This window comes from Salvelinus sp. IW2-2015, linkage group LG20 (genome assembly GCF_002910315.2).
Source record: "Salvelinus sp. IW2-2015 linkage group LG20, ASM291031v2, whole genome shotgun sequence".
Classification (NCBI taxonomy): domain Eukaryota; kingdom Metazoa; phylum Chordata; class Actinopteri; order Salmoniformes; family Salmonidae; genus Salvelinus; species Salvelinus sp. IW2-2015.
Window position 1 is genome coordinate 60,310,760 of NC_036860.1, and position 113,632 is coordinate 60,424,391.

General features: G+C 42.9%; 6 protein-coding genes and 1 long non-coding RNA gene across 11 annotated transcripts in view; 3 read left to right on the forward strand and 4 right to left on the reverse strand.

Moving 5' to 3' along the window:
- The window catches only part of LOC111981732 (stearoyl-CoA desaturase 5-like), a 16,865-nt gene extending 10,307 nt beyond the window's left edge, over window positions 1-6,558 (reverse strand). Inside the window, exons 1-2 of the mRNA XM_024013135.2 lie at window positions 6,310-6,558; window positions 2,322-2,452 (exon numbers count right to left, since the gene is read on the reverse strand). Coding sequence (XP_023868903.1) covers window positions 2,322-2,452; window positions 6,310-6,553 — 375 coding nt within the window. The 5' untranslated portion in view covers window positions 6,554-6,558. The remainder of the gene's footprint in view (window positions 1-2,321; window positions 2,453-6,309) is intronic.
- Window positions 6,559-9,533: 2,975 nt separating this feature from the next.
- Window positions 9,534-10,047, forward strand: LOC139029481 (uncharacterized). Its single transcript, XR_011481798.1, has 3 exons — window positions 9,534-9,609; window positions 9,666-9,693; window positions 9,953-10,047. It is a non-coding gene; the product is annotated as an uncharacterized lncRNA (long non-coding RNA).
- Window positions 10,048-10,198: 151 nt separating this feature from the next.
- Window positions 10,199-50,363, reverse strand: sec31a (SEC31 homolog A, COPII coat complex component). 2 transcript variants are annotated; one of them, XM_024011864.2, is made up of 16 exons: window positions 48,685-50,363; window positions 46,511-46,607; window positions 44,280-44,458; window positions 43,079-43,205; window positions 41,755-41,900; window positions 38,326-38,499; window positions 37,986-38,228; window positions 37,638-37,736; window positions 31,298-31,403; window positions 27,105-27,419; window positions 26,154-26,189; window positions 22,509-22,561; window positions 12,067-12,306; window positions 11,752-11,871; window positions 11,493-11,564; window positions 10,199-11,314 (listed from the first exon to the last, which is right to left on the reverse strand). In XM_024011864.2, exons 1-16 carry the CDS (start codon window positions 49,156-49,158, stop codon window positions 11,135-11,137), a joined length of 2,661 nt encoding a protein of 886 aa, XP_023867632.2. In that variant the 5' UTR covers window positions 49,159-50,363; the 3' UTR covers window positions 10,199-11,134. The 2 variants fall into 2 exon arrangements, with proteins under 2 accessions (XP_023867632.2, XP_070305658.1); XM_070449557.1 differs by lacking the exon at window positions 48,685-50,363 and adding an exon at window positions 48,604-48,680.
- A 9,492-nt stretch (window positions 50,364-59,855) lies between these two features.
- On the reverse strand, window positions 59,856-81,674 carry LOC111980851 (protein lin-54 homolog). 2 transcript variants are annotated; one of them, XM_024011873.2, is made up of 16 exons: window positions 81,491-81,674; window positions 78,403-79,156; window positions 77,811-77,922; window positions 77,470-77,588; window positions 75,551-75,752; window positions 75,362-75,435; window positions 75,032-75,220; window positions 74,860-74,951; window positions 74,573-74,644; window positions 74,310-74,412; window positions 73,975-74,112; window positions 67,099-67,301; window positions 62,914-66,807; window positions 62,521-62,571; window positions 62,228-62,269; window positions 59,856-60,709 (listed from the first exon to the last, which is right to left on the reverse strand). In XM_024011873.2, the coding sequence occupies exons 2-13, from the start codon at window positions 79,123-79,125 to the stop codon at window positions 66,612-66,614; spliced, it is 2,223 nt and encodes a 740-aa protein (XP_023867641.1). In that variant the 5' UTR covers window positions 79,126-79,156; window positions 81,491-81,674; the 3' UTR covers window positions 59,856-60,709; window positions 62,228-62,269; window positions 62,521-62,571; window positions 62,914-66,611. The 2 variants fall into 2 exon arrangements, with proteins under 2 accessions (XP_023867641.1, XP_070305659.1); XM_070449558.1 differs by lacking the exons at window positions 59,856-60,709; window positions 62,228-62,269; window positions 62,521-62,571; window positions 62,914-66,807 and adding exons at window positions 72,637-72,687; window positions 75,971-76,099 and having other exon boundaries at window positions 67,224-67,301.
- A 5,891-nt stretch (window positions 81,675-87,565) lies between these two features.
- Window positions 87,566-94,063, forward strand: LOC111980853 (COP9 signalosome complex subunit 4). 3 transcript variants are annotated; one of them, XM_024011874.2, is made up of 10 exons: window positions 87,566-87,783; window positions 88,343-88,422; window positions 88,571-88,722; window positions 88,836-88,939; window positions 89,067-89,371; window positions 89,581-89,751; window positions 89,855-89,970; window positions 90,514-90,558; window positions 93,339-93,423; window positions 93,705-94,063. In XM_024011874.2, exons 1-10 carry the CDS (start codon window positions 87,710-87,712, stop codon window positions 93,836-93,838), a joined length of 1,266 nt encoding a protein of 421 aa, XP_023867642.1. In that variant the 5' UTR covers window positions 87,566-87,709; the 3' UTR covers window positions 93,839-94,063. The 3 variants fall into 3 exon arrangements, 2 of the variants coding, with proteins under 2 accessions (XP_023867642.1, XP_023867643.1); XR_011481799.1 differs by lacking the exons at window positions 90,514-90,558; window positions 93,705-94,063 and adding an exon at window positions 92,284-92,450 and having other exon boundaries at window positions 87,574-87,783; XM_024011875.2 differs by lacking the exon at window positions 90,514-90,558 and having other exon boundaries at window positions 87,577-87,783.
- Window positions 94,064-95,643: 1,580 nt separating this feature from the next.
- LOC111980180 (serine protease inhibitor Kazal-type 1) lies at window positions 95,644-96,516 on the reverse strand. Its single transcript, XM_024010853.2, has 4 exons — window positions 96,406-96,516; window positions 96,290-96,315; window positions 96,041-96,150; window positions 95,644-95,785 (listed from the first exon to the last, which is right to left on the reverse strand). The coding sequence occupies exons 1-4, from the start codon at window positions 96,455-96,457 to the stop codon at window positions 95,740-95,742; spliced, it is 234 nt and encodes a 77-aa protein (XP_023866621.1). The 5' UTR covers window positions 96,458-96,516; the 3' UTR covers window positions 95,644-95,739.
- Window positions 96,517-104,695: 8,179 nt separating this feature from the next.
- Window positions 104,696-109,052, forward strand: LOC111980035 (A disintegrin and metalloproteinase with thrombospondin motifs 6-like). Its single transcript, XM_070449760.1, has 4 exons — window positions 104,696-105,174; window positions 107,069-107,580; window positions 108,379-108,779; window positions 109,008-109,052. Exons 2-4 carry the CDS (start codon window positions 107,478-107,480, stop codon window positions 109,050-109,052), a joined length of 549 nt encoding a protein of 182 aa, XP_070305861.1. The 5' UTR covers window positions 104,696-105,174; window positions 107,069-107,477.
- Window positions 109,053-113,632: the final 4,580 nt, after the last annotated feature.

The window sequence follows — 113,632 nt, forward strand, 5'->3', positions numbered from 1 at the left end:
CTGCAACAGCTGAGGGAAGAGAGGGATGAGGACATTTCAACAGCTGAGGGAGAGAGGGATAGAGACATTTCAAACAGCTGAGGAGAGAGGGGTGGGAGGACATTTCAACAGCTGAGTGGAGAGAGGGAGAGGACATTTCAACAGCTGAGGGAGAGGAGAGGGATGGAGGACATTTCAACAGCTGAGGGAGAGAGGGTGGAGGACATTCAACAACAGCTGAGGGAGAGGGGATGGAGGACATTTTCAACAGCTGAGGAGAGAGGGATAGAGGACATTTCAACAGCTGAGGGAGAGAGGGATAGAAGGACATTTCAACAGCTGAGGGAGAGAGGGATTGGAGGACATTTCAACAGTAGGGAGAGTGGGACTAGCTGAGGAGAGAGGGAGGAGACATTTCAACAGCTGAGGGAGAGAGGGGATGGAGGACATTTCAACAGCTGAGGGAGAGAGGGATAGAGGACATTTCAACAGCTGAGGGAGAGAGGGATGGAAGGACATTTTCAACAGCTGAGGGAGAGAGGGATGGAGGACATTTCAACAGCTGAGGGAGAGAGGGATGGAGGACAATTCAACAGCTGAGGAGAGAGGGATAGAGGACACTTCAAAGCTGAGGGAGAGAGGGATGGAGGGACATTTCAACAGCTGAGGGAGAGAGGGATGGAGGACATTCAACAGCTGAGGGAGAGAGGGATGGAGGACACTGCAACAGCTGAGGGAGAGAGGGATAGAGGACAACTTCAACAGCTGAGGGATGAGAGGGATGGAGGACATTTCAACAGCTGAGGGAGAGAGGGGATGGAGGACATTTCACACAGCTGAGGGAGAGAGGGATAGAGGACATTTCAACAGCTGAGGGAGAGAGGGATGGAGGACATTTCACAGCTGAGGGAAGAGAGGACAGACAGCTGAGGGAGAGAGGGATGGAGGACATTTCAAACAGCTGAGGGAAGAGAGGGATAGAGGAACATTTCAACAGCTGAGGGAGAGAGGGAATGGAGGACATTTCAAAAACAGCTGAGGGAGAGAGGGAGGAGAGACATTTCAACAGCTGAGGGAAGGAGGGATGGAGGACATTTTCAACAGCTGAGGGAGAGAGGGATGGAGGACACTTCAACAGCTGAGGGAGAGAGGGGATGGAGGACATTTCAACAGCTGAGGGAGAGAGGGATGAGGACATTTCAACAGCTTGAGGGAGAGAGGGATGGGGAACATTTCAACAGCTGAGGGAGAGAGGGATGGAGGACATTTCAACAGCTGGAGGGAGAGACGGGATGGAGGACATTTCAACAGCTGAGGGAGAGAGGGAACTGGAGGACATTTCAACAGCTGAGGGAGAGAGGATGGAGGAACATTTCAACAGCTGAGGGAGAGAGGGATGGAGGACACTGCGCAAACAGCTGAGGGAGAGAGGGATAGAGGACACAACTTCAACAGCTGAGGGAGAAGAAGGGATGGAGGACATTTTCAACCAGCTGGGGGAGAGACGGGATGGAGGACCCTTCAACAGCTGAGGGAAGAGGGATGGAGGACACTGCAACAGCTGAGGGAGAGAGGATAGAGGACACTTCAACAGGCTGAGGGAGAGAGGGATGGAGGAACATATTCAACAGCATGAGGGGAGAGAGGGCATGGTGGACATTTAAAGCTGAGGGAGAGAGGAGATAGAGGACATTTTTCAACATCTGAAGGGAGAAGAGGGAATAGACGAGGACACTTGAGAAAAGGGAAAAGAGTCAGATAAAGGAGGAAAGAGGTACTTCTGACACCGACAGTATTTGACATTTGGAAAGAGCAATTGTTGATTGTAAGCGTAAAAGCCCCTGTTGTTACTCGTTGTTTATTATCTACCTCACTTGCTTTGGCAATGTTAACACATGTTTCCCATGCCAATAAAGCCCCTTGAATTGAATTGAATTGAGAGGGATGGAGGACATTTCAACAGCTGAGGGAGAGAGGGATGGAGGACACTTCAACAGCTGAGGGAGAGAGGGATGGAGGACATTTCAACAGCTGAGGGAGAGAGGGATGGAGGACATTTCAACAGCTGAGGGAGAGAGGGATGGGGGACACTTCAACAGCTGAGGGAGAGAGGGATAGAGGACACTTGAGAAAAGAGGAAGAGTAGAATAAAGGAGGAGAGGTACTTCGACAGTATTTGATTTGGAAAACAATTGTTGATTAAGCCGATAAACCCTGTTGTTACATCCTGTTGTTATGGTTGGATGCTGAAGGGTTGCTAGGTTGCTGTTGTAGTTTTATTATTGTATGCATTCATCACTTAATGTGAATAAAAAATAACAATCAAATGAACTTGAACTAACCTGGAAGGACATGGAGTTGGCGGCTGCGAGGAAGACTCTGAGAGGGAGCTTGGCTCTGTAGGAGCGGTGGCTCCACAGCCGATGGGCCCCTGCTGTCACTCCCAGGGCTGTCACGATRAAACACACATAGGCTGTAACACACACACCAGAAARCACAACAGAGCCATTTAAAAACTGAAAGGGTGAATACCAGCCTGTTACACACCAGAGGAAAAAATATATAAATATTCCGAAACATGGTTATGTATACAACAAGGCACTAAAGTAATACTGAAGAAAAAAAAACACGGCTAAGGAATACACTTTWTGGCCTAAATAAAAAGCCTTATGTTTTGGGCAAGTCGAACACTACACGTCACTGAGTAATTTTCGAGCATGGTGGTGGCTGCATCATGGTATGGGTATGCTTGACATCGGCAAAGACTGGGGAATTTTTCAGGAGGAAAAGAAACAGGATGGAGCTAAACACAAGCAAAATCCTAGAGGATAACCTGCTTCAGTCTGCTTTACACCAGACACTGGGAGAGGTATTCACCTTTCAGAAAGACAACAACCTACAACAAATCTACACTGGATTCAGATTGACAGTGTTTAATAGTCACATGTACAGGGATGCATGTGTGATTGCAGGGTACAGTGAACATCTTAGGCTCTGAGCTCGAACATGCAGGACTAAGTGAAATAAAACAATTAAAATGTTAATTAAAAAACAACAATAGAAATAGCAGTATATACAGTACATAAGACAGTGAATCCTCCTGAGTTACCTAATTACATTTTTTATMAAATCTGCTTGAAAATCTATGGCAAGACTTGAAAATGGCTGTCTAGCCATGATCCCCAACACCTTGCCAGAGCTTTTTTACATAACACTATTTTTCTTTTTTTTCTTAACTTCGTAAAGCATTGTTCGTTAAGGTCTTGTAAGTAAGCATTTCACTGTAAGGTCTACCTACACCTGTTGTATTCGGCGCATGTAACAAATAAAATTACATTTGATTTGATATGAATAATTTTGAAAATAATAATTGAGGAAACATTGCACAATCCAGGTGAGCAAAACACTTAGAGACTTACCCAGAAAGACTCAGCTATGATCGCTGTCAAAGACTTACCCAGAAAGACTCACAGCTATGATCGCTGTCAAAGGTGATTCTAACAGATATTGACTCGGGAGGAATATTATTGTTTCATTTTTATATTTAAAAAAGAAAAGTTTAATTTGACATCTGCTTTGATATTGCAAAGTATTTTGTGTAGATTACTAACAAAAAAATCACATTGAAATCCATTTTAATCCCACTTTGTAACACAATGGGGAATAACATGTGAAGAAATCCAAGGGGGGGGTTAGACTTTCTATTTAGGCACTGTATCTATATCTATTGGACAAAAATATAAATGCAACATGCAACAATTTCAAAGATTTTACTGAGTTACAGTTCATATGAGGAAATCAATCAACTGAAAAAAATGTATTAGGACCTAATCTATGGATTTCACGACTGGGAATCCAGATAGGCATCTGTTGGTCACAGATACCTTTAAAAAACGGGCCTCACAATGGRCCTCAGGATCTCTTCACGGTATTATTTCTGTGCATTCAAATTGCCATCAATAAAATGCAATTGTGTTCATTGTCCGTAGCTTATGCCTGTCCATACYATAACCCCACCTCCACCATGGGGCATTCTGTTCACAACGTTGACATCAGCAAACCGCTTGCCCACACAACGCCATACACGTGGTCTGCGGTTGTAAGGCCAGTTGTATATGTACTGACAAATTCTCTAAAACGACGTTGGAGGCAGTTTATGGTAGAGAAATTAACAATCAATTCTCTGGCAACAGCTCTGGTGGACATTCCTGCAGTCAGCATGCCAATTGCACACTCCCTCAAAACTTGAGACATCTGTGGCATTGTGTTGTGTGACAAAACTGCACATTTTAGAGTGGWCTTTTATTGTCCTCAGMACAAGGTGCACTGGTGTAATGATCATGCTGTTTAATCAGCATTTTGATATGCCACACCTGTCAAGTGGAAGGATTATCATGGCAAAGGAGCAATGCTTACTAACGTGGATGTAACCAAATTTGTGCACCAAATTTGAGAGAAATACACTTTTTGTGCGTATGTAACATTTCTGGGATCTTTGATTTCATCTCATGAAACATGGGACCAACACTTTACATGTTAAGTTTATATTTTTGTTCAGTGTTGATTAGTCTCACTGAGATTAAATCTCTTTTGCAAGAGAGGCAGGGTCAGCAGTGTAATACATGTTACAGGTGGATACCAGGCTGAGAGTTAAGGCTCAACCAAATCTCTCTGTCAGGCACACAGGTCACAAAAATAGGTGCTTTTGAATAATGTGGCCATAGATGGTTGATAAATGAAGATAGTTCACTCAGGCAGTTTGTCATTTAAAARAAATGGTCGGTTCTGGTCTACTTAAATGGGTGTCTTTATAGCAGCTGGGTCTGGTGTACTTAGTTAACTGACATTCACTGAAACAGAAAAAAAAATACAGCAAGTGGGGTGTCTCGCTTCCTCTTCCGTCKCTGATGTGGCCTCATATAGTGGAGGCTATGCAGCAAAAAATACTGTCCCCTGTGTTCAAACGATTAATTACTAGACTAATGAAAAGGGTTCCACTTGGAAAGCTGTGCTGTCTGGTGTCTCATGGAATTGATTCTAGGAACTGTGCATCACTATGACTGACTGACTGGGGCCTGGGAAACACCACCCAGAGAGCAACCCAGACAGACACGGCCCTCTATCAAACTGTGATTGGTCCAGCTTCAACGCTTTCCAGGAAAATAAACAAATGACAGATTATGGTAATCCCTTAATATCTTAATAGTTCAAAATTAGGATGCAGCCAATAATAATAACATGTTMATTTGGCAGAAGATAACACAACTTGATTTTAAATTAGTTTAAATTAGTTCTGGATATTGCCTACCATATATTCATATTTTAGGTAATCAATACACTTCCTCACTTTATCTTTTTAACAGGTTTAATTTAGAAATGCTTATAAAACAAGACCCTRGTTGTATAGTGAGTCCCCCAATTCAGATGCCCGCTGTTTCTGACATGGAGAGTACTTGATGCCATTACACTTTAAAGGCACAATCTGTTCAAGCTGTTCAATTGTCATCTGAAAAGCTCTCACAGCAAAAAAATATATACACCAACCCATCTACATATTTGTTGACTTGGATGAAACATCTCTTACATGAGAATACCTTTTAGTTATGAAATCATAGGAATTACTGTATCTAACAACACGCCTCCTGCTTATAAAGCTGTGTACAAAACAAAAGCTGACAGTTACAGTGTACAAAACAAAAAGCTGACAGTTACAGTGTAACAAACCAAAAAGCTGATAGGTGTAACAAAACAAAAAGCTGACAGTTACAGTGTAACAAAACAAAAAGCTATAGTTACAGTGTAACAAAACAAAAAGCTGACAGTTACGTGTAAAACAAACAAAAAGCTGACAGTTACAGTGTAACAAAACAAAAAGCTGACAGTTACAGTGTAACAAAACAAAAAGCTGATAGGTTAACAAACAAAAAGCTGACAGTTCAGTGTTACAAACAAAAAGCTGACAGTTACAGTGTAAAAACACAAAAGCTGACAGTTATAGTGTAACAAACAAAAAGCTGATAAACAAAAAGCTGACAGTTACAGTGTAACAAAACAAAAAGCTGATAGTTACAGTGTAACAAAACAGGTAACTTTGCACAATATTAATCACTATTTATAGTTATGGCATCTCCTTTGTTAAGCCTACTCATAAATATGTTAAAAAACAACATAAATAGCAAACTTTGGGAGTAGGGTATGTAAGCTACATACAATTGGCTATAGATACATCTATCACATCACGTATTCAGTGGCACGGCACCTGCTTGCACCGTCTGCTTGCAAGCTATGATACTTAAGTCAAAGTATTTGTCTCCGGCAGATAATACTTACACCATACCCAGGTAAGGGGCTTCGCTCTGGGGATAACAAGGAGGGAATATACCGCCCCGATGTGCAGAAGGGCCATGAGGATAACGTTTCTCCAGACGATTTCATTCGGCCTCCACCCATCAGCTTTCTCATCTCTAGCCCGGGACCGAGCTTCCATCACCGCATTTCTCTCCTCATGTCCCCTCGGTTCCCAGGCCACAGTCTCCCCGTCCTGATGAACACTTGCTCCCGGAACACTCACCATCTCCACAGACCAAAGCGCAATTTGGGAATATAGTCTATGATCAATCCGACTAGGCTACAACGAAGTTACCTCAGTAGAAAATAGGAAGTTAGATAAACGATGTAGCGAAAAATCTATCAATTCCCACTTTTCCAGGAAACAGCTCGCACACAGCGTATCTCTCGCCTTCTTCTGCTCTGACTCTGTGCCAGTGAGTATGAGAAGAAGCCCTGGATGGYTTAGAAAATTGAAGCCCCTAATGTCGCGCGCACGGGAGCTGCAGTGGCGCAGCCAATAGTGTGCCGCAGCTGTGGTCCTGATGTATGAACACTGTGGAGTCAGAACCAGCTGGTGTGCGAGCCGGCCAGGATGATGATCTAAGGAAATAACTTCCAAAATCATATTTTACTATTCTGCTTTTTAGCCACAGGTTTTGACGCAGTAGGAATGTTTGAGGACGCTGTTGCATGTTTGACATAAGAGGATTAAAGTAGGTGTTGTGTGAAAATATTATTCTGTAGGTGAAATGAGGAGGCCATCTGTACAGGCKTGACATTTTACAGTAATGTATCATGATAAAACATTGGAAATTTGAGGGAAAAGATCAGACTGGACATTTGTGAAAGCATATTTGTTGCATACTGCTGTCTTACTTTACAAGATACATAGTTATACCTACTGTACATACAGTGCCTTCAGAAATKATTCATACCACTTTACTTATTCCACTTATTGTTTCATGCAACTTGGTCTCAGAGCATTTCATACTATTATGTTTCGTATGATATGTTATGTTTCGTATGGTAGCCTATGTATTAATTTGTGGATGTTCATCACCCATTTCAAATATGTTACGAATTACAATCCATATTAAATGTTATGAATTTGCAAAAAGTGCAAAATGTTTACGAATTTGCAAAAAATTCTTCAAACTCTRTCAAGTTTGCTGTTGATCATTGCTAGACAACCATTTTCAAGTCTTACAATCGATTTTTTTTAAATTGTAACTAGGAACATTCAATGTCATCTTCAACTCCAGTGTATATTTGGTATTGTGTTTTAGGTCATTGTCTTGGTGAAAGGTGAATTTATCTCACTGTGTCGTTTGAAAAGCAGACTGAAACAGGTTTTCCTCTAGGATTTTGCATTCCGTTTAGTTTWAGCCTAAAAAACGAGTACTTTCCGATGACGAGCATACCGATAACATGATGCAGCCCCACCATGCTTGAAAATATGAAGAGTGGTACTCAGTGATGTGTTCTGTTTGGGGCAAATCCAACACAACGCTTTGTATTCAGGATACAAAGTGCAGTTTTACTTTAGTGCCTTATTGCAAACAAATGTTTTGGAAGATGTTTATTCTGTACAGGCTTCCTTTTCACTCTGTCATTTATGTTAGTACTGTGGAGTAACTTCAATGTTGTTGATCCATCGTCAGTTCTCATATCACAGCCATTAAACTCTGTTTTAAACTCACCATTGGCTTCATGGTGAAATCCCTCAGCGGTTTCCGTCCTCTCCGGCAACAGCGTTCAGAAAGACGCCTGTATATTTGTAGTGACTGGGTCTATTAATACACCATCCAAAGTGTAATTAATAACTTCACCATGCTCAAAGGGATATTCAATGTCTGCTTTTTTACCCATTTGCCAATAGGTACCCTTCTTTGTGAGGCATTGGAAAACCTCCCTGGTCTTAGTGGTTGAATCTGTTTGAAATTCCCTGCCCGACTGAGGGACCTTATGGATAATTGTATGTGAGGGGTACAGAGTGGAGTCATTCAAATATCATGTTAAACACAAATATTACACACAGTGAGTGCATTCAACTTATGTGACTTAAGGACATTTTTACTCCTGAACTTATTTAGGCTTGCCATAAAGGGGTGGAATACTTATTGACTCAAGACATTTCAGCTTTTCATTTTTAATTAATTTGATAAAAAATTCCCAAAAAAGAAATCCACTTTGACATAATGGGGTATTGTGTGTAGGCCAGTGACACATAATCTCAATTTAATACATTTTAAATTCAGGCTGTARCACAAAATGTGGAAAAAGTCAAGGGGTGTGAATACTTTCTGAAGGCACAGTAGGTATTATTAGTCTTAGTAGATATGAGTGCAGGCAGAGATTGATATAAAAGCTAATAGTGGCCATCTTCATTTTGTAAATACATAAGAAATGACAAATTCAAGATACTAAAAAGTCCCTTTATGTCTTCAGCCATCAGGTCAAGGCAGAAKATGGAGCCATACAGTCAAGACACATACATCATTCTCCGTTGCAACACACTGGCATTACATCCAGACACTCCTAAGACGAACATCTCCATAGAGCACAAGGAGGACATGAGATAAGTTAACTGTCCAGTTGATTCATTAGATTAGATCTTTTTTCATTGGTCAGTATTTGTAAACGGAAAGTCATTTAGTCTTTTAAAGCATGACATCTAAGCTGTTTATGACAAACATTTAGTAACCTCTCAAAGCAACTGAAAACGACGAAGCAGCATGTTTTAAATAAATACTATTTATTGAAAATATTGCATGTTGTCGATTAAAAAATGTCCTACTCTCAATATTAAAGTGTCTTTCTCTTCTTACCGACATAAAATAGACTTAAAACCTACAGCCTTAATCATACTGAAGACAAGAACAGAGAAGAAACAAATCAAAACTATGGCGTTAAGCCCATGATGGCATGACCACCATTATTAGAGTCAGTCCCCTCGTCATAAACCTGACATTAATAATACCCACTTAAAACAGTCTGACAATGATTCCAGGCATAATGTCAGCATGCATTTCTCCTGTTTGTTTTTAAGGTACAGTCTTTGGTTTCTGTGTTTTTCTAAAGTACAGTCTCTGGTTTCTGTGTTTTAAAGTAAGTCTCTGGTTTCTGTGTTTTAAAGTACAGTCTTGGTTTCTGTGTTTAAAAGTACAGTCTCTGGTTTCTGTGTTTTAAAGTACAGTCTCTGGTTTCTGTGTTTTAAAGTACAGTCTCTGGTTTCTGTGTTTTAAAGTACAGTCTGGTTCTGTGTTCTAAAGTACAGTCTCTGGTTTCTGTGTTCTTAAAGTACAGTCTCTGGTTTCTGTGTTTAAAAGTACAGTCTCTGGTTCCTGTGTTTAAAGTACAGTCTCTGGTTTCTGTGTTCTAAAAGTACAGTCTCTGGTTTCTGTGTTTAAAGTAACAGTCTCTGGTTTCTGTTTTAAAGTCAGTCTCTGTTCTGTGTCTAAAGTACAGTCTGGTTCTGTGTTTTAAAGTACAGCTCTGGTTTCTGTGTTTTAAAGTACAGCTCGGTGTTTTAGCCTTCTGTGTTCATTACTGGTTCTGTGTTAAAGTACAGTCTGGTTTCTGTGTTCTAAGTGCAGCGTTTCTTCTGTGTTCTAAAGTACAGTCTGGTTTCTGTGTTCTAAAGTACAGTCTCATGGTTTCTGTGTTCTAAAGTACAGTCTGGTTTCTGTGTTCTAAAGTACAGTCTGGTTTCTGTGTTCTAAAGTACATGTGGTTTTCTGTGCTTCTATAAGTAACAGTCTGGTTTCCTGTGTTCTAAATGTACGTCTGGTTTTCTTGTCTAAGTACGAGTCGAGTTACTCTAGTGTTTCTAAAAGTCAGTCTGGTATATAGTTCAAGTACAGTCCCCTCTGGTTAAAAATGTTGGAGGAACCTCCATTGCACTCTGCGCTGTCTGAAAACCATGATTACACAGAAAATAAACAAGTAAATTAAACAAAATGACAAAAAAAGATCTTAAAACAACATAAAATATATTTCTTTTTAACATATTACCCCAGTGACAATGATAAGACTGGCTATATCAATATATCTTAGTCCTTTTCCCGCATATGTCTACTGTACTGTTGTGATACTGGTGGCATGGCTTGTGTTCAAGTTGTAAAAGGGGAGGAGGGGACTCAGAGTCTGGAATGGGATGAAGAATCCAACAGTGATGTCATAAATCTCATGATTCTTGAGGAAGTAGAATATCTGCACTGAGCCAAATGGAACTTCCACTAAAATGAGCTGATTAAAACACCTGGCTCGCGCCTCCTGAGTGGCGCAGCGGTCTAGGTGTCACTACAGACCCGGGTTCGATCCCAGGCYGTGTCACAGCCGGCCGTGACCGGGAGACCCATGAGGCCGCGCACAATTTGCCCAGCGTCGTCTGGGTTAGGGGAGGGTTTGGCAGGCCGGGATTTCCTTGTCCCATCGCGCTCTAGCGGCTCCTTGTGGTGGGCCAGGCGCCTGCAAGCTGACACTGGTYGCCAGGTGTACGGTGTTTCCTCCGACACATTGGTGCGGCTGGCTTCCGGGTTAAGCGAGCAGTGTGTCAAGAAGCAGCGCAGCTTGGCAGGGTGGTGTTTCATAGGACGCATGGCTCTCGGCCTTCGCCTCTCCCGAGTCCGTACGGAAGTTACAGAGATGGGACAAGACTGTAACTACCAGTTGGAAAAAAAGGGGTAAAAAGTACAACAACAAAAAACCACCTGGCTCACAAATTGACTTTCTGGTCTTTTTTTTATGACATCATCAATCCCTGCCCAATCCTTCTCCATCTCACCCCAGACTCAAAGGAGTGGGGGAGGGTCTCTCCTCCTGCTCAGACCCCCAGTTTGTTGGCTTGTGTCAGCACCACCTTGAGCACAGGCATGAAGGCAGACGTCTCGCTGAAGTTGCTGCTACTCACTATGTGTGTGTGGATGTTGAGGCTCTCCATGTAGGAGCGAGACTCGATGCATTGCACCATGTTGTGTAGGCCTCGTACGATGGCCAGGGAGAGCTAGAGAGAACGAGAGAGACCGAGAGACAGACGAAAGAGAGAGAAATTGAGAGAGAGATAGACAGGGCGATTGACAGTGAGAGAGAGAGATTCATGGTGTGAGTGTAAATCTCAAAATGATATKCAACATTCTAACATGGAATTTAGAAGTGTAAGAATGTAGAATTATTCAACTCACTGTCTGCTCTCGTAGCTTGTCGTAGAGGGCCTCAAGGCGCTTGCTGGCGTCATCCAGCTTCCTCTTGGTTTGCTGTGGGGGATGAGACAAGTACATTGAAATGTTTTACACAATCACTTTCTTACAATCACTTTGCAGCTAAATGAATTATATAGGAAATCAGTTTTATTTGAAGAGGCATCTAAAGGTCTGTGTACTACACAGTACTGTATATGTACTGTAACTGAAGGGGATTTTGTTTTTGGAGCGCTGTACTCACGGGGTCTGCGGCAGCAACCAAGCACTTCTGAATGAGGCCCTCAAAGGTGTTCTTCAGGACCTGGTGCTCCTCAGGGATGGGCTTCTTTGTGACCTGCTCAGCAGGGATGGACTGCAGCGGCTGGACGGTAATCACAGTACATGGGTTTAGACTGGAATTCTTGTGAATCATTGTGGGGCTTTCTAAGTTGAAATTGTAWCACCTTACAATGTTAAGAGCTTTGAGGCCATATAGTACGACTAGTAATGTAATCCACTATCAATGTTTCTCATAATCTTCAAATCAGGAATAGGCCAATTTATAAAAGGAACAGACCAATGCCTGTATGACATCTGCAGTAGGGGCTCCGGGCGCTCCCTCCACATTCCCTCCATGTGTCTTGGGCATGCCAGGGTTCATGGGTGGGGGGGCCATCTGCTGTTGCTGCATGCCCTGGTATGGGGCCTGGTTCTGGTCTTGGCCTGGGGCCATGGGCTGAGGGGGCTGCTGGGACTGGGGGTCCACGGCACCCAGGGGGGAAAAGATGGGAGCAGGAGGATTGTAGTTCTCTGGAACCTGGAAGGGGGAGTGCGTGTGAGTGGAAAATAAATAAATAAAACACACACACACACACACACACTCAAAAGTTTGGGGTCACTTAGAAATGTCCTTGTTTTTTAAAGAAAAGCAAATTTTTTGTCCATTAAAATAACATAAAATTGATCAAAAACAGTGTAGACATTGATAATGTTGTAAATGATTATTGTAGCTGGAAACGGGGGATTATTTTATGGAATATCTACATAGGCATAGAGGCCTATTATCAGCAACCATCACTCCTGTGTTCCAATGGTTGTGTTAGCTAATCCAAGTTTATCATTTTAGAAACCCCTTTTGCAATTATGTGAGCACAGCTGAAAACTGTTGTCCTGATTAAAGAAGAAATAAACCTGTCCTTCTATAGACTAGTTGAGYATCTGGAGCATCAGCATTTGTGGGTTCGATTACAGGCTCAAAATGACCAGATACAAAAACCTTTCTTCTGAAGCTCGTCAGTTTATACTTGTTCTGAGAAATGAAGGCTATTCCATGCGAGAAATTGCCAAGAAACTGAAGATCTCGTACAACGCTGTGTACTATATGGCCTCAAAGCTCTCATAGCAGCCAGCAGCATACCACCCTGCATACCACTGCTGGCTTGCTTCTGAAGCTAAGCAGGGTTGGTCCTGGTCAGTCCCTGGATGGGAGACCAGATGCTGCTGGAAGTGGTGTTGGAGGGCCAGTAGGAGGCACTCTTTCCTCTGGTCTAAAAAATATCCCAATGCCCCAGGGAAGTGATTGGGGACACTGCCCTGTGTAGGGTGTCGTCTTTCGGATGGGACGTTAAACGGGTGTCCTGACTCTCTGAGGTCATTAAAGATCCCATGGCACTTATTGTAGGGGTGTTAACCCCGGTGTCCTGGCTAAATTCCCAATCTGGCCCCCAAACCATCACTGTCACCTAATAATCCCCAGTTTACAATTGTCTCATTCATCCCCCTCTTCTCCCCTGTAACTATTCCCCAGGTTGTTGCTGTAAATGAGAACATGTTCTCAGTCAACTTAACTGGTAAAAAAAACTACTCCCTTCACAGAACAGCGCAAACTGGCTCTAACCAGAGGAGTGGGAGGCCTCGGTGCACAACTGAGCAAGAGGACAAGCACGTTGCAGTGTCTAGTTTGAGAAACAGGCACCTCAAGTCCTCAACTGGCAGCTACAGGCAAAACACCAGTCTCAACGTGAAAAGGTGACTCCAGGATCCTGGCCTTCTAGGCAGAGTTCCAGTGTCTGTGTCCTTTTGCCCATCTTAATCTTTTCATTGGCCAGTCTGAGATATGGCTTTTTCTTTGCAACTCTGCCTAGAAGGCCAGCATCCCGGAGCCACCTCTTCACTGTTGACGTTGAGACTGGTGTTTTGCAGGTAACAGATGACATTCATTCTGACAACCTCTGAAACTCTTAGATAATACCTTCAAATCAAAATGTATTGGTCACATACACATGGTTAGCAGATGTTAATGTGAGTGTAGTCATGCTTGTGCTTCTAGTTCCAACAGTGTAGTCATATCTAACAAGTAATCTAACAAATTCACAACGACTACCTTATACACACAAATAAAGGGATGAATAAGAATATGTACATATAAATATATGGCTGTGCGGCATAGGCAAGATGCAGTAGATGGTATAGARYACAGTATATACATATGAGATGAGTAATGTAGGATATGCAGACATTATTAAAGTGGCGTTATTTGAGAGTGACTAGTGATACCTTTATTAAGTCCATTTATTACAGTGTCCAGATATTTAAGTCTGTATGTTGACAGCAGCCACTCTATGTTGGTGATGGATGTTTAACAGTCTGATGGCCTTGAGATAGAAGCAGTTTTTCAGTCTCTCGGTCCCCGCTTTGATGCACCTGTACTGACCAGGCCTTCTGGATGATAGCGGGGTGAACAGGCAGTGGCTCAGGTGGTTGTTGTCCTTGATGATCTTTTTAGCCTTCCTGTTACATCGAGTGCGTAGCTTTCCTGGAGTGCAGGTAGTTTGCCCCCCGGTGATGCGTTGTGCAGACCGCACTACCCTCTGGAGAGCCTTGCGGTTGTGGGCGGAGCAGTTGCCGTACCAGGCGTTGATACAGCCAAACAGGATGCTCTCGATTGTGCATCTGTAAAACTTTGTGAGTGTTTTAGGAGACAAGCCAAATTTCTTCACCCTCCTGAGGTTGAAGAGGTGCCGTTGTGCCTTCACCACGCTGTCTGTGTGGGTGGACCATTTCAGTTTGTCCGTGATGTGTAYGCCGAGGACCTTAAACGTTCCACATTCTCCACTACTGTTCCGTCGATGTGGATGGGGGGGATGCTCCCTCTGCTGTTTCTGAAGTCCACGATCATCTCCTTTGTTTTGTTGATGTTGAGTGAGAGGTTACTTTCCTGACACCACACTCCGAGGGTCCTCACCTCCTCCCTGTAGGCCRTCTCGTCGTTGTTAGTGATCAAGCCTACCACTGTCGTCTGCAAACTTGATTGAGTTGGAGGCATGCATGGCCACGCAGTCGTGGGTGAACAGGGAGTACAGGAGAGGGCTGAGAACGCACCCTTGTGGTGCCCCAGTGTTGAGGATCAGCGGGGTAGAGATGGTTTCCTACCCTCACCACCTGTGGGGCRGCCCGTCAGAAAGTCCAGGAACCAGTTGCACAGGGCGGGGTCGAGACACAGGGTCTCGAGCTAAATGACGAGTTTGGAGGGTACTATGGTGTTAAATGCTGAGCTGTAGTCAATGAACAGCATTCTTACATAGGTATTCCTCTTGTCCAGACTGGATAGGGCAGTGTGGTGGCGATTGCATCGTCTGTGGACCTATTTGGGCGGTAAGACCCATTGGAGTGGGTCTAGGGTATCAGGTAGGGTGGAGGTGATATGATCCTTGACTAGTCTCTCAAAGCACTTCATGATGACGGGAGTGAGTGCTACGGGGCGATAGTCATTTAGTCCAGTTACCTTAGCTTTCTTGGGAACAGGGACAATGGTGGCCATCTTGAAGCATGTGGGCACAGCAGACTGGGATAGGGATTGATTGAATATGCCCGTACAAACACACCAGCCAGCTGGTCTGCGCATGCTCTGAAGACGCGGCTAGGGATGCCGTCTGGGCCGGCAGCCTTGCGAGGGTTAACACGTTTAAATGTTTTACTCACGTTGGCAACGGTGAAGGAGAGCCCACAGGCTTTGGTAGCGGGCCATGTCAGTGGCACTGTATTGTCCTCAAAGCGAGCAAAGAAGTTGTTTAATTTGTCTGGGAGCAAGACGTCGGTGTCCGCGATGGGGCTGGTTTTCTTTTTGTAATCCGTGATTGACTGTAGACCCTGCCACATACGTCTTGTGTTTGAGCCGTTGAATTGCGACTCTACTTTGTCTCTATACTGACACTTTGCTTGTTTGATTGCTTTGCGGAGGGAATAGCTACACTGTTTGTATTCGGTCATGTTTCCGGTCGCCTTGCCATGATTAAAAGTGGTGGTTCGATCTTTCAGTTTTGCACGAATGCTGCCATAAATCCACGGTTTCTGGTTAGGGAAAGTTTTAATAGTCACAGTGGGTACAACATCACTGATGCACTTGCTAATAAACTCGCTCACAGAGTCAGCGTATACGTCAATGTTGTTGTCTGAGGCTACCCGGAACATATCCCAGTCCACGTGATTGAAGCAATCTTGAAGCGTGGAATCCGATTGGTCAGACCAGTAGTTTAAACCTGAGCACGGGAGTTTCCTGTTTTAGTTTCTGTCTATAGGCTGGGAGCAACCAAATGGAGTCATGGTCAGATTTGAAGGGAGGGCGGGGGAGGGCTTTGCATGCATTGCGGAAGTTAGAGTAGCAATGGTCCAGAATGCTACCAGCTCGTGTCGCGCATTCAATATGCTGATAGAATTTAGGAAGCCTTGTTCTCAGATTAGCTTTGTTAAAACCCCCAGCTCCAATAAATGCAGCCTCAGGATATATGGTTTCCAGTTTACATAGAGTCCAGTGAAGTTCTTTCAGGGCCGTCGAGGTATCTGCTTGGGGGAGGATATACACAGCTGTGACTATAATCGAAGAAAATTCTCTTGCACTTGCCCGCCCGTCCAGCATCACTACTCTGGACGGTTCTGACTTAGAATATTTAGACCTGTCTCTTATACACATCTAGATGTGTATAAGAGACAGCCATAGCAGCACCCACCTGTAGCACGCGCTCCAGCAGATATATCTCTCTGGTCACCCCCAAAGCCAATTCTTCCTTTGGCCGCCTCTCCTTCCAGTTCTCTGCTGCAAATGACTGGAACGAACTACAAAAATCTCTGAAGCTGGAAACACTTATCTCCCTCACTAGCTTTAAGCACCAGCTGTCAGAGCAGCTCACAGATTAAGACCTGTCTCTTATACACATCTAGATGTGTATAAGAGACAGCTTCATACTCGTCGCCAAACCCACTGGCTCCAGGTCATCTACAAGACCCTGCTAGGTAAAGTCCCCCCTTATCTCAGCTCGCTGGTCACCATAGCAGCACCCACCTGTAGCACGCGCTCCAGCAGATATATCTCTCTGGTCACCCCCAAAGCCAATTCTTCCTTTGGCCGCCTCTCCTTCCAGTTCTCTGCTGCAAATGACTGGAACGAACTACAAAAATCTCTGAAGCTGGAAACACTTATCTCCCTCACTAGCTTTAAGCACCAGCTGTCAGAGCAGCTCACAGATTACTGCACCTGTACATAGCCCATCTATAATTTAGCCCAAACAACTACCTCATCCCCTACTATATTTATTTATTTTGCTCCTTTGCACCCCATTATTTCTATTTCTACTTTACACATTCTTCCACTGCAAATCTACCATTCCAGTGTTTTACTTGCTATATTGTATTTACTTCACCATGGCCTTTTTTTGCCTTTACCTCCCTTCTCACCTCATTTGCTCACATTGTATATAAACTTATTTTTCTACTGTATTATTGACTGTATGTTTGTTTTACTCCATGTGTAACTGTGTTGTTGTGTCGAACTGCTTTGCTTTATCATGACCAGGTCGCAATTGTAAATGAGAACTTGTTCTCAACTTGCTTACCTGGTTAAATAAAGGTGAAATAAATACATAGATAATGCGGTCGGCATTTGATTGTAAGGAATTTTAGGTCAAGTGAACAAAAGGACTTGAGTTCCTGTATGTTGTTATGATTACACCATGAGTCGTTAATCTTAAGGCATACACCCCCGCCCTTCTTACCAGAGAAATGTTTGTTTCTGTCGGCGCGATGTATGAAGAAACTGGGTGGCTGTATCGACTTTGACAACATATCCAGAGTGAGCCATGTTTCCGTGAAACAGAGAATGTTACAATCTCTGATGTCTCCCTGGAAGGCAACTCGTGCCCTAATTTCATCCACATTGTTGTCTAGAGATTGGACATTGGCGAGTAATATGCTCGGAAGCGGTGGATGGTGTGTTCGCCTTCTAAGTCTGACCAGTAAGCCGCTCCGTCTGCCTCTCCTGCGGCAAACGTGCTGTTTTGTGTCGGCCTCTAGGATTAGACCCCAYGTCCAGGGTGGAGGTCCGAACAAAGGATCCGCTTCTGGAAAGTCGTATTCCTGGTCGTAATGTTGKTAAGTTGATGTCGCTTTTATATCCTGYAGTTCTTCCAGGCTGTATGTAATAACACTTTCGATTTTCTGGGCTAACAATGTAAGAAATAATACATAAAAAAACAAATGACTGCATAGTTTCCTAAGGACCTGAAGCAAGGCGACCATCTCTGTCGGCGCCATCATGTTCATTTGATGATACAGTGGCAGCAATCCAWGGTTATAACATCTACAGAAAAGCCAATGGTAGAGGTGTTGCTGTTAATATTCAGAACCACATTCCTGTAAAGTTTAGAGAGGATCACATGTTAAATACTGTTGAAGTAATATGGCTACAGGTTCATCTGCCTCACCTAAAGTCCATTCTTGTGGGGAGCTGCTATAGACCACCAAGTGCYAACAGTCAGTATCTGGATAACGTGGGAAATGCTTGATAATATRTGTGATCTCAACAGAGAGGTATATTTTCTGTGTGATTTAAATATTGACTGGCTTTTATCAAGCTGATCACTCAAGAAAAACCTTTGAACTGTAACCAGTGCCTGCAACCTGGTTCAGGTTGTCAGTCAACCTAMCAGGGTAGTTACAAACAGCACAGGAATGAAATCATACACATGTATTGATCACATCTTTACTAATGCTGCAGAAATTAGCTTTAAAGCAGTATCCAAATCCATTGGATGTAGGGATCACAATATAGTAGCCATATCTAGGAAACACAAAGTTCCAAAGGCTGGGCCTAATATAGTGTATAAGAGGTCATACAGTAAGTTTTGTAGTGATTCCTATATTGTTGATGTAAAGAATATTTGTTGGTCTGTGGTGTGTAATGAGGAGCAACCAGACGCTGCACTTGACATATTTGTGAAATAGCTTATTCCAGTTGCTGATAAGCTTGCACCCATTATGAAAATGACTGTAAAAACTGTTAAATCCCTGTGGAYTGATGAGGAATTGAAAAACTATATGGTTGAGAGGGATGAGGCAAAAGGAATGGCAAATAAGTCTGGCTACACAACCGATTGGCAAACGTATTGCAAATTGAGAAATCATGTGACTAAACTGAATARAAAGAAGAAACTACACTATRAAACAAAGATAAATTATATAAAGAATGATAGTAAAAGCTTTGGAGCACCTTAAATTACATTTTGGGCAAAAATGYAAACTCAGCTCCATCATTCATTGAATCAGATGGCTCATTCGTCACAAAACCTTGCCAATGAAAAAAATCATTAAAGTAATTGGCAATATTAAAATCTAATTTAATTAGTCACATGTGCCGAATACAGCAGGTGTAGACCTTCAAGTGAAACGCTTACTTAMGAACCCCTAACCAAGAGTGCAGTTTAAAAAAAACGGAAAAGAATAAGAGATAAAAGTAACAAGTAATTAAAGAGCAGCAGTAAAAAACAACAATATCTACAGGGGGGTGCCGGTACAGAGTCAATGTGCGGGGGTACCGGTTAGTTGAGGTAGTATGTACATGTAGGTAGAGTTAATTAAAGTGACCATGCATAGATAACAGAGAGTGGCAGTGGTGTGGAGAGGGGAGGAGGGTCAATGCAAATAGTCTGGGTAGCCATTTTACTAGAAGTTCATGAGTCTTATGGCTTGGAGGTAGAAGCTGTTTAGAAGAATCTATTAGCAAACGTAGGCATGACATGCTAGATGCTGACACTACACATCCAAGTATAAATAATGAAAAACAAGCATTGTAATTTTGAATTCCGTAAAGTGAGTGTGGAAGAGGTGAAATAATTATTATTGTCTATCAACAATGACACGCCACCRGGGTCTGACAACTTAGATGGAAAATTACTGAGGATAATARCGGACAATATTGCCACTCCTATTTGCCTTATCTTCAAATTAAGCTTACTAGAATGTGTGTACCCCCAGGCTTGGAGGGAAGCAAAAGTCATTTCGCTACCTAAGAATAGTAAAGCCCCCTTTACTGGCTCAAATAGCTGACCAATCAGCTGGCTCAAATAGCCTGTTATCAACCCTTCGTAAACTTTTGGAAAAAATGGTGTTTGACCAGATACAATGTTATTTTAATGTAAACAAATTGACAACATACTTTCAGCACGCTTATARGGAAGGACATTGAACAAGCACGGCACTTGACTGATGATTGGCACAGAGAAATTAATGATACAATTATTGTGGGAGCTGTTTTGTTAGACTTCAGTGCGGCATTTAACATTATCGATCATAGACTGCTAATGGAAAACCTATGTAATATTGCTTTACACCCCCTCCTATGTTGTGGATAAAGAGTTACCTGTCTAACAGAACACAGAGGGTGTTATTTAATGGAAGCCTCTCAAACATAATCCAGGTAGAATCAGGAATTCCCCAGGGCAGCTGTCTAGGCCCCTTTTAAAAATATTTAGTAATGACATGCCACTGGCTTTGAGTAAAGCTAGTGTGTCTATGTATGCGGATGACTCAACACTATACACGTCAGCTACTACAGCGAGTGAAATCACTGCAGTTAGTTTCAGAATGGATGGCRAGGAATAAGTCAGTCCTAAATATTAAAACTAAAAGCATTGTATTTGGGACAAACCATTCACTAAACCCTAAACCTCAACTAAATCTTGTAATAAATCATGTGGAATTGAGCAAGTTGAGGTGACTAAACTGCTTGGAGTAACCCTGTATTCGAAACTGTCATGGTCAAAACATGTTGATACAACAGTAGCTAAGATGGGGAGAAGTCTGTCCATAATAAAGCGTTACTCTGCCTTTTTAACAACACTATCAACAAGGCAGCTCCTACAGGCTCTAGTTTTGTCACACCTGTGATCAGGTGCCACAAAGACACCTTGGAAAATTACAATTGGCTCAGAACAGAGAAGCACGGCTGGCCCTTAAATGTACACAGAGAGCTGACATTAATTATATGCATGTCAATCTCTCATGGCTCAAAGTGGAGGAGAAATTCACTTTATCACTACTTTTTTTTGGTAAGAAGTGTTGACATGCTGAATGCTCCGAGCTGTCTGTTTAATCTACTAGCACACAGCTCAGACACCCATGCATACCCCACAAGACATGCCACCAGAGGTCTCTTCACAATCTCCAAGTCCAGAACAGACTATGGGAGGCGCACAGTACTACATAGAGCCATTACTACATGGAACTCTATTTCACATCAGGTAACTGATACAATCAGTAGAATCCGGTCGGGGGGAAAAACTGACAAAAATACACCTTATGGAACAGCGGGACTGTGAAGAGACACACACACACAGGCACATAAGACACGCACTCTACACACGTACGCATTGTAGATATGTGTTAATGTATTGTGAAAAGTGTTTTGAAATGTAATGTCAAGTAATATTTTAAATTGTATAGAACTTCCTTAATGTTTCTGGACCCCAGGAAGCATAGCTGCTGCCCTGGCAGGAACTAATGGGGGTCCATAATGAATACAATACAGTTGTCAAGCTGGCTGGTGGACCATTCTGGATACACACAGGAAWCTTTTGAGATTGAAAAACCCAGCAGCGTTGAAGTTCTTTAAATAAAAAAATAAAACACATTTTCTCCCCAATTTCGTGGTATCCAATTGGTAGTAGTTACAGTCTTGTCTCATCGCTGCAACTCCCGTACGGACTCGGGAGAGGCGAAGGTCAAGAGCCATGCGTCCTCCGAAACAACCCAACTGCTTCTTGACACAATGCACAACCAACCCGGGAGCCAGCCGCACCAATGTGTCGGAGGAAACACCGTACAACCTGGTCAGCGTGCACTGCGCCCGGCCCGACACAGGAGTCGCTAGTGCGCGATGAGACAAGGATATCCCTGCCGGCCAAACCCTCCGCAACCCGGACGACGCTGGGCCAATTGTGCACCGGTCGCGGCAGGCTGCGACAGAGCCTGGGCTCGAATCCAGAATCTCTGGTGGCACATGATGCACCACCCGGGAGGCCTACAAACTATAGTTTTGGCAAGTCGGTTGGTACATCTACTTTGTGCATGACACAAGTAATTTTTCCAATAATTGTTTACAGACAGATTATTTCACTTATAATTCACTGTGATGCAGTGCCTTAGACCACTGCGCCATCCGGGAGGCCATGTGTTGAAGTTCTTGACAAAAACCGGTACGCCTGACACCTACTACCATACCCAGTTCAAATGCACTTCAATCTTTTGTCTTGCCTATTCACCCTCTGAATGGCACACATACACAATCCATGTCTCAATTGTTTCAAGGCTTAAAAACCTTCTTTAACCTGTCTCTCCTCATTCATCTCCACTGAAGTGGATTTAACATCAAGAAGGGATCATAGCTTTCACCTGCATAGTCTATATCATGGAAAGAGTTGTGTACACTCAGTGTGTGTATGTATGTATGTATGTATGTATGTATGCATGTATGCATGTATGTATGCATGTATGCATGTATGTATGTATGTATGTATGTATGTATGTATGTATGTATGTATGTATGTATGTATGTATGTATGTATGTATGTATGCATGTATGCATGTATGCATGTATAATCCCCTGCTCCTGTGTCCTGGAGAACTATAGACCCAGGGTCAGTGACCACAGCATGATACTGTATGTGTTAGTGGTTGTGTGATAGGTCTCACCTTCTTCGGCACTCTACTCAGGGTAGGAGGGTCGTTCCAGCCGTTCTGAGGGCCTGTGGAGAAGCAGAAAGAAACTCATCACTCACTCATCTCCTCACTACTGGGTGCCACTTTCTCTAGCTTGGCAAGAGACAACCAGTTAGACTGGCACCCAGGCTACTCACAGCACAACACTGGAATGATTCGGGCATAGAGAACGGGACTTGTAAGAGCTGTTTTTCACAAGCGGGTATGAAGAGGGATATTGAATATTTCATATAACGATTTCTTGGTAGCATGGATAGKCAAAAATATTATCGTTGCTTTGATTGCTTATTTTAAAATTACTTAAATAGATTATCTGGTAATTCTGTACACTTTTTGCCAGTAGTTCTGAATGTAGCGCTCACGAACCAAAAGTGGTCCCAGAATATGTGCAGATATGTGCACCATGTCATTGCGCTCTCCCTCTCTGCTGTGTGTGCGTCTTGCTAGCTGTCACTCAAATGGTGAGGGGCTGAAGCTCATTGGCTTAAACTCGAATTGCTAGAGGGCTGGCCCATGTGGGGATAAATGTAGCGAAAATGCCGCCGCAGTTTCCAAGGAACAGTCACTTTCAAACTAGGGATTTCGTGGCTGAGGTAAAACAGTAATTCTGCTCATAGATTATGCATATATGAAATACACATTGACACATTCAGCCCAAAGCGGAAGGTTTAAAAAAAATACTTACTAATCACCAAAGTTGAAGCAAGCGATATATCTCATAGTGCAAGACAACAAGCAACGGCGGCTGGTCTGTATGGCTAATTTTATTTACATTTCAGTAAATTACCAAAACAGTTTTAATTTAGACTAAATGTATTAGTATTTGACCAGTGTAGCCTGGGATTACCCCTAAATGTAATCATCATGATCCTCCTACCTGTCATTTTCATCAGGATATTGCCTGCCCTAGACAGCCAAGCAAAGCTCTGAGTCATCCAAAATGGACTCAAATATATCACCAACCCAATCATTGCTACTTGCGTTCCTGCCCAGACCACCACACATCGGAGCCGACCAACTGACACTCATACCCATGTTAACCTCTTGATCAACAGCATCATGGCAGTTATGATTATTGTCCTGGGTACTTCCGGTCTGCGACAGACCGGATTATGTGATAGCTCCCGTTAACCTTTTGTCAWTAGGGGGAGCTGTTAGCTCCCCTAGCACTATTTCTTTTTTTACATTTCCAAATTAAACTGYCTCGTACTCAATTCTTGCTCGTACAATATGCATATTATTATTACTATTGGATAGAAAACAATCTCTAGTTTCTAAAACCGTTTGAATTATGTCTGTGGGTGAACCAGAACTCTTTCTACAGCGAAAATCATGACAGGACATGCGAAGGTCAGAAAAATAGTCTCTGTTCTCAGATCAGTTTAAAGCTCTGTGTGTGCCCTATGGATCGAAATGAACTGCACCCGCCTTCCCCTGGATGTCAGTAACCAATGAGAAGTGGAATGGAGTCTCTACGTATTTCACAGAGTTCATAAAAGGCCATGGAGTGACATGTTCGTTCTTTTGGACCCTCGTCAAGGCGCAAGAGAGGACATCAGAATGGCATGCTCAAAAGCTCCTGTTATCGGCCTAAGATATATCCGTCTGGGATTTAATTCGATATAGGTGTTAGAAACATCATAACGAAGTTATTTTAAACCGATTTATATCAGTTTATGCGAGTATATTGCTATTTTCGGAATTTTCGTAGTATTGCGCTTTGAGGATTTGGACATGTGTGTGCCACGTAGCTRTTGTTAGCTGCTAGTTCCGAAGTTGAAGAGGACATTTTACAACAAAGCAACGATTCTTTTGGAGAAAGGACACCTTGCCCAAGATTCTGATGGAAGCTCGTCCAAAAGTAAGAGCTATTTATGATTTTATTCCGTATTTATGTGGAAAAATGTAAACGCATTTGTCTGCCATTATTGCGGCACTAGTCTRGCTGTAACGCACACTGTATGTCTAGTAACGTTAATTTTAAAAATCTAAATCAGCGGTTGCATTAATAACCAATGCATCTTTCATTAGCTGTCCAACCTGTATTTTTTTTGTCAATCTAATCGATAAATAATCGTAAACTTAGGTGCCTTTCCAAGATGGCAACGGCCAGAATGCATGCCATGTTTTGACAGATTACATTGCATAACCACGATTTGTGATGCTAAATATGCACATTTTCGAACAAACTCTATATGCATTGTGTAATATGATGTTACAGGACTGTCATCTGAAGAATTCTGAGAAGGTTAGTGAAAAAATTAATATATTTTTTGTGGTGATAACGTTGTCGCTCTTTTTGCCTGAAATCAATGCTGCTGGTGTTTAGCTCATGTGGTATCTAATATAACATTATATTGTGTTTCGCTGCTAAAAACTTAGAAAATCTGAAATATTGTCTGGATTCACGAAGATCTGTGTCTTCAATTTGTGTACGCTGTGTATTTTTAAGAAAGTTTTCATGATGAGTAATTAGGTAATACACGTTGCTCTCTGTAGTTATTCTAGTCGCTTTGGGTGAGTTTTTGATAGTGGCGTGCAATGGCTAAACTATGATTTATACCTGAAAAATGCAAATTCTTCTAAAAAAACATATGCTATACCATAAATATGTTATCAGACTGTATCTTATGAAGTTGTTTCTGTGTTAGTGGCTATATATATCTTTATTTGGTAGATCGAATTAGTGATAGCTACTGATGGGAGTAAAAAGTGGGAGGTAAAAAAAGTGGTGTCTTTTGCTAACGTGGTAGCTAATAAGTTTACAATTTGTGTCTTCCCTGTCTAAACATTTAAAAAATCAGAAATGATGGGCTGATTCACAAGATGTTGGTCTTTCATTTGCTGTATGCTGATGTATTCTTTCAGAAATGTTTAGGATGAGTATTTTGGTAATTGACGTCGGTCTCTGTTAATTATTCCGGCTGCTGTCCAACGCTATTTCAGATTGCAGCTGCAATGCTAGAACTGTTGATATACCTGAAATATGCACATTTTTCCTAAAAAACATATGCTATGTACCATAAATATGTTATCAGAACTGTCATCTTATGAAGTTGTTTCTTGTTAGTGGCATATATATATCTTGTATTTAGTCGAAATTGTGATAGCTGGCCATGCAGGAAAAAAATGTGGAAGAAAAAAAAGTTGTGTCTGGTTCTATGTGGTTAGCTAATAGATTTACATATTGTGTCTTCCCTGTAAAACATTTTAAAAATCAGAAATGATGGCTGGATTCACAAGATCTGTATCTTTCATCTGGTGTCTTGGACTTGTGATTTAATGATATTTAGATGCTAGTATTTACTTGTGACGCTATGCTAGGCTATGCTAGTCAGCTTTTTTACTGTGGGGGGTGCTCCCGGATCCGGGATTGGGAGGAACTAGAAGTTAAAATCAGCTGGTTAAAAAAAAATAGAATTTGGTTCTTTGATTAAATATGAATCTATAAAACAAGCGGAAATGCAACTAACATGGTGTTGGTCATGAGGAATATTGGCAAGCGCTTTTGACGGTTTTGATTACATTGATTAGTATGATCTGGTCAGGCCCGGTGGCAGACATTTCCGGGCAGTAATTATATAAGGTAGCAGAGCAGAGCTGTCTATTTAAATTCACCTTCCATGAAACAGGTACTGTCTGGATTATATCCTTCTGTGAATGAAACAAATACACTCTACAACATTTCCCAGAACCAACAGGGCACGTGAGAGAACAGGAATATGATAATGACAATGATAGCTAGGGAACTACTAATAGTACACTCAACATTTAAATTAGTCATTTAGCAGACACTCTTATCCAGAGTGACTTACATGAGCATTTAGGGTTAAGTGCCTTGCTCAAGGGCACATCGACAGATTTTTCACCTCGGGATTCGAATCAGTGACCTTTCGGTTACTGGACCAACGCTCTTACCTGCCAGGCTACCTGCCACACTTCCCACAAATGTGTTGTTGTTACTGTACCTGTAAATGTTTACACCTAATAAAGTCCCATTTCCTTTAACAAGATGCTAATGCTAATAACATCGCACACTTCGGTTACCCCAGAAGGCCAGACAGGGCCATGTTAATAAGTATCAGCCATATTTCAGAGGAGTAACAGTGTGTCAGTTGACAAACGCTTCCTCCACCCAGGGATAGAGGTGTGAGAGAGGCTTGGAACAACAGCAGCTGTTGACTGTCTGAAGGCTGCCTGCACTGTGCTCACTAAGCAGATAGATAGCACACACACTGACTCCTGCCTCCCTATGGCCTTATATTTGGACACTGTCTACGCAGCTGTCTGTCACTTACGCAATTTTAAGACCAGTTCCATATGGAGTCCTAGCTTCCTATGGTGGTCTCTAACCCTATACATGACATTTGGTTGGCCATTTAAACTGAAATATGGCTTTGTTCCAATATCCACACTAGCATAGCACTCTAGAATACAGGTCCAATACATTGTTTTTTTCTAAAGGGGTATTGTGACGTTGGAACAGATCCAGTGACACCTCTGAGTACTGGCATGTTGTAGATGATTGGTGGATGGCGRGAGGGGCAGAGCCACGATCAGGCTGCGTACCTGACGATCCGGTTGGTGGAGGAGGCAGCATGTACGAGGCAGGCGACCCCGGCCCGCCATGTTGGAAAAACGCTCCAGAGGACAGTGGAGGAGAGAAGGAGGAAGTAGGAGAGAAATGAGGATGAGAAGGAGGAGCGGAAGACAGAGGCTGGCCCATGGTAGGAGGCTGGTAGAGGGGTTGTTGAGTGTACTGGGGCATGAACCCTGGAGCTGGGGCTTGAGGTGAGAAGGGAGGAGGAGGAGCAGAGTACTGAAGAGGTGAATAGATAGCTGGGCCACCAGTGCCAGGGTTGTACTGGCTGGCGGGAGGGAAGGCTGGGGTTCACAGGAGAGAGAACAGCATGCATTAGTCACAGAGTTACATTAAAGACTTTAACAGTGCTCACTGTGGGTCTTTAACAAAAGTAACATGCATTCTAATTTCTAGCAGTTCAGGAAATGTGAAATGGAAGCATTTTTCTCTGTTAATAATTACAATATATGGTAACATTACAGAAAAATGCTTCAAATTAGTTCAAAAGTACAGTTGTTGCCAAAGATATATTGGCACCCTTGCACCTTTTTCAGGTAACTCACAATTTCCCCCAAAATAAGTTGAAATTGACCTAAAACCTAAGTAATATTTGGTCTCCACAATGCTTTATTTCACTGTCAATATTACAGAACCTTTGATTTTGATTCAGAACTTAATAAGTGGGCAAAAAATATTTACAGCCACCAATTTGTGCAATTCTCCACATTTAAAAAAGATGAGAGAGGCCTGAATTTTCATCATAGTACACCAATATGAACAGACAAAATGAGATAAAAAAAATTCCAGATATATCACATTGTAGGATTTTTAAGAATTTATTTCAAATTATAGTGCGAAAATAAGTATTGCCACCTACAAACAAGCAGATTTCTCGCTCTCACAGAGTCGCTGTGAGATCGTATGTTCTTTAAGAGGCACCCTCTGTCCTCCACTCTGTTCTGTATTAACTCACCTGTTTGAACTTGATATCAGTATAAAAGCCCCTCCACGAACCTGTCCACAACCTCAAACAGTCACACTCCAAAACTCCACTATGGCCAAGACCCAAAGAGCCGTGTCAAAGGACACGCACGAAACAAAATCTTGTAGACCTGCACCAGGCTGGGAAGACTGAATCTGATAAGGTAAGCAGCTTGCGTTTAAGAAGATGTCAACTGTGGGAGCCAATTATTGTATGAAATGGAAGACATACATAACCACTTGATAATCTCCTCGACTGGCTCCACGCAAATCTCACCCCGTGGGGTCAAAAATCACAAGAACGAGTGAGCAAAAATCCAGGAACCCACACGGGGACCTAGTGGAAGACTGCAGAGAGCTGGGACCAAAGTAACAAAGCCTACCATCAGTAACACCACTACGCCGCCAGGGACTCAAATCCTGCATGTGCCAGACGTGTCCCCCTGCTTAAGCCAGTCAAATGTCCAGGCCCGTCTGAAGTTTGCTAGAGAGCATTTTGATGACTCCAGAAGAAGATTGGAGAATGTCATATGGTCAGATGAAACCAAAATAGAACTTTTTGGTAAAAACTCAACTCGTCGTAGTTTTGGAGGACAAAAGATGCTGAGTTGCATCCAAGACACCATACCATTGTGAAGCATGGGGGTGGAAACATCAGGCTTTGGGGCTGTTTTTCTGCAAAGTGGACCAAGGACGACTGATTCGTGTAAAGGAAAGAGAATGAATGGGCGCCTATGTATTGTGAGATTTGAGTGAAAAACCTCCCTTCCATTCAGCAACGGGGCATGTTGAAGATGATAAAACGTGGCTGGGTCTTTCAGCATGACAATTGATCTTCCAAACACACCGCGCCGGCAACGAAGGAGTGGCTTCGTAAGAAGCATTTCAAGGTCCTGGAGTGGCCTAGCCCAGTCTCCAGATCTCAACCCCATAAAAATCTTTGGAGGGAGTTGAAAGTCCGTTGTTGCCCAGCAACAGCCCCAAAACATCACTGCTCTAGAGGAGATCTGCATTGGAGGAATGGGCCAGAAATACCAGCAACAGCTGTGTGAAAACCTTGTGAAGACTTACAGAAAACGTTTGTCCTCTGTCATTACCAACAAAGGGTATATAACAAAGTATTGAGATAAACTTTGATTATTGACCAATACTTATTTTCCACCATTAATTTGCCAAATAAATTCATAAAAAATCCTACAATTTGTGATTTTCTGGATATTGTTTTTCTCATTTTGTCTGTCATAGTTGAAGTGTACCTTATAGTGAAAATTTACAGCCTCTCTCATCTTTTTATAGTTGGAGAACTTGCACAATTGGGTGGCTGACTAAATACTTTTTTGCCCCACTGGTATATAAATCTAAAAAATGAACAGATGGCATTGACTAAATTAATATTTGGTAGCACAGCCTTTGGTCAAAATAACTGCAATCAAGCGCTTCCTATAGCCATTAATGAGCTTCCTGCACCTCTGTACTGGCAGTTTGGTCCACTCCTCTTGTGCAAACAGCTCCAATTCTCCCAGATTTGAAGGGTGTCTTCTCCCAACTGTTGTTTTCAGATCTCTCCACAAGTTTTCAATGGGATTTAGATCTGGACTCATTGCTGGCCACTTCAGAACAGTCCAGCATTTTATCTTGAACCATTCATTGGTGCTTTTTGAAGTGTGTTTGGRGTCATTSTCCTGCTGGAAGACCCATGACCTTCRACGGAGACCCAGCTTTCTGACACTGGGTCCAACATTGCGCTCCAATGCCTTGGTATTCTCCTGATTCATGATGCCATGCACACKTTCAAGGTACCCAGTGCCAGAGGCAGAAAACCAAAACATCACTGAACCTCCTCCATGTTTGCCTTCAGGGAAGGTATTATTTTCTTTGAAGGCTTACATTTTGTTTTCTGTAAACATAGAGATGGTGTGCTTTACCAAAAAGCTATAATTTGGTCTCATCTGTCCATTCCCAGAAGGATTTTGGCATGTTCAGGTGTGTTTTGGCAAATTGCAGTCAGGCTTTCTTATGTCTCTCTCTCAGCAGTGGGACTGGGACTCCTACCATATAACCCCTTTTCATTGAGTTGGTGACAGATGGTGCGAGTTGAACTGTCATACCTTGTGTCTGCAGGTCAGCTTGAATCCGTGTGGCAGTTGATCGAGATGTTTTCTCCACCATTCGAACAATCCTTTGCTGTAATCTTCCATCAAGTTCTCTCTTGTGGCCACACCCAGTGAGGTTGGCTACAGTGGTATGGGCCTTAAACATCTTGATACCATTACGTACGGTGGAAACAGGAACATCAAGGTCTCTGGTGATGGAGCCTTCAGATTGTCCATGCTTGGATACAATCTTGTGTCTGACCTCAGATAATTATCAGATTATTCTCTGGTTTTCTTTCTTTTCTCCATGCTCATTGAGGTACACACAGTGACACAAAACAGGAGAATGAGTCCTTTTCTCTATTCAAACTAGTTGATTTTTATATTGCAGGCACAAGCAACTCACCACAGGTGGGTTCAATTCCAAAGTAAAAGAGAATCACCTGCTTGGAAATCAAATTATTTCTAACTACTTCTAGAAGGTGCCAATAATATTGTCGGGGCCATTTTAGGATTTCTTTGTGGAATAACCTAAGAGTTAGTATATTATTCAGATTTTTTTGTTTTTTCAATTGCAAAACAAAGACATACGTATGTGGATACCAAAATTTGTTTGAATTTCAACAGTTTTCTGAAGAAAAAAAAATTTGGGCCATGACTATGTAGAATTTTATAGAGAGAGACTATCAGGCATGAAAAATGTGTCATTCAGAATGGAACATCGTGCATAGTGATAGTTAACAGCCAAACGTTAAGGTTTAGATAAATCGCCAAAGAAAGGCTCAAGGCTGATTAGCAAAGAACATTCCAAAGAGAACACTAGGAAAGCAAACATTCAACAGAAAATGCTTGGTTTAAATTTAGAAAACAGGGCATTGAAGATAGTGTCTCCAACTGTATTCCAAGTCAGACTAATTGTATTTAGAATACCCAAGTCTAGCGCCTGTATGTGCCAGGCCACGATTAGCTCGAGCCTATTAAATGTATACTCCAAATGTGTTGGTGGCAGCATACASACTTATAGGTGTTCAGTGTGCCATTTTCCTTCTACACGAAGAAGAGAGCACCTATCACCTGGAAGTGGTTGTGATGTTTGAGACACTTACACTGGTACTGATGTGAGAACATGGGGGGGTATGCGGCGGCCGAGGAGGCTGGTGGGGCAGCTGACCCAGGGGGAGGCGTCCCATACATGGGGGGTGTCGGCTCAGCCTGAAATGATAGACCGAACAGACACAGGAGATGACATCACAGATTCGGGGGCTACATTCCAAATGGCAGCCTCTGCCCTAAAGTACACTATTATTGACAAGAGCCTTATTCCCTGGCCTATAAAGTGCATCATAAAGGGAATAGTGGGGATGTGCATCTTTCTCTTTCAAGATAATTCGATACGTATCTAGATAGATGGTCTCCGATAAGATACAAGAACGATTTGTTTAAGTTTGAAACGTTTCGGTGCGATTCAATTTCATTAGAGGAACTAATCGATAAGATTTGGTTTGATGCACTAACAGTTGTTGCTTAAACACATCCATTTTACATTTAAATTAAAATCTGCTGCTGATGGAGCTCATGAGCTGAACCTCTGAGCTGGATCTGTCTGAGCTGACTTCTGTGTTTGTGTGTGTGTTTGAATTATGTATGTCTGTCTATGGTGTGTGTGTGTGTATATTCACTATATATACACAAAAGTATGTAGACACCCCTTCAAATTAGTGGATTCTGTTATTTCAGCCACATCAGTTGCTGACAAGTGTATAAAATCGAGCAAAGCCATGCAATCTCCATAGACAAACACTGGCAGTAGAATGGACTTACTGAAGAGAACGTGGCACCGTCATAGAATGCCATCTTTCAAACAAATCAGTTAGTCAAATTTCTGCTCCGCTAGAGCTGACCCAGTGAACTGTAAGTGCTGTTATTGTGAAGTGGAAACGTCTAGGAGCAACAACGGCTCAGCCTCGAAGTGGTTGGCCACACAAGCTCACAGAACGGGACCGCCGAGTGCTGAAGCACTTAGCGCATACAAATTGTCTGTCCTTGGTTGCAACACTCACTACCGAGTTCCAAACTGTCTCTGGAAGCAACATCAGCACAATAACTGTTTGTCGGGAGCTTCATGAAATGGGTGTCCATGGCCGGGCAGCCGCACACAAGCCTAAGATCACCATGTGAGATRCCAAGCGTTGGCTGGAGTGGTGTGAAGCTCGCGGCCATTGGACTCTGGAGCAGTAGAAACGTGTTCTTTGGAGTGATGAATCATGCTTCACCATCTGGCAGTCCGACGGACAAATATGGGTTTGGCGGATGCCAGGAGAGTGGTCCGAATGCATAGTGCCAACTGTAAAGTKTGGTGGAGGAATTATGTTCTGGGGCTGTTTTTCATGGTTCGGGCTAGACCCCTTAGTGCCAGTGAAGGGAAATCTTAACGCTACGCATTCTAGATGATTCTGCGATTCCAACTTTGTGACAACAGTTTGGGGAAGGCCTTTTCCTGTTTCAGCATGACAATGCCCCCATGCACAAAGCGATGTCCATACAGAAATGGTTTGTCGAGATCAGTGTGGAAGAACTTGACTGGCCTGCACAGAGCCCTGACCTCAACCCCATCGAACACCTTTGGGATGAACTGGAACGCCGACYGCGAGCCAGACCTAATCGCCCAACGTCAGTGCTCGTCCTCACTAATGCTCGTGGCTGAATGGAAGCAAGTCCACGCAGCAATGTTCCAACATCTAGTGGAAAGCCTTCCCAGAAGAGTGGAGGCTGTTATAGCAGCAAAGGGGGGACCAACTCCATATTAATGCCAATGATTTTGGAATAAGATGTTTGACAAGCAGGTGTCCACATACTATTGGTCATGTAGTGTATGTCTATGGTGTATGCACTATAGGCACCTGACCTGAGCCATAAGGGAAACTGGGCTTCTACCACCCCACTATCAGTTAGATTAGGCTACTTTGAAAACTGTTGCAGGTGTGTGTGTGTGTGTGTTGAGATCACTGCAGCAGGCAGCTTAGTCCCCTATTGGCTGAGTCACATGAGTGAGAGAGGAGACAGAGCAGCATGCGCGCACGTCATGACTTTTTACCGGTTGTAGGTAGGCTATTTAGATTGTCATTATGGAGACACCTATTTTTTTTCCATAAAACATATTAACATAGTTCAGGCCTTTAGGGAGGGTTTAGAAAGGTCATTGGTTAAGGGATTTTTACTAGACCTAGCAACCCTGCTGGAGTGAGCTTCTCTTCTTCTCCCGCTTCAACCATGCAGTGTGCCTCGCAAAGGTTTGCTCTCCTCGTTATGAAATTATCAACTTTACTCTGTATATCTAAAAATGACCATACACACTGATTGATTCAAGCAAAAATACTGAAATAAAATCTAATGTAAGCCTCGATCAGCATGTAGCCTACCTACAGCCAGATGAGAGTGGTAGCTTAAAATACTATTTTCAACAACTCATTTGATAAAAAATAACCTAACAAGTAACATTGGTTGTCACTCAACTAATAAAGCCTAATATTGTGCAAGCCATTTCACAAATATTTGAATGCTGAAGAGGACACGCAGATGTGCCAGATCAGGAATGTGTGATCAGTTTGACTAGGCTACTGATATTGCCTGGGGTTGCTCAACATGCCTTGACTTGTAGATCAATGACTGTCAAMATAATTACATGCTTAGTTCGACACTGAAGGAGAGGACGTAGTTGTCACAAAATATGAGGAATTGTTTCGTAACGGTTGAATCGGGTTTCTGAAGGACTTATGCTTCATTTGGATCGGTTGCATTGGCCTCTGAATCATGGACCGATGCATATCAGTGAATCCTTACGTAATCCCAATTTGAGACGTTCACTCTCCTCTGTCTTAAAGGGCAATTCCACCACTTTTCAACCTCATATTCATTACCTCCAGCAACATACCAGAGTATACATGTGTGAAAACTGCACGTTTCTACATATTGTAGTAAAAAATATATAAAGTTAAAAAGTTATACCCAATGACAACAAAAGTTAAAATATATATTTTCAAACACAGATTCGCGGTGACATGTCGAGCAAGACAATACCGTTTTTTACTTCGCATATTTAAATTTAAAAAATCAAATATTTTCAGCCACAGATCATAGAAACATGCTGATATGTCATATATGTAGACACAGGTATGGTGCTGGAGATGATGAATATGAAGTTGAAAGTGGTGGAATTGACCTTTAAAGGGATACTTTGGGATTTTGGCAATGAGGCCTTTGCGCTATAAATGGAGCCCTAATTTAACTTGTTTCACAATATAAGTACCTGGGTGTCTGGATTGATGACAAGTTGTCCTTCGTAACGCATATAAAAAATCTGACTAAGAAGCTAAGATCCAAGATAGTTTTTTAAATATCGAAATAAATCATGCCTTAGTATTAAAAATAGGAGAAAGACTGTTCAAACAACGCTTCTCCCTGTATTGGATTTTGGTGATAGTGTTTACATGCATGCGGCAACCTCGGTTTTAAAACCCTTGGACACAGTCGACCATTCAGCAATATGTTTTATCACAGGGGACAATTTTAGAACTCATCATTGTAGTCTGTATAAAATGTGGGATGGATCTCTCTGTCTGTAAGAAGAGMGCTGCATTCTCTTTAATGTATTTACAAAGCAATCTTACATAAACTCCCTCTATAAACTCCCTGTAACATCCTTAATTAAGATAATCATATGTTACCAAACCCGTTCACAGGAATGGATAACACTAGTGATCCCTCCAGTCTACACAGATTTGGGAAAATCTGGGAACAACCTCTAACACACATATATAATAATATAGAATAATATAGAATTATTATTTTTAAACATTTKTACCTTTATTTGACTAGGCAAGTCAGTTATGAACAAATTCTTATTTACAATGACGRCCTACACCGGTCAAACCCGGGCGATGCTGGGCCAATTATGCGCCGCCCTGTGGGACTCCCAATCACAGCCGGATGTGATACAGCCTGGATTCGAACTAGGGACTGTAGTGACACCTCTTTCACTGAGATGCAGTGCCTTAGACCGCTGCGCCACTCAGGAGCCCAATATGACTATGGTGAAGTAGATAAAGGGCTTCATTGGCAAAATCCCGAAGTWTCCCTTCAAGACAACTAGATAGACATACATAATAGTGTCATACAAGAGAGCTCAGTCAGAAGTTTACATACACTATACACTGTGCCTTTAAACAGCTTGGAAAATTCTAGAAAAGGATGTCATGGCTTTAGAAGCTTCTGATAAATTATGTCAATTAGCCTGAGTCAATTGGAGGTGTACCTGTGGATGTATTTCAAGGCCTACCTTCAAACTCATTGCCTCTTTGCTTGACATCATGGCAAAATCAAAAGAAATCAGCCCAAAATTGTAAGACCTCCACAAGTCTGGTTCATCATTGGGAGCAATTTCCAAACGTGTGAAGGTACCACGTTCATCTGTACAAACAATAGTACACAAGTATAAACACCATGGGACCACGCAGCCATCATACCGCTCAGGAAGGAGACGCGTTCTGTCTCCTAGAGATGAATGTACTTTGGTGCGAAAAGTGCAAATCAATCCCAGAACAACAGCGAAGGACCTTGTGAAGATGCTGGAGGAAACAGGCACAAACGTATCTATATCCACAGTAAAACGAGTCCTATATCAACATAACCTGAAAGGCCGCTCAGCAAGGAAGAGCACTGCTCCAAAACCGCCATAAAAAAGTCACACTACAGTTTGCAACTGCACATGGGACAAAGATCGTACTTTTTGGAGAAATGTCCTTGGTCTGATAAAAATAAAAATAAATAAAAAAGAACAGTTTGGCTATAATGACCATCGTTATGTTTGGTGGAAAAAGGAGGGAGGCTTGCAAGCCGAAGAACACCATCCCAACATGAAGCCCGGGGGTGGCAGCATCATGTTGTGGGGTTGCTTTGTTGCAGGAGGGACTGGTGCACTTCACAAAATAGATGGCATTATGAGGATGGAAAATTATGTGGATATATTGAAGCAACATCTCAAGACATCAGTCAGGAAGTTAAAGCTTTGTCGTAAATGGGTCTTCCAATGGACAATGACCCCAAGCATACTTCCAAAGTTGTGGAAAAATGGCTTAAGGACAACAAAGTCAAGGTATTTTAATGGCCATCACAAAGCCCTGACCTCAATCCCATAGAAAATTTGTGGGCAGAACTGAAAAAGCATGTGCGAGCAAGGAGGCCTACAAACCTGACTCAGTTACACCAGCTCTGTCAGGAGGAATGGGCCAAAATTCACTAAACTTATTGTGGGAAGCTTGTAGAAGGCTACCTGAAGCGTTAGACCAAGTTCAACAATTAAAAGGCAATGCTACCAAATACTAATTGAGTGTATGTAAACTTCTGACCCACTGGGAATGTGATGAAAGAAATAAAAGATTAAATCTATTATTCTGACATTTCACATTCTTAAAATAAAGTGGTGATCCTAACTGACCTAAAACAGGGAATTTTTACTGGGATTAAATGTCAGGAATTGTGAAAAACTGAGTTTAAATGTATTTTGCTAAGGTGTATGTAAACTTCTGACTTCAACTGTATCAGGTGCACCACACTGACATGACAAACCACACATGTATCCAGGGTGGGTTGGGGTATCATCAGGGTGACATGCATACTACTGCAGCTACAATAAGTGACCAGCTGGGGGGGCGAGGGGGGGCTGTGACTGTGGAGGTACAGGGTCTGGTAGAGAGAGAGACTAGGGGGGCATTTTTRAAGTAGTGGTGGTGTTGGGGTCAGTCAGTGACCTTAATAAGGTCGGGGTGTAGAGCAGGGGACATGCAGACTAATGCAGCACCTAAGGGAGGAACGCTAGCAATTAAGTGGAGCTCAGTGAGCATTAGCTGGCATGTCCATGGTGAGGRCAGGGGGTCAGGGGTGAGAGGTCAGGGGTACATGGCTGTGCATGGTATTTGTGCTAAGTCTAGTTGTACCACAATAGCAAGAGGAGCGCTTGAAACAGAAGAGAGTAGTAACGTAGTAGTAACGTCTAGAAAAAGCCCCTCAGTAATAATACCACTGGAAATCAATTTATTGGTTTCATATCAGTATTAATCCCAGTTGAATCAATGTAATCAATCAATTCATTTTCATCCAGTATGGGACTAGTCAACCAGAGAAAACATCAAAGATATCAAAGAGACATATAAACATCCAGGAAAAAGAGTTAGGGAGGAAAGCCACTGGCACTAATAACTATGGCAGCTAGCAAAGCAAGGCAAATATTTGAACAACATTTGTGCGTTTACGTCTCTGTTAGAATTAGAGTTTAGAGTTYGCCAAGATTGTGGCAAACTGAACACAAGCCAAAAAAGTTTACGCAAAGTTGCTAGTGTGGTACAGATGTGTATGGTCACAGCCATAGTGAGAGCTAGTGTGTGTGTGTACCTTGGGCTCTGTGGTGGCAGGGCCTAGAGAAGGAGGGACACTGGGGAGAGCTGTGGGAGTTTGGTTACTCCAGGAGGTCACTGTAGAGGCAGACCTCACCTGGAGAACACACACACAGCAATGATGACCAAACARCAGAGGAGCCACAACAGAAACCACAGCCCATAAACACCATCAGTCAGCGGCCGCCGGCGTCACAACGAAGAAACAAGACCCAGAAGTTGGGATAACAGGGGATCCAGGCAGGCAGTCACAAGCCAGGTCACCCAGACAAGTGCTGACWATGTTAGTACTGAGAGGATCATCAACCACTTAGGGACTAGTGATGTTGCTGTCACTGTCACTTACCGGCTGGTAAAACTGGTGTGTTGCGAGGGCAGCGACGGGTACACGGGCTGGTGCTGGAGCGGGCAGCACCATAGGAGGCTGGGCAGGGGTGAAGAGCTGCCTGGACTGGGCATCGGTGGGCTGGGGGGCGAAGAAGGGGGTTGGGGGTTGGRGCTGGACCTGGGCTACTGGAGCCGGGGCTGTAGCTAGAGCCTGTTGGCCCAGAGCTCTGCTGAGACGGTCACGCAGCTGCTGCACCGCAACCTGGAAGTAGAGAAAATATTGTAGAATTAGAATCAGTAGAATGGACATTACATTCTAAGGCAGATTGTGGGGCAAATGGATTGTGTGCATCATTGACCTGCTCTGTGTTCTGTGGCAGGTATGCGATGGCGGTGGTGAGGCTGCCCTGGGAGGCCAGCAGGCTGGCATACTGACTCATCTTCTCCCCCAGTAGAAGCCCCACAGCAGAGGGACCAGACTCCTGGGTCTGCTCTACCGCCTTGCGGAGCACCACCACCTTCTCTACCAAGTCCTAAAGAAATGCACATAGTATATAGTGTTAGATGGACACACACACACCACCATGTCTTGAGACACACACAATCTGAAGCATTCACCCGACCCTAACCAGAAAATATAGAAAATGCGCTAGAGGCTACTGTCAGACGGCAGAGCGATTTGTTGACAGKGGGTGCAGKATTGTTTTTGCCTGATTTAGATATGTTTCTACTTGTAACTTCCAACATTTTGGTAGACTGTTAGTCAACTTGTCTATAATTAGATACATGTAGCTTCTCTTCTGTCATTATACACCGAGTGTACAAAACATTAGGAACACCTACTCTTTCCATGACAGACTGACCAGGTGAAAGCTATGATCCCTTATTGATGCCACCTGTTAAATTCACTTCAAATCAGTGATGATGAAGGAGAGGAGACAGGTTAAAGAAGGATTTTTAAGCCTTGAGACATGGATGGTGAATGTGTGCCATTCAGAGGGTGAATGGGCAAGAGAATGAGGTATGGTAGTAGGTGCCAGGCACACCAGTTTGAGTGTGTCAAGAAGGGCTACGCTGCTGGGTTGACGCACAACAGTTTCCCATGTGTAACAAGAATGGTCCACCACCCAAAGGACATCCAGCCAACTTGACAACTGAGGGAAGCATTGTARTCAACATGGGCCAACATCCCTGTGGAATGCTTTCGACACCTTGTAGTCCATGCCCTGACAAATTGAGGCTGTTCTGAGGACAAAAAGGGAGTGCATCTCAATATTAGGAAGGTGTTCCTAATGATTTGTACACTCAGTGCATGTTGCCCTAGAAGACTAAATAAACTCTTGCTCACCAGAATGTCMTAAATTGATAGAATACATTTTTTAAATCTAGTTGACGTCAGTAAAGTTCTCTCATCTCTGCTTTCATGGAGCAAAGACGTTTAGGGACCGGGGAGAATATGCAATAACTCTAAAAAAAAAACTGGAAAGATTTTCTGTGCAAACTGTCCAAATGACATCAGTTTGAACATTTGTAGGGAAAACGTAAGCTGTTAAAATGACCCAACATGTTTTTGATAAGATTTCAGTTCAGCTTAGCTGCAAAGCCTATTTTATGTGGTTGATATGCTATCAGCTTTTATGACACTGATAAAAATAGCAGACAGTATCCAACTGCGCATTAGCATTCTAAATATATCTAAATCATTAGCATTCTAAATATATCTAAATCATTAGCATTCTAAATATATCTAAATCATTAGCATTCTAAATATATCTAAATCATTAGCATTCTAAATATATCTAAATCATTAGCATTCTAAATATATCTAAATCATTAGCATTCTCTGAAGATCCTGAAAGAAAGACATCAGTCAGAATCCAAATTTCAGTTTCTATTTAACCCATCTGAACAGTAGGCTACAGTTCCCTTGACATGCATAGGCCTATTTAAAGTCCCYTCACAATGATCACACATAACATAGCCAGCGCTACTACCATCCTCTTTTACCATTTCACCTAATCTTTCCCAAACATCACTTTTCTGTTCCTCCCTTTCGCAGATTTTCTCTTATTGTATTCAACTCCTGAGATTGTCCTTTTTGCCTCTGTGGATCGACGTTAACCTTTTCTGCCCATTCCCAAAAGCATTTAGGCCATTTGGTGTGTGTACAGTTCAGTTAGGCCCTAAAGATAAGGCTTACGCACTAATGCCAGATAACCTAAACCTCATTGTAGAGTGCATTCGGAAAGTATTCAGACCCCTTGACTTTTCCCACATTGTTACAGCCTTATTCCAAAATGGATTAAATCTGTTTTTCCCCCTCATCAATCTAAACACAATACCTCATAATGACAAAGCAAAACTTTTTTAATTTAAATTTAATTTTTTTTAAATACTTGCAAATTTATTTAAAAAAATTAAATAAAAATATTAACATATGTATTCAGACCCTTTACTCAGTACTTAGTTGAAGCATCTTTGGAAGCGATTACAGCCTAGCGTCTTCTTGGTTATGACGCTACAAGTATGGCACACCTGTATTTGGGGAGTTTCTCMCATTCTTCTCTGCAGATCCTCTGAAGCTCTGTCAGGTGGGATGGGGAGCGTCGCTACACAGCTATTTTCAGGTCTATCCAGAGATGTTCGATCGGGTTCAAGTCCGGGCTCTGGCTGGGCCACTCAAGGACGTTCAGAGACTTGTCCCGAAGCCACTCCTGAGTTGTCTTGGCTGTGTGTTTAGGGTCGTTGTCCTTATGGAAGATGAACCTTCGTCCCAGTCTGAGGTCCTGAGCACTCTGAAGCAGGTTTTCATCAAGGATCTCTCTGTACTTTACTCCGTTCATCTTTCCCTCAATCCTGTCCCTGCCAATAAAAAACATCCCCACAGCATGATACTATCTCGACCATGTTTCACCATAGTGATGGTGCCAGGTATCCTCCAGACGTGACGCTTGGCATTCTGGACAAAGAGYTCATTCTTGGTTTCATCATACCAGCGAATCTTGTTTCTCATGGACAGTCATTTAGGTGCCTTTTGGCAAACTCCAAGCGGGCTGTCATGTGCCATTTACTGAGGAGTGGCTTCCATCTGGCCACTCTACCACTCTAAAGGCCTGATTGGTCGAGTGCTCTAGGAAGAGTCTAGGTGGTTCCAAACTTCTTCCATTTAAGAATGATGGAGGCCACTGTGTTCTTGGGGACCTTCAATGCTGCAGAAATGTTTTGGTATCCTTCCCCAGATCTGTGCCGAGACACAATCCTGTCTCTGAGTTTTATGGACAATTCCTTCGACCTCATGGCTTGGTTTTTGCTCTGACATGCACTGTCAACTGTGGGACCGTATATAGACAGGTGCCTGTGTCCAATCAAATGAATTTACCACAGGTGGACGCCAATCAAGTTATAGAAACATCTCAAGGATGAAACAGGAAACAGGATGCACCTGAGCTCAATTTTGAGTCTCATAGCAAAGGGTTTGAATACTTATGTAAATGTCTAAAAAMCTGTTTTTGCTTTGTTATTATGGGGTACTGTGTGTAGATTGATAATGATTTTTATTTAATCCATTTTAGAATAAGGCTGTAACGTAACAAAATGTGGAAAAAGGGAAGGGGTCTGAATACTTTCTGAATGCACTATAAATTGCACAAGAATTATATATTTCTGGATTTTTTWAAAGTTATTGTTTTCTCTTTATTCAACCCACCTGCCCTAATAATTAATGACCTGCCCTGATATAACCCACAGTCACCGCGGGTTATGAGTCAATCCGGGCATCACACACACACCTGCAGAGACAGAGGGCAGTGTCTGTCCTGTGCTCTGGTCCAGCAGGACACCAGTTTCTCCAAGTTCCCAGCACAGATGTAACACAGACAGGCCTGAGCCTGCAGCGTGTTGTCCTCCACAGCCTCCAGTCTGCAGCCCAGCAGGTCTACACAGACAGCAGCACAAGTTACGTACACTAGTCTCACACACACAGACCAACAGGTCAACACAGACAGCAGCACAGTTACGTACACATTATCATCACACACAGCCCAGCAGGTCTACACAGACAGCAGCACAGTTACGTACACATTATCATCACACACAGACCAACAGTCAACACAGACAGCAGCACATGTATGTATAACTGGTGAGAGAAAATTACAAATTGATGTTATAATACTGTTATTGCATCAAATGTGTTGTTCTGTGACAGAATAGATGGTTCTCCTATTGTGTCTGTGTGAACTGAAAGTGGCCTCTGCGGGCTTAATGCTGACAGAAGATTTACGAACGCTTTGAGGATAAACCTAACAAGACCACATTCCATAGCATGAGTTGGTGTTTCTGTTCTATAAAAGGGACCAGAGAGAGATGGCTTGGGGCCAGCACCTGGCTCTACACAATGAAACAGTCTTTAGCCAGATACTGTCTGATGTGAATTATTAGTAATCGCTTGCATACGAATCTTAACCTTGTACCCATTCCACACATCTGTTGTTTGTCATGTAGCCTGAAGTGGGTGCATCTTGGCTATAAAATACCTTTGTACCTTTGTCTCTGGGCTCTCAACCAATCACCTAAGAGTGATTCATCGACCAGCCATCATTATCGGAGAGTACTCAATCGATTCACTTTATATGTGTGTGTTGTATTGACCTGCTCCCTTACTAATAAGTTAAGTGAATCAAGATTTAGTTTAAGTAKGACTCTGACTTGTGTGATAAGTTTGTCTCCTCATTTGATAGTAAATAAATTAACCACCACAACACATTACCATCACACAAAGATCAAAAGGTCCAGACAGCAGCACAGTTATGTACACATTACCATCACACACACAGACCAACAGGTCCACACAACACCACACAGACCAACAGGTTGGAAACAGAAAGAGAAAAGTTCAGTAACCGAAAGGTCGCTGGTTTGAATCTCCAAGCCGACTAGATTAAAAACCAAGGCACTTAACCCTAATTGCTCATATAAGTCGCTCTGGATATGAACATCAGCTAAATTATTCAAATGTTTTAAAAAATGATGAAAGGGCTAGAGAGAAAGAGACCCAGCGAGGGAAAGAGTGAAAGAGAGAACCAGTGGGGAGAGAGTGAAAGTGTCAGTTCCTACCACACAGAGAGGAGAACTCATCAGGCTGGGCGTAGGTCATGACTGCAGCCAGAGCCTCCTTCCAGTTCTGCAGCTCACAGGTCTGCAGCACATCACGCCAGTCCCTCATCACCACTGCACTGATCAGCTGCAAATCAATAACCAATTATCAATATGACAATACACCTCCCTCTGCCAGTTCCTCAACACCCCCACTGATCAGCTGCAAATCAATAACCAATTATCAATATGACAATACACCTCCCTCTGCCAGTTCCTCAACACCCCCACTGATCAGCTGAAGAAGGATATGTTGTCAATAATCAATGAGTAGAACAGTAGCCAATACCATGAATCAACAACTACCTGATCACATGGCCGTGGCACTGACTGACCTCATCATGATAGAGGTACTCTTGTGATGGGAGAGGCTATACGGACACGCCCAAAATTCATGACGTTAGTCGCAAGTTAAGTGGAGACGAACGGATTCGGTTCAATCAGCTCAGTCAGTCGTCCTGATGAGCCCTCCCAAGATAGATAGTTTAGGTTTGCGGCTAGAAACTTCAGAGAGAATTTAAAACTGGTCTGCCGAAGTTGGAGGTGTTCAGAATCATTCTGTTTATACTGAACTACAAAAGCAATAAATGTGCTTTAGCTGGCTGTCACCCTGGCCTGACATTAGCTACACTATCTAGCTACTTCCCTCTAAGTTACTGCAAGACAGAAGTCCTCGGCAAGCAGGACCCGGGAGCGAAGGATATTGCACGGTGCTGTTGTGTTGCCGGCTTGCARTGCAAACTCTCCCCATTGAGCAGTAGATTATCACGGTGACATCCAGATGGCTACTATTAATATTACAAGTTATTTCTCCTGAAGGCTGCTATCCTATTAAAAATATAATTGAGTATGGAGCAAAATTTTCCACATTAGCTACCACCAGCGACATGGGATACAGTTTCCCTGTGAAGCAACTGCTGCCCAGTGTGAAGCACCTCGCTACAACACGGTCCCGTGTGGCTCAGTTGGTAGAGCATGGCGCTTGCAACGCCAGGGTTGTGGGTTCATTCCCCACGGGGGGACCAGGATGAATATGTATGAACTTTCCAATTTGTAAGTCGCTCTGGATAAGAGCGTCTGCTAAATGACTTAAATGTAAATGTAAATCCGTTGCATTGGTCATTCACACCAGCATGTCASGTTATGTTACTGTGTTAGTTACCTTGGTGATCTTGCTGGGAGTCTTGGTGAAGTACTTCCTCTGTGTTTTCTCCAGAAGCTCCGCCCCTCCAGCGATGGCCAAGATGATGCTGTCGGCCATTCGGTTGTCATGGAGACAGAGTTCCACGGCGCCCTCGAAGTCCCCGGTCAGCAGGGCCTGGGTGATCAGGCCGTCCATGCCTGACCGGACAAACCAACAACCCACAACAAAAGCACATCGTCAACTTAAACTGTGAACAATCAAAATAGAGATTCAGATTAGAGGTCGACCGATTAAATCGGAATGGCCGATTAATTAGGGCCGATTTCAAGTTTTCATAACAATCGGAAATCGGTATTTTTGGACACCAATTTGGCKGTGTCCAAAAMTCCCYGAGCTGACAAGGTAAAAATCTGTCGTTCTGCCCCTGAACAAGGCAGTTAACCCACCGTTCCTAGGCCGTCATTGAAAATAAGAATGTGTTCTTAACTGACTTGCCTAGTTAAATAAATAAAATAAATAAAAGTGTAAAAAAAAAAGTGTCCACCTTATTTTAACAAGGCAAGTCAGTTAAAACACATTCTTATTTTCAATGACAGCCTAGAACAGGGGTTAACTGCCTTGTTCAGGGCAGAACAACAGATTTTTACTTGTCAGCTCGGATTCAATCTTGCAAACCTTACAGTTAACTAGTCCAACACTCTAACCACCTGCCTTACATTGCACTCCACGAGGAGCCTGCCTGTTATGCGAATGCAGTAAGAAGCCAAGGTAAGTTGCTAGCTAGCATTAAACTTATCTTATAAAAAACAATCAATCAATCATAATCACTAGTTAACTACACATGTGTTATATATTACTAGTTTATCTAGCGTGTCCCTTGCATATAATCGATGCATGCGCATTCGCGAAAAAGGACTGTCGTGTGCCAACTCGCCAAACGGGGATGATTTAACAAAAGCCATTTGCGGAAAAAAAAGCACAATTGTGCACGATTGTACCTAACCATAAACATCAATGCCTTTCTTAAAATCAATACACAGAAGTATATATTTTTATATATTGCATATTTAGCTATAAAATCCAGGTATCAACAATTTAACCAGGTGAAATTGCGTCATTCTCTTGCGTTCATTGCACGCAGAGGCAGGGTATACGCAACAGTTTGGGCCGCCTGGCTCGTTGCGAACAATTTGCCAGAATTGTACATAATTATGACATAACATTGAATGTGCAATGTAACAGGGATATTTAGACTTATGAATGCCACCCGTTAATAAAATACGGAACGGTTCCGTATTTCACTGAAAGAATAAACGTTTTGTTTTCGAGATGATAGTTTCCGGATTCTACCATATTAATGATCTATGGCTCATATTTCTCATATTATGTATTATGTTATAATTAAGTCTATGATTTGATAGAGCAGTCTGACTGAGCGATGGTAGGCACCAGCATGCTCGTAAGCAATCATTCAAACGGCACTTTTGTGCGTTTTGCCAGCAGCTCTTCGTTGTGCTTCAAGCATTGCGCTGTTTATGACTTCAAGCCTATCAACTCCCGAGATTAGGCTGGTGTAACCAGCTAGCTAGTTAGCGGGTGCGCGCTAATAGCTTTTCAAACGTCACTCGCTCTGAGACTTGGAGTAGTTGTTCCCCTTGCTCTGCATGGGTAACGCTGCTTCGAGGGTGGCTGTTGTCGATATGTTCCTGGTTCGAGCCCAGGTAGGAGCGAGGGAGGACGGAAGCTATACTGTTACACTGGCGATACTAAAGTGCCTATAAGAACATTCAATAGTCAAAGGTATATGAAATACAAATCGTATAGAGAGAAATAGTCCTTTAATTAATATAATAACTACAACCTAAAACTTCTTACCTGGGAATATTGAAGACTCATGTTAAAAGGAACCACCAGCTTTCATATGTTCTCATGTTCTGAGCAAGAACTTAAACGTTAGCTTACATGCACAGATTGCACTTTTACTTTCTTCTCCAACACTTTGTTTTTGCATTATTTAAACCAAATTGAACATGTTTCATTATTTATTTGAGTCTAAATTGATTTTATTGATGTATTATATTAAGTTAAAATAAGTGTTCATTCAGTATTGTTGTAATTGTCATTATTACAAATAAAAAATAAAAGAAATGGGCCAATTAATCGGTATCGGCTTTTTTTGGTCCTCCAATAATCRGTATCGGCGTTGAAAAATCATAATCGGTCAACCTCTAATTCAGATGGWTCTTTACCTTGACTGACACCGAGGTTAACGCCCTCTTGGACTGGAGCTGGTTCTGGTGCTTCCTCAGGGAGGCTGGCCTCTGCTTCCACTGGTGCTGCCTCCTCCTGACAAACCAGAGAGGGAGTTTATTCATGTTTTTTTGACCGAGAGCAGWACCTTCACTGGAGTAGGAGTACAATTCCAACTGCTGTGCAAATCATGTCAATGGGAGATATACAGCGCAACAACTCAAACACAAGTTATTCCATACCACTATATACAGTCTTGGCYAAAAGTTTTGAGAATGACACAAATATTAATTTTCACAAAGTTTGCTGCTTCAATGTYTTTAGATATTTTTGTCAGATGTTACTATGGAATACTGAAGTATAATTACAAGCATTTCATAAGTGTCAAAGGCTTTTATTGACAATTACATGAAGTTGATGTAAAGAGTCAATATTTGTAGTGTTGACCCTTCTTTTTCAAGACCTCTGCAATCTGCCCTGGCATGCTGTCAATTAACTTCTGGGCCACATCCTGACTGATGGCAGCCCATTCTTGCATAATCAATGCTTGGAGTTTGTCAGAATTTGTGGGGTTTTGTTTGTACACCCGCCTCTTGAGGATTGACCACAAGTTCTCAATGGGATTAAGGTCTGTGGAGTTTCCTGGCCTTGTGTGTGTTTCAACATAACTGTAGCAATATAATGACGTAGCAGTACCAATATATTTACAGTTTAGAGATGTAACAGTACGATGTGCCATTGCTACTTAGTTATCACTTTTGCCTGATGGCAAGGTGCTCCATCATGCTGGAAAAGGCATTGTTCGTCACCAAACTGTTCCTGGATGGTTGGGAGAAGTTGCTCTCGGAGGATGTGTTGGTACCATTCTTTATTCATGGCTGTGATCTTACGCAAAATTGTGAGTGGGCCCATTCCCTTGACTGAGAAGCAACCCCACACATGAATGGTCTCAGGATGCTTTACTGTTGGCATGACACAGGACTGATGGTAGCGCTCACCTTGTCTTCTCCGGACAAGCTTTTTTCCGGATGCCCCAAACAATCGGAAAGGGGATTCATCAGAGAAAATGACTTTACCCCAGTCCTCAGCAGTCCAATCCCTGTACCGTTTGCAGAATATCAGTCTGTCCCTGATGTTTTTCCTGGAGAGAAGTGGCTTCTTTGCTGCCCTTCTTGACACCGGGCCATCCTCCAAAAGTCTTCGCCTCACTGTGCGTGCAGATGCACTCACAACTGCCTGCTGCCATTCCTGAGCAAGTTCTGTACTGGTGGTGCCCCGATCCCGCAGCTGAATCAACTTAAGGAGACGGTCCTGGCGCTTGCTGGACTTTCTTGGGCGCCCTGAAGCCTTCTTCACAACAATTGAACCGCTCTCCTTGAAGTTCWTGATGATCCGATAAATGGTTGATTTAGGTGCAATCTTACTGGCAGCAATATCCTTGCCTGTGAAGCCCTTTTTGTGCAAAGCAATGATGAYGGCACGTGTTTCCTTGCAGGTAACCATGGTTGACAGAGGAAGAACAATGATTCCAAGCACCACCCTCCTTTTGAAGCTTCCAGTCTGWTATTCGAACTCACTCAGGATGACAGAGGGATCTCCAGCCTTGTCCTCGTCAACACTCACACCTGTGTTAACGAGAGAATCACTGACATGTCAGCTGGTCCTTTTGTGGCAGGGCTGAAATGCAGTGGAAATGTTTTGGGGGGGATTCAGTTCATTTGCATGGCAAAGAGGGACTTTGCAATTAATTGCAATTCATCTGATCACTCTTCATAACATTCTGGAGTATATGCAAATTGCCATCATACAAACAGAGGCAGCAGACTTTGTGAAAATTAATATTTGTGTCATTCTCAAAACTTTTGGCCACGACTGTACATGTAATCTCATGGAGAGCTTTACATATAACCATTAGACAGCAAAGTAAAACCAAACAAATAGGTGTGAGTCTACCCCAGAGAGAAAGTAAAGTGTAAGGAAAATAGGAGGCTAATAATTGGGTCAATTATAGTGATAGATGAGAGACGATGTGAAAGCAATGTTTCAACATAACTGTAGCAATATAATGACGTAGCAGTACCAATATATTTACAGTTTAGAGATGTAACAGTACGATGTGCCATTGTTTTTCTCTGGGATGGACTGACAGGAAGAGGGGTTGAGAAGAGGGTACCTCCTCCAGAGGAATCTCTTCTACTACTGGCATCTCTTCCTGGGCCTTGGGCTCAGCTTCAGCCTCAAGGGCCAAATCCCTTGTCAGGTCCACTTCTGCTTCCAGAGACTCTGCCAGGTCCACTTCTGGTTCCACTGCTTCCRGAGACTCTGCCAGGTCCACTTCTGGTTCCACTRATTCCAGAGACTTGGTCACGTCCAGTTCCGCTATTTGCTGGAGGTTTGCAGCAGCGATGAGGTCAAACGGATCTTCCGGTTCTGGAGCAGGTTTGAGTTCCAGTTCCACTGCTGGATGGAGATTTGTACCAGCGATGAGGTCAAATGCGTCTTCAGGTGGGAGGTCGGCAGAGCGGAGTCGTCCAGGGTCGGCTAGAGGCTGCAGGGTGGGGACTGAWGGCATCGGGTCAAAGCCGGGTACTGGCTGCAGGTTGGTGAGGTCAGGTACAGGCTGTAGCTGGGGCTGTACCTGAGGCATTAGGCCAAAGTGGTCAAACTCAGGAGGCTAAGTCCACCTGGTCAAATTTGAATACATGCTGTACGTCAAACACAGATACTTGCTGCAGGTCAGCGGTGGGGGCCAGAGCTGGGGGGGCCAAAGTAGGGTCAGACTCTGGCAGGAGAGCAACAGGAGCAAGAAACTGGGGTTCAGCGCTGAGGTCAAGAGTAAGGACAGGTTCAGATTGGAGAACAGGCATAGGAGGTGAAAGGTCACCGCAGGGTGAGGTGGCAAGCTCTGGCTTAGGTTCGGGCTGGAGGGCGGGTTCAAGTGGAGGTTCGGGGGCAAGCTCGATAGCAGCAGGCTCAGGCACRGGAGGAAGGACCTCAGGCTCAGCTGGGGTTTCAGCACTGAGCCTGGGAGCGGGACTATGTTCATGCACTACCTCTGGCTCAAGTTCAACCTCATGCTCATGTTCAGAAGTAGGTTCAGCAGCAGGGGCAGCAGGAGCAGGGGTGCAGGGGTACAGGAGCAGGGGTACAGGAGCAGGGGCAGGAGCAGGAGCAGGGGGCAGGAGCAGACTGCACACATTCATACAGCAGGAGAGGAGAGACAGATTCAGAGTTTAGCAGAGAGAGCCATTAGATTGAGATAAATAATCCTCCGAATTATGTCAGAAACCTAACAATGTTCAATGTTCAATGATTAAAGTTGATTGTGTCCATTGTGTCCATTGAGATATTAGTATCTTTGAGCCCAGGTTAAGCAATGTCAGAATCACAAAAGATRCTTTAGCTTAAATTTTAGCAGTAAAATATCATTAAGAACCAGATGAGAAAATARCATCATCTTGCAGATGAAAAATATAAGCTACAATGGAAATATGAAGTTCACCAAATCATATTAAATGATGATCTATGACAAAAGTCAGGCAAGCGATTCAACAATTTTCAGTTGTCCTAATTTGAACTGCCAAGCGCATGAAAAAGACAGACATCCTTTTCCTACTTCCTTCCCATAGTTACATAAACAACTGTTGTGTGAAACCTAGAGAGAGGCATTTTGGACAGTTTCTGACTGCCCCTACCACTTGCCTGTTTGAGCAATGACAACAAAGCTACTCACACACATGGAGAGTCAATGAGCAGATACATTTGCATTTGATTACCATTAGCATTGCTATCTACATTTCAGCTAATTGTTACTCACCGTGTTGTCAAAAATAATGAATTATACGTTTCTTACACTTACACACACACACAGTAGACACAAAAAGGCAGTACCTCCTCAGGCTGAATAGGTTTTCCCTTTAATGCTGCTGCAATCTGTAAACAAACAACCAACATCCACAGAAGAGTTAAACAAGGCTGACAGACAGCATGAGGATCAGACAGGTCAGACTGACAACAGACAGACAACAGACAGACAAGGCCTGAGGACATTCAGTGAGGGTTCATTTCCAACCACACCTTTGATGCTAGCTCCTCCTTCTTGTATCCYAAAAGCTCCAGGTATTTTCCACGAGAATCATTCTCAAAGTTCACCTGAGAACACAATTTAACATTGGTAAAGTAAAAGGACAGCAATACTTTGCAGTACAGCAAGAGACAACTACTGTTTTAACTCTAGACGATAASGAAACGCTCCCGAGTTCCCATCCTACCTTTAAGAAGGACCASACGGTCTTGTCGAACTCGTTTTGGGCAGCATCGATCTTCTCCTGGCAGAAGTCAGTGAAGCTGCCTGCAGCCAGCGTGGCCTGCAGCTGGGCCGAGCGCTCCAGGAAGGTCGTCTCGGTGATCACCTGACTGACGTGAACCACATGGGCCGTGGGCTGCTGAGGGTGCTGGGGGCTGTTAATGTTCTCCAACGACACGAGCTTACCACCAAACTGGAGGGGGAGAGAAACAGGAAGAGAATAACTTCTTAGTACGATTTCAACTTATCAATACAATTTCTATAGAGGTGAGAGAAAGAGCAACATGCACTAAAGGTCACCAGGAGGTCAGATAATAGCACAAAAAGGAAAACAATGTACATCACACATTCATGCAGACGATTTGACAAACATAGCAAAGTAATAAAGGCAGAGAAGATAGTGTCTCACAGCGAAGGAGGCCCCCACGGGCCTGCGGATCCACTTGGGGGGCTTTTTGAGGGGGGTGATGGTGTAGGGGGAGGCTTGGGGAAGCTGCAGGGGGGGCAGGGTCTGGCCCATTCCAAATGGATCCACGTTGCCAAACGACATGCTGATCTGGAACAGAGACAGGCCAAAGAGCAGCAAAATAACCAAGGATGTATACAGATTAGGTATTCATTCATATCAAGTGCCTCCAATAATGGGCCAAAATGGAAGAGAGTTTCCACTCTAAACACTGTTAATCTCTGAGTCAGTGCAAACCGTGTCTGTAACCCTAACCAACATGGTGGCCAGTTTCCACCCTGAACAGCGTTAATGTGTGAAACTAGTACCCACTATGTCTGCCTGTGTCTGGCTGACAGCCTGGCTGCTRCCCCCCATGATGGAGTAGACGCTGATGTGTCCGTCGAAGGCTGCTGCCGACAGCACCGCTGGGTTCCTGGGACACCACTGGATGTCAAAGCACCACTGGGTACTGGTAGGCAACTCATACAGCACCTGGAAAAAAGCAACAGATTCACATCAGAAGATGACTACAGATAGGACAGGAACAGATTTCTGGGTAAATAAAGCCGTGTATCTCTCAGTAATAACACTTATTAACAGTGTACTGTACTCTGTAGTTAGGGTCCATACTAAGAATAACAGAGTCATTGGATCAATGCATGTGTATGCATGTGTGTGAGACCTCTGCAGTGTTGGGGTTCCAGCAGAGGATTCTGTTGTCTTTCCCACAGCTCAGTAGCAGCTCAGGGTCAGCCAAACTCCAGGCGATGGCCAGGACACCCCTGATGAACACACCAGGTATTTCATTGGCATTGTTAAAATCCGACTACATTTGACCTACTGAACACTTGTATTGCATTAGTTCTGACCAGTCTTCGTTGTGCCATTCTTTTGTTAGCCTTCACACCAGATCATTGAGTTCTGATCACTCCACTTTGAGCAAGCATYCCCATCTCCCAGAGATCTCTATAGCAAGCAAGGAATAATTCATAGTGCAGCCAGATTGCTGGGTGACTGTCTTACAGAGCTCACCTTCAACACGTTTGACTATCAACAGGTTGTTTTTGGCTCCATTATTTCTTTCAATACAAAACTTTGGACAGGGAAGCACAGCCGCGAGCTGCCCAGTGACACGAGCCTACCTGACGAGCTAAATAACTTCTATACTCACTTCGAGGCAAGCAACACTGAAGCATGCATAAGAGCATCAGCTGTTCCGGACGACTGTGTGATCACGCTCTCCGTAGCCGATGTAAGACTTTTAAAACAGGTCAACATTGACAAGGCCGCTGGGCCAGACGGATTACCAGGACGTGTACTCCGAGCATGCGCTGACCAACTGGCAAGTATCTTCACTGACATTTTCAACCTGTCCCTGTCCGAGTCTGTAATACCAACATGTTTCAAGCAGACCACCATAGTCCCTGTGCCCAAGAACACTAAGGTAACCTGCCTAAATGACTAACGACCCGTAGCACTAACGTCTGTGGCCTTGAAGTGCTTTGAAAGGCTSGTCATGGCTCACATCAACACCATTATCCCAGAAACCCTACACCCACTCCAATTTCCATACCGCCCAAACAAATCCACAGTTGACGCAAACTCTATTGCACTCCACACTGCCCTTTCCCACCTGGACAAAAGGAACACCTATGTGAGAATGCTATTCATTGACTACAGCTCAGCGTTCAACACCGTAGTGCCCTCAAAGCTCATCACTAAGCTAAGGACACTGGGACTAAACACCCTCTGCAACTTGTTCCTGGACTTCCTTACGTGCCGCCCCCGGGTGGTAAGGGTAGGTAACAACACTTCTGCCACACTGATCCTCAACACGGGTCCCCTCGAGGGTGCGGGCTCAGTCCCCTCCTGTACTCCCTATTCACCCATGACTGCATGGCCAAGCACGACTCCAACACCATCATTAAGTTTGCCGACGACACAACAGCGGTAGGCCTGAACACCGACAACGATGAGACAGCCTATAGGGAGGAGTTCAGAAACCTGGCAGTGTGGTGCCAGGATAACAACCTCTCCCTCAACATGATTAAGACAAAGGAGTTGATTGTGAACTACAGGAAAAAGAGGACCGAGCATGCCCCCATTCTCATCGACAGCGGTGTAGTGGAGAAGGTTGAGAGCTTCAAGTTTCTTGGTGTCCACATCACCGACAAACTATCATGGTCCAAACACACCAAGACATTTGTGGGCACGACAAAACCTATTCCCCTTCAGGAGACTGAAWAAATTTGGCATAGGTCCTCAAATCCTCAAAAAGTTTCACAGCTGCTTCATCCTGACTGGTTGCATCACCGCCTGGTATGGCAACTGCTCGGCCTTCGACCGCAAGGCACTACAGAGGGTAGTGCGTACGGATCAGAACTTCACTGGGGTCAAGCTGCCATCCAGGACCTCCATACTAGGCGGTGTCAGACGACTCCAGCCACCCTAGCCATAGACTGTTCTCTCTGCTACTGCACAGAAAACAGTACCGGACTAGGTCCAAAAGGCTTCTTAACAGCTTCTACCCCCGAGACATAAGACTCCTGAACAGCTAATCAAATGTCTACCCGGACTATTTGCATTGTCCCCCCCCACCCCAATTTTTAGACTGCTGCTACTCTCTTGTTTATTATCTATGCATATTCACTTTACTTCTACCTACATGTCCATATTGTCTCAGTTACCTCGACTMACCGGTGCCCCTGCACATTGACTCTGTACCGGTACAACCTGTATATAGCCTCACCAGTGTTATTTTATTGTTGCTCCTCAATAATTTTTCATATTTTTTTACTTTAGTTTATTTTAGTAAATACTTTAACACTTTTTTTTATTAATTGCATTGTTGGTTAAGGGCTCGTAAGTAAGCATTTCACTAAGGTCTACGCCGGGTTGTATTCGGTGCATGTGAAAAATAACATTTGATTTGATTTGTACAGTCAGTCAGCGTTTCAACTTTTAACATATTACTTTTTCAAGACTGTATACGACATTAATTTGAAGTGATAGTTTACCGTGTGTGGTTCTCCAGGACTTTGAGAGGGGAGGCGGTGAAACGCAGGTCCCAGATCTGGATCACTGGCATCCGGTCATCCTCTGAGGCCAGCACCAGCTGAGTAGCTACCTCTGGGTTCCACTCCAGCCCAGAGCAGTGCATCTGAACACACACACACTTATTACCCTATTCTTGTTTACCTATTCATTTAGTCATTATAATGAATGTGAGGTTCTCTCCGCCCATCTGTCACATGGTATTAATACTATGTTTGTACTAAGTAACATTCATGTCAAATGCCTCAGGCCTATACGGTTGCCAAATCAGTCTGTCCGTCAAAGGAAAATGACATAAGAATTATCATCCCAAAACAACTGAAGGCGCAACCTGTACCTTCCATTGTTATTAGTTTTAGGGAGGTTTACCACAGAATTCAAAACAACTCAGTGGCAGTTCCATTTGCCAATCTTCTGACTGAAGGAGCAGGGAATTATTCACCCCCTCAGTTTACAGAACGCTGCAGGCCAGGGAAAATACTTTTAAACTGGAGATGAAAGTGACAGACTAATAAGCCTTTAACAGCAGACAGAAGATGAACACACATGCGTAGAATGTACCATGTTGCTGTGGTCACAAATTAAAGACTAAGGCTTTAACAGCAGACACAGATAAACGTGATGCGTACCCTGTTGCTGGGTTCATAAGTGTCAGATTGAGCCGTAAACAGCAGATGTGCGTTACCGACCCTGTTGCTGTGGTCGCTGAATTTGATGATGAGGTCGTTCTTGCGGAGGTCCCAGATGGAGGCGCGGCCGCTGGGGCTGGCTGAAGCCAGGATGTGTTGGATCTGTCTGTTCCACGCCACACAGCTGATGTCCTCCAGAGGCTGAAATGACATAAACAACCTGCTCACTCGAACATTCCTCTACTCCATAAATCCTCATCGATAATCCATGAGAAATGGAATGGGTAGCATTCTGAAGTAGGGTTGTCCCGATAACAGTACCACGATACTACAATACCTGATTTTCCATGGCAAAGGAAAACACAAAGCAGACTAAACTCTTTGGTTAAAAAACCTACTGTATGTAACAGTGTGCTATAGCTTGGTAAATAAACATACGATTCTGGGTGGCTCAGTTGGTAAAGCATGGCATCTGCAACGCCAGGGCTGATTTGATTCCCACGGGGGACCAGTACAAACAAATATGAAGATATATGCACTTGTAACGGATGTGAAATGGCTATCTAGTTAGCGGTGGTGCGCGCTAATAGCCTTTCATTCGGTGACGTCACTTGCTCTGAGACCTTGAAGTAGTGGTTCCCCTTGCTCTGCAAGGGCTGCGGCTTTTGTGGAGCGATGGGTAACGATGCTTCGTGGGTGACTGTTGTTGATGTGTGCAGAGGGTCCCTGGTTCGCGCCCGGGTCGGGACGAGGGGACGGACTAAAGTTAAACTGTTACACACTCACTACTGGAAGTCACTCTGGATAAGAGCGTGTGCTAAATGACGTAAATGTAATGGGTGACAACATCAGGCTGCTTGTTTCCAACATCAGGACTGTTTTCCTCAGGACATTTTGTCCGCTTCATGTTTTGTTTCCTTGCTACAACACCTCTGATTATCACAATACTGGTAATGTGACAACCCTTCTCTGAAGGTTCAATTTCAAAACATATTTATTTCTTAACCATGTCATGGGTCTTACCTGAGTTTTAGGGCCTGGTGTCATCGGGGAGCCAAAGTTGTTCAGGTCCCAGATGTAGATCTCTGATTCGTTACCTCCTGAAGCAACCAGATTGGTCTGGGTAAGGGAAGTAATGCATTATCACTAGCTATCATGGGGTGACACTGCAAACACTATAACAAACACAATGAGAGACACTTGACAAGGTTGGTAGACCAGTCAACAAAGGTCAGTAGACCAAAACAAAAGTGAGAAGTTTTCAAGTGTTCTCTTAGAGATATTGGAAACAAAATGTGAGTACTATGCACAGCATAAAGCCAAAGCTCACTCCACAGATTAGTGAAAGCATAGTTCCAGTTAGTTAGGTGTACCTGGAAGGAGTTGACATCAAGGGCCCTGACCGGCCCGATGTGTTTGTCGCTCTGAGCGATGACAACATCACTGTCTCCAGCAATGATCTTGGCCGGGTCGTACAAGATGACATCACCATTCTCGCCCCCTGCAATGAGCACTCCGGACGGGAGACCCTCTGCATCCATGCCGTGGGGACCCCACGCCAGCGTGTGGTATCTGGTGGAGAGAGATAAGAGCACTCTTAGCTATGACGAAGAGTTACAAAGACAGATGTTTTCAAAATCTAGCCAGAAGTTGTTTATGACAGTGGGGCCCCTCAGTGGTGCGTGCTTAGTCCCCTCCTGTACTCCCTGTTCACCCAYGACTGCGTGACCAAGCACGACTCCAACACCTTCATTAAGKTCGCTGACAACACAACAGTGGTAGGCCTGATCACCAACAACGATGAGACAGCCTATTGGGGAGGAGGTCAGAGACCTCTGATGAGGTTAGCGTTAAGGCTAGTGCTAGGGTTTCCTTACCTGTGAGAGGAGGAGTATGCTCCGCGGAGCTTCATGTCCAGAGAAGGCTCAGCCAGGTCCAGCTCAAAGATCTCCAGAGAGGCAGTGGTACTGAAGGAGGCATCCAGCTGCTGGGCTGATGTACCTGGACACAGAGATAGACAGGTGAGGGGTCAGCAATACCTGACCAGGTAGACAGTCACACTAACTGGAAAGCTGTTCAGACAACAAATATTAAACATGTCAGTTGAAAGTCAAGGTCAGTTTTGTTCATTTCAAGGATATTCATCAACATTTCATTATGTACCTCATGGCTACGCTTAAACCACAAAAACATCTGCTGGATGATTACAGTTAGCACAGTAAGTCTTCTTTGCATAACCCCTGTCAGCACAGTACGTACATGTCAGAGATGGACAGTGAAATGTATAAGACAGGAAAGCACACACACACACACCTGCTGCCAGGTACACAGGATGGTGCYGTGCTGGGCTCCAGCTCTGGATAGCTGTGCGGTTGATCTCTTTGAGCTTCATCTTGATGGGGGAAAAACAAAAACACCACAAACAAGCTTTTAGCCCATAGAAAGAAAAATTATGGATAAAGCTTTTAGCACACAGAAAGAATGGCTCACAATAGACAATGACATTGTCTTGAAGATCCTCATCTCCTCTCCTTCATACAGAGGCAGATGTGTAGGCTAACATCTGGCTGATGTCTATGACAATTCATGAAGGGCTCAAATACAGAATAAAGGGAGTGGATATTGTGTATCTGAACTGGGTATAGTTTTGTATGTCTGTAAATAGGTTGGGTAGGGAAAAGGTCCATTAAAATGAAACGACAAACATTTGTAATGTTGTTCGTGTCGTCACCATTAGATTATTTCATTAGCACTGGCTAGATAGCCAAGTCCATTCAATGGAAATTCACAGGCAAGTGGTTGTTTGTGCAGCAAAGTTCCTTGTTAGCTCGTTGCTATACTAGCTATAATAAGAAGCCACGCATCTAACGCTATACATGCGTAGGTACCTTTCAGTGATGGTTTTGGTTTTGACAGCAGCATTTGTAAGCAAAGACAACAGCTACAAATGGCAGTGGTTTCTGATCAAACCGATCAATGAACTCAGTAACGTTTATTAGCTAGTACAGTTAAAGAGCAAGTTGCAAGTTAGCGGCTGGGTATAATTTGTTAAACGTTCCAGCAGGAATCTGTCCCAAAAACTTCGTAAAGTACAAAGTTGCCAACAAACAACGCATACAAAGTAGCATGATCAATTCACCTAGTTAACTAGCTGCCGAATAGGCATCAACTCACCACGTAGCTTATTCTTAATGTTTGTACATAGGCTACCAGAGTGAGAACAGATATTTTTGGGAATTAACGTGGTGAGTGAAAATTTATTAAATAGCCCACTCCCTACCCGGCATCTTAATATGCCGCTATACAACTTTGTATGCGTTGTTTGTTGGCAACCTTGTTAACGAAGTTTTTGGAAGATTCCTTTTGGAACGTTGCACGAATTATACCCACCCGCACCTAACGTTAGCTAAACCCAAAAGTGCTTACCTTCTAAATTCTGTTCGCTCTTATAACATGAGCACACATATACAGTACAGACAGACGACAAATACTGTGATCACTCGTTTGTTCCCTTTTCTTATTGTATTATTATTTGCGAGAAGGCAATAGCTCTGGGCTGCAGATTCACTGAAATTCCACGTCCCAACTCCAATCAGTGTCTCGTCAGCAACATTGAGAAAGTACTTCTGGGTCACGGAATTTCGGACATTTTCAGAAGAAAAATCCCCCACGTAATAGTATAAAAGTGTCATTAGCCTGTATTATTAATGATTTATGTACAATTATTGTCTAAACATAAACAATGACTAATATTTGTTCATATTTAAGTGCCATTTGCATTAAATGTGAGTTAAACATGTTCCAAGGTCAAATAAATAACCCCAATGCAAATCACTGTATATTGAATACATATTGGTTTATAGAGCAAAATGTATTCTAGGTGCCGATGTAAAAGTGGGGTTGGAGTACTCAATAAGGTTTTTAAAATCTATATATGGTGTTATTTCATGGGGCTCTGAATAACATGGAGTGCTGCTTGCCATTTACTGTGGTCAAACAGCTTAAAAGGAGGTGCCTGGACACTGTATTAGGTACAAATATAGATACCACTGTACAGGAAAAACATGTATTTGTGTCAATGTAAAAGTGGGGTGGGGAGTACTCAGTAGGGTCTGTAGAATCTATATGGTGTCATTTCACAGGGCTCTGAATAATAATAAGTGTTGCTGGCCTTTTACATTGGCTACAATTTCACAATATTGTGGAATACAAGAAGCCGGACATGGAGGTCCTGGGCTGGCGTGGTTACAYGTGGTCTGCAGTTGTGAGGCTAGTCGGATGTACTGCAAATTCTCTAAAACAACATTGTAGGCAGCTTATGGTAGAGAATTTAACATTAAATTATCTGGCAACAGCTCTGGGGCACATTCCTGCAGTCCAGCATGCCAACTGCATGTTTTCTCAAAACTTGAGACATCCGTGGCATTGTGGTGTGACAAAACTGCACATTTTAGTGGCCTTATACTGTCCCCCAGCACAAGGTGCACCTGCGTAATGATCATGCTGTTTATTAATAAGATTCTTGACATGCCACACCTGTCAGGTGGATGGATTATCTTGGCAAAAGAGAAATGCTCACTAACAGAGACGTAAGCAAATTTGTGCAACAAATTTGAGAAGCTTTTTGTGCTCATGGAAAACTTCTGGGATCTTTTATTTTAGCTCATGAAATATGGGACATGTTGCATTTATATTTTTGTTCAATATAGTCGACTAATGCTAGATGAGTACGGTCTGTAGAATATTTTCTTTATATTAATTTACTTAAGCTACAACCATGTCAAAATGTGCTCCACCTTATACTATTTATCTCATATATAGTAAATGTCTTTAGTTGAGATTTTTCCCCGATGTAGTTGTAATTTAACATTATGCAAAGCCGCAAAAATTATTTATTTCGCATCATATACGTTTCCACGTTTATTTTGAAGACAAAATCGTAACAGCGGAAGTCTTAATGATGCTGCGGTGACGCTAATTGGTCTTCGGCTCCATCAACGCGGCACAATCAACCACAAATATTCACGGGACCAATATAATCTCCCCCTTCTTCAGGCACTTCCGGGGAACGTGGCTTGACCATTTTGTACTGTGTAGACCATATGTTCAATCACATGCATTAACTCATTCGCTGTAGGCCTACTGTACGTTATGTGTAGCAAACAATTTTTGCATACTTCACACTAGAGTGCACCCCCTGCCAACTTCATTATTGGAATCTACATGATTTATATATATTAACATTTCACCATGTTGCATCAGACAAAAGTCTCTGAATAAAGTGAATCCGTCCATAGTAACATTGTAAGGAAAGCTGCATTTTGCATTTCCTCTCATTGCATAGTATTGTGTGTATGCACACGTTGGTCCTGGCCACTCAACTTCTCATGCTACCATAGTTAACTTTTTTCAAAAAAAAAAAAAAAAAACGTACCTTGATTTACTAGCAAAGCAACTGAATTGAACAATACAATTCCCTAGATGCATTTCAATTGAGTTTGTGAAACCTTCATTGGCACAAGAAATTCAATTTCATAATGTTCTATTCAAGACAACACTCAGACAAAACACATTTCTGAAATAATCAGTCACTCAAAATTACATACTTTGTAGTGTTTTCCCCAAACATTTGTCATTGGACAAAGGGATAGGAAATGCTCATATACATTTGTACTGTAGTTTCACAAGGAATCCAGTGCCATCTTTGTAGTCAATTTACTATGAAAACATGAGACCGCCCAGGGCACTCCTATTGCAAAGCCTGGAGAAAAACACAATCTCATCGTTAGTGTGAAGAGGGATGTCAGCACGAAATTAAAAAAGATACACAATATGCAGCCCAAAAAAATCATAATTGAAAACATTGGGGACTGCAACATCAATCAAGTTTAATAATATTCCCTCCCAGACTTGGATGGAAGACTGGGTTAGATTTAGTGATTTTATCTGATGATTGACCCAGATCACACCAGTGGAGACTGGTGGGAGGAGATATAGGAGGACAGGGTCATTGTAATGGCTGGAATGGAACAGTATCAAACAGACGGAAACCACATTCCATTCCAGCAGCAATGAGCCCATCCTATAGCTCCTCTCACCACCAGATCACATACACACAAATATACATAGACAGTACCAATCAAAAGTTTGGACACACCTACTCATTCAAGGGTTCCTTTATTTTTACTATTTTCTACATTGTAGAATAATGAAGACATCACAACTATGATATAACACTCATGGAATCATGTAGTAACCAAAAAAGTATTAAAACAAATACATGTATTTTATATTCTTCACAGTAGCCAATCATTGCCTTGACAGCTTTACACACTTGGCATTCTCTCAACCTGCTTCATGGTGTAGTCACCTGGAATGCATTTCAATTAACAGGTGTGCCTGATTAAAAGTTCATTTGTGGAATTTATTTCCTTCCTAACGCACTTGAGCCAATCAGTTGTTGTGACATGGTACGGGTGGAATACAGAAGATAGCCCTATTTGGTAAAAGACCAAGTCCATATTATGGCAAGAACAGCTCAAATAAGCAAAGAGAAACGACAGTCCATCATTACTTTAAGCCATGAGTGCCGCAGCGGTCTAAGGCACTGCATCTCAGTGCTAGAGGCGTCACTACATATCCTTCTGACTTCCGGCGCCGACAGAGATGGCCGCCTCGCTTCGCGTTCCTAGGAAACTATGCAGTATTTTGTTATACTACTGCACGGTCGGAACTAGAAGAACAAGCATTTCGCTACACTCGCATTAACATCTGCTAACCATGTGTATGTRACAAATAAAATTTTATTTGGTTCAATTCCAGGCTGTATTACAACCGGACGTGATTGGGAGTCCCATAGGGCGGCGCACAATTGGCCGAGAGTCGTCCGGGTTAGGCAGTCATTGTAGAAAATAATTTGTTCTTAACGGACTTGCCTAGTTAAATAAAAAAATTGTCAGTCAATCCAGAAAATTAAGAACTTTGAAAGTTTCTTCAAGTGCAGTCGCAAAACCATCAAGCACTATGATGAAAACTGGCTCTCATGAGGACTGCCACAGGAAAGGAAGGCCGAGTTACCTCTGCCACAGAGGACAACAGGACAATAAACACTTTTTTTGGTTACAACATGATTCCATGTGTTATTTCATAGTTTTGATGTCTTCACTATTATTCTACAAATGTAGAGAATATTTTTTTTWAATTAGAAAATGTAATGAGGTGTCCAAACTTTTGACTGGTACTGTATATACATACAAATACACACACATATCATACATACAGTGTATTGTTGCTCAGSACTGAAGAGACCATTCTGTTGGATCTGTGCCAAAATTGAAATGAAGGTTAAAACACAGTATAATCAAAGCCAGTCAAAATATGACAAATTATAGGCTAGAGCACATGTCCTCATAATAATGTAATATTAATCACTATGGTTCATGATGTGAACAGCAGATACAGATTTTAATCATAGGACGAGAAAATGGGTGCAGAACACTTCAGTCATTCCTCAATACATTGTAAGTTAGTGTTCAGGCTCAAGTTGACGGTGTAGCCAGTTTGGCATCTTACCACGTGTCCTGTATCATTTTGTCATCCATCCTGTGAGTGTATCGAACGACACTATAGAAAAGGTAAACAAGTTGATGCATTATAATGTAACATGCAATATTCTTGGATCAAGCATAGGCCAMGTTATAGACCACGAGCACAGCGCACAGAGACGAAGTTAAACTCCTGACCTGTGATACATAATGAAGCTAACTACGCGTCCTCATAGTTGTAAACAAAACATGTAATCAGAGATTCATGATGTGAACAGCAAAGATTTAAAAATCAGACGATGGATAAGAAATATGATATTGATAGCCAATTGGTCAGGACTTGCTATACATAGCTAACGTTAGCTAACACTTCATAGCTAGTAGTAGCTAGCTTGCTGTTACAACACGGAAGAAAACTTACTGAACTATAAATCGGAGATATGCCTCAAATGCTATGTTATCTCGCCAACAAGGGCGACAATCTTCAGGTTATGTTCATATGACTTGCCAGATACTCACTCGCTCTTCTCTTCATAAAAGGGAAGCGAAAAAAACTCGTGCATGCGCATTATATACACAGCAAAGCAATGTGGGAAAAACACRAGAAATGCGGGACTTCTGTAAAATATCTTACACATCTAAGTGTTACAATTACAGTGTAGTGTTAAAGCATAGCATCAATCACGTACAAATCAACTTCATGTTACTGTCTAAAACAATCAGACATCTGAAAATTGGCTTATCAGAAATATGACAATATCTGATCGCCCTATTCTATGTAATTAGTAAATTATGACTGCAATTTAGTGCAAAGATTGAGAAAACATTTTTTTTACAGAACTGTATAAATTGTATTTGCTTTGTATTTTGCTTACATTACAGTCACAACATCTTACATACACTTTACTCAATATAAATCTGAAAATAATTAAAAGTACTTTAATTTTGGTGATACTGTGTTATAGTCAGGATAACATGAGATAAATAATTGCAGACAGAAAGAGATGTTTACAAGAATGGTGACATAAGAAAAAAGACAAACATGATTTCACCTAAAAAGTAATACAGACAATGTCACTTAACATACGATATACAATCAAACAACCAAAATACAAGTAGTACTACTGAGCTGTTGCACAGGGGCTTTTATACATGGAGGGGCAGCAGGTAACAGATTTACACAGATCAGTTCAGTACAGACACCCTCAGTGAAAAAAGCCTGGTATTGCAAACATTGAGAAGGTACAAAGAAGGTTTATTGTTTTGTCTAGTGTACAGAGTACTAGCAGATGCCATGGTTTAGGTTACCTGATAGAAGGCTAGGTTTCTCCTGAAATATATAGATTTGATAGGAACTTTTCTGTTCACAGAGCACAACTTTGCTGTTTAGTTTTATTGATAATATAAATGTATTTTTTGTTACATTTCTCTGTTCGAAGACAATCTAAAAACAATTTCCCACCACCTTTCAACATCAGATTGAGGGAGTGAGCTGAGCAGAGCACTTTCAGAGCAGCGTTCTGTTTGTGCTCAACTATTGGAAGCCCTTTGAAAYGTCCCACTTTGTGGGTTGACAATAGATACTAGGGCTGTATTCAATGAGGGGAGACTCAACAAATGTTACAAATAGAAATGTAACATATAGTGCAGACAATTCCAATCCTCTACTTGAAATACCACTGTATTAGTTCTACACAATACATTTCTATCTGAACGTTCTGTAACATTGCACCCTCCTGAACAGGGCCTAGAGAAATGTGTTTTATTAGGGATGCATCATGCTGCTCAAACCAATTGTTGATGCTCCTGTACAGCAATTTTGTAATAACTTTAGCATCCAGCAAGATCATCCATACAATAAACAAAGTTTTCAGTGCATAGGGATGATTACAACTTTAAAAAGGATGTGTGATGGTGTATAACATGGTCATACTCTGACTCTTTAGGACAAGGGCAATCTATATCAACAAACGCCTGCTTTTTGATAGATCTTAAATGTGTTTTAATAAGTATGTGTGTCTCTTCAACAACATTGGGGGAAACAATTGACAACGTAGTAAAAGTCCTTCAATGCCCTGAGCAGAGTGGGGAATGTAAGGCAAAGGTATCCTGGGGGAAATAAATCTACAACTAATAACAGTATTTTAAAAACAACACCCAAACACACACAAGACTCACCCCAATACAAAAACATAAAGAGGGATTGGCTTTGTGAGGGGGAAATGTAGCCTGGCTGGCACGACCCACATGACTCACAGCACAGGGACAGCTGTTGTACACTGGTCTGGAAAGAAGGCCGTTAATGCAATATTCACTCAGAAATTGAGCGATGGCTTTGATTGGTTCAATCAAATGTTATTTTTCCCCCTCAGAGGTCGAGACCTCTCGTTGTTTTTAAAATACAACCATTGTAATGGAAGGGGCAGCGCTCGGGGGGCTGTGTGGCCATGCATGTGGGTGTTTGAGTGAGAATAATACGGAAGAGAACCAACCAGTAAAGGCACAGCCCTCTTCATTATCGAAGCATTGTGCCGACATCGAAGAGCCATTCCAGACTGAAGTCAGGAGGACTTTGAGAGTTGTGTGTTAGCCAGACTAGTGGACATGATATAACAGGTTTTAAAAACACGACCCAGATGCTGTTGAACACACACTTGATGGGCAGAGTTAGTGTGACACACACAGAGGCCAAATCATGTGTTACCTGGTAGCCTAATCCATGATGACGTTGTAGAACAATGTTACCATGCCCAATCATCAGCTCACTGTAGACTAAAGGCACTCTGCTATGCTAAAATAGTTCCTGACATACTGTGATACTATGGCTAGATTCATTATCCAATCAAACAATCTGCCCCTGGCTTGACAGTGATCCAACATGGATGTGTGTGCACTATTCTACATACATTATTCTACATCTTTGTTATTCACAAAGAAGTTAAAGTAGGGGCACTTAGATTCCAATATTCCTATGTACCTAATAAAAGTAGAGAACTTTCATACCTTCACAATTAATTTAGTTTAGAGTACCATAAGCACTTTAGCAGAGCAAATAACTTGGATTTGATATTGTGAAACTTTACCCTACCTGAAAGTGTCAGCAACAGGACTGTATGCTACCCCAAAACCCAGTTTGGTGAATGTAAATTCAAATACTTACCAATTAGTTGTTTAAAAATGGCAAATAGAATCCATATCCATGATAAAATCAAAAGTGGGAATTTAGAATTTGTTCTGAGACATTTTGCTAAGCACAAGTTGAAACACTGGCTGAGGAAAATAAATAGTGGGGGTATCTTGTGGGCTACAGTAAAAGCTAGCTACTGTAGAGAGATCAGCATCATGATTAGAACCTGGGCTACGAACTGAAGAATCCTCCTCTGCATCCAGAATCATCAGAAATGATTAAAACATGTTAATATCACACCAGAGAGAAGGAGAGGGAGAAAGAGGGACAAACAGAGCCATGATAGGATGGTAGAAGAAAAATACATTAGAAGAAAAAACAAAACATGTAAAAATACCTATTATCAAAAAGTGTGCATGGTAAGTCTAAAACAACCCCCTTCCAAACACAAACAAACTGTGCTATTCCACTCAGTAAGAGGGTGCACCGAAACCAAGAACTGGTTAAAACCCAAATCCTGGTCCCGCTCGTTTGCTCTACCCTTGCACTTCTATCTCTGCCGAGTCTCTCCCACAATCCTTGTTTTTTCAGGCAGGCATGGGGACAGCCCCTCCCTTCAGCCAAGGCTATTCCCACTAACTGTGAAGAAGGAGCAGCACCAGCGCTATAGCAATTCATGTCCCTTAGTTCTCCCAACGCTAGAGCTCTGAGGGTGGGTAAGCAGTGCACAGGGCTGTCCTTGCCTCCTGGTGCTGGGTCTAGCTAGATAACAGTTGACGGGGCAGTCTACTCTCCTCCCAATCCAATGTCTATGGGGATAGCTAGCCCGGGAGACAGAGAAACCAAGGACCTCCCAGGGGTCACMACCACTCGCCAGTCCCAATGTTTAGCTCTGGAGCTTGGGGAGAAAGGGGGCCACCCTTTCAGTCTCCCAGGCACGAGTTCTCTCTGCGCTGGGTGAGAGGCAAATCGAGAGAGCCCATGGACCTAGCCTAGCAGTTGATGGAGGGACAGTCTGTCTTGCCCGCCGAGCTGATGATCCTCATGAGGCAGCGTCCAAACTCCTCCAGGATCATCCTCTCTGCGGTGGCCTGGGGCTGCTGGTTCAGCTCTGCCTGCTCAGCCTGCTCCAGCAGACACTCGCACGTCACCTCCGCCACCTCCTTCGTCACAAACGTATAGGGCATCCTGGTTGAGAGAGGATGAAGAGATTAGCCACTGTTCTAGAACAAGATACAGCATAGATGGGGAGTACAGAGGCGAGGCTGGAGAGAGGGAGGCGGTGAGAGAGGGAGGCGAGGCTGGAGAGGGAGTGAGCCGGTGAGGGGGCCGAGGCTGGAGAGAGAGGGAGCCGAGGCTGGAGAGAGGGAGGTGAGAAGGAGGAGGCGTTAAGGATAGAGAAAATAAATCTAGAGAAGATGCGTTGAGGAGAGGGGGTGAGGCTGCAGAGGGCGAGTGTAGAGAAGGAGTGAGTCTTACCTCCCCCCTCCGCTGGTGATGGCGGGAGTGGTCCGTGTAAGCAGGTCTGAGATTTGTGATGACAGCTTGGTCTTGGCTGCCGTCTGTTGTTGAACTCTGACCTCAGCTGCGTCGGCCAGGTGCATCAGAGTCTTCCTCTCAGGGCTCTCCTCAAAGTTCTTACAGCCCACACACTTACAGGTAGACGAGCACATGATCTTGGCCTGGCAGAGAGAGTCTCAATAAATAAGCAGGCGTGACCAAGAACGGTGTGTGCTACTAGTAGGTCGGACCAGAAGCCTGCACCCACCCCTTTAGGGATAAGACTGGCCACCCCTGATGTAAAGTGGCGTGCAACATATAATAGAACAGAGTACAACGTTATAGTCCACCCATATAAGGACCACCCTGGACTTGAACAGTCTTTACGACCAGGTTCACCTCTACAAGGCAGCAATCCCGCAGCCCCAGCRCCTCACACAGGAGCAACAGATATCCCGCCAAGACACCATCCCAGACCTGCGAGACCCCCTCCTGAAGGATCTGCATCAAGAGAAGCCACAACAAGAGGACCTACACCCAGACCACAGCCCTTACCCAAACCAGCTGAGACCCCCCCAAACAAACCCTGGCCACACCCTATATTGGCCCAGCCTAATCAGACCTATGCTCCCCCCAAGAGGTAGCTACCTACAGTGGGGAGAACAAGTATTTGATACACTGCCGATTTTGCAGGTTTTCCTACTTACAAAGCATGTAGAGGTCTGTAATTTTTTATCATAGGTACACTTCAACTGTGAGAGACGGAATCTAAAACAAAAATCCAGAAAATCACATTGTATGATTTTTAAGTAATTAATTTGCATTTTATTGCAAGACATAAGTATTTGATCACCTACCAACCAGTAAGAATTCCCGCTCTCACAGACCTGTTAGTTTTTCTTTAAGAAGCCCTCCTGTTCTCCACTCATTACCTGTATTAACTGCACCTGTTTGAACTCGTTACCTGTATGAACTCGTTACCTGTCCACACACTCAATCAAACAGACTCCAACCTCTCCACAATGGCCAAGACCAGAGAGCTGTGTAAGGACATCAGGGATAAAATTGTAGACCTGCACAAGGCTGGGATGGGCTACAGGACAATAGGCAAGCAGCTTGGTGAGAAGGCAACAACTGTTGGCGCAATTATTAGAAAATGGAAGAAGTTCAAGATGACGGACAATCACCCTTGGTCTGGGGCTCCATGCAAGATCTCACCTCGTGGGGCATCAATGATCATGAGGAAGGTGAGGGATCAGCCCAGAACTACACGGCAGGACCTGGTCAATGACCTGTAGAGAGCTGGGACCACAGTCTCAAAGAAAACCATTAGTAACACACTACGCCGTCATGGATTAAAATCCTGCAGCGCACGCAAGGTCCCCCTGCTCAAGCCAGCGCATGTCCAGGCCCGTCTGAAGTTTGCCAATGACCATCTGGATGATCCAGAGGAGGAATGGAAGAAGGTCATGTGGTCTGATGAGACCAAAAATAGAGCTTTCTGGTCTAAACTCCACTCGCCGTGTTTGGAGGAAGAAGAAGGATGAGTACAACCCCAAGAACACCATCCCAACCATGAAACATGGAGGTGGAAACATCATTCTTTGGGGATGCTTTTCTGCAAAGGGGACAGGACGACTGCACCGTATTGAGGGGAGGATGGATGGGGCCATGTATCGCGAGATCTTGGCCAACAACCTCCTTCCCTCAGTAAGAGCATTGAAGATGGGTCATGGCTGGGTCTTCCAGCATGACAAYGACCCGAAACACACAGCCAGGGCAACTAAGGAGTGGCTCCGTAAGAAGCATCTCAAGGTCCTGGAGTGGCCTAGCCAGTCTCCAGACCTGAACCCAATAGAACATCTTTGGAGGGAGCTGAAAGTCCGTATTGCCCAGCGACAGCCCCGAAACCTGAAGGATCTGGAGAAGCTCTGTATGGAGGAGTGGGCCAAAATCCCTGCTGCAGTGTGTGCAAACCTGGTCAAGAACTACAGGAAACGTATGATCTCTGTAATTGCAAACAAAGGTTTCTGTACCAAATATTAAGTTCTGCTTTTCTGATGTATCAAATACTTATGTCATGCAATACAAATTAATTACTTAAAAATCATACAATGTGATTTTCTGGATTTTTGTTTTAGATTCAGTCTCTCACAGTTGAAGTGTACCTATGATAAAAATTACAGACCTCTACATGCTTTGTAAGTAGGAAAACCTGCAAAGTATCAAATACTTGTTCTCCCCACTGTATATCTCCCCCAATATAATCCCCATACTTTAATGAAGACAGCTTCTCCATCCTAGGGGGGAGATCAACCATTTCCAGGCCCAGGGACATGTACTAGTCTGTGGTGATCTAGGTGCCAGAACTGGACAAGAACCTGACACTCAGCACACAGGGAGAAATACCTACCTGGAGGCGACAGTATTCCCTCCCAAATATGCCCTCCTAGACACAACAACCAACAAAAACCAGTCACAACTAGTTAAATAAAGGTTCAATAAAAAAATAAAACTCCTGGAGCTCTGTCGCACGCTGGGTATGTACATAGTCAATGGTAGGCTTCGAGGAGACTCCTATGGTAGGTACACCTACAGCTCATCCCTTGGCAGTAGTACTGTGGATTACTTTATCACTGACTTCAACCCAGAGTCTCTCAGAGTGTTCAGTCAGCCCACTGACACCCCTATCAGCAAAATCATAGTTATGATTGAATATTGCTCTGTTCAAGTAGAGGCATCAAAGCCAAAGGAACTGCACAATATAACAAAAATGCTATAGATGGAATGAAAGTAGTGTAGAAACCTACCAAAAAAAATGAACAATTAGGCAACAGCAAATTCAATCCCTTTTAGATAACTTCCTGGATAAAACATGTCACTGTATTTAGTGAAGGTGTAAACTTGGCAGTAGAAAGCCTAAACAGTATATTTGACATTTCAGCTTCCCTATCAAATCTAAAAATTGAGAGCAGACAACCTAAGAAAATAAAAAACAATGACAAATGGTTTGATGAAGAATGCAAAACCTACAAAAGAAATTGAGAAACCTGTCCAACCAAAAACAGAGATGCAGAAAACCTGAGCCTACACCTTCACTATGGTGAATCATTGAAACACTACAGAAAAAGAAGGAACAGCACGTCAGATATCAACACAATGTAATTCAAGAATCCATGGAATCTAACCACTTCCGGGAAAATTGGAACAAACTAAACAAACACGAAGAGTTAGTTCATTCGGAAAGTATTCAGACCCCTTCACATGTTCCACATTGTTACATTACAGCCTTATTCTAAAATGGATGAAATAAAATCCTCAATCTACAAACAATAACCCATAATGACAAAGCGAAAACAGGTTTATGGACTTTTTTGTTGTTGTTACAAAACAGAAATACCGTATTTACATAAATATTTAGACCCTTTGCTTTCAGACTCGAAATTGAACTCAGGTGCATCCTGTTTCCATTGACCTTCCTTGAGATGTTTCTACAACTTGATTTGGAAAGGCACACACCTGTCTATATAAAAAAAAGGTCCCACAGTTGACAGTGCATGTCAGAGCAAAAACCAAGCCATGAGGTCAAAGGAATTGTCCATAGAGCTCCGAGACAGGATTGTGTCGAGGCACAGAACTGGGGAATGGTACCAAAACAATGTCTGCAGCATTGAAGGTCCCCAAGAACACAGTGGCCTCAATCATTCTTAAATAGAAGTTTGAAACCACCAAGACTCTTCCTAGAGCTGGCCGCCCAGCCAAACTGAGCAATCGGGGGAGAAGGTCTTTGGTCAGGGAGGTGACCAAGAACCCGATGGTCACTCTGACAGAGCTCTAGAGTTCCTCTGTGGAGATGGGAGAACCTTCCAGAAGGACAACCATCCTTGCAGCAGTCCACCAATCAGGCCTTTATGGTAGAGTGGCCAGACGGAAGCCACTCCTCAGTAAAAGGCACATGACAGCCTGCTTGGAGTTTGCCAAAAGGCACCTAAAGGACTCTCGGACCATGAGAAACAAGATTCTCTGGTCTGATGAAACCAAGATCAACTCTTTGGCCTGAATGCCAATCGTCACATCTGGAGGAAACCTAGCACCATACCTACGGTGAAGCATCATGGCGGCAGCATCATGCTGTGGGGATGTTTTTCAGCAGCAGGGACTGGGAGACTAGTCAGGGTCGAGGGAAAGATGAACGGACCAAAGTACAGATCCTTCATGAAAACCTGCTCCAGAGCACTCAGGACATTAGACTGGGGTGAAGGTTCACCTTCCAACAGCACAATGACCCTAAGCACACAGCCAAGACAACTCAGGAGTGGCTTCGGGACAAGTCTCTGAATGTCCTTGAGTGGCCCAGCCAGAGCCCGTACTTGAACCTGATCGAACATCTCTAGAAAGAGATCTGAAAATAGCTGTGCAGCAAATGGTAGAAGAATGACAAGAGTATGTTTTAACAYTGTTTATGCATCGAATAGCTTTGATGTGTACTCTCTCGTCTGTGGGACTGAGTTGGGCATCTGGGACTTGAGCTGACAATAGATTTATGATGGCTAAAGACTGCATTCCATAGACAAGATGTGGTGTGTGTGACCCGAGATAGAGAGAGCCTGGAGGAGTAGAACAATCCACTCATAGTTTCCCAGATACAAGGATGATTAGAAAAAGTGAGGTTGTGGGTAAAACACCCAGTGCAGATAACCACAAGATAAACCCAAGGTGGCTTATGATGCCCCTCAATCTACATGGGAGGGGTGGAACCAGCCACGACTAAGCATTTTTAGATCTACTATATAAGAACACTGCATTTTTCTGTAAGTTTAAGCTCTCGGTCCAACACTCAAGAGTGTGGGGTCGCCAGTTTCATTGTCGCAATAATTAATCGATATTAAATAAAAATGATTGTTGAAGAAATGACAGTCTTTCTCACTTGATTAGAATATTATACGACAAGCGACACTCTCCAGCCAACCTGAAAGAGCTTGAGGATTTGCAGAAAAGAATGGGAGAAACTCTAAATACAGGTGTGCCAAGCTTGTAGTGTCATACCCAAGAAGACTCAACGCTGTAATTGCTGCCAAAGGTGTTTCAACAAAGTACTGAGTAAAGGGTCTGAATACTTACGTAAATGTAATATTTCCATTTTATTTTTTATACGTTTGCTAAAATTTCTAAAAACCTGTTTTTGCTTTGTCATCTATTGTGTGTAGATTGATGAGGGGGAAAAAACAATTTAATCAATTTTAAAATAAGGCTGTAACGTAACAAAAATGTGGAAAAAGTCAAGGGGTCTGTATACTTTCAGAATGCACTGCATCTATTCAAAACAGAGATGCATGGATAACCACTTCTCCAGTCTTTTTGGCTCTATAACAAAATTCAAACAGCAAAAAACATGTACATAATCAAATACTAATCTTACAATCAGCTATTAAAGACTACCAGAACCAACTGGACTCTCCAATTACAACAGACCACGTATTCACCCTGCACACCCTAATTGACACAAACTATACGTACCTCGGCCTAAACATCAGCGCCACAGGTAACTTCCACAAGGCTGTGAACGATCTAAGAGACAAGGCAAGAAGGGCCTTCTACGCCATCAAAAGGAACATAAAAATCAACAACCCAGTCAGGACCTGGGAAAAAAATACTTGACTCAGTTTTAGAACCCATTGCCCTCTACGGTCTGGGTCCGCTCACCAACAAAAATATTTCACAAAATGGGACAAACACCAAATTGTGACTCTGCATGCAGAATTCTGCAAAAACATCCTCCGTGTACAACGTAAAACACCAAATAATGCACGCAGAGCAGAATTAGGCCGATATCCCCCAATTATCAAAATCCAGAAAAGAGACGTTAAATTCTACAACCACCTAAAAGGAAGCGATTCCCAAACCTTCCATAACAAAGCCATCACCTACAGAGAGATGAAGCTGGAGAAGAGTCCCCTAAGCAAGCTGGTCCTGGGGCTCTGTTCGCAAACACAAACACACCCCACAGAGCCCCAGGACAGCAACACAATGAGACTCAACCAAATCATGAGAAAACAAAAAGTGAATTACTTGACACATTGGAATGAGTTTACAAAAAAAAGATAAACTAGAATGCTATTTGGCCCTAAACTGACTGACCCAAAATTAAGGGAAGCTCTGACTATATACAGACAGTAGCATAGCTTTGCTATTGAGAGAAGCCGCCGTAGGCACGTAGTGCACATTGCCCACAAAATGAGGTGTTAACTGAGCTGCACTTCCTAACCTCCTGCCAAATGTATGACCATATTAGACACACATATTTCCCTAAGATTGGGGCGGCAGGTAGCTTAGTGGTTAGAGCGTTGGACCAGTAACCGAAAGGTTGCTGGATCGAATCCCCGACAAGGTAAAAATCTGTCGTTCTGCCCTCGAACAAGGAAGATAACCCATTGTTCCCCGGTAAGCCATCATTGTAAATAAGAATTTGTTCTTAACTGACTAGTTAAATAAAGGTTAAATAAAAACATTTAATAAAAAGATTACACAGACCCACAAAGAATTTGAAAATAACTCCCATATCTACTGGGTGAAATACCAGTGTGCCATCAAAGCAGCAAGATGTGTGACCTGTTGCCACAAGAAAAGGCAACCAGTGAAGAACAAACACCATTGTAAATACAACTCATATTTATGTTGATTTATTTTCCCTTTTGTACTTTAACTATTTGCACATCATTACAACACTGTACATAGCCATAATATGACATCTCCATTGCGTTGAAACTTTTGTGAGAGTAATGTTTACTGCTTGTACCATTTCACTTGCTTGACAGAGAGAGAGAGAGAGAGAGAGAGAGAGAGAGAGAGACCCACCTCGTAACACTCGCAGTAGTTCTTCAGGCAGCCTGAGCGTTTACAGTTGCAGCCTTTGCTGTGTCTGCGGTCCGACTCGCCCTCTTTACCTTTACCAATCTTCGGCTTGAACGCCTCCGGGTTACGGTCCAGACACGCCTGGGGAAAATATACACTCCTTTTAAAACAACTCTGTACGCAAGGAGACAGATAAATAACTGTCTGCTGTATTACACAAGGCCAAATCATATCACGAATCAAAGAGGACATTTATCACACCAAGCTTTTCTTTCACACAAAGGAAGAATAAGGTGAGACAAATAAAGTTGAGTCAAATCTGATGTCTTGTTCCTCACCTTGATGGCTTTAGCTCGGTCGGTCTCGTGTTCCAGGTTGTTGAAGCAGTTGGTACAGTTACAGCTCTGACAGAACTCCCCGTTGGCAAAGCAGTCACAGTACCTGCAGAGAGAGCATTCAGACACAACATAGACAGCTAGAGGTTCATCTCCAATGACATCTACACGTCTAAATACAGGACATTTACTTTTTAAAGCAGGAATCCTGTTAAACATCAATAGTTGAGTAGGTTGAGTTCCCTGTAAATTATTATAGTACGTACAGTTTGAGACACTGAGACTTGGTGCAGTTACAGGGCTTCCGTGGTCTGAAGGCAGCGCCCGATGTTGATAAGCTGTGGGAGAAGGGAATATGCTTATAATTAGTCAGGGCAGTGAGTTTATAACAATGTGGTCATAACATTTCATATCAAAAGGAATTTAAAACCTTCAAAAAAAACAAAGGTGCTTTATCGCAAACAGTTTTGTTTTTTTACTGACAAGGACTTCTTTGCCATCAAACCACAGATCATACTCCAGCTGGGGATTTCCTGTGTGGTGTTGTGCTTACCCATTGAGAGGCAGTCTGGCCTGAGTCTGGATGCCTGTAGGGGTGGAGAACCCAGAGCTGCTGGCCAGAGTCACATACGCCGACTGCTGGAGCTGGAGAAGGGAGAGAGAGACGTGTGAGAGCACAGACACACACATTTAAAATGCATTCAACACACATACCAGCCCTGTACCTGTGTGACGTATTGTGCGGGCAGCACGGCGTAGCCCATGTTCCCAGAGCCAGGCGCCAGCACGGTGCCCGGGGGTAGGTTGGTGAGGTTGGGCTGAATCTGGGGTAGCGATGTGGCGGGCATGATCAACCTCTGTTGGGTCTGAGTGGTCAGCACCTGGCCTGACGATGTCAAGGGCTTAGGCACCACCTGAGAGAGGAGAACAATGAAGGTTAGTTCAATTACACTCATCTTATTGATAGTACATGTTGTTGTGGCTGAGTGAATGTATGATTAGGGGAGCAATTCAATCTGTAAGCAAGTAGTGTGTTCGTGTCGCGTGTGTTTCACCTGCTTCATTGTCTGTGCTGGGACAATGGGGACAGACATCCTGACTTGGGTTGTGTTGACCACCATGGGCTTGGCTGTGGAAGGAAAACAGGTCATTATATACACACTGTATATTTATTGCACTGTTTGGACCTAAAATCCTTTCCCTGCCACTCTGTATGGATGGTGAGTTGGGAGTCTGGCTCCTACCTGTCATGGATGAGTTAGTGATGGGGCTGCCGGCATGTCCCGTGCTGCTGCCCGTGGTGGCAGTGACCAGCCTGACGTAGTGGAAGCGGCTGCCTGGCACCTGGATCTGCTGCACGTTGGACGGGGTGGACAGGGGAAAGATGGTCTTAAATTGGGGGGCGCCCACCCCTCCCACCGTCACAGTCTGCACAGGCTTCATGGTCTGTGAGGGGAGAAAACTGTCAATATTATTTCCAAGAGCATCAGCAGTAGCATACCTGATGATCAAGGTCTTGGTGATTAGTTGGCTAGTTGAATCAGGTGTTCCAGTGTTTGAATAAAACAAAAAATGTGCAGTTCTGGGGGTCCTAGAGGACCACAATTGAGAAACACCGTTATAGAGGCTAGTTGTAGCTGCGCAGTAGAATGGATTGAGACTACCTTGGCTGGGGAGGTGGATGTAGACTGTTGTAATAGTATCTGATGTCCCAGGTGGGCCATGTTGAGAGGCAGAGACACTGACTTGTGAGGGGAGTTGGGGACCTGTGAGGCCACCGACACCACTGTCAACTGTCACACAAAGAGAAAACAGAATGATATGTTTACTAATACATGTCAATAGCTCCAAGTTGTCATCCAAACACAAAATGGGAGAAAACTCAGGGTCCCACTCACTGGCCCAGACATGGAATAGTTTCTAAATGGATTGGGGTCATGTGGGGCCTATAGGTTGGCATGCTTTCTCTCTATATGCAGCTATTAAATATGCTAGATTTGGTTATTATGATATGTATTAAAAAGTGGTGTAATATACACTGAGTGTACAAAACATTATGAGCACTTGCGCTTTCCATGACATAGACTGACCAGATGAAAGCTATGATCCTTGATTGATGTCACCTGTTAAATCAGTGTAGATGAAGAAGAGGAGACAGGTTAAAGAAGGATGTTCAAGCCTTAAGACATGGATTGTGTTTGTGTGCCATTCAGCAGGTGAATGGGAAAGAAAAGATTGAAGTGCCTTTGAATAGGGTATGGTAGTAGGTGCACCGGTTTGAGTGTGTCAAGAACTGTAATGCTGCTGGGTTTCACACTCAACAGTTTCCTGTGTGTATSCAGAATGGTTCACCACCCAAAGGACATCCAGCCAACTTGACACAACTGTTGGAAGCACTGGAGTCAACATAGGGCCAGAATCCCTGTGGAACGCTTTCGACACCTTGTAGAGTACATACCCAACGTATTGAGGCTGTTCTGAGGGCAACTCAATAGTAGGAAGGTGTTCCTAACGTTTTGTACAATGCAAGTCATTACTCTATTCTTTAGAATTTAAAATGTATTAACTGCATTCATTTTTGTTTCTAAAGTATGTCCCTTTGAGAGGATTTTTTAATTTATTTTTTTACATCTCAAAATAGGACGATGCTCCTTTAAGAGAATTGGGTTCAAAAGATATCGACCTGGCTAAGGTAGACTATCCAAGACAAATGCTAAGGTGTCTTTTTGCAGACTATCAACAGTAGCCAGTATATTGCTAGTATGTTCACTTTTGTAAATCACTTTCCTTAGTTAAAATAAATAAGCTGAGTGAGTAGATTGATGGGTGCTTGTTTTTGCTCTGGACAGCTCACGTGTGCCGTTTGATGGCATCAACTCATGTAGACGTTGTGACTCACGGCAGCGTGGTGGTGCTTTAATGAATGGCCAATCATATTGCTCAAATACAAATAACATGACTTCTACGTATGTAGTCTTCAATGGTAGACTGCAACAGAGCAAGTATACGTTGAACTGGAACGCAAAAAGGAGATCCACTGACTGGAAATACGTTACTGGCCCCGGGCCAATAGGCCACTCTAATGTCAGACCCTGAAACTACACTGCTTCCCTCTCCCTCACTCAAAGTGGGGTCAGAGGGATTGAGTGGCAGCATGTCTGACCTTGCTGGGCGACTTGAGGGGGGAGATGGCGATCTTGTTGCTGGAGCTGGAGCCGAGGGTCTCAGAGAGGGTGATGGTCCGCGGGGGGGTCACTGGGCTGCTTGTGGACAGGACCCGACCTGGGTGGGTGGGTGGGGTTAGGGAAGGGCACAGAATCACAACGATGAGGTCAGAAACAGTTGAGGCAGGGATCAAAGTCTATATAMATTTCTATGGCTCAAAGCTGTTATAATAGGCTGAACTTTCAATTACGCAGCTATCCATGGGTGTGTGTGGCACATTGCAAACCAAGCATTCTTTCTATGAAGATGTCAATATGAAGAGCATGTCAAGGGGATTACCTGTAATGACATTGGATACTGATGTCTGGGCAGTCAGACCTTTGTTGTTGACAGCTTTAGTAAAGACAAACTTGATTGGTCCAGCCGACGACACCTGAGTTTTCTGAGCAATCTATTGAGAAATATGTTAATTTACCTTCACTGCACAAACTACAGCTTAGAGATAAAGCCCAGACCTATAAAGCCTGTCAACATCATCCACCATAAAAAATTGTTACAGTATTTGCTTCTGAATATGTTTATTTAATAATTTCAACACTTCGGTTTGGACATGCCAATAAATGTATTTTTTCTCTCTGTAAATAGCAATGATGTGGAATTGTAACCCCTCCTTTCACCAACCAAGTAAATGCATGTGAGTGTACTTGAAATGAAGATGATCACATATGGTGTTTGTGGAGGGTTTACAGTTGCGGATTGATTTCCAGCCTTATAAGGCTCTTCATGACAACACATAACTAAATGAATCTCCTCACTACACAATGTGAGCACAGCATAGCAAAGAAACAGAATTACTTTCTGATGAATTGCAAAGAATCCAGACCCTTGAGACAAAAACAAGTCAATAAACAGGTAAACAAACAGGTCTCACCTGTACAGTCTTCAGCTGCTGGGCCTGCAGGGTGGATACCTGACTGGCGGAGCTGACCGTCACCACCTTGAAATGCTGCGGGTTGGCCTCCCCCAGACCCTGCACTGAGGCAGACTTGGAGCCTGTGTGGGGCAGCTGCAGCACAATAGGCTGGCCAGACTTCCCTATGGCCGTCACCATGAACTGCTGGCCCCCTGGAGTAGTGGTAGTAGTGGTGGTGCCTTGGGACCTGGTGATGTCTGCGCCTGGGGATGAGGCCACCTTGTTGAGGATGATCTGGTGGTTGGCTGAGAGGGTGAAGGGGGCTGAGAGCTTCTGTAAGCCCCCYGAGGTGAGACTAACCCGGGAGAGGCTGCTGGTGGTTTTAGGGGTGGTTGAGGTTAGGGTGGAGGCTGTGGCGGGTCGCAAGGTGAGGGAGGAGGATGAAACCGTGGAAGAGGTGAGGAGGAGCTGGGTAGCAGAGGTGGTGCTACAGAGGGTGGAACCTGTGGGGGTGGTCCCGGCTTGGGTCAGCTGGGTTGGAGGGGCGTCCGAACACAGGCTTACAATCTCTGGGACAGCGGGCACATCCGTATCCATGGGGACTGGTGAGTCGTCACTAGGCTGTGATTGGCCAGAGGCTGCAGGGGACTCGGAGGGGGGGTCGTCATCCATGATGATGGCCTCTGTGTCCATGATCTCATCAGGGAGCAGACTGTTCAGCTCTGGCGACACCACGTCCATGTCTGCAGGTTTACACTCAGCTCAGTCACTGCTGGAGACGGAACAGGAAGCATCAGAATGTCAGTCCAACAGCTCCACCAAGCTATTGGATGTGTAAAACAACTTTTCTTTCAGTAGAATGACTGACAGGAAAGTACCAGTACACTATAAAACAGATATAGATAGCTGCTACTTGGGCTATAAACGTGCATTTCTAACAATAGGTTTTTATGCATCTTGGTTAGTGCCCATAAGCAATTGTTAGGCAACCAAGAACAATTACAAATGTATTTTTTTCTTTTTAGTGTGAAAAAAATACAGTGAGATGCCTAAAACTGAATTACCAATTCCTGCATTTGATGTTGCACACACAGACACCACTGCAAAGACAATGGAAGGCGAAAATCACCATGGATTTGAATGATGTTATTGTCACAATATACAGCCAAAACATGCAGTGTGACATTAGTGAATATATTAGATGTATACATCGACTATCAAAAACACAAGCGCAAATACACCAAATACTTTCAAAGACAGCGATGAATTCATAAGCAATGAAAAGGGTGTTACAGAACACACACACAGGCAATGCAAAATCAAGTACTTGACGTTGCAGTATAAATTCATAAATAATCTGTTTAGCTAGCATTAGCAATGTTGCAATGGATCTGCAGCGGTAACTAACCGTGCTTTCTATGGTCGTTAACACTAGCTAGCTAAACGACGCTGAATACGCTAACGTTAGTTTAGCTAGCCACCAAGAACAATAACAAACATGTTTATGCAACGACGTTATGATCTTAACTTTGATTGCAACACAACTAGATCAAAAGCCTACTTTGCAACAAAATCAGCCTAATCTCGAACGGTGCAAATTAAATAGTTTAGCTAACATGTCATGGATTGCATAGCGGAGGTGTAGATAGCTGGTTAGTTAGCTTGGCTAGGCCGCTTTGGACATCCCAGAAAATAAATCTTTGTCCTACCTCCGGTATACGCAAAATAAGACAGATATGATACTATACAAGTTGATAAACTAGGGGGAGGGGGTCGATGTTCATCCCCTCAATTTTCGATAGGATATATGATCGGGGCCTGCTTCTTGTTGTCTCAACTATTAAGCAGCCTGTCAAAATCATGAATTTGTGACAGGAGCAGCACTGTGAAAACGACCAGCTATAGCTTGCTAGCTACGTTTCTATTTTCAGGCCGGGTTGGATTTCGAAATATCCGCCATTTTCACCTCGTCATGAGTTAAACTAAAGAGATGAGAGGAAGCACGAGCAATAGATATGAACGCCCATGTCAGGAATCTTGTTTACCAATAAAGTAATGGGGTCACAGTTTGCGATAGATTACCTGGTAGTGCAACACAGTAATAATATGAAGAGTTCTCCGCCTTGTGTCACCTACTGTAACAAGCCATATGAGCCTGTAAATACTTGCATGATACTCTGTGTACTGTGTAGAACTATACAACTTACGTAAATAACGTCACGAATAATACATCTCAATTCTGTCAAATGTCCACATTTGTAAACAACTGGTGTACTGTTATTATGTGTTTTTGGTAAACCTATTAAAATGTAGAATAAGAACATTCATTAGACCAACGCTTAATAGTCATTTGTCAAAGAACAAACCCCCAGAGACCTAAATAAAATGGGGATATGACTTCCTTTTGGAAGAAAGAAACCTTGAGAGGAACCCTCGACGTAATCATCTGACTATTTGACAGTCAAAGCCCCAGCTGCCTTCAAGCCATTTCACAAAGCAGACACACAGACTATACTAGGAAGGTATTTTTCTGTCTAGCCAATATTGAATAGAAAGGATTACTACAGCGGCATTAACCTCTGGAAGCTAAACAATGACAGGCCCTAATGGCAAACTGGTTTAACAAAATCAGAAATTGCTGTCCATCTGTCGGGGTGCTGGAAACTATCTATTGGGCTGCATTTGCAATGAATTTGATGTCATTATAATCACACAAACCTACAGGCTGAATAATCAATGTAACACTCAAACATCAGTAAAATAATAATTAGCTATGAAATATATACAACGTTGATAGTTTCCTTTATCCGAATGAATGGTGAATAAAGTTAATGGATATTTTCCAACTTCATATCGCTTCAACAACATGAATCCTATAACAAAGCTACGTTAGCTAACTAGAATAAGGTATTTCCACAGTTTGTAAGTACATACTACAGCCAACGTTACTGACTGTAACGTTACTATATATTGTATCTTAATATGCTGCTAGCTGTCTGCTAACTGGCCAAATTGATATCATCAGCTGTTAGCTAGTTAACGTTAGCAAGTCTAGCCAGCAGCAACACAAAGTATTGCCCCTTTCACACAGCGAACAGATTCTTACGTGGTTTGTTTCTCCCCTTGAAGCTATGATTTTTAGTGTCTCGAAACGCCTTAACGTACATACTCCTTCACCGGTCCATACAGGCGGAGCAACATATCAGTAAAAAGCACAGAAACGTAGACGATTGTTCAAAATACCGCGCCGAGCGCCATTTCACCCCTAACATCCCATAATAACGTCACGCACTCCTTGACAACCACATGGCGCGTCATTGATCGAAGTACTTCCGGACTCGCGCTCAGCGTGTGATAGATCTACACAACAACTAGGTAGGTCACTGACAAAATAAAGGAAACACTTGAGTAAATGAGGGTTACAGAGCGAGACAAATTTTATTAACCTGAGCCGCGGTGCACCAAATTATTTATATATACACTAGATTTCTAATAAGGGGCGCTATGTTGAAGCCACCGTGCCTTCATCATTTGTTAACGTTTACATTCGTTTTTGCCACATTTATTATACCTTCATGCATACTGTTAAATGATATTATGTGAGCTAAACAGAAAGAATATACGTATACTTTTTTGAGATGACTAATGATACAGGCCCAACTGCAACAAAAAAACACATGTAATTTTGTCCTTGAAACATGGACTACTTTTACTAGGGAGTGCCTGCTCTTACTAGGGAGTGCCTGCTCTTACTAGGGAGTGCCAATATGTCCGACCGTTGGCTCCAAAGCCAATACATAGCATCAGCATTTCAGGGTTTACATACATCATAGGGTGACCAGTCTAGACTCATGACGTAAACGGGTAAAAGCAGTAAGGGAGTTGGCCATCCTCAAATCGAACAGTAATCTGCGCCAGTTGGGCATGTTGTCAAGGTAGCATGATGCATCGTCCAGAAACACACATCGGTTTTCCATCAAATATATGTTCTTATTGTCGATCCTTTTTTCATTCGGAAGGCAGAAAAAGCGTTTTTTTTATCAAAAGCAATCACATTGCATGTGAAAACATAATCCTACTTATTACTACTCAATGTGGTTATGGTGTTATCCCACTGGGMACAGACGTCAATTCAAGATCTATTCCACGTTGTTTCAACGTCATTTAAATGAAGTGAAAACAACATTGAGTCAACCAGTGTGTTCCCAGGGGGATACGTTGTATTCCATGTTATAAAGCAGCTTCTTGGGAACACAGAACAACTTATTTCATGAGGATAGGATTTACCATTGCTGAGATTTTTTTGAAGTGATCGGAAAAGGTCGAAAAGGTCGAATCTTAAATTCAACAATATTTCCAGATAGGGTGGTCATATTGTTGTGACATTTTCAGGGCTGGTGTAGAACTCAGAGATGATTCAAATACAAGTAAAATGTATTAAATGAATATGCGTTATTATGCAAATTATGTAGTTAATATGCTAATTAAACCGTACAGAAAACATCATTACAGTAACTCAAGCCCAATAACTTAAGGTAGGGTGGTCATATAATTAACAAATTCCTCGGTGTCCACATCACTAAGGAATTATTATGGTCCACACACACCCACACAATCTTGAAGAAGGTACGATAACACCTCTTCCACCTTCAGGAGGCTGAAAATATTAGGCAGTGGCCCTCAGATCCCCCAAAAAGTTCTACAGCTGCACCATTGAGAGCAGCTTGACTGGCTGCATCACCGCTTGGTATGGCAACTGCTTGGCATCCGACCACAAGGCGTTACATAATGTAGTGCGTATGGCCCATTACATCACTGGGGCCAAGCTTCCTGCCATCCAGGACCTCTATACCAGGCAGTGTCAGAGGAAAGCTCAAAAAATTATCAAAGACTCCAGCCACCCAAGTCATAGACTGTTCTCTCTGCTACCGCACGGCAAGCGGTAACAATGCACCAAGTCTAGAACCAACAGCACCCAGAACAGCTTCTACCGCCAAGCCATAAGACTGCTAAATAGTTAGTTAAATCATTAACCAATAGCTTCCTGGAATATCTGCATTTACCCTTTTTTCACAAACTTTTTTGACTCATCACATATGCTGCTGCTAGTGTTTATTTGCTATCCTGTTGCATAGTCACCCTATTCCTGGTTATATGTACATATCTACCTCAAATACCTCATACCCCTGCACATTGACTCAGTACTGCTACCCCGTGTATATAGCCAAGTTATCATTACTCATTCTGTATTTATTCCGTAAATTATTATTTCTCTATTTTTCTCTCTGCATTGTTAGGAAGTAAGCATTTCACTGTTAGTCTGCACCTGTTGTTTATGGCACATGTGACAAATAAAAATGTATTGATTTTTAGCCTCCCACCAGGGTAACCTGGGACAGATAATCTAACCCCCTCAGTATATTGAAAGCAGGTGCTTCTGCACAGGTGTGGTTTTAGTTTTAGTTAATTAAATAATTAACATCCCATCATGCTTAGGATCATGTATAAAAATGTACAGTTGCCCAATATTTTCAATTTGACGACCATGGCTAGAATAAGAGATCTCAGTGACTTTGAAAGAGGGGTCTCAAAGGCGCATTGAAACTGTTCTGGCGGCTCATGGTGGCTCAACGCCCTATTAAGGCTCTCTATGCTGGTGTTTCCTTTATTTTGGCAGTTACCTGTAGATCAGTAAGGCTGTACAGTTCACAAAAAGAACGATTTTGGAATATAAATCAATAATTAGTTATTTGGTCACATTTAACCGCTGATGTAACAACATGTACATACAGTAGTCAATGTAAAAACACTGAATTCAGTATAGACTAAACACCATCTTTAACGTTCCCAGGCTGGGGCCCAGGGGCCTCTGCCCTCATGGTCTTGCAGGCTCTCTGTACCACACTGCTACTGTGACAAAGATAGAGAGACGGGCCACGTCTCAAATCAAATTGTATTTGTCACATGCGCCGAATACCACAAGTGTAGACTTTACCTTTATATGCTTACTTACGAGCCCTTTCCCACAAATGCAGTTAAAAAGTATACAAATGAACAAATATATTTAAAAAATAGTAACACAATAAAATAACACAATAAAATACCTATAATGAGGCTATATACAGGTAGGCACCCTATTCCCTTTATATACAGTGGCAAGAAAAAGTATATGAACCCTTTGGAATTACCTGGATTTCTGCATAAATTGGTCATCAAATTTGATCTGATCTTCATCCAAGTCACAACAATAGACAAACATAGTGTGCTTAAACTAATAACACACACATTAWTGTATTTTTCTTGTCTATGTTGAATAYATCATTTAAACATTCACAGTGTTTGTTGGAAAAAGTATGTGAACCCCTAGGCTAATGACTTCCACGAAAGCTAATTGGAGTCAGGTGTCAGCTAACCTGGAGTCCAATAAATGAGACGAGATTGGAGATGTTGGTTAGAGATGCCTTGCCCTATAAAAAAATGTGTTCACAAAATTGAGTTTGCTATTCACAAGAAGCATTGCGTGATATGAACCATGTCTTGAACAAAAGAGATCTCAGAAGACCTAAGATTAAGAATTGTTGACTTGCATGTAGCTGGAAAGGGTTACAAATGTATCTCTAAAAGCCTTGACGTTCATCAGTCCACGATAAGACAAATTGTCTATAAATGGAGAAAGCACTGTTGCTACTCTCCCTAGGAGTGGCCGTCCTGCAAAGATGACTGCAAGAGCACAGCGCAGAATGCTCAATGAGGTTATTAAGAAGAATCTTAGACTGTCAGCTAAAGACTTACATGAATCTCTGGAACATGCTAACATCTCTGAGTCTACGATTCGTAAAACACTAAACAAGAATGGGAGGACACCATGGAAGAAGCCACTACTGTCCAAAAAAAAGCATTGCTGCACATCAGAAGTTTGCAAAAGTGCACCTGGATGTTCCACAGCCCTACTGGCTAAATTTTCTGTGGACAGATGAAACTACAGTTGAGTTGTTTTGGAAGGAACACAACACTGTGGTGGAAAAAAAGGCACATCAACCTCATCCCAACTGTAAGGTATGTTGGAAGGAGCAATCTAGAAGAAAAACCCTGATGAAGACAGCTTGCCTGTCGAAACGTTGGTAACTAAATATTTTTGCATCTGAGCTCCTAGAGTGTGCGGCTCTCCTTTATTTTCATGTTGGAAGGAGCATCATGGTTTGGGGCTGCCTCAGGGCCTGGACAGCTTGCTATCATTGATGGAAAAAGGAATTTCCAAGTTTATCAAGACATTTTGCAGGAGAATGTTAGGCTATCTGTCCAACCAATTGAAGCTCAACAGAAGTCGAGTGATGCAACAGAACAACGACCCAAAATGCATAAGAGAAATACCTTCGGAGATGGCCCAGTCAGTCCTGAACTCAACCCGATTTGAGATGCTGTGGCATGACCTCAAGAGAGCAGTTCACACTAGACATCCCAAGAACATTGCTGAACTGAAAGAGTTTTGTAAAGGGGAATGGTCCAAAATTCCTCTTGACCGTTGTACTGGTCTGATCCGCAACTACAGAAAATGTTTGGTTGAGGTTATTGCTGCCAAAGGAGGGTCAACCAGTTATTAAATCCAAGGGTTCACATACATTTTTCACCCTGCACTATGAATGTTTACACGGTGTGTTCAATAAAGACATGAACATATAATTGTTYGTTATTAGTTTAAGCTGACTGTTTGTCTATTGTTGTGACCTAGATGAAGATCAGATCAAATGATGTGGAAATACAGCTATTTCCAAAGGGTTCACATACTTTTTCTTGCCTCTAGTGAAACTTGACCAGGGCACATAGGGTTCACATAGGCATGTATTTGTCCGTCCTAGTATGATTCTTTAGAAAATACAGGGAATGGGGAGGGTGTTCAGATGTGTGTGGTTTTAGTTTATAAAAAATAAAAAAAGGTGTTCTGCTGAAATGCAACAAGACATTTTCAGACAAAGAACACCGGGTAGATGCTTTTGTCAAATTCAAACTATCGTTATTGCTAGTTGAGCACTGTACTGCAATACTTGTGTTGTCCAAAAATATGACCCTTCCTGAAGCATTATATTGTCCAAAGATGCCCCCCATTTGTTCTATTTCATCTAAGGAAGGCCCTAAAAATGGTCAAGCAYTCCAGCCACCCTAGTCATAGACTGTTCTCTCTGCTACTGCAAGGCAAACAAGTCTTGGTCAAAAAGGCTTCTTAACAGTTTGTACCCACCAAGCCATAAAACTGCTGAACAGTTAATCACATGGCTACCTGGACTATTTGCATAGCTTTTTTTTTTTTACACTGCTACACGCTGTTTATCTATTCATAGTCACTACCCTTACATGTACATATTACCTTACTCAACCTGTACCCTGCGCATTGACTTGGTACTGGTACCCCTGTATATAGCCTCATTATTATATTGTGCTACTATTTTTATTTAGTAAATATTTTCTTAACTGCATTGTTGGTTAAGGGTTTGTAAGTAAGCATTTCATGGTAAGGTTGTATTCAGCAAATACATTTTGATTTGATTACCTTTATTTAAGTAGGCAAGTCAGTTAAGAACAAATTCTTACAACGACAGCCTAGGAACAGAGGGTTAACTGACTTGTTCAGGGGCAGAATGACAGATTTTTACCTTGTCRGCTTGGGGATTGGATCTARCAACCTTTTGGTTACTGGCCCAACGCTCTAACCACTAGGCTACCTGCCACCCGATCTAAGTGTCTGTCCCAAATAGCACTTTATTCCCTATAAAGTGCAACACTTATGACCAGGTCAAAAGTAGTGCACTACATAGGGGATATGGTACCATTTGGGTTATAAMTTAAGAGCTAACTTTTTACCTTTCAGCTGGCAATTAGACTCTTGTACCTTGTCACATTGTTTGTTTTGGCATTCTTTTCTCATGTCTGTCATTTCGTTGTTCAGGTACTGTATGGGCTACATCTATCTTAAGGTGTGTTGTGTCAAGGTTGACCAATATATTTTTAAATCGCACCTGTGTTAATTAACATAAGAAAATGACAGCTGCCTAAGCATAAAATGTGACAAGGCACACGAGTCTAATTCTTTGGAAAATACAGACATGAAAATAACTTTTTATTCAGTAAAACGTTGTTAGACGTTGCACTGTTGTATAGTAATATCAGAAAAGTCTAAAGAGCAAACTAATCTCTGTTTTAGAGACCAACGTCTAAAACTGCTGTACAGATCTGTTACAAGTCTTGGAGGACCTTCTAGGCGTTCCCTGTGTAGCGTGGGAGCATACCCTCTTGTCGGCTGATAATTCTCGTTGACACTTCGTCGGAGAAAATGGCGGCTGGAGTGAGACAGGAGCTTGCACAACTTATGAATTCAAGCGGATCTCACAAAGATCTCGCTGGAAAGTATGTATTGGCCAAAATGCAGGAAAATATATGTGCGTGGAGATATACATTACTTTAGACCTGAGTGTGACGTTTACAGTGAATTATAAACGTGTCAATGAGCAGCCCGCCGATGCTAGTTATGCTAGCTAGCAATAGCTATTAGCATCACACTGCGGCTAGCATAGGTTAGACGTTTTACCGGTACTGTATGTATCTAACGTTATCTACCGGTATGTTAGCTAATGTCAATTATCAGCTAGCTAGACAGTGTCTGTGGATAAAATGATTGCCAAATGTATTGTGTTGTCAATAGTGTGCACTGGTCGATTAGCTACAGTTTAGTTTATTAACGTCAGCTAGCTATGGCTTTTAGTAATGTAGATAGTTTGCTAAATATAGCTAGCTAACTGTAGTTGGCTTTTGATTTGATGCGTGTATTGATTTGCATTTGCTATTACAGGCTTGCTATTCCATTTCMATTGTAATTGAATATAATTGTAAATTCTCAAGTCATTAATATAATTTTTCATTTAAGATAGCTAGCTAGCTAATACACCCCTTGTTTTATCAATTGTAGATATCGACAGATTCTGGAGAAGGCCATCCAATTCACAGATGCAGAACAATTGGAATCATTAAAAGCATTCGTCGAAGCAAGTACGTATCCTGTATAGAGTACAGGATGGAATAACTCCTRCTTACCATTTACTAACCTGTTACATAAAGTCCCCCTTTTCTTTTGTACAATTATTACTTATAAATCACATTACTGTATATCCTTTCTAACTGTAATCCTGTCCTGCAGTGGTCAATGAGAACGTCAGCTTAGTGATTTCTAGACAGCTGCTGACAGACTTCTGCACAAACATACCCAGTCTTCCTGACAGCACAGCCAAGTCAGTTTACCACTTCACACTAGAGAAGATACAGCCCAGGGTCATCTCATTTGAAGAACAGGTGAGTACTGTGCACATTGCACACACCTGGTTTCCCAGATCTAGCCTAGACACTGGTTTGAAATAAATAACACAAATGTCTACCCTATGTCTAAATCCCATGTCTAACCCCAGGTGGCCTCCATCAGACAGCACTTATCCACCATCTATGAGAAGGAGGAGGACTGGAGAAACGCTGCTCAGGTTCTAGTGGGCATTCCTCTGGAGACAGGACAGAAGTAAGTCAATTTAGTCCTGTGTTTCCCAATATATTGTTGCGTGACTTGCCGGGAGTGTACAATTTGGTTCTAGCTGAGCACCAACACGTCTGATTCAACTAATAAACCCTGTTGTCCCCTTGGTCAGGCAGTACAACGTAGACTATAAGTTGGACACGTACCTGAAGATCGCCCGTCTGTACCTGGAGGATGATGACCCTGTTCAGGCCGAGGCCTACATCAACAGAGCCTCTCTGCTACAGAACGAGTCCACCAACGAACAGCTACAGGTCCACTACAAAGTGTGCTACGCCAGAGTGTTGGACTACAGGAGGAAGTTTATCGAGGCTGCACAGCGGTACAACGAGCTCTCTTACAAGTCCATCGTCCACGAGACAGAGCGTCTAGAGGCCCTGAAACACGCTCTTCATTGCACCATCCTGGCATCAGCAGGTACCTGCCACTGGTTTTCACTGGTTTGTCTATTGTCTGTCACAACGTTGTGAAAGGCGTGTAGTCAAAGCAGCTTTGTGTCATTGCTGTGTTGCTTTTTTGGCTGCAGTTTTTTGTTGCACTATATTTGGACTGCAAGGTATTAACAGTAATGTTCACTCTCCCTCTTCCTTCTCTCTTCTCCCTCCCTCTCTCCTCTTTCTCTCCAGGCCAGCAGCGCTCCCGTATGTTAGCCACCCTGTTTAAAGACGAGCGCTGTCAGCAGCTGGCGGCCTACGGCATCCTAGAGAAGATGTACCTGGACCGCATAATCAGGGGGAACCAGCTGCAGGAGTTTGCTGCCATGCTTATGCCCCACCAGAAAGCCACCACTGGGGATGGTCAGTCTCCCAACTCAGCCTCTCTCCATAGTCCCTAGTTATTTCATTGATTGTGTAATAAGAAAATATGCTCAGCTGCATTACTGTGGGATTCTGTTTGTAGGCTCCAGCATATTGGACAGAGCTGTTATTGAACACAACCTGCTGTCTGCTAGCAAACTTTACAACAACATCACGTTTGAAGAGCTAGGGGCGCTTCTGGAGATCCCTCCCGCTAAGGTAAGATGGATTTCAACATACAAGACTCAACAGCACTTTCACAGGCGTACAGTTTTTTTCCAGAGGGGTGTAGGTAGGTAGATCTAGGGTTTTGGTAATGCGTCCTGTAACTTAGTGTATTTGTAAATGTTGAAAATCAGGTGCGTTATAAACGATTCTTTAATTTGTTATCAAGAATGTTAGTTGGTGTTAAACTATTCTTTAATTTGTTATCAAGACAGTTGGTGTAGGCATATCATCTTATTCCTCAAGACATTAAGTATCTGATGGAGAAAATCACTTTTCAAGGAAAGAGTTAGGGATGTAATTTATGATAAATGTACCGTTTGAGGGCATAACCAAAACCTTTAGTATGAGAGGTTGAAGTAAAAAAATAAATTTAAAAAAACGATTTATAGCATTTTCACAGACATGCAGTATTTATCCCAAAATATAAACAGAATAATATTTTGTGGTCTGTTATTATGAAAGTTGAAGTGTCAGTTTTAAAGCAGCAGCATTACCTAGAAGGCTTGTATTTTGAATATACATGTTGTTGTGCAGGACGATTATCTCCATGGTGAGGTCCCTGGTTACAGATGCAGTCTGGTAGGGAACATAATCACTACTTTACTAATGAATGGGGTGTGAAACCAAAAATACAGAACTAAAATACAGTGAAATAAAAGCCTTGTTGGCTCTGTCTTTTTCTCTCTCGCTCTCTCAACTTCTTGGTTGAAGACAGAGGTAATCAGAACGGAATGTGCACTCCCCTTATAATACCAGCTAAATGCTGTGGCTGATGTTTTTGTTAACGTAAAGGGTTTCCTTGTAATTCCTAAAGACTCATATTGTGTCATATTTAGGGAAGTAGGCCACCTCAGGTAGTGGGATTGGGGATACATTACTCATAACCATGTGAAATTGTAGAGTCTTATTTGATGATCAAGTTGATAAGAGGCACCTAGGTAAGACATTGATCTGTAATTTATTGTCTCTGTGGTAAGTAGTAAATTAGGTTTCTACTGAAAACAAACCTTGTACTGTACAAATAAATAGCCTGTGTTGCAATGACAGGAAAGCTGTGGAGACTGTTTAAGTTTAATGATACAGGCATTAGAAAGGTCTGAACTTGCCTGAACTTAGTATTTCTGTTCTATCATCAAGGAACAGCGCCAACTGAATTCCACCCTATTGTATATTTTGTTTATTCTTATTAGCCAGTCATTTATTGCATGCATATCTTATATCCCACAGTATGTTTCTAGTACAGAACGTTTCTGTTGCTATTCTCCCCAGTATGACTTTTTCAACTCTGCTGAATTTAACATATTGTAGAGTTAGCTATGTGAACTACTCATTGGTTTGTGTGTTAGTGCACTAGGTTACAACGTCCAAATAAGGAGAAAACCTATGAGATATTTGTTGTTGAAAGATTGTGAACTGCATGTSTAGTTACAGTGGACTTAGTGTACATATTGAATTGAAAAGTGGGATGGTGTTAGTCAATTATAACGGGAGTGAGACGCTACACTACATTTCTCCATTGGACTGGGTTAGACCAAAAGACATTGTAATTTGTAGGTAATGCATACAGGTAACTGCCAAATTAAAGGAAACAACAACTTTAAGGGCGTTGGTAATAGATTCTACAAGTGTCTGGAACTCTATTGGAGGGATGCGACACCAGTCTTCCACGAGAAATTCCATCATTTGGTGTTTTGTTGATGTTGGTGGAAAACACTGTCTTGTTGCCGCTTCAGAACCTCCATAAGTGTTCAATTAGATTGAAATCTGGTGACCGACACACCCACACACGCACACAATTTAAACCCCTATGCTCCTTTGGGAACCCTCTTTCAAAGTCACTGAGATCTATTCYAGCCATGGTATACATGACCCGTGTGGAAACACCTGCTTTCAATATATACTGAACTAAATATAAACACAACATGTAAAGTGTCGGTCCCATGTTTCCTGAGCTGAAATAAAAGATCCCAGAAATGTTCCATATGCACAAAAAACGTATTTCTCTCAAATGTTCTGTACACATTTGTTTACATCTGTGTTAGTCAGCATTTCTCCTTTACCAAGATAATCCATCCACCTGACAGGTGTGGCATATCAAGAAGCTGATTAAACAGCATGATCATTACACAGGTGCACCTTGTTCTGGGGACAATAAAAGGGCACTCTAAAATGTGCAGTTTTGTCACACAGCACAATGCCACAGATGTCTCAAGTTTTGATTGAGCGTGCAATTGGCATGCTGACTGCAGGAATGTCCACCAGAGCTGTTGGCAGAGAATTGAATGTTAATTTTTCTACCATAAGCCGCCCCCAACGGCATTTTAGAGAATTTGGCAGTACGTCTGACCGGCCTCACAACCGCAGACCACGTGTAACCACGCCAGCCCAGGACCTCCACTTCCGGCTTCTTCACCTGCGGGATTGTCTGAGACCAGCCACCCGGACAGCTGATGAAACTGAGGAGTATTTCTGTCTGTAATAAAGCTCATTTTGTAGGAAAAAACGAATTCTGTTTGGCTGGGCCTGGCTCCCCAGTGGGTGGGCCTATGCCCACCCATGGCTGCACCTGTCAGGTGTGAAATATGTAGATTATATGAACTGTAACTCAGTAAAATCGTTGAAATTGTTGCATGTTGTTTTTTTTGGTTCAGTATACATAATTTACTCAAAATGTTCCTGTATTTTGGCAGTTACCTGTACATGTTGGCTGTATTGTGAAGTATTACCGTAGTTATGTACACAGACTAACTAGCACTTAACAACACTTCATACTCATATTGGCCTGAAATGAATCTGACCATGTTTCACTGGCCTGATCCAGAAACAACCCCTAGTACTACCACTACCCACTTCATGGGGACCTGAAAGGATTGTACCATAAGCCAGTGATTCTCAACTGGTGGGTTGTGACCCAAATTTGGGTCGATTGGTCAGGGGTGTCTGAGTAAAAAGAAAAACTAAAACCAGGTAGAAAGTGTGTAGAAATTATCATGAACCTGCACTTAACAAAATATAAGTAGATCTCAAAATGTAATTATTGACGACAAAAAAGGTGGGAATGTTGTTCCCTTGTCATATAATTGCTACATTTACTATCAATATAGCATAAAAAAAAAAAAATCTGCTTGTATTTTGAACCCCCAAAAATTGTCAAGACTGAAACAACCTGGTTCAATTTGGGTCCCGAAGAAAAACCAAACACTGCTTGGCAATATGGCTAATAGCACATGAGGCTACGGTTGTTTCTGGACAGAGCTGTTAACTTGTTACTGACATGTTCCTATGTGTAGTTGGTAGTATAGTGTGTGTGTCATGGCGATGGCAGTGAACTATCCCTGTGTGTCTGTCCCTGTCCCCAGGCTGAGAAGATCGCCTCCCAGATGATAACAGAGGGACGCATGAACGGCTTTATTGACCAGATAGATGGAATCGTCCACTTTGAGAGTGAGTACTTAGCCGTTAGCTGTACATGGACTCCTCTATTTACAGAAGGCTATGCCCACTGCACAGTTAGCTCTAGGTGGTTGAAATGCCTCTTTCTCTAGGCTAGGGCCTGGTTCCTCTTGGTTAATTCCCGTCAGCGCAAGATTCCATGGTTCCTTTTGAAGTTTCTGCTTTTCTAGCTAAAGTAATCCTAGGCTCTTTTTTTTTTTCATTATTAAAATGTGTTATTTCTTTTCAATAAGATACCTAACCCTCTTTCTCCCTTGCTCTCTGTCTCTCAGCACGGGAGCCCCTGCCCACCTGGGACAAGCAGATCCAGTCTCTATGTTTTCAGGTGAACAACCTGCTGGAAAAGATCACTGCTGCTGCTCCTGAGTGGACAGCCCAGGCCATGGAGGCTCAGATGGCCCAGTAGACTGACTGACACCCCTTGGCCTGGAACACTCCACATGACTACCCACACCCCCTGGCCTGGAGCAGTCCACATGATCACCCACACCCCCTGGCCTGGAGCAGTCCACATGACCACCCACACCCCCTGGCCTGGAACAGTCCACATGATCACCCACACCAGGCACACCCCCTGGCCTGGAACACTCCACATGACCACCCACACCAGGCACACCCCCTGGCCTGGAACCACTCCACATGAACCAACCTCGTACTCCACAGCAGGACAAGACCCGTCCGGCATGGAACACTCACACATACCCCCAACCAGGCACACCCCTGGCCTGGTAATCTCCACATGACCAGCCCACCACAGGCACACCTGCCTGGAACACTCCACAGTGTACCACGCAAACAGGCACACACCAATGGCCTGGGACACTGCCACATGACCACCACACCCAGGCACACAGCCCTGTGCTGGAACTCCACATGACAGCACACAGGCACACCCACCTGGCCTGGAAGCAAGTCTCCACATGACAGTCACACACACAGAGGCACAGCCCCGCTGCCTGGAACACTCCAATGACCAGCCACACAGAGAAGCCCTCTGGCCTGAGCACCTCTCACATCACCACGCACCACCAGGGCACACACTGGAGACCTCCAGGTACACATGGACAGACTCGCCACCAAACGCACCCAGGGACACTGGCCTGGAATACCCAACGCACACAACCAGGGTAGCACCTCACATGGCACCTATTCACTATGGAGGGTGCGATCTTGGCTGGGTGCTGGGCTAAAGTGCGAAGTTTTGTAAAGATCGTACTGTACTGAAAGACTGCAAACACGAAATTGTTCAGTTGAAACCAGCTGAAGCCAAAGTCTGTTTATTTTGGCAGGGGTTAATAGAGCTTAGCCGAGCACGCCAACTTAGTAGTGGTAGGGGAAACACTGGCCATCCTCCCCACAATTCTCTCTCACTGTCTCTCTCTCACTGTCTCTCTCTCTCTCTCTCTCTCTCTCTCTCCTCTCTCGTCTCTCTCTCTCTCTTCTTCTCTCCTGCTCCTTCTCTGTTCTCCTCTCTCCTCTGTTCTCTCATGCTCTCATCTTCTCTCTCTCTCTCTCTCTTCTCTTCTCTCTCTCTCTCTCTCTCTCTCGTCTCTCTCTCTCTCTCCACTGTCTCTCTCCTCTCACTGCTCTCTCTCTCTCCTCTTCTCTCTCTCATTTCTCTCTCTCTCTCTCTCTCTCTCTCTCTCTACATGCTGTTCTCTCTCTCTCTCTTCTCTCTTCTCGTCTGCCATTCGCTCTCGTCCGTCTGCGGTCCCTCTCTGTCATCTCTCTCTTTGCTCTCGTCTCTCGCTCATGTCTCGCCTCTATCCCTCTATCTAGCTCTCTCTCTCTCTCTCTCTCTCTCACTGTCTCTCGCCCATGTAAGTGTGAGACATGTTCCAGTCTGGTAGTTCTCTAGCATGTTTCTCAGAAGAAGGCTGCTGTATATTATGCTTGGAGTTTACCATTCATCTTTCTAGGACTAATAAATGGATACTTGAATCCATAGGCTCATCAAGTTACCAGTGGTTGCAATCTCATATATACTTTGATTTCATGTAATACAAACCAGAGAACGCAAACACTGATGTCCCAAGACGAAGGTGTTAGTGATTCTATTTGAAATGTGAAAGACACACAGGCCTTGCCTACCGACACTTAATTTGTTGCTGTATTCTTGTACAATGATTTTGTTACATTCTGTTTGGAAACATTTTGTCAGATCTGGAGTGCAACTTCAACAAAGAGATGAATAAATAAAGAAGAAATATGTCAGCGTACATGTTTTATTTCTTCTGAATAGTCAGCTCTTTTTCATCACTATTTGTGCCATGGTTTATACGGTTGAATTTGCCATATCTGACTTCTTCAACAAGGTCCATGTTTGACAATAAGTATCTTCCCCCTGGTTTCTCTGTAAGAGAAAAAAATAATTGCAATTTACTTAGACCCTGTCAGTATAAATGACATTGTACTCTCATCAGTTTGATTGGAATCAGCAGGAAAGAGATAGTCAGCTTATAGATGATGACTTGCATATAGTAATAAGGTAACAAAGTTTTACAACTAGATTTAACCATGTAATTTCCATCTCCAGTCCCTCTTTATAATCAGGATCCAAACAACTCCTTTTATAACAACAATGACTGATAGTGTTTCTTTGTTGTACCTTACGGTGTCACACAACACACACTCGTTGGTGTAAGTGACTCCGTTGGATCCACACACAGGCTCAAAGTGGAAGGGACAGCCAGGCTGCTGATAGTTGTAGCACGCCGGCTAAAGGAAAGATGTTTGAGTGTTGTGAGCTTTGTCTTTCCTCACAGTTTTAATTCATTTGAATGAACCATTATGATCAGTGACACAAGAAAAACTAGTGAACTCTTTGTGTCAAAATATGAATAACTGGATACATTACCTTCTTAAAACTTGCCCCCTGCACATCTGATGGACAAAACAATGTCATTGATATAGTGACACAACATTAACCATACATACTAAAAGTACATTTCAATGGTGAAGAAGTATGCTTACTTGAGAGGCAAGATATGATGAGAAGAAGGAGAAAAGTAGGTTTTCCAGGCATATTGGCAACTGCAGTAGTTCGCTACGGTGAGTGTTTCTCCTAGTAATAAATGTCTATATACTCTAGTAGTGTTTTGGGAAACTTCAATGACCTCATTTCTGGCCAAAGTCCCCCTTCGGTTCTATTGACAGTGACACACATTTTTGGCTCTAGTCTTAAAACAAAATGTCAAACAGTAGCACCATGCAGATATCSAAGCTCTTGTGAAGACCAATGTTGAATATTTCTCTGGGTCAGGTTGGTTCAGTCTCTATTGTTACAACCACACTCCCTGGTGATTCATTCAGCTAGCTGTTATGATGTCTCTTCAAGGCAATATTCAGAAGGACAAACAACAGCTTTGTACTTATTGAGTATGATCATTTCAGGGGAACACAAATCACACATAACAGAGGGGAACAATTCAAACAGACCTGCATGGTAGGGCTCCGTTTGACAAGTCAATGATTCACGTATCTCTAATGGGAACTCTACAGCTTAATCCTGTCCACACATGTGGTTTCCATATTTTCTCACTGACTTTATCTCGATGACAAACCATGAGTAGCTAGCARACCTATAGTAATCATTACCAGTTTAACAAATACATGTGTTCAGTGCTTCACCCTGGCCTGAGGTGTGTTGGAGTTATGTTGATGCTCAGAATATCTTTTACTGATGATATACAGTTTCTAGGAATTACTGAATGATAAAGCCACAATGTATGTCCCCCTTTAACATTTCTATAGCATTCATATTAACAAATCGGCAAAAATGGTCGGCAAAAACGACATTTATTGCATTGTATTTCTTACATCAAGAAAATATAATTCAAAAGTAAAAACGTATTCAGGATACCGGAATTCAATCTCAGATTTTTTTCTTCAGGTCTCTGGCGCCATCTAGAGAAAAACAGACATGAATACCACAACACACTTTTTCATTTTCGTTTTTGCCTAAAGCACTTGACCTACTCTACAGTACAACGATGACCCATACCACAAAGTACTAAAATGACTCACTGTCTTACACTTATAGTCAAACATGACTTTATACAGTAAGGTTCAAGTGTCAGTAGGTCTAAGGCTACGCAATCAGGAATGGTGCCACTACAGTTTCCACAGAAGTACGGGGCACAGTGTATTGCTCTGTGAAACATTAACAGACTTGTGGTTGTACCTTAGCCCAGAAGATCCCCTGCTCCTTGCATAGGGCTATGTCTCTTTTCAGCGGACACCACAAGACGGCACAGAAGTCCCCACACAGGGAGCCCTGGACACCAAAGTATTTGCCAGGAGTATTTGTATTTGTATTTATTAAGGATCCCTGGGTTCCAGCAACATTAAAGCAGTTATATACAGTTTAAAATATTACATTACATACCACTTTTCACAACACATTAAGTGTGTTCCCACAGGCCACTACTCTACAATTCAAGGCCCATGTGTAGAGTGCGTGTCTTATCATTGCACAGTTGAAGACAGAAGTTTACATACACCTTAGCCAAATACATTTAAACTCAGTTTTTCACAATTCCTGACATTTAATCCTAGTAAAAATTCCCTGTTTTAGGTCAATTAGGATCACCACTTAATTTTAAGAATGTGAAATGTCAGAATAATAGTAGAGAGAATGATTTATTTCAGCTTTTATTTCTTTCATCACATTCCCTGAGGGTCAGAAGTTTACATACACTCAATTAGTTTTTGGTAGCATTGCCTTTAAATTGTTTAACTTGGGTCAAACGTTTCGGGTAGCATTACACAACCTTCCCACAATAAGTTGGGTGAATTGTGACTCATTCCTCCTGACAGAGCTGGTGTAACTGAGTCAGGTGTGTAGGCCTCCTTGCTCGCACATGCTTTTTCAGTTCTGCCCACAAATGTTCTACAGGATTGAGGTCAGGGCTTTGTGATGGCCACTCCAATACATTGACTTTGTTGTCCTTTAGCCATTTTGCCACAACTTTGGAAGTATGCTTGGGGTCATTGTCCATTTGGAAGACCCATTGCGACAAGCTTTAACTTCCTGACTGATGTCTTGAGATGTTGCTTCAATATATCCACATAATTTTCCAACCTCATGATGCCATCTATTTTGTGAAGTGCACCAGTCCCTCCTGCAGCAAAGCACCCCTACAACATGATGCTGCCACCCCATGCTTCACGGTTGGGATGGTGTTCTTTGGCTTGCAAGCCTCCTCCCTTTTTCCTCCAAACATAACGATGGTCATTATGGCCAAACATTTCTATTCTTGTTTCATCAGACCAGAGGATATTCTCCAAAAACTACGTCTTTGTCCCCATGTGCAGTTGCAAACAGTAGTCTGGCTTTTTTTTGGCGGTGTTGGAGCAGTGGTTTCTTCCTTGCTGAGCGGCCTTTCAGGTTATGTCGATATAGGACTCGTTTTAACTGTGGATATAGATACTTTTGTACCTGTTTCCTCGAGCATCTTCACAAGGTCCTTTGCTGTTGTTCTGGGATTGATTTGCACTTTTCGCACCAAAGTACGTTCATCTCTAGGAGACAGAACGCGTCTCCTTCCTGAGCGGTATGACGGTTGCGTGGTCCCATGGTGTTCATACTTGCGTACTATTGTTTGTACAGATGAACGTGGTACCTTCATGCGTTTGGAAATGTCTCCCAAGGATGAACCAGACTTGTGGAGGTCTACAATTTTTCTTCTGAGGTCTTGGCTGATTTCTTTTGATTTTCCCATGATGTCAAGCAAGAGGCACTGAGTTTTAAGGTAGGCCTTGAAATACATCCACAGGTACACCTCCAATTGACTCAAATTATATCAATTAGCCTATCAGAAGCTTCTAAAGCCATGACATCATTTTCTGGAATTTTCCAAACTGTTTAAAGGCACAGTCAACTTAGTGTATGTAAACTTCTGACCCACTGGAATTGTGATACAGTGAATTATAAGTGAAATAATCTGTCTGTAAACAATTTTTGGAAAATTACTTGTGTCATGCACAAAGTAGATGTCCTAACCGACTTGCCAAAACTATAGTTTGTTAACAAGAAATTTGTGGAGTGGTTGAAAAACGAGTTTCAACGACTCCAACCTAAGTGTATGTAAACTTGCGACTTCAACTGTATGTGTGTCTGTGCCCGTGTGTGTGTCTCTTCACAGTCCCTGGTGTTCCATAAGGTGTATTTTTATCTGTTTTTTAAATCTGATTCTACTGCTTGGATCAGTTACCTGATGTGGAATAGAGTTCCATGTAGCCATGGCTCTATGTAGTACTGTGCGTCTCCCATAGTCTGTTCTGGACTTGGGGATTGTGAAGAGACCTTTGGTGGCATGTCTTGTGGGGTATGCATGGGTGTCCGAGCTGTGTGCTGGTAGTTTAAACAGACACCTCGGTGCATTCAGCATGTCAACACTTCTTACAAAAACAAGTAGTGATAAAGTCAATCTCTCCTCCACTTTGAGCCATGAGAGATTGACATGCATATTATGAATATTAGCTCTCTGTGTACATTTAAGGGCCAGCCGTGCTGCCTTGTTCTGAGCCAATTGTAATTTTCCTAGGTCTCTGTTTGTGGCACCTAACCACATGACTGAACAGTAGTCCAGGTGCGACAAAACTAGAGCCTGTAGGACCTGCCTTGTTGAAAGTGTTGTTAAAAAGGCAGAGTATCGCTTTATTACAGACAAACTTCTCCCCATCTTAGCTACTGTTGTATCAGCATGTTTTGACCATGACAGTTTACAATGCAGGGTTAATTCAAGCAGGTTTAGTCACCTCAACTTGCTCAAATTCCACATAATTTATTATAAGATTTAGTTGAGGTTTAGGGTTTAGTGAATGATTTGTCCCAAATACAATACTGTTAGTTGTTTAAATATTTAGGACTGACTTATTCCCTGACATCCATTCTGAAACTAACTGCAGCTTTTTGTTAAGTGTTGCAGTGATTTCACTCACTGTAGTAGCAGAAGTGTATAGTGTTGAGTCATCTGCATACATAGACACACTGGCTTTTCTCAAGGCCAGTGGCATGTCAATAGTAAAGATTTAAAAAGTTAAGGGGCCTAGACAGCTGCCCTGGGAATTCCTAATTCTACCTGGATTATGTTAGAAAGGCTTCCATTAAATAACACCCTCTGTTTTCTGTTAGACAGGTAACTCTTTATCCACAATGTAGCAGGGGGTGTGAAGCCATAACACATACATTTTTCCATCAGCAGACTATGATCGATAATGTCAAAAGCCACACCGAAGTCTAAGAAAACAGCTATTATTAGCAATTTCTCTGAGCCAATCATCAGTCATTTGTGTAAGTGACGTGCTTGTTGAATGTCCTTCCCTTTACTAAGGGTTCGGTAACAGGCTGATTGGTCGGCTATTTGAGCCAGTAAAGGGGATTTTACTATTCTTGGGTAGCGGAATTACGTTTCTTCCCTCCAGGCCTGGGGCACACACTTTCTAGTAGGGTTAGATGGAAGATATGGTAAATAGGAGTGGCAATATCGTCCGCTATTATCCTCAGTAATTTTCCATCAACGTTGTCAGACCGCAGTGGCTTGTCATTGTTGATAGACAACAATCATTTTTTCACCTCTTCCACACTCACTTTATGGAATTCAAAATTACAAGGCTTGTCTTTCATAATTTGATCAGTTATACTTCAACGTTTAGTGTCAGTGTTTGTTGCTGGCATGTCATGCCTAAGTTTGCTAATCTTCCCAATTAAAAAAGTCATTAAAGTAATTGGTAATATCAGTGGGTTTTGTGATGAATGAGCCATTTGATTAATTGAATGATGGAGCTGAGTTTGCCTTTTTGCCCTTATTTTCATTTAAGCTTTTTACTCAAATYTTTTATATCATTCTTTATGTGATTTATCTTTGTTTATCTATGTGGCCAAATTATTATAGGAGGACTTGGGAGAATAATGATTTGCAACAGACAGCGCATTCACTATCAGAAATAAAAATACAGCCCAACTGGCCTGCTACTGCGCCTTTCTGTGTCTTCGATATTCTTTCATGCTCAATGATGCACCTGGCCTCTCCACTGCCTATCAGCTATTCGTATTTTGTCTTGTGAATTCATATTGAAAATTGATGCAGTTTTGAATGCTTTTATGGGTAATATATTTCTAGTTAGCCTATTGCATATCTGGACAAACGATCCACCTACCACTATTGTCACTATGAATGGTGGATAGAGGGCAGGGTGGACCGTTAGACTGGTAGACTATACTGACCTGTGGTATAGTAAAAGTTAGCACACGGAAAAGCATAGTGCAAAAGGGAAGTACCAAAACACCTTGATATAAGGGAGGTGCATACAAGCAGATGAGGAAATGTTGCTAGGTTGGAAGAAATTATATAGTAAAACCTGCAAAAGAGCATATGTAAACCAGTCAAAAAATGCACTACCATCCCCTGTGCCCAATAAAAAACCACACAACCCTCCCCAAATCAAAAACACATTCACTCTCTGAATGGCACACATTCCCAATCCATACCTCAATGATCTCAATGCTTAAAAATCCTTATTTAACCTGTCTCCTCCACTTCATCTACACTGACTGAAGTGGATTTAACAAGTGACATCAATAAGGGATCATAACTTTCACCTGGATTCACCTGGTCAGTCTCTGTTATGGAAAGAGCAGGTGTTCATAATGTGTTGTATACTCAGTGTATGTACTCTGGTACCAGATCTGTTTGTGCTGTCTGCCAACTCCATAATATTGACCCCAAAAAATGTATCTTAAAGGAGTTAGCCATCAGTGACGGAGTTGACGAGCCACTGACGGAGTTGACAACAGATACTTAAAAGAGACATATTTTTTGCCTCTAAAAATAAAAGTTCAATACACATATTTGTAAAATATGGAAAATTATTTATTTGAAAATCCCCAATAAAAACATAACCATTCTATAAGATGTTTCAGCACTCTGACGGAGTTTATGTTAGACAAAAATCTGACAGCGTTTATGTAATTTTTCTTCTTCATTCAAATGGTATACACAGTAGCAATTTTGTTTTTTCACAGATGCTTTATAACTCTAAAACCTAATTAAATGTAACATATTCAAACCAAAATTCATATTCTATTTTAATCTCTCAGGCAGATGGAGTTTATGTTAGTGACCATGGTGATTCCAATATTGTTTGCTTAAATCTATCAAAAGTAGAGAACTATACAGACCACGAGGGGTCTTGTTGCACTACATGTAATGAGGACAGGAAGAAGGGGTCTTTATGGTATAGCTGACCCTGCTCATTCCTGATTCAATTGGGATTTTAGACAAATCTGATGGACTAAACCAAATCTTTCAGGAATCAAAGTTTTGAGATCAATATTATCTAGTCACAAAGGGCTATTGCAAGAAACTACATCCAATAGTTTTTCAGTTAATAGCAATTTTTGCCAGTTTTTAGAATTTTCAAATTTTTGGAGAGTTTGAAAATGGGATCCTTTGCTCCAGACAAGGGAATTTCCGGGCATTTCCAGGCATTTCACCCTTTGCCTTGATGACAGCTTTGCACACTTTTGGCATTCTCTCAACCAGCTTCACCTGGAATGCTTTTCCAACAGTCTTGAAGGAGTTCCCACATATGCTGAGCACTTGTTGGCTGCTTTTCCTTCACTCTGTGGTCCAACTCTCCTTCTTGATCAAATAGCCCTTACACAGCCTGGAGGTGTGTTGGGTCATTGTCCTGTTGAAACACAAATGATAGTCCCATTAAGCGCAAACCAGATGGGATGGCATATGGCTGCAGAATGCTGTGGTAGCCATGCTAGTTAAGTGTGCCTTGAATTCTAAATAAATCACTGACAGTGTCACCAGCAAAGCACCCCCATACCATCGCACCTATACCTCCCGGCTTCACGGTGGGAACCACACATGCGCAGATCATTCATTCACCTACTCTGCATCTCACAAAGACACAGCGGTTGGAACCAGAAAATTCTAATTTAGACTCATCAGACCAAAAGACAGATTCTACCACTCTAAAGGCCTGATTGGTCRAGTGCTCTAGGAAGAGTCTAGGTGGTTCCAAACTTCTTCCATTTAAGAATGATGGAGGCCACTGTGTTCTTGGGGACCTTCAATGCTGCAGAAATGTTTTGGTATCCTTCCCCAGATATGTGCCGAGACACAATCCTGTCTTGGTGCGCTACGGACAATTCCTTCAACCTCATGGCTTGGTTTTTGCTCTGACATGCACTGTCAACTGTGGGCAGTCAACTGTGGGCAGTGCATGTCCTTATATAGACAGGTGTGTGCCTTTCAAAATCATGTCCAATCAATTGAATTTACCACAGGTGGACTCCAATCAAGTTGTAGAAACATCTCAAGGATGATCAATGGAAACAGGATGTATCTGAGCTCAATTTCGAGTTTCATAGAAAAGGCTCTGAATTCTTATGTGAATAAACAATTTCAGTTATTTTTTTATTACACATTTGTGAACATTTCTAAGAACATGTTTTCACTTTGTCATTATGGGGTATTCTGTGTAGATTGATGAGGATTATTTTATATTTAGAATAAGGCATAACGTAACAAAATGTGGTAAAAGGGAAAGGGTCTGAATACTTCTCAAATGCACTGTATATGCATGAGGGTGAGTAAGTACCAGGTTAAGGACCTGGAATTAGGCTGGAATTCAATCAAATCCCCAATGAGGAAACTCCAGACTAAGAACACATCAAATGMCTCAAATGAATAAGGCAATAACTATAGGCGAAATAAAGAGGACAAGATGCACTTCTGAGATGAAGAAAAACACAGTTCATTATTATTTATTAATAGAGGTAATGATGACAGGTAATTGTGAAATGTGAAAGTTGCTATATAGTTTTTGAACWCTTGATGGCGCAACAATCCTTCAAATAGTTATGTGTTTAATCATCAGAAGAGATAGCCTAGTGTTTAGAGCGTTGGGCCAGTAACCTAAAGGGCGCTGGATCGAATCCCCGAGCTGACAAGGTAAAAATATTTTGTTCTGCCCCTGAACAAGGCGGTTAACCCACTGTTCCCCGATAGGCCGTCATTGTAAATAAGAATTTGTTCTTAACTGACTTGCCTAGTTAAATAAAGGTGAAATAAAAATAAAAATGATGCTACACTTTGCGCTGACGGTTCTTGCGCACTATTTCTATCCCCCAATCCTCCTCCCCCTGCACGTGATATTAGATCGGAACATGCGCACACATGGTTAGAATAGGCACATCTGCAATGACGTAAACTGAACCGCCCAGCCTGAAAAAGCTGCCAATTTGAAGCAGCTTGGAACTTGGCTATGGTTCCAGACCGGGTATACTGTATTAAAGGGAGCTATACTTCATCTCAATTTAGCTGTGTTGCATGCACTGTCCTCGACCTAGACTATTTGCTATTATTAAGCAGAGTACTACCTGCGTTATCCAAAAGTAACAACTCAGCAAACACACCAAGTCTATTTTAAAAAGGACAGTTGGGCTATAAATTAGGTATCCTTATTCTTGGGGATAGACTATTTTCTGCAAAGTGAGTTGTATCTTAGCCTGTGCTCCTCTGTTTTCTCAAGGGGAGCGAGCCACTGCAGTAGCGGTATGAGAGTCCAAGAAAAAGAGAATGGCATAAACCGAGAAGAGATGCACAGAGGAGAGAAGTGATCTGGCTACCACGGAACTCAGTGCAGACGAAGTCTATTGTCTGCAATCTGTACTCTACTCTCTACAGTTGGGTTTTGCCGCTGCCAATGAAAATGAAGACGGTAACTATCTGCTTGTAGTCTATCAGCACTCCATAGACACAACTCATGCACGTTTAACGGAGCCAACGCAGATCCCTCTTCTTTAAAACCTGTAGGCTATCCATCTTTAGAAAATAACAGAAAATACAATGACTTATCTTTCACATTGTGGACTACATATTTTGGAAAATCTCTTTTGTGATTTTAGCAAAACGAGAAATAGATCAAAAGTGAAAAAGTATACCCTATAGGCACTTACAATTCCTGACACAGTGTTTGGTGAGTAGCCTAAATGTTGGTTAAAGTTGCAAACTTGCATCCACTATTTATTCCATCATTTTTATAGAACAGTGTAACTTTTAAAACTGGTTTGATGCCTATGAGCACTTGGCATAGCCCAGGCTACTTTATCTTGCACTGTTACATGTGTAACTCACTAAAACAGATCCACATCTGTTAGAACAGTCTGCGTGTCTGTCTGTGTCGGCAAAGTCAAACAAACCCAAATTACTTGCCGAGATAGAGTGCCTAGGCTACTAACAATAATGATTCCCGGCATTTTCAAACTCTTTTCGAAATCCCTAAAATAAGAACAGCGCTGGACTGTTTGTATTATATTCCAGTTGTAGTTGAATTACATAGCCTCCTAGATTAACAGAAGCAGTGTAAAGTCACTTGTTTTTATTTGAGCGATCGGTTGGTCGTTTGGTCGGTCGTTGTAGTCTGATGTATTCGGGCCGAGTGCCAACTGTCTGGGTCAGACGGAGTGGCCAAGTAGATTTAGGCTGCTGTCTGGATATGTGCAGCTATGTTGGTTATATAGCCTTTAGAGAAGATACAACACGCCGCTTCCAACACTATGGATCCTATCCACAGACAGATACCCACCCGTACTGGTTTTACGCGCATCTGATAGATCAGAGGTGATTGGTGGAATTTACGCGTCATTTTCTCTAGGACCTAAACTTGGAACCTCGCCTGCGCTTGGTTCTAACAGTATGGCATGCAATATATATGAGCTGTGTGAGTGAGTGACCTTCTCTTGAAGAATATCCGGTAAGTGATTTGAAATATAAATGTTTTTATTGATTGATTGATCAATTGCTTGATAGGTTAATGTATGAATGTGTGCGTTATTACATGGTTATTACCTGATTATTACACCTTTACTTCTGCGTTATTTGCGCGTGCACACACACACACACACACACACACACACACACACACACACACACACAACACACACACCACACACACACACACACACACACACACACACACACACACACACACACACACACACACACACACACACACACACACACACACACACACACACACACACACACACACACACACACACACACTCAGAGGGCTTGCTGAGACCAACATGATCTGTTGATTTGCTCCTGGCTGCAGAGAGAATCAGTGGGATAGAGATGACAACCTGTTATAGAGACAGGTGCTGTGTTGACTGAGGAGGCTGGCGGACATCAGCACACGCTGCTTTTGTACTTGATCAATGGGTTGTTGTTGTTGTTGACTTGCTGTTGAACGTCTGAGAGGCTGACTTCTCCTTAGGCTGTGGAGATGGTATGGTGTCATAAACATCCTTAAACACACACCTCGGGTTTATCAGGCTGGGATAGAGATGACAGGCTGGTTTAGCAGTACTGGTTTAGCAGGCTGGTTAGCGTACTGGTTTATCTGTACTGGTTTAGCAGGCTGGTTTATCAGTACTGGTTTAGCAGGCTGGTTTATCAGTACTGGTTAGCAGGCTGGTTAGCAGACTGGTTAGAAGGCTGTTTAGCAGGCTGGTTTAGCAGGCTGGTTTATCAGGCTGGTTTATCAGTACTGGTTTACAGTTGTTTTGTAGCAGGTATGCTTATTTACCTATGAAATGATGTATTCACAGGTATGCAGATGGATTGGTCAAGACAAGCTTCCAATATAGATCTAGATCTATAGATCTGCTGCATGGGATGTGTTTGAAGAGACTGACTGATCTACTGCTGGATTCTAGCATCACCACCACCCATGATTAGTGGCTGACATGAGCTCAGAGGGAAACACCAGTGAGGTCTGGAAGTGTCAGTTGCCCTCAGGAGGAAGCTGAGTGTCTCTGAGACATTCTCTGTGTGAGACCTGGATGAGACGAGAAGAGAAGGAGAAGTAGTGATAACATTTCCCACACAGAGGACCTAAAACCATGGGCTTGTTATGGTGCCAGGCACGCCGGACTGAAGTGTGTTCCTAGCCCATCAGTAGCACCACCACCCCCCTCAACCCTCCTCCCCCCAACCCCATGTCAGACCTTTCTCTAAATGATGGACATTTTGTGGAAGACGCTGACTTGGATATTGATATTGAGCCTGGTGGTGGTCATGGCTTCCTCTGAATTTCAAAGACTTTCGCACAACTCACAAGGTAGGATTGCGCATTGCTTAATAACCTTGTACTGCAGTGGGCTAAATCATATTCACACAGTGATTCATGGTCGTCTTAGATAGATCTACTTTGAAACAAAAGGATACACCTCAAACAAATGGTTATGGGATTAAAAAAGAGGACACCTGTAGCATGTTAGATATAGAGTAGAAATGTATTCCATTTTGAGTTTGCATCCCAATATTACACTTCATATACATCACAGAAGACTGAAATATACCAAAACTGTTTGACATAGAAATACCATTTTTATTTTTATTTTTTATAACCTTGATTAATTATGAAATTATGAAAAATATGAATAACATTCCACCCATGTGGCCACTAGAGGGCACTATTCGTGATAGAATGCATAAAAGGGGTTTGTGCACATCTCCCTATGTACTAGAAATGCTCTCCTTCAGAGAAAGTGATTTCTCTAAGCAGTGAGGCAGGTGTAGGTATGGTTGCTGCACATGGTCAGTGGTCAGTCAGTCAGTGAGACATCTGTAACATCTGGTGATCCTGACCTCACTGTTGTTTTAGAGGGATGAATCACAACCTGCTAGCTCTGGCACACTGTGAGGTCATGTCTGTCCTGTCACTGTCTGAGTTCCACTATAGACATACACTGACATTCTACTTTCTATGAGTCCTACTATCTGTAGTGTGTATCCTGTATGTATTCTGCAATGGCTAGATCCCTCTCATTTGTCTCTTCCTCCTTCTCTCCTCCTTATACACCCCTCCTCCGGTGGCTCGTCCCTCCATCCCCCCGTTCATTATTTTCTGTAAAAGACGAGTACCTGTCCTACTTGCAGCACTACCAGCTGACTGTGCCAGTGCGAGTGGACGAGAACGGGGACTTCCTCAGCTACACTGTGAAACATCACAAGCCCGGTCGCAGGAGACGAACCGCYGACGCCACCAACACCACCATCGGCCCAGAGCCAACCGACCACGCCGAACAGGACCCGGCCCAGTCCCGGCTCTTCTACAGACTGTCGGCTTACGGAAAGCACTTTCACTTAAACCTGACCCTCAACCCCCACCTGGTGTCCAAACATTTCACGGTGGAGTACTGGGGGAGAGAGGGCCTGGAGTGGAGACATGACATGGTGGAGAACTGCCACTATGTAGGATACCTGCAGGATCAGTACAGCTCCACCAGAGTAGCGCTCAGTAACTGTAAGGGCTTGGTGAGTACCATGGGATGTGTTTGGTTCGGCGGTGTGTTGGAAGGAAGCTGCTGTATGTAGTAGCCAAGCAGTATTGGAATGTGTGATGATGGGATGGAAGAGAGGACAACCTGATCTGTGTGTTTCGTAGAACACCCACCACCACTCTACTCCCCTTCATGGCTTTCTGTGACTTTAGTTTTGAGTATGTCTGAGTGTATTTGTGTATATTTGAGTGTGTTTGAATAGTACTCAAGGACCTGTTTTGTGAGGAGGCCGGGAGGCCCCCATTGACCAGTCTTCTCCCTGTCTGAGTCACAGAGAGTTAATACTATGCCGTCTCTCTGCTCTGCTCTGCTCTGCTCTGCTTACCTCAGACAAACCCACAGCTCTACAGGATTAGACAGAGTGTAGTTTGCTAAATAGAATGTTGGCCTCCCTCCTCCTGGCACAGTGACACTGTTAGGATAGGGCACAGTGACACTGTTAGGATAGGGCACAGTTAGGATAGGGCACAGTGACACTGTTAGGATAGGGCACAGNGGCACAGTGACACTGTTAGGATAGGGCACAGTGACACTGTTAGGATAGGGCACAGTTAGGATAGGGCACAGTGACACTGTTAGGATAGGGCACAGTGACACTGTTAGGATAGGGCACAGTGACACTGTTAGGATAGGGCACAGTAGGATAAGGCTGATGAGGAAAGCTCTCTACAGGATCATCAGAGCTTTAGTCACAGCCAGCCAGCAAGCCAGCCAACCAGGCAGTCAGCCATCCAGCCAGCCAGTCCACCCACTATAAAGAACCTAACATGCAGCCAGCCAGAAACCAGCCAGCCAACCAGTTAGTCTGCCCACTATAAAGAACCTAACACATAGCCAGCCAGCCAGCCAACCAGACAGCCAGCCAACCAGCCAGCCAGCCAGTCAGTTCACCATAGTGTACCCCACACCTATCCTTCTCAATGGACTGTGACAGTAAGCATGCAGGGCTGTCTTTCTGTTTGCTTACTAAACAGTCAGGACCAACTCTCTTGTTTTGGGGATGCATCAAACTTCTCCTCAGGTTTCAGTTTCCCCAGATATACTAATGCCCAGTCCCAAATCAACCCCTAGCCAATAACTTACCCCTAGGCATTTGTTGTAGATCTGAAGAGGTTGGATGGATGAGTGTAGGCGATATGGTAATAGCTCCACACAGCCCCAGCCCAGGACTATCTGGTAGTGTCAGATCTATGAGACGTGACTGTTTGGAGGTAAGGGACTAGACAAGGGGGTTATGAACTGGGCTTGAGTTTCTTCAGGGAAAAAATAAAGAAAGGGATTGTGTTGCTTTCTGTGGGCCTTAACGAGGCAGCTAATCAAAGCTTAGGTATTGTTCCTCTTAAAGGTGTTGATCTTAGACTGATGGACTGGCCAGACTGTCTTTGTTAAAACTCACCACTGATGGACTGCTGAGAAGAGGGGGGGGGGGGGGGGTGAGGGAGGGGAGGGGGGGAGCAGAGAAGGGAAGAGCAGAGAAGCAGAGAGGGAGAGGAGAGAAGAGAGGCAGAGAAGAGCAGAGAGCAGAGAAAAGAAGCAGAAGAGAAGAAGGCAGAGAAGAGAAGCGAGAGAGAGCAAGAGAAGAGAAGATCTTCACCAACCTGAGATGCCCACAGCTGAAACTCGTGTTGGTTGGGTTGCTGGCTGCGGCGAGGGAATGGAAGACTTTTTTATATAACATGCTGCTGTCCTTCTCCTGGTCCATGGCTGGAAGTTGTGGAGGATATTCTTGAGTGGCTTATTAAATATTGCTCTTCTTCTGTTGTAATAACGCCGTGCTTGTTGAGAAACAAGAAATCGAGAGAGACAGGTTATAAGCAAAGAATGCAAACAATGTCACAACACGCACACTTAACACACATTTCAATTGATTTTATTGCACTTTTTAAATAATTAATAACACCCCTCAAAAATATCTACAATTTTGCCAAAGTCATTCCAAGTACGACCAGCCTAAATGGCTTACGTAAACCTTTAAGCTGTTTACATGAAATTACTTTTAACAAATAACCATTTTCATTATAGTATAATATTGTTTTACTAATGAGTATTATTAACCAGTATTTATTATTATTAAGAGTTGAACGCTTTGTTTTCAGACAACTACAATCATCTGTGAAATGATTGGCACCTGATCAGGGTAGATTGGACACCTGAGAGGCTAAATGGTAATGGTGTGTTACACCTGAGTCAGGGCTAAATGGCTAATGGTGTGTTACGCTGAGTCAGGGCTAAATGGCTAATGGTGTGTTACAGCCTGAGTCAGGGCTAAATGGCTAATGGTGTGTTACAGCTGAGTCAGGGCTAAATGCTATGGTGTGTTACAGCTGAGTCGAGCTAAATGGCTATATGGTGTGTTACAGCCTGAGTCAGGGCTAAATGGCTAATGGGGTTTACACCTGAGTCAGGGCTAAATGCTAATGGTGTTGTTACCAGCCTGAGTCAGAGCTAATATGGCTAATGGTGTGTTACAGCCTGAGTCAAGGGCTAAATGGCTAATGGTGTGGTTACAGCCTGAGTCAGGGCTAAATGGTAATGGTGTGTTACAGCTGAGTCAGGGCTAAATGGTAATGGGTGTGTTACAGCCTGAGTCAGGCTAATGGCTAATGGTGTGTTACAGCCTAAGTCAGGGCTAAATGGTAATGGTGTGTTACAGCCTGAGTCGGGCTAATGGTAATGGTGTGTTACAGCCTTGAGTCAGGGCTAAATGGCTAATGGTGTGTTACAGCCTGAGTCAGGGCTAAATGGCTAATGGGTGTTACAGCCTGAGTCAGGCTAAATGGCTATGGAGTGTTACAGCCTGAGTCAGGGCAAATGGCTAATGGTGTGTTACAGCTGAGTCAGGGCTAAATGGCTAATGGTGTGTTACAGCCTGGTCGGCTAAATGGCTAATGGTGTGTTGCTGAGTCAGCTAATGTAATGGTGTTTACAGCTGAGTCAGGGCTAAATGGCTAATGGAGCGTTCCCTGAGTCAGGCTAAATGGCTATGTGTGTTACACTGATCAGAGCTAAATGGCTAATGTGTTACACTGAGTCAATCATTGCAGGTGCAGCACATAGCTCTGTTCTGCTCTGCTCTGTGTGTTGCACTGCAGTCAGATGTAGAACACCCCAACTCTGAAGCAATTTGATAAATCATGTTTATACAACCATTCACCTAGAAACGCAGTATTATGGGACTGGGACAGAGTAACAGCTTCTGCCCTTAACACCCTTTGTAACATAATGAAAAAGTACTTCAGAATGTGTTTATAAAAATTTGGCACGCTGTTTCCTCCGTAAAAACCCACAACGAACCATTAACCAAATATCAAACTTGGCACACTCTGGCAAGAAACCAGATTTGATAATGCTGCAGAGTGGTGATGTCAAGATATCAAATTCGTCTAGCAATTTTACAAGATTAGACTTCAGATACATTTCAGTTTTGTTCCATTTTTGGTACTATTAAAATGGTCAGAGGCGAAACAGACCTAATATCATTTATGATACTGTAATTTTGATGCAGCAACAGTAATACATGTTTTTCTCCATAATTGTGATTGGCACAGAGGAACAGAGCTTCCTTCTTCTTCTGAGATGTTTCATAAGTAAAATAGGGGGGATGAGAGGGAGCTAGGGTGATAAGAGGGTGGATAAGGTGGTATAAGAGGGGGGATAAGAGGGGTGATAAGAGGGGGATAAGAGGGGGGGATAAGAGAAGGGATGAGAGGGTGATGAGAGGGGGATGAGAGGGGGTATATAGAGGGATAGGAGGGGGATAGGGGGGATAAAAGGGGATAAGAGGGGTGATAAAGGGGGTATAAAAGGGGGTTAAGAGGGGGATAAGAGGGGTGATAAGAGGGGGTAAGAGGGGGATAAGAGGGGGTTAAGAGTGGGGAGAATAAAAGGGGATAAGAGGGGTGATAAGAGGGGGTTAAGAGGGGGATAAGAGGGAGGATAAGAGTTTGGCAGTCTGGTCATTGGTGAGTTTTAATGAGACAGTCTGGCAGTCTATCAGTGGTGAGTTTTAATGAAGACAGTCTGGAGTCTATCAGTGGTGAGTTTTAACAAGGACAGTCTGGTCAGTCATCAGTGGTGAGTTTTAATGAAGACAGTCTGGCAGTCTCTAGTGTGAGTTTAACAAGAGCAGTCTGGTCAGTCCATCAGTGGTGAGTTTTAACAGAAGACAGTCTGGCAGTTATCAGTGGTGAGTTTTAACAGACATTCGGGTCAGTCCATCAGTGGTGAGTTTTAATGAGACAGTCTGGCAGTCTATCAGTGGTGAGTTTTAATGAAGACAGTCTGGCCAGTCTATCAGTGGTGAGTTTAACGCAGAATTCTGGTCAGTCCCATCAGTGGTGAGTTTTAACAGACAGTCTGGTCAGTCCATCAGCGGTGAGATTTAATGAAGACAGTCTGGCAGTCTACCAGTGGTGAGTTTTAACAAAGACAGTCTGGTCAGTCCATCAGCGGTGAGATTTAATGAAGACATTCTGGTCAGTCCATCAGTGGTGAGTTTTAACAAAGACAGTCTGGTCAGTCCATCAGTGGTGAGTTTTAACAAAGACAGTCTGGTGAGTCTGTCAGTGGTGAGTTTTATGAAGACAGTCTGGCAGTCTATCAGTGGTGAGTTTTAATGAAGACATTCTGGTCAGTCCATCAGTGGTGAGTTTTAATGAAGACATTCTGGTCAGTCATCAGTGGTGAGTTTTAACAAAGACAGTCTGGTTAGTCCATCAGCGGTGAGTTTTAATGAAGACAGTCTGGCCAGTCTATCAGTGGTGAGTTTTAACAAGACAGTCTGGTCAGTCCATCAGCGGTGAATTTTAACGAAGACAGTCCTGGCAG

Coding starts and splice junctions, on each gene's coding strand:
- LOC111980180 (XM_024010853.2), bottom strand. CDS start 96,457: ATGCCTGGAAAACCTACTTTTCTCCTTCTTCTCATCATATCTTGCCTC. Junction 96,151..96,289: donor AGGGGGCAAGTTTTAAGAAG/GTAATGTATCCA, acceptor TCTTTCCTTTAG/CCGGCGTGCTACAACTATCA. Junction 95,786..96,040: donor GTGTTGTGTGACACCGTAAG/GTACAACAAAGA, acceptor TTTCTCTTACAG/AGAAACCAGGGGGAAGATAC.
- LOC111980853 (XM_024011874.2), top strand. CDS start 87,710: ATGGCGGCTGGAGTGAGACAGGAGCTTGCACAACTTATGAATTCAAGC. Junction 88,940..89,066: donor CCTCTGGAGACAGGACAGAA/GTAAGTCAATTT, acceptor CCCCTTGGTCAG/GCAGTACAACGTAGACTATA. Junction 89,971..90,513: donor TGGAGATCCCTCCCGCTAAG/GTAAGATGGATT, acceptor GTTGTTGTGCAG/GACGATTATCTCCATGGTGA.